General features: G+C 27.5%; 8 protein-coding genes and 4 long non-coding RNA genes across 24 annotated transcripts; 9 read left to right on the forward strand and 3 right to left on the reverse strand.

Annotated features, from left to right (window-relative positions):
- Positions 1 to 2,749: 2,749 nt before the first annotated feature.
- Positions 2,750 to 4,955, forward strand: LOC114939458 (uncharacterized). Of its 3 annotated transcripts, none has more exons than XR_014925318.1 (6): positions 2,750 to 3,123; positions 3,218 to 3,665; positions 3,781 to 3,911; positions 4,047 to 4,179; positions 4,364 to 4,526; positions 4,726 to 4,955. XR_014925318.1 is itself a non-coding variant. In XM_085485374.1 (6 exons), exons 1-5 carry the CDS (start codon positions 2,840 to 2,842, stop codon positions 4,454 to 4,456), a joined length of 1,089 nt encoding a protein of 362 aa, XP_085341500.1. In that variant the 5' UTR covers positions 2,750 to 2,839; the 3' UTR covers positions 4,457 to 4,485; positions 4,726 to 4,955. The 3 variants fall into 3 exon arrangements, 2 of the variants coding, with proteins under 2 accessions (XP_085341500.1, XP_029169597.2); XM_085485374.1 differs by having other exon boundaries at positions 4,364 to 4,485; XM_029313764.2 differs by having other exon boundaries at positions 4,364 to 4,955.
- An 864-nt stretch (positions 4,956 to 5,819) lies between these two features.
- On the forward strand, positions 5,820 to 63,626 carry LOC114945146 (uncharacterized). Of its 2 annotated transcripts, none has more exons than XM_085485368.1 (6): positions 5,820 to 6,166; positions 61,644 to 61,997; positions 62,090 to 62,537; positions 62,653 to 62,783; positions 62,922 to 63,054; positions 63,239 to 63,626. In XM_085485368.1, the coding sequence occupies exons 1-6, from the start codon at positions 6,003 to 6,005 to the stop codon at positions 63,314 to 63,316; spliced, it is 1,308 nt and encodes a 435-aa protein (XP_085341494.1). In that variant the 5' UTR covers positions 5,820 to 6,002; the 3' UTR covers positions 63,317 to 63,626. The 2 variants fall into 2 exon arrangements, with proteins under 2 accessions (XP_085341494.1, XP_085341493.1); XM_085485367.1 differs by lacking the exon at positions 5,820 to 6,166 and adding an exon at positions 59,960 to 60,261.
- LOC146722147 (uncharacterized) lies at positions 7,862 to 9,727 on the forward strand. Its single transcript, XM_085485373.1, has 5 exons — positions 7,862 to 8,050; positions 8,143 to 8,590; positions 8,759 to 8,836; positions 8,975 to 9,086; positions 9,278 to 9,727. The coding sequence occupies exons 1-3, from the start codon at positions 8,004 to 8,006 to the stop codon at positions 8,765 to 8,767; spliced, it is 504 nt and encodes a 167-aa protein (XP_085341499.1). The 5' UTR covers positions 7,862 to 8,003; the 3' UTR covers positions 8,768 to 8,836; positions 8,975 to 9,086; positions 9,278 to 9,727.
- On the reverse strand, positions 10,784 to 12,529 carry LOC146722148 (uncharacterized). The gene is made up of 2 exons (XR_014925317.1): positions 11,271 to 12,529; positions 10,784 to 11,192 (listed from the first exon to the last, which is right to left on the reverse strand). It is a non-coding gene; the product is annotated as an uncharacterized LOC146722148 (long non-coding RNA).
- Positions 18,852 to 32,317, reverse strand: LOC114943344 (uncharacterized). Its single transcript, XR_003822001.2, has 4 exons — positions 31,294 to 32,317; positions 19,767 to 19,974; positions 19,418 to 19,657; positions 18,852 to 19,200 (listed from the first exon to the last, which is right to left on the reverse strand). It is a non-coding gene; the product is annotated as an uncharacterized LOC114943344 (long non-coding RNA).
- LOC146722149 (uncharacterized) lies at positions 21,459 to 23,072 on the forward strand. Its single transcript, XM_085485375.1, has 4 exons — positions 21,459 to 21,888; positions 22,052 to 22,182; positions 22,321 to 22,454; positions 22,590 to 23,072. The coding sequence occupies exons 1-3, from the start codon at positions 21,844 to 21,846 to the stop codon at positions 22,448 to 22,450; spliced, it is 306 nt and encodes a 101-aa protein (XP_085341501.1). The 5' UTR covers positions 21,459 to 21,843; the 3' UTR covers positions 22,451 to 22,454; positions 22,590 to 23,072.
- LOC114943343 (uncharacterized) lies at positions 23,724 to 28,481 on the forward strand. 2 transcript variants are annotated; one of them, XM_029318927.2, is made up of 6 exons: positions 23,724 to 24,047; positions 26,180 to 26,518; positions 26,611 to 27,049; positions 27,167 to 27,303; positions 27,444 to 27,558; positions 27,690 to 28,481. In XM_029318927.2, the coding sequence occupies exons 1-6, from the start codon at positions 23,881 to 23,883 to the stop codon at positions 27,777 to 27,779; spliced, it is 1,287 nt and encodes a 428-aa protein (XP_029174760.2). In that variant the 5' UTR covers positions 23,724 to 23,880; the 3' UTR covers positions 27,780 to 28,481. The 2 variants fall into 2 exon arrangements, with proteins under 2 accessions (XP_029174760.2, XP_085341495.1); XM_085485369.1 differs by having other exon boundaries at positions 26,180 to 26,397; positions 26,613 to 27,049.
- On the forward strand, positions 52,959 to 57,368 carry LOC114943341 (uncharacterized). The gene is made up of 6 exons (XM_029318923.2): positions 52,959 to 53,280; positions 55,006 to 55,347; positions 55,445 to 55,892; positions 56,010 to 56,140; positions 56,279 to 56,393; positions 56,582 to 57,368. The coding sequence occupies exons 1-6, from the start codon at positions 53,117 to 53,119 to the stop codon at positions 56,669 to 56,671; spliced, it is 1,290 nt and encodes a 429-aa protein (XP_029174756.2). The 5' UTR covers positions 52,959 to 53,116; the 3' UTR covers positions 56,672 to 57,368.
- Positions 63,627 to 71,690: 8,064 nt separating the features above from the next.
- On the forward strand, positions 71,691 to 73,685 carry LOC114935136 (uncharacterized). 2 transcript variants are annotated; one of them, XR_003820435.2, is made up of 4 exons: positions 71,691 to 72,124; positions 72,241 to 72,371; positions 72,507 to 72,642; positions 72,834 to 72,977. It is a non-coding gene; the product is annotated as an uncharacterized LOC114935136 (long non-coding RNA). The 2 variants fall into 2 exon arrangements; XR_014925319.1 differs by lacking the exons at positions 72,507 to 72,642; positions 72,834 to 72,977 and adding an exon at positions 73,182 to 73,685 and having other exon boundaries at positions 71,695 to 72,124.
- A 987-nt stretch (positions 73,686 to 74,672) lies between these two features.
- LOC114934173 (uncharacterized) lies at positions 74,673 to 78,983 on the forward strand. 3 transcript variants are annotated; one of them, XR_014925316.1, is made up of 7 exons: positions 74,673 to 74,997; positions 76,639 to 76,986; positions 77,079 to 77,526; positions 77,642 to 77,772; positions 77,905 to 78,040; positions 78,228 to 78,406; positions 78,470 to 78,983. XR_014925316.1 is itself a non-coding variant. In XM_085485372.1 (7 exons), the coding sequence occupies exons 1-6, from the start codon at positions 74,831 to 74,833 to the stop codon at positions 78,333 to 78,335; spliced, it is 1,338 nt and encodes a 445-aa protein (XP_085341498.1). In that variant the 5' UTR covers positions 74,673 to 74,830; the 3' UTR covers positions 78,336 to 78,368; positions 78,470 to 78,983. The 3 variants fall into 3 exon arrangements, 2 of the variants coding, with proteins under 2 accessions (XP_085341498.1, XP_085341496.1); XM_085485372.1 differs by having other exon boundaries at positions 78,228 to 78,368; XM_085485370.1 differs by having other exon boundaries at positions 78,228 to 78,983.
- Positions 78,984 to 95,498: 16,515 nt separating this feature from the next.
- LOC114936533 (uncharacterized) lies at positions 95,499 to 99,543 on the forward strand. Of its 6 annotated transcripts, none has more exons than XM_085485377.1 (7): positions 95,499 to 95,945; positions 96,035 to 96,094; positions 96,714 to 96,756; positions 98,044 to 98,395; positions 98,488 to 98,932; positions 99,049 to 99,179; positions 99,315 to 99,543. In XM_085485377.1, exons 1-4 carry the CDS (start codon positions 95,913 to 95,915, stop codon positions 98,076 to 98,078), a joined length of 171 nt encoding a protein of 56 aa, XP_085341503.1. In that variant the 5' UTR covers positions 95,499 to 95,912; the 3' UTR covers positions 98,079 to 98,395; positions 98,488 to 98,932; positions 99,049 to 99,179; positions 99,315 to 99,543. The 6 variants fall into 6 exon arrangements, 3 of the variants coding, with proteins under 3 accessions (XP_085341503.1, XP_085341504.1, XP_085341502.1); XM_085485378.1 differs by having other exon boundaries at positions 96,717 to 96,756; XM_085485376.1 differs by lacking the exon at positions 99,315 to 99,543 and having other exon boundaries at positions 99,049 to 99,308.
- A 6,407-nt stretch (positions 99,544 to 105,950) lies between these two features.
- On the reverse strand, positions 105,951 to 106,658 carry LOC146722150 (uncharacterized). The gene is made up of 2 exons (XR_014925323.1): positions 106,478 to 106,658; positions 105,951 to 106,365 (listed from the first exon to the last, which is right to left on the reverse strand). It is a non-coding gene; the product is annotated as an uncharacterized LOC146722150 (long non-coding RNA).
- Positions 106,659 to 110,245: the final 3,587 nt, after the last annotated feature.

A 110,245-nucleotide genomic window follows, 5' to 3' on the forward strand; every position in this document is an offset into this window, starting at 1 on the left:
AAACCCATGTACAATCGTAACAAATGTAATGAAATAAAAAAAATTGCGCCAAGTGAAAATAGAAACTTGTACCAGTGGAAAATTAAAGTTGCAGACATATATAGAGTCGTATAATGAATCAGTAAAAATTTAAATTTGCAAATGTAGAATCGTACCATAAAAAACTTATCTTTTAAAGAAAAGATAAACAAGATGCCAAGTCCATTGTACATGGGTTTGCAATGTAGGATTCTACATAAGTTTGCAATGGATAATTTTTAATACAATTCTACATGGGTTTGCAATGGTTAATTTTTCATAGGATTCTACATAGGTTTGCAATGGGTACGATTCTACATGGGTTTGCAATGGTTCATTTTGCCTAGGATTCTACATGGGTTTGCAATGATTAATTTTTCATAGGATTCTACATGGGTTTGCAATAGAATAGGATTCTACATGGGTTTGCAATGGATAATTTTTGTTAATGGCGTGCCCTTAACTGGTCGCCTTTTTGTACCTTTTTTTAAAAGTGAGTTTTTAGAGATAAATTATTTACCACGTTCTATCTTTCAAGTGCACAGAAAAAAGTTGTAATTTTTACTAGTTCTTAATTACATTTTCTGCGTATGCCGTGACAAATTCTTATACCTGTATCTTAGTGAAAACAAGCAATAAGACTATAAAATTTGGGGTCAAATTTAATAATAAAGAACAGACCGTCCGTAGTGTGGAAACGTCTCTCGTGTACATCAAACACACATCTGTGCTCTTTGTAATCGGCAGACTCATTTCGTGTACTGCAAAGAGCAAGGAATTAATTACGCAAAAAGTATATTGCAATCACTTTAATTTATATTCCTTTTATGTGTTTCGTTTTTCATAATGTCTGATTGTAAGATAACGAGCTTACCAGAAAAGATCATAGCCATCATTCTCGGCTATAATGTTATCACTATTGAAGATATCATTAACTTTCGATGCGTGTGCAAGAAATTTCGTTATGCAGCAACCACATATAACAAGTTCTTGGAAAAAAAGTTATTTCAGAAGTAATTCTTGTGATTTGTAAATCTTTTTGTTATTTTGTCTCATTAACGCCTGTCGCACAATGTATATCACTTCTGCGAAGAACGTATATTATAAATATATAACAAATACAAAATATTAGAAAAATTAGATATGTTGCATATTAAATTATTCGCTTTCATTTTTTCTATTGCTCAATAATTTTGGCAAACTCTACCCGTTATATATATACATATATAATATACATATACATATATATATATATATATATATATATATATATATATATATGGATGTAAACGTTAAATATAATATTCTGATAAGAACTCTTAACTTTCGGCTGTCATAAATTAAAAGACCAAATATTTTTCAACCGACATTTGTCAATTGATGTTTATTTCATTAATCACACAATGTTTTGACCACGGTGTTTCGACCATATAATTTTGGTCCTTCGCACACTTAACAGTAACATTTGAGAATAACAAAAATTATAAGAAACGTTGTGTGATTAATTAAATAAATATTAATTAGCCTATATATATATCGGTCGAAAAATATTCAGTCATTAAATAATTTTTTTTTAAATTTAATTATTAAAAATACAACATAAAAGTAACTTGGTTTATTTATTATAATGTGTATTCTTCAATATATTTAATTGCATTTTTAAATATAAAAATTATATATATAATATATATTTGTGATAAAAACAAACAGATTTGATATTTTTCTATCGGTTCTTTTTTATAAATAGCATTGAATTCACAATAAAATTTTTATAAAAGTAAAAACGTGCCAAGTAACATATATAAGCACAGTCGACATTGTATGTAAATATGCTTTTGAAAAAATTATTGTACAAAATATTTAAAAAGAAACCTAATATATACATACATACACACACGCACATTAATGTTTACTAATTCCATATAGAATACGAGTACACGTATAGAATTACGAAATATACATATTAAAATCAAAATTTGAAAATATAGTTTTAATATACTTTTAAGAATATGTAGTTAAAAAATAAATTTAAAACAAATGTTATTCATCCAAGTATAAATTTATTACAAATTAATATTGAATGTTACATATTTTAATTTTTCTATAAGTTTATTTAAGTATAAAAAGAATTGACATACATGTACTCATGCTTTAAATTGTATACTTCAAAAAATTTATTAATTTGAAACATTACTTGTGCAATCACATTGTTTACTATCATCAAAGTTTGCTGTGTGTTATCTAAATAAAATGAAATAGAAAAACTATGGCGTCATCTTATCTGCATATAGATAATAAAAATATGTATTATCTTTTATATTTGCATCTTACAAGTAGATAAAAAAAAAGTACTACTTTTACTATATTATTTATCTAAAATAATATTCAAATAATTTTGGTTTAGAATCATAGCACATAAGAATACTTAAAGTAGACAGAAAAGCGATAAAAATTTATAAATAAAAATATAAATATATTGTTGTATCCGTTTTATAATTTATATTTTTTGTATAACTGTGTTTACATAAACAGCCTTAAAAATTATTATCTAAACAATTATCTAAATAATTCGTCATATAATTATATCTTTTATCTAGATATACTTAAAACAAAATCATCTTTATCCTATCTAAGATGAATTTTCATACTTTTATCTCACCTTTATCCAGCTAGTTTTAAAATAATCTTGACACAACACTAAGTATCATTATCAAATATTTATTACAATATTTTATGGTCATATTTCAGATGGCCCTTTACGAAGAAAAGATATGAAAGACTTAAAAAAGAAGAAAATGAAGAAAACATAAACTTTGTTACAATGGGCATAAATTCTGCGACACAATTGCGAAATTATTTGTCTCTAATTCTTTTTCATGATTATTATTACAATAAAAAATCAAATCAAAATTATTTCGATGACTCAATTAATAATGTAGTATTGGAATTCGATGATGTAAAAAAATTCAGTGGTAATATCGATAAATATGCAAACCGTTTGAATGAAAATCTACTTGTTTTTAAACGTATACATAAGCCTATAAATGTGCTGAAATATATGTTTTATATTGAGGAGATTAAATGCTTGTTAACACAATTTCCACAGTATGATCTTCATATATGTTATAATGCTACTATTATTACAATTTTTATTGTATTTATTCATTAATTAATAATTTAATATGTATAAATTTTTTAGGAAAATTGATTGCAATTCAATCCAAGAATTTTGTAATATAGAAATGTCTCACTATGAGAAGCTATCTTCGATACGAAATGAGTTGGACAGATATATAAAGAAACTTGAAAGCGAACAGCTTTTGGAAGAAACATGTACTTTCATAGCACAAGGTATTCAACCTCGAAAAGATGTATGTTACACGAATGTAAGTGCATCATCGGATACAATTGCACAAGAGGTATTGAATTGTCTCAAAGTAAAGCATCCGAACCATTCGATATTCTCCACGTCTCGTGAAATTTTTTCCTATTGGAAAAACAATAATATCAAAGATAATCATTGGGATGAAACAGAAAGTACGCAGATTATGGATACACTCCAGGAATATATATTTAGCATCTTGAACTTTCGAGCATGTATCTCCTCATTTGCACCCGAAGATATCAAATGGATTTGTATAGATTATGTAAGTTATTAGAGATTATAATATATATAATTATGGACCATATATGTATATATTATATACTGTTCTTAATATTCTCTCGCTTTGATCAATTTGTTCTGTATTATACCTGGCTCAGGTTTTACAAACCAAATATGGTCAAGATATCATTGTATATGCAATATTTCATAGCGTGGCTAGAAGGCTTGGTCTACGTTGCGATGTACTACAGGTTTTTAATCGATTCTGTGTATTTTGGAAACCAGAATTGTAAGTATAGATATATATTTAGAATCGACATTGTCATTATTTCTCGATAATTTTTCTTTTCTTATTATACGCATACGTATATAATTTTTTATTTTTATTTTTATATGATTAAGATAAAATTTTAATTGTTTACAGCGTCCCGAATAATTTCGAAAATGCACGATGTTTTTATATAAAAGACGAGAATTTCCCGAATTGTCTTCATGATTATCTACCAGATTACAAGTCTTGTACACATCATGACGTCATCGAAATAAGAACTGAACAGGTTAAAACTTATTTATTACTTCTATTAATTTTAAGTTATTAATATATTTGTAAATTGACAAGGAATTAATAAATTACATTTTATGTGTATAGAAAGAAGAGAAATGTACATTTCTCATTTTTTAATTTATAATTAGATCCTTGTTTACATTTAATCTTTATTCATGTTTAATTAACTTTTTCAGATGTTGGACATGATAAAAGATTTTGTTGAATTGTTTATATCGGGACAAAATAAGCAATTTGGGATTAGTTCCAAAGTGAATTGTAATATGTAAAAAACATACGCGCCCTAACATAATCGCTAGTTAGTGTATAACATATACCATTGTAAAAATAAAGGGCATTGTGAGATATTTTCAGATAACAATTATGTATAATTTACAATTTTCTATATTAACTTGAATTAAGTGTTTATTGAGACATTTATTCACAAAAAATCAAAGTAAAAATTTTACAGTTTCTGTCTTATTTTAAATAGTAGAACACATAAATGAAAACGTGAAATATGCTGTAGAAATTATCATAATATATAATCCACTTACAGATCAATTTACAGATTCGGACCAACATAATAGATAATAGGATGTTATTGACATATACATATATACATACATGTTCGACAATTGAGAATCAACGATGAATAAAACATATCTATTATTTTTCTGCGATATTTATTGTATAAATTATCATAAATAATAAAGTAAGAAAATTTTGTGACTGCAACAATTTGAATTGGTGCAAAAAAATTAATAAATCTTAAAATAAATAAATTAATTAATTTAATAACTTTTTTTAACACTTTAAGTATATGCAAAATATGACGTAATAAATTTGCCATCTATTAATATCTATTATTTTGAAACTTATATAATCGATAGTGTGTTGCATTTGTATAAGTATAAATAGGTACGTTAATAAAAGACAATGATTTTTATATTTTCAAGTATACATAATTTTTTTGTATTGAAAGGGACGATAAAAGCTTATAAATGATATTAGATTTTGTATGATATTAGTATAATTGCAAATTTATTGCAAATTCATGCAAATCTAAAATTGCTGTGCAAAAATTTGTCAAATTTTGTATTTTGAACAAAAAATAACCGTCACGCGTTAGGTAAAAGTATTTTTTCATTTTTGTTCCAAACTCATTATTTGCGATCCATATTTCTCTCTTATCCATGATTTTCACAAAATTATTAAAACTCCAAATTAAAATAAAAAGTTGACACAATGCACAGCACTGCAGTTGTAAAGTGTAAAAATAAATATATTAAAATTAGTAAATTTTAATAAAATAATTAATAATTTAAATGATATTATTTTCATTAAACTTAAATATTACATAATATATATAAATACATGAAAATTAGTGAAATTTAAAATAATTGACAAATTTGAAAAATATATTATTTTAATTAAGCTTAAATAATAAAAAGAACAATAAATAAATAAATAGTGATAATAAATTAAATAATAAATGAATTATTTACCACGTTCTATTATACTAGTGCATAGGAAGAAATGGTAAATTTGCTAGTTCTAAATTACATTTTCTGCGCATGCCGTGCCAAGTCCTTATATACCTGTATCTTATTGAAAATTAGTAATAATACTTTAAAATTTTAAGGTCAAATTTAATAATAAAGAGCAAAACGTCTGCAGTGTGGAAAACGTCTCTCGTGTACATCAAACACACATCTGTGCTCTTTGTAATCGGCAGACGCATTTCGTGTACTGCGAAAAGCAAGGGATTAATTACGCGAATAATATATTGCAATCAATTAATTTATATTCCTTTTTTGTGTTTTGTTTCTCATAATGTCTGATTATAAGATAACGTGCTTACCAGAGGAGATGATAAGCCACATACTCAACGATAATGTACTCACTATTGAAGATATCATCAACTTTCGATGCGTGTGCAAGCAATTTCGTTATGCAGCCAAATATGACAAGTTCTTGGAAAAAAAGTTATCTCAAAGGTAATTCTTGTGGTTTGTAAATCTTTTTGTTATTTTGTCTCATTAACGCCTGTCGCACAATGTATATCACTTCTGCGAAGAACGTATATTATAAATAAATATATAATAAAAAATATTCAAAAAAAATAGATATGTTGCATTTATGTTGCATATTAAATTATTCGCTTTCGTTTTTTTCTCAATTTGCAAACATTGCTCAATAATTTTAGCAACTCTACCTACATTATATATATATAAATGTATAATATAAAAATACATATATATATATATATATATATGAAATGTAAACGTTAAATATAATATACTAATAAGAATTCTTAATTCTCGGCTGTCAAGAATTAAAAGACCAAATATTTTTCAACCAACATTCGTCAATTGATGTTTATTTAATTAATCACACAACGTTTCGACCACGGTGTTTCGACGATATAATTTTGGTCCTTCGCACACTTAACAGTAACACTTGAGAATAACAAAAATTATATGAAACGTTGTGTGATTAATTAAATAAATATTAATCAGCCTATATATATATATGTCGAAAAATATTCTGTCATTATATTATTTTTTTTTAGATTTTATTATTAAAAATACAACATAAAAGTAACTTGGTTTATTTATTATAATGTGTATTCTTCAATATATTTAATTGCATTTTTAAATATAAAAATTATATATATGATATATATTCGTGATAGAAACAAACAGATTTGATATTTTTCTATCGGCCCTTTTTCATAAATAGCATTGAAATCGCAATAAAATCTTTCTAAAATTAAAAACATGCCAAGTGACATATATAAGCACAGTCGACATTGTTTGTAAATATGCTTTCGAACAAATTGTTCTACAAAATATTAAAAAAAACTTAATTTATACATACATATACATAGGCACATTAATGTTTATTAACTGCATACAGAATACACTTATAAAATTATGCAATATACATATTGAAATCAAAATGTGAAAAGTATAAATTAAATTACAAATTAAAATTAACTTATATATACTTTCTTTTTCTGATTAAAATACAAAAAGAAATGACATATATATATACTCATGCTTTGAATTGTCTACTTCAAAAAATTTATTAATTTGAAAAATTATTTGTGCAATCATATTGTTTACTATCATCAAAGTTTGCTGTGTGTTATCTAAATAAAATTAAATGGAAGAACTGTGGCGTCGTCTTATCTGCATATAGATAATATAAATATGTATTATCTTTTTATCTGCATCTTACAAGTAGATAAAAAAAAGTACTACCTTTACTATATTATTTATCTAGAATAATTTTAAGATAAATTTGGTTTAGAATCATAGCACATAAGAATACTTAAAGTAGACAGAAATACGATAAAAATTTATAAATAAAAATATAAATACATATATTGTTGTATCTCTTTTATAAGGGATCCTTATCTTTTTAGGATCTTTATCCAGCTAATTTTAAATTAATCTCGACACAAGACTAAGAATCATTATCAAAAATTTATTAAAATATTTTATGGTCGTATTTTAAATGGCCCTATGCAAAGAAAAAATATGATGTTCTTAAAAAAACAAAGGATGGAGAAAACCTAAACTTTGTCACAATAGGCATAAGTTCTGCGACACAATTGCGAAATTATTTGTCTCTAATTCTTTTTCATGATTATTATTACAATAAAATATCAAATCAAAATTATTTCAATAATTTAATTATAATAATGTAGTATTGGAATTCTATTATGTAAAAAAATTCAGTGATGATTTCGTTGAATGTGCAAAATGTTTGAATGAAAATAAACTTGTTCTTAGACGTACACGTAAGCCTATAAATGTGCTGAAATGTATGTTTTATATTGAAGAGATTAACTGCTTGTTAACACAATTTCCACAGTAGGATATTCATATATATTATAATGCTACTATTATTACAATTTATTGTATTTATTCATTAGTTAATAATTTAATATATATAAATTTTTTAGGAAAATTGATCGCAATTCAATCCAAGAATTTTGCAATATAGAAATGTCTCACTATGAAAAGCTATCTTCGATACGAAATGAGTTGGACAGATATATAAAGAAACCTGAAAGAGAACAGCTTTTGGAAGAAATTTGTACTTTCGTGGCAAAATATATTCAAGTTCAAAAAGATGTATGTTACACAAATGTAAGTGCATCATTGGATTCAATCGCACAAGAGGTACTGAATTGTCTCAGAGTGAAGCATCCGAACCATTCGATATTCTCCACTTCTGAAGAAACTTTTTCCTATTGGAAAACCAACAATATCGCAGATAATCATTGGGATGAAACAGAAAGTACGCAGATTATGGATACACTCCAGAAATATATATTTAGCATCTTGAATTTTCGAGCATGTATCTCCTCATTTCCACCCGAAGATATCAAATGGATTTGTATAGATTATGTAAGTTATTAGAGATTATAATATATATAATTATGGGCCATATATGTATATATTATATATTGTTCTTAATATTCTCTCGTTTTGATCAATTTATCCTGTATTATACCTGGCACAGGTTTTACAAAGTAAATTTGGTAAAGATATCATTGTATATACAATATTTCATAGGGTGGCTAGAAGACTTGGTCTACGTTGCGATGTACTAGATATTGAAAATGAATTCTATATATTCTGGAAACCAGAATTGTAAGTATAAATATATATTAGAATTGACATTATTATTATTTCTCAATAATCTTTCTTTTTTTATTATACGCATGCATATATAATTTTTTATTATAAAAATGTTCATAATGATTAAAGTAATATTTTAATTGTTTACAGCGTCACGAATAATTTAAAAAATGCACGAAATTTTTACATAACAAACGAGGATTACCCGAATTGGCTTACTGATAATAGATTAAATTGGCGACCAGTCTTAATAATTAGAAAGGTTGAAAATTACTTATTTATTACTTCTAATAATTTTAAGTTATTAATATAGTTGTAAAATTACAAAGAACCAATAAATTACACTAAATATGTATAGGAAGAAGAGAAATGTGCAATCTCTTATTTTTTAATTTATAATTACATTTTTGTTTACATGTCGTCTATATATTCATGTTTAATTAATTTTTTTAGATGTTGGAGTTCACAACAAATATCGTTGACGCATTTATAAGGGCACACATATATATAATAAGAAAATGGCTTTTATATGAAGATAATTAAATAGAACATTATATAAGATCTTCTGATATGATTAAAATGTATTGTATGTTTTGTAATCATATTATGATGATAGGGTATTATGAATGCAAGTTATATATACATATGATGCAAAATGTGAGTAATTATATTAATTTGAGCATATTTATATATACTCATAATGACGTATTTTGCAAACAGTTTCAAGATATCATAATATGTCCGTGTTTTGAGTAGTATATGAGCCTGCATCTGTGTCTATTTTTGTCATCATGTTTTAAGAAATATGAGTACAATATGAGTAAAGTACATCCGCGCACTAACAATCGCATATTAGTATATAATATATATACAATTGTAAAAATATTGAACGTTGTGAGATTCTTTTAGATAACAATTCTTTTAAATAACAATATGTATAATTTACAATTTTTTATAATTTAACGTGGTTAAGTGTTTATTCAAACATTTATTCACAAAAAATCAATTAAAGTACAAATTTTACAGTTTGTGTCTTATATTTCGTTTCAAATAGTAGCACAAATAAATAAAAACGTAAAATATGCCATAGTTGCATGGACCAACATAATAGACAGATGTTATATTGACATATACATGTATATACACGTATATGTTCGACTTCTGTAGAGAAATACTATGTCCCATTTTTGTATGCAATATCAATTGAGAATCAACGACGAATAAAATATATTTATTGTTCTCTGCTTTATTTATTGTATTAATTAATATAAACATTAAAATAAGAAAAATTGTAATTGCAAGAATTTGAATTAGTGCAGTAAAATTTATAAAAATTAAAAATTTAGAAAAATTAATTAATTTATGAACATCTTTTTAATACTTTAAGTATATGCAAAATTAAACATAATTAAAATTTACCATTTATTAATATCTAATATTTTGAAACGTTTGTCGACGATATTGTTGCATTTGTTTAAGTAAAAACAGGTATATTAATAAACAACAATGTTTAATAAAAGACAAATTTTTTATATATCTGAAAATATAAAAAACACATAATTGAAAAACACATGCTTAGTAATGAGACAGCAAATGTACTCCGCATTTGGGCACAGAACACATTTAATGTCATTAAAATGTAACACTTTAATTTCCGTTTCTTTTAAACTTCTGTTAGGACACTCATCTTGTACTTTATTTTTCAAAAATAAATTTATTAATTTTACAAATATGTTTCTTCAGTGATCGAGCGATTTAAACAATATATAATCCTCTATATCACGTTATATAATAGTTTACACCCCGTATATACGCGCGAGTAAACTACATAAAATTTTCGAAATTCTTAAAAGTTGTACATTATTTATTAAAAAGAAAGAAAGATAGGTAGAGAGGGAAAGAGGAAGAAAGAGTGAAATATATTTCATATTATAAATAATGTCGTAACGATACTAATAATTCATATAAATATTTGTATTTAAAACAAAGTGATAAATATAAGGCCAACTTATCGAGCTGAATATTCGAGATGTTCAGTCAACTACCATTTATTACATGTATAAATTATAAAACTACAGTCATTATATTATATTAAAACTAACGCAAATTAACGCAAATTACAATCATTCTATAAACGTTTCGACCGCACGCGGTCTTCTTCAGTATAATTATTGAAAAATAAATTCTTACAATTCACATGATATCGAAATTTAATTATAGTTATTCAGAATCGAGAGTTTTTGAGCAATTAACGCGTGTTTCAATCCGTCCTGTCCAACAATGTTCGCCTCGATATGATCTCTGATTTTGTTCAGATCTCGGATGATTTCATCGTTAATATGCGAGAAATTAACCCGTACCGTAGGCGCTGCGATTAATAAAAAATTACCGATCAACGTATGTCCAAATTATAATATATATCCCCTACAATTGGTAGTATGCTTACCTATCATCGTTCTTCTTGACAATTTTGCTACTTATTAACAGTTATTAAGGATGACACTTAACAAACCAACAATACAGAAAGACAGCTCATTTTAAACTCTACTTGATTGGAGAGCGTGCGTGTTTATATATGATCTAATATCTATGTTTTACTCGTTAATGTCCTATTTGTCCTATTATTATTTATTGTTCGCTAATATATCCAAAATATCAAAATACGACTCGCTAAGTAACTCAGTATCTTTGTTTAAATTTAGTCCATTTTTTTGTTCCTTGATATGTAGCATCTCAGAAATGAGTCTTTTATAATAATTATTTTCGTTGTCCATGATCTTAACATTGTCCCAATTAAAAGTATGATGTTCATTTATTATGTGTTCAGAAATTACTGAATGTTTCGTTGAGTCCAACCTAATATTATTTTTATGTTCTTTTATTCGCGTCTGCAATTGCCTCTTTGTTTGGCCTACATAAGATGCATTACAATTATTGCAACTGATCTTATAAACCACATTCGAATTGCATGGATGTTTAGTTTTATCTTTCTGTGCTTTAATAATATTATCCAGTTTGTTGAGACATCTATACCCTACCATACAATTTTTATTTTTCACCGAGGAAACAATCATTTCTGAGATCCTATCTATATACGGAATGACAAAGAATTTTTTATTAACCGAGTCATTTCTTATACTTTTTGTCCTTTCTATGTTGGCCTGTCTCTCTAAAATGCTCCCCTTAGATATGATGTGTTCTATCCGATGATTAATTTTGTTAAAAATCAGATCAAGAGGGTAACCATTGCTTCTGAGTATATTAATAATTAACTCCAAATTTTTATTAAAAAATAGTGGATGTGATAGCAATAGACATCTGTCTACAAGGTTATATATTATTCCAATTTTGTGGCATAATGGGTGGTTTGAATAAAATGATAACGTCCTTCCTGAGAAGGTTTCTTTTTGATACCAGTCTATATATATTTTGTTATTAATAATTTTAAGTGATAAATCTAAGAAATTCAAGCTATGATTAACCTCTTGTTCGACCGTGAATTTAAGTCTTTCATGATAGTTGTTAAAATTATTCACAATCTGAGTCATATTAGTCGTAGAGGTGGCCACTATTATGTCATCCACATAACGAAAATAAAACAAACATTCCAAATTCAACGCTTTGAGAACTGTATCCTCAAGATCTTGCATAACCAGGTCTGCAATAATTGGTCAGAGATCATATCGAGGCGAACATTGTTGGACAGGACGGATTGAAACACGCGTTAATTGCTCAAAAACTCTCGATTCTGAATAACTATAATTAAATTTCGATATCATGTGAATTGTAAGAATTTATTTTTCAATAATTATACTGAAGAAGACCGCGTGCGGTCGAAACGTTTATAGAATGATTGTAATTTGCGTTAATTTGCGTTAGTTTTAATATAATATAATGACTGTAGTTTTATAATTTATACATGTAATAAATGGTAGTTGACTGAACATCTCGAATATTCAGCTCGATAAGTTGGCCTTATATTTATCACTTTGTTTTCAATATACGAGCGACAATTTGTATTAATTTATTTGTATTTATATATTGAAATAAATTTGAACAAATTTAATTAAACTAAAATTAAAAATCTGAACATTAAATTAAATGTCTGCGCTGTATTTTTTAAATTTATAAATTCATTCTTTGATTTTATTATGCGGCGCATTTATCATGATGTGAATTGAAATATTTTAACTTATTTCGTTAGACAATCAAAAGAAGAACATAAATTTAATGAAATATAAATCATAACAAAGTTTAACATAACTATTAACGAAGAATGTTTTCATCGTATCAATTATGCAGAAAATCTCTTCAATGGACGTGGCATTATTTTAGAAGGTATAACAAACAACGTGGAGCATGCGATATCTGTGATGAAAAATTACATCCTATTATCTATCGATACATATGTGATATATCATATAAGAATAATGCATAAAGAAATTTATACATAATGTTTCAAGTGTGCGGCCTTCTTATTCTATTTCAGAAAATATATTAAAATCAGATAATTGTACAAAGACTTATACCAAATTTTTTATATATTGTATATCTGAAGATATGAAAAAAACATAATTGAAACACACATGCCTAGAACAGCAAATATACTCCACACTTGGATATAAAATACATTTAAGGTCATTCTAAAAAGCAAGATTTGCGACAAATTTTATAAGATAAATAATTCTTTTAAATTAATGTGATATTTATTTCAATTTTTTTTCATAATATCTCTGCACCTCTCAAAAAGCTACCAAAAGAATAAATGAAAAACCGATAAATATAAATATTATTATTTAGTTTTTTTTAGTGATTAATATAAACTTTTGAAAAATAAATAAACAAATATACTTAATGAATAAGAAAGTTAGTCTAGAAATAAACAAGGATATGCGAGCCGAAGGCGAAGGTTTGTGCGTTAGATAAGAAAAATTAATTTTTCCCCTATGTCTTATAATTGTGCACGAAGCACGGAATTTGCATAGTGCTTACAATAAAACTATTTAGGAATAAATCTCAACTTGATTCTCAATTTTAGAATCTCTATTTTAATTCCTAAGTTCCCGATTCAGTAACTTTAGGACCGATATACTTTGCTTTTTTACAACTTTTTAGGGGGATCAGAGGGAAACATAAAAATTAAAATCTCGAACTGAGATTTATTCACAAACATCCGCGATGAAGTGGCATAATCTTTTCATTTTGAATTTGCATTTAATCCATGGAGTTTTTATATTCTTATAGAATTTATATTTCTAGAATATATACACCCCGTATATACGCACAAATAAAACTACATAATTTTATAGAATAGTCTTATATAAACTATGTACATACATCAATTATTAAATATTTGTATTGTAAGTCGACGATTTTATTTTAGCTGAGAATTTTATCTGTAAAGATTGCATATAAAAAAAAAAGTAAATCTCTCTTTTTCTCTTTCTCTCTTATCGAGAAATTTTGACAATGCACAACACTGGAGTTTTAAACTGTAAAATATAAATACATGAATATTATTGGTAAAATTTAATATAATAATTGATAATTTGAAATGAAATAATTAATTAATCTTAAATAATACAAAATATAAATACATAAAAATTAGTAAAATTTGAAATAACTGATAAATTTGAAAAAAATTTATTATTTTAATTAAGCTTATATAGAGAACAATAAATAAATAAAAAATGATAACAAAATAAATAATAAATAAATTATTTACCACGTTCTTTCAAACGCATAGGAAGAAACGGTTTGCTAGTTCTAAATTACATTTTCTGCGCATGCCGTGGCAAGTTCTTATACCTATATCTTAGTGAAAACAAGCAATAATGCTTTAAAATTTAAGGTCAAATTTTATAATAAAGAACAGAACGTCTACAGTGTGGAAAACGTCTCTCGTGTACATCAAACACACATCTGTGTTCTTTGTAATCGGCAGACTCATTTCGTGTACTGCAAAAAACAAGGAATTACGCGAATAGTTTATTGCAATTACTTTAATTTACATTCCCTTTTTGTGTTTCGGTTCTCATAATGTCTGATTGGAAGATAACGTGCTTACCAGAGGAGATGATAAGCTACATTCTCAACGATAACGTACTCACTATTGAAGATATCATTAACTTTCGATGCGTGTGCAAGCAATTGCGTTATGCAGCCAAATATGACAAGTTCTTGGAAAAAAAGTTATCTCAAAAGTAATTCTTGTGGTTTGTAAATCTTTTTGTTATTTTGTCTCATTAACGTCTGTCGCACAATGTATATCACTCCTGCGAAGAACGTATATTATAAATATATAATAAATACAAAATATTAGAAAAATTAGATATGTTGCATTTATGTTGCATATTAAAATATTCGCTTTCATTTTTTTCTATTGCTCAATAATTTTGGCAAACTCTACCGCGTTATAAATATACATATATAATATACATAAACATATATATATATATTTATATATATATATATATATATATATATATGGAATGTAAACGTTAAATATAATATACTGATAGTTATTCTTAATTTTCGGCTCTTAAAAATTAAAAGACCAAATATTTTTCCACCGACATTCGTCAATTGATGTTTATTTAATTAATCACACAATGTTTCGACCATATAATTTTGGTCCTTCGCACACTTATCCAACAGTAACACTTGAGAATAACAAAAATTATTTGAAACGTTGTGTAATTAATTAAATAAATATTAATTAGCCTATATATATATATCGGTCAAAAAATATTCAGTCGTTCAATAATTTTTTTTTAGATTTAATTATTAAAAATACAACATAAAAGTAACTTGGTTTATTTATTATAATGTGTATTCTTCAATATATTTAATTACATACATACACATAAGCACATTAAAATATAAATTTAATTACAAATTAAAATTGACTATTATATATTTTCTATTTTTGATTAAAGTATAAAAAAAAGTGACATAAATATACTCATGCTTCGAATTGTATACTTTAAAAAATTTATTAATTTGAAAAATGACTTGTGCAATTACATTGTTTACTATCATCAAAGTTTGCTGTGTGTTATCTAAATAAAATTAAATAGAAGAACTGTGGCGTCATCTTATCTGCATATAGATAATAAAAATATGTATTATCTTTATATCTGCATCTTACAAGTAGATAAAAAAAAGTACTACCTTTACTATATTATTTATCTAAAATAATATTCAAATAATTTTGGTTAAGAATCATAGCACACAAGAATATTTAAAATAGACAGTAAAGCGATAAAAATTTATAAATAAAAATATAAATACATATGATGTATCCCTTTTATAAGGGATCCTTATCTTTTTAGGATCTTTATCCAGCTAATTTTAAATTAATCTCGACACAAGACTAAGAATCATTATCAAAAATTTATTTAAATATTTTATGGTCGTATTTTAAATGGCCCTATGCAAAGAAAAAATATGATGTTCTTAAAAAAACAAAGGATGGAGAAAACCTAAACTTTGTCACAATAGGCATAAATTCTGCGACACAATTGCGAAATTATTTGTCTCTAATTCTTTTTCATGATTATTATTACGATAAAATATCAAATCAAAATTATTTCAATGATTTAATTAATAATGTAGTATTGGAATTCGATTATGTAAAGAAATTCAGTGATAAATTCGATGAATATGCAAATCGTTTGAATGAAAATGAACTTGTTTTTAGACGTACACGTAAGCCTATAAATGTGCTGAAATGTATGTTTTATATTGAGGAGATTAAATGCTTGTTAACACAATTTCCACAGTAGAATATTCATATATATTATAATGTTACTATTATTACAAATTTATTGTATTTATTCATTAGTTAATAATTTAATATATATAAATTTTTTAGGAAAATTGATCGAAATTCAATCCAAAAATTTTGCAATATAGAAATGTCTCACTATGAGAAGATATCTTCGATACGAAATGAGTTAGACAGATATATACAGAAATCTGAAAGAGAACAGCTTTTGGAAGAAACATGTACTTTCATAGCACAACGTATTCAACCTCGAAAAGATGTATGTTACACGATTGTAAGTGCATCATTGGATACAATCGCACAAGAGGTACTGAAATGTCTCAGATTGAAGCATCCAAACCATTCGATATTCTCCACGTCTGAAGAAACTTTTTCCTATTGGAAAAGCAACAATATTGAAGATAATCATTGGGATGAAACAGAAAGTACGCAGATTATGGATACACTCCAGGAATATATATTTAGCATCTTGAATTTTCGAGCATGTATCTCCCCATTTTCACTCAAAGATATCAAATGGATTTGTATAGATTATGTAAGTTATTAGAGATTATAATATATATAATTATGGGCCAAATATGTATATATTATATATTGTTCTTAATATTCTCTCGCTTTGATCAATTTGTTCTGTATTATACCTGGCACAGGTATTACAAAGTAAATATGGTCAAGATATTGCTGTATATACAATATCTTGACCATATTTACTTTGTAATACCTGTGTTATCATAACGTGGCTAGAAGACTTGGTCTACGTTGCGATTTAATAGATGTTTACACTGTAATCTGTATATTTTGGAAATCAAAAATGTAAGTATAGTTATATATTAGATTCGACATTATCATTATTTTTCGATAATCTTTCTTTTTTTATTATACGCATACATATATAATTTTTTATTATAAAAATTTTCATATGATTAAGATAATATTTTAATTGTTTACAACGTTATGAATAATTTAGAAAATGAACGATGTTTTTACATAGAAGACGAAAATTTCCCGAATTGTCTTCATAATTATCTACCAGGTTACAAGTCTTGTGAAACAAATCATGACGTCATCAAAATAAGAACTGAAAAGGTTGAAACTTATTTATTACTTCTATTAATTTTAAGTCATTAATATGCTTGTAAATTGACAAGCAATTAATAAATTACATCATATGTGTGTAGAAAGAAAAGATACGTACATTTCTCATTTCTTACATTATAATTAGATTCTTGTTTACATTTAATCTTTTTTTATGTTTAATTAACTTTTTCAGATGTTGGTCATGATAAAATATTTTGTTGAAACGTTTATATGGACACATAATAATCTATTTGGGATTAATGAATTGTAATGTGTAAAAAACATACGCGCACTAACATAATCGCTAGTTAGTAAATAACATATACCATTGTAAAAATAAAGGGCATTGTGAGATATTTTCAGATAACAATTATGTATAATTTACAATTTTCTATAATTTAACGTGTTTTAAGTGTTTATTGAGGCATTTATTCACAAAAAAATCAAAGTAAAAAATTTACAGTTTCTGTCTTATTTTAATTAGTAGAACACATAAATGAAAACGTGAAATATGCTGTGGAAATTATCATAATATATAATCCACCTACAGATCAATCTACAGATTCGGACCAACATAATAGATAACAGGATGTTATTGACACATACATATATACATACATGTTCGACAATTGAGAATCAACGATGAATAAAATATAGCTATTATCTTTCTGCGATATTTATTGTATTCAATTAAATAAATAATAAAGTAAGAAAATTTTGTGACTGCAACAATTTGAATTGGTGCAGAAGAATTAATAAATCTTGAAAATAAAAAAATTAATTAGTTTAATAACTTTTTTTAACACTTTCAATATATGCAAAATATGACGTAATAAATTTGCCATCTATTAATATCTATTATTTTGAAACATATATAATCGATAGTGTGTTGCATTTGTATAAGTATAAATAAGTATGTTAATAAAAGACAATGATTTTTATATTTTCAAATATACATAATTCTTTTGTATTGAAGGAGACGATAAAAACTTATAAATGATATTAGATTTTGTATGATATTAACATAATTTCAAATTTTGCAAATTTATCTCAATTTTAGAATCTCAATTTTCATTCCTCAGTTTCCGATTCAGCAACTTTTGGACCGATATATTTTGCTTTTCTACATCTTTGTAAGGAGATCAAAAGAAAACATAGGAATTAAAATCTCGAATTGAGATTTATTCACAAACATCTGCGTTGAGTTCGCATAGTCGGTTCATTTTGAGTTTGTATTTAATCCATAAAGTTTTATATTCTTATAAAGTTTAGATTTCTAGAATATATACACCCCGTATATACGCGCGAATAAAACTACATAAAATTGTAGCATAGTCTTATATAAACTATGTACATACATCAATTATTAAATATTTGTATTGTAAGTCGGAAATTTTATTTTAGCTGAGAATTTTATCTGTAAAGATTTGAAAAATGCAAAATGTAAATCTCTCTTTCCCTTTCTCTCTTATCGAGAATATTTCATAATGCACAGCATTGGAGTTGTAAACTGTAAAATATAAATACAAAAAATTTATAAAATTTAATAAAATAATTGATAATTTGAAAAGCTTAAATAATACATAATATAAATACATAAAAATTAGTAAAATTTAAAATAACTGATAAATTTGAAAAAATATATTATTTTAATTAAGCTTATATGTATAGAGAACAATAAATAAATAAATAATGATAATAAAATAAATAATAAATAAATTATTTACCACGTTCTATCCTTCAAGCACATAGGAAGAAACGGTAAATTTGCTAGTTCTAAATTACATTTTCTGCGCATGCCGTGGCAAGTCCTTATACCTATATCTTAGTGAAAACAAGCAATAATTCTTTAAAATTTAAGGTCAAATTTATAATAAAGAACAGAACGTCTACAGTGTGGAAAACGTCTCTCGTGTACATCAAACACACATCTGTGCTCTTCGTAATCGGCAGACGCATTTCTTGTACTGCGAAAAGCAAGGAATTACGCGAATAGTTTATTGCAATCACTTTAATTTACATTCCTTTTTTGTGTTTTGTTTCTCATAATGTCTGATTATAAGATAACGTACTTACCAGAGGAGATGATAAGCCACATTCTCGACGATAATGTACTCACTATTGAAGATATCATCAACTTTCGATGCGTGTGCAAACAATTTCGTTATGCAGCCACATATGACAAGTTCTTGGAAAAAAAGTTATCTCAAAGGTAATTCTTGCGGTTTGTAAATCTTTTTGTTATTTTGTCTCATTAACGCCTGTCGCACAATGTATATTACTTCTGCAAAAAACGTATATTATAAATAAATAATTAATAAAAAATATTCGAAAAATTAGATATGTTGCATTTATGTTGTATATTAAATTATTCGCTTTCATTTTTTTCTATTGCTCAATAATTTTGGCAAACTCTACCGTTATATATATACATATATAATATATATATATATATATATATATGGAATGTAAACGTTAAATATAATATACTGTAATAATTCTTAATTTTCAGCTACTTAAAATACTACATAAAAGTAACTTGGTTTATTTATTATAATGTGTATTCTTCAATATATTTAATTACATACATACACATAAGCACATTAATGTTTATTAATTGCATATAGAATACACTTACAGAATTATGCAATATACATATTAGAATCAAAATTTGAAAAATATAAATTTAATTACAAATTAAAATTGACTATTATATATTTTCTATTTTTGATTAAAGTATAAAAAGAAGTCACATATATCTACTCATGCTTTGAATTGTATACTTCAAAAAATTTATTAATTTGAAAAATTACTTGTGCAATAACATTGTTTACTATCATCAAAGTTTGCTGTGTGTTATCTAAATAAAATTAAATGGAAGAACTATGGCGTCATCTTATCTGCATATAAATAATAAAAATATGAATTATCTTTATATCTGCATTTTAGATAAAAAAAATATTATCTTTACTATATAATTTATCTAAAACAATTTTTAGATCATTTTGGTGTAGAATCATTGCACTTAAAAATACTTAAAGTAGACAGTAAAGCGATAAAAATTTATAAATAAAAATATAAATACATATATTATTGTATTCCTTTTATAATTTATGTGTTTTGTATAACTGTGTTTACATAAGCAGTCTTAAAAATTATTATCTAAATAATTATCTAAATAAATCGTCATATATATATATCTTTTATCTAGATATATATAAAACAAAATCATCTTTATCCTATCTAAGATGAATTGATATACTTTTATCTCATCTTTATCCAGCTAATTTTAAATTAATCCTGACACAACACTAAGTATCATTTTCAAAAATTTATTACAATATTTTATGATCGTATTTTAGATGGCCCCATGCAAAGAAAAGATATGAAGATCTTCAGAAAACAAAGGATAAAGAAAACATAAACTTTGTTACAATGGACATAAATTCTACGAAAGAAGTGCGAAATTATTTGTTTCTAATTCTTTTTTATGATTATTATTACTTTAATAGATCAAATGAATATTACTTCGCGATAACCCAATTTAACTTATATTGAAATTCAAAAAACATGTAAAAAAATTCAGAGGTAATATCGATAAATATGTAAATTGTTTGTATGGAAATCGACTTGATTCTGAATGTACACATGGGCCTATAGATGAGCTGCAATATATGTTTTATATTGAGAAGATTAAATGCTTGTTAACACCACTTCCACAGTAGGATCTTAATATATATTATAATGCTACTATTATTACAATTTAATGTATTTACTCATTAGTTAATACTTCAATATACATTTTTTTAGAAATCGCAAATCAATCGAAAGTTATTGCAATATAAAAATGTCTCACTATGTGAAGCTATCTTCGATAGAAAATGAGTTGAACAGATATAAAGATAAACCTGAAAGAAAACAGCTTTTGGAAGAAATTTGTACTTTCATAGCACAACGTATTCAACCTCGAAAAGATGTATGTTACACGAATGTAAGTGCATCATTGGATACAATCGCACAAGAGGTACTGAATTCTCTTAGAAAAAAGCATCTGAACCATTCAATATTCTCCACGTCTGATGAAACTTTTTCTTATTGAAAAACCAACAATATCGAAGATAATCATTGGAATGAAACAGAAAGTACGCACATTATGGATACACTTCAGGAATATATATTTGGCACTTTGAACTTTCGAGTATGTATCTACGTACCCGAAGATAACAAATGTTTGTGTATAGATTATTTAAGTTATTATAGATTATAATATATATAATTATGGGCCATATATGTATACGTTATATGTTGTTTTTAATATTCTCTCGCTTTGATTAATTTGTCCTGTATTATATCTGGCACAGGTTTTACAAAATAAAGTTGGTCAAGATATCATTGTATATACAATATTTAATAGCGTGGCTAGAAGACTTGGTCTACGTTGCGATGTACTAGATATTGAAAATAAATTCTCTATAATTTGGAAATCAAAATTGTAAGTATAGATATATATTTAAAATCGACATTATCATTATTTCTCGATAATCTTGTTTTTTTTATTATACGCATACATATATAATTTTTTATTATAAAAATTTTCATATGATAAAGGTAATATTTTAATTGTTTACAGCGTCACAAATAATTTAGAAAATGCACGATGTTTTTGCATAAAAAACCAGAAATACCCGAACTGTCTTCGTGATTTTTTACCACGTTACAAGTGCTTTGAAACACGTCACGTCACCGCAATAAGAACTTGAACAGGTTGAAACTTATACAATTAATAAATTACATTATATGTGTATAGAAAGAAAAGAAATGTACATCTCCCATTTCTTAATTTATAATTAGATCTTTGTATACATTCAATCTTTATTCATGTTTAATTAACTTTTTTAGATGTTGCACATGATAAAAATTTTTGTTGGAATGATTATAAGAAGACATACAATAATCAAATTGGGATTAATCGAAGTGAATTGTAATGTGTAAAAAACATACGCGCACTAACATAATCGCTAGTTAGTATATAACATAAACCATTGTAAAAATAAAGAGCATTGTGAGATATTTTCAGATAACAATTATGTATAATTTACAATTTTCGATAATTTAACGTGTTTTAAGTGTTTATTGAGGCATTTATTCACAAAAAATCAAAGTAAAAATTTTACAGTTTCTGTCTTATTTTAAATAGTAGTAAACATAAATGAAAACGTGAAATATGCTGTGGAAATTATCATAATATATAATCCACCTACAGATCAATCTACAGATTCGGACCAACATAATAGATAATAGGATGTTATTGACATATACATATATACATACATGTTCGACAATTGAGAATCAACGATGAATAAAATATAGCTATTATCTTTCTGCGATATTCATTGTATTAATTATCATAAATAATAAAGTAAAAAAATTTTGTAACTGCAACAATTTGAATTGGTGCAAAAGAATTAATAAATTATAAAATAAAAAAATTAATTAATTTTAAACTTTTTTTAACACTTTCAATATATGCAAAATATGACGTAATAAATTTGCCATCTATTAATATCTATTATTTTGAAACTTATATAATCGATAGTGTGTTGCATTTGTATAAGTTGGCATTTGTATAAATAGGTACGTTAATAAAAGACAATGATTTTTATATTTTCAAATATACATAATTTCTTTGTATTGAAGGAAACGATAAAAGCGTATAATATTATATATAAATACATGGAAAATGGTGAAATTTAAAAGAATAAAACAAATTTGAATAATATATTATTTTAATTAAACTTAATTGATAAACAAAAACAATAAATAAATAAATAATGATAATAAAATAAATTATAAATTAATTATTTACCACATTCTATCTTTCAAGCGCATAGAAGAAAAGATAAATTTGCTAGTTCTAAATTACATTTTCTGCGCATGCCGCGGCAAGTCCTTATACTTATATCTTAGTGAAAACAAGCAATAATGCTTTAAAATTTGAGGTCAAATTTTATAATAAAGAACAGACCGTCTGTATCGTGGAAAACATCTCTCGTGTACATCAAACACACATCTGTGCTCTTTGTAATCAGCAGACTCATTTCGTGTACTGCGAAAAGCAAGGAATTAATTACGCGAATAGTATATTGCAATCACTTTAATTTACATCCTTTCTTGTGTTTTGTTTCTCATAATGTCTGATTGTAAGATAATGTGTTTACCAGATGAGATAATAGCCATCATTCTCAGCTATAACGTTATCACTATTGAGGATATCATTAACTTTCGATGCGTGTGCAAGCAATTTCGTTATGCAGCAACCACATATAACAAGTTCTTGGAAATAAAATTATCTCAAAGGTAATTTTTGTGGTTTGTAAATCTTTTTGTTATTTTGTCTCATTAACACCTGTCGCACAATGTATATCACATCTGCGAAAAACGTACATTATAAATAAATAATAAATAAAAAATATTCGAAAAATTAGATATGTTGCATATTAAATTATTCGCTTTTATTTTTTTCTATTGCTCAATAATTTTGACAAACTCTACCGTTATATACATATATAATAACATATACATATATATATATATATATGGAATGTAAACGTTAAATATAATATACTGATATAAATTCTTAATTTTCGGCTGTCAAAAATTAAAAGACTAAATATTTTTCGACCGATACTGGCCAAATGATGTTTATTTAATTAATCACACAAAGTTTCGACCACAATGTTTTGACCATAATTTTGGTGTACTTCGCACACTTGACGTTACACTTGAGAACGACAGAAATTCTAGGAAACGTTGTGTGATTAATTAAATAGATATTAATTGGCCTGTATCGGTCGGAAAAGATTTAATCATTAAATAATTTCTTTTAGATTTTTAATTACTAAAAATGTAACGTAAAATCAACTTTGCTTATTTATTTTAATGTGTATTCTTACAACTAAATATATTGAAGAATACACAGTATTTTAAAAATAAAGTTTAAAATCTTGGCCGTGTCCAAGTAAAATTTGGTGCCTTGTGCACCGGTATTTAATTCTAAACGAAAGATTATTTAGTTTCGTTAGGATAACGCATTGTCATCCGCGATTTGGCTCTTGTTGCCCGTCTTATACGTTAATTTAAAAATAAAGATTATGTTTTTGATATATATTCGTGATTGAAACAAACAAAATTGATATTTTTTTATCGGTTTTTTAAATAAATAATTGAAATCATAATAAAATCTTCATAAAAGTAAAAGCATGCCAAGTAACATTTATAAACACAGTCAACATTGTATGTAAATATGCTTTCGGAAAAATTGTTCTGAAAATAATTAAAAAAAATTTTAATATATACACACACGCACATTAATGTTTATTAATAATATGTAGAATACACATATAGAATTACGATTAAAAAATATCAATTTTGTTTGTTTCAATCACGAATATATATCAAAAACATAATCTTTATTTTTAAATTAACGTATAAGACGGGCAACAAGAGCCAAATCGCGGATGACAATGCGTTATCCTAACGAAACTAAATAATCTTTCGTTTAGAATTAAATACCGGTGCACAAGGCACCAAATTTTACTTGGACACGGCCAAGATTTTAAACTTTATTTTTAAAATACTATGTATTCTTCAATATATTTAGTTGTAAGAATACACACACGCACATTAATGTTTATTAATAATATGTAGAATACACATATAGAATTACGCAATATACATATAAAAGTTAAAATTTGAAAATATAATTTTAATATACTTTTAGGAATATGTAGTTCAAAAATAAATGTTTACATGGATAATTACAAATTTAAATTGAATATTATATATTTTATTTTTCTGATTAAAGTATAAAAAGAAGTGACATACATGTACTCATGCTTTGAATTGTATACTTCAAAAAATTTATTAATTTGAAAATTACTTGTGCAATCACATTGTTTTACTATCATCAAAGTTTGCTATGTGTTATCTAAATAAAATTAAATGAAAGGACTATGGCGTCATCTTATCTGCATATAAATAGTAAAAATATAAATTATCTTTATATCTGCATTTTAGATGAAAAATTATTATCTTTACTATATAATTTATCTAGAACAATTTTTAGATCATTTTGGTGTAGAGTCATTGCACTTAAAAATACTTAAACTAAACAGTAAAGCGATAAAAATATATAAATAAAAATATAAATACATATATTATTGTATTCCTTTTATAATTTATGTGTTTTGTATAACTGTGTTTACGTAAGCAATCTTAAATATTATTATCTAAACAATTATCTAGATATATCGCCATATAAATATATATTTTGTCTAGATATACTTAAAACAAAATCATCTTTATCCTATCTAAAATGAATTACATACTTTTATCTCTCATCTTTATCTAGCTAATTTTAAAATAATCTTGACACAACACTAAGTATCATTATCAAAAATTTATTACAATATTTTATGGTCGTATTTTAGATGGCCTTATGCAAAGAAAAAATATGAAAGTCTTAAGGAAACAACAGATAGAAAAAACATAAACTTTGTTACAGAAGGCATAATATCTGTGATTCAATTGCGAAATGATTTGTCTCTAATTCTTTTTTACGATTATTATTACAATAATAGGGCAAATCAAAATTACTTCGACTTAATTGCTAATGTATTAACATTCGAAAATGTCATGAAATTCAGCGGTAATATCGATGAATATAGAAATCAATTTACTGTTCCTAAAAGTACACATGACCATATAGATGTGCTAAAAAATATGTTTTATATTGAGGAGTTTAAATTCTTGTTAACACAATTTCCACAGTAGGATCTTCATATATATTATAATGCTACTATTATTACAATTTAATGTATTTATTCATTAGTTAATAATTCAATATATACAAATTTTTTAGAGGAATTGATCGCAAATCAATCGAAGAATATTGCAATATAGAAATGTCTCACTATGAAAAGCTATCTTGGATACGAAATGAGTTAGACAGATATAGTGTGAAACCTGAAGAACAGCTTTTGGAAGAAATTTGTACTTTCATAGCACAACGTATTCAACCTCGAAAAGATGTATGTTACACGAATATAAGTGCATCATTGGATACAATCGCACAAGAGGTACTGAATTCTCTTAGAAAGAAGCATCCGAACCATTCGATATTCTTCACTTCTGATGAAACTTTTTCTTATTGGAAAACCAACAATATCGAAGATAATCATTGGAATGAAACAGAAAGCACGCAGATTATGGATACACTCCAGGAATATATATTTGGCACTTTGAATTTTCGACCATGTATCTCCTCACCCGAAAATATCAAATATTTGTGTATAGATTATGTAAGATATTATAGATTATAATACATATATAATTATGGACCATATATGTTTATGTTATATGTTGTTCTTAATATTCTGTCGCTTTGATTAATTTATCCTGTATTATACCTGGCATAGGTTTTACAAAGTAAATTTGGTAAAGATATCATTGTATATACAATATTTCATAGCGTGGCTAGAAGACTTGGTCTACGTTGCGATGTACGAGTACTACATATTATCGATAATTTCGATATATTTTGGAAACCAAAATTGTAAGTATAGATATATATTAGAATCGACATTATTATTATTTCTCAATAATCTTCCTTTTTTTTTATTATACGCATGCATATATAATTTTTTATTATAAAAATGTTCATAATGATTAAAGTAATATTTTAATTGTTTACAGCGTCACGGATAATTTAGAAAATGCACGAAAATTTTACATAAAATACAAGAATTACCCGAATTGTCTTACTGATAATCGATCATTAATTTGGGGACGAGTCTTAACAACTAGAAAGGTTGAAAATTACTTATTTAAATTACACTAAATATGTATAGAAAGAAGAGAAATGTGCAATTTCTCATTTTCTAATTTATAATTACATTTTTGTTTACATGTCGTCTTTATATTCATGTTTAATTTTTTTAGATGTTGGTGTATACAACAAATATCGTTGACGCATTTATAAGGGCACATATATATATAATAAGAAAATGGCTTTTATATGAAGATAATTAAATAGAGCATTATATAAAATCTTCTGATATGATTAAAATGTATTGTATGTTTTGTAATCATATTATGATGATAGGGTATTATGAATGCAAGTTATATATACATATGATGCAAAATGTGAGTAATTATATTAATTTGAGCATATTTATATATACTCATAATGACGTATTTTGCAAACAGTTTCAAGATATCATAATATGTCCGTGTTTTGAGTAGTATATGAGCCTGCATCTGTGTCTATTTTTGTCATCATGTTTTAAGAAATATGAGTACAATATGAGTAAAGTACATCCGCGCACTAACAATCGCATATTAGTATATAATATATACAATTGTAAAAATATTGAACATTGTGAGATTCTTTTAGATAACAATTCTTTTACATAACAATATGTATAATTTACAATTTTTTATAAATTAACGTGATTTAGTGTTTATTGAAACATTTATTCACAAAAAAATCAATTAAAGTACAAATTTTACAGTTTGTGTCTTAGATTTTGTTTTAAATAGTAACACAAATAAATAAAAACGTAAAATATGCCATAGTTGCATGGACCAACATAATAGACAGATGTTATATTGACGCATATATATGTACATACATATATATGTTCGACTTTTGTAGAGAAATACTATGCCCTATTTTTGTATGCAATGTCAATTGAGAATCAACGACGAATAAAATGTATTTATCGTTCTCTACTATATTTATTGTATTTATTAATATAAACAATAAAATTAGAAAAATTGTGATTGCAAGAATTTGAATTGGTGCAGTAAAATTTATAAATTTAAAAATGTTTAAAAATTAATTAATTTATGAACTTCTTTTTAATACTTCAAGTATATGCAAAATATGACATAATTAAAATTTACCATTTATTAATATCTAATATTTTGAAACTTTTATAAACGATAGTGTTGCATTTGTATAAGTAAAAACAGGTATATTAATAAAAGACAATGATTATTATGTTTTGAAATATATATAATACTTTTAAGTTGAAGAAGACAATAAAAACGTATTAATGATATTAGATTTTGTATGATATATTGTATGATAATTGCAGATTTTAAAAATTTGTGCAAGATTCAAGCAAGACTTTAAAATTTGACTAATTCCAACAAGTTATATCTTCCTTTTATGTAGAGGATATCTTCAATGGATGAGGCATTAGTTTAAGAAACATAACGAACAACGTTAAATATAAATTAAAATATATTAAAATGTGGTAATTGTACAAAGACTTATACAAAAAAAAATTTTTTTATATATCTGAAAATATAAAAAACACATAATTGAGGAACACATGCTTAGTGATGAGACAGCAAATATACTCCGCATTTGGGCACAGAACACATTTAATGTCATTAAAATGTGACACTTTAATTTCCGTTTCTTTGAAACTTCTGTTAGAACATTCATCTTATATTTTATTTTTCAAAAATAAATTTATTAATTTTACAAATATGTTTCTTCAGTGATCGAGCGATTTAAACAATATATAATCTTCTACATCACGGTATATAATAATTTACACCCCGTATATACGCGCGAGTAAACTACATAAAATTGTCGAAATTCTTAAATATTACACATTATTTATTAAAAAGAACGAAAGATAAACAGAAAGAAAGAGAGGAAGAAAGATTGAAATATATTTCATATTATAAATAATGTCTTAACAATACTAATAATTCATATAAATATTTGTATTTATAAATTGAAATAAGTTTTAACAAATTTAATTGAATTAAAATTAATAATCTGAACATTAATTTAAATGTCTGTGCTGTATTTTTTAAATTTATAAATTCATTCTTTGATTTTATTATGCGGCGCATTTGTCATGATGTAAAATCTTTTAACTAATTTCGTTAGACAATCAAAAGAAGAACATAAATTTAATGGAATAAAAATCATAACAAAGTTTAACATAACTATTAACGAAGAATGTTTTCATCGTATCAATTATGCAGAGGATCTCTTCAATGGATGTAGCATTATTTTAGAAGGTATAACAAACAACGTGGAGGATGCGATATCTGTGATGAAAAATTACATCCTATTATCTATCGATACATATGTGATATATCATATAAAAATAAAGCATAAAGAAATTTATACATAATGTTTTAAGTGTGCGGCCTTCTTATTCTATATCAGGAAATATATTAAAATCAGATAATTGTACAAACACTTATACCAAAATATTTTATATATCTGAAAATATAAAAAAACATAATTGAAACACACATGCTTAGAACAGCAAATATACTCCACACTTGGATATAAAACACATTTAAGGTCATTCTGAAACGCAAAATTTAATAAGATAAATAATTCTTTTAAATTAATATGATATTTATTTTAATTTTTTTTATAATATCTCTGCATCTCTTCAAAAGCTACCAAAAGAGTAAATGAAAAACCGATAAATATAAATATTATTATTTAGTTTTTTTTAGTGATTAATATAAACTTTTGAAAAATAAATGAACAAATATACTTAATGAATAAGAAAGTTGGTCTCGAAATAAACAAGGGTATGCGAACCGAAGGCGAAGGTTTGTGCGTTAGATAAGAAAAATTAATTTTTCCCCTATGTCTTATAATTGTGCACGAAGCACGGAATTTGCATAGTGCTAACAATAAGATTATTTAGGAATAAATCTCAACTTGGTTCTCAATTTTAGAATATCTATTTTAATTCCTAAGTTCCCGATTCAGCAACTTCTGGACCGATATATTTTGCTTTTCTACATCTTTTTAAGGGGATCAGAGGGAAACATAGTAACTAAAAAATCTAGAATTGAGATTTATTCACAAACATCCGCGTTGAGTTCGCATAGTCTGTACGATTATTCTGACGTATGGTAATTAAATCGAAAATTAGTTTTGCATTAATCCTTTCAAGAAAAATTGAATAATGTAAAATAGATATTTTCTATAGTCAAAGAGTGCATGATATATTGTCTTCCTGTCACTTATGCTTTAATTGCATTTGCTAATCTTTACAGTCTCCTTTTCGGAGAATCGAGGATAAATACGCTTGTTGTTTTTTCTCTTAATAGTAAATTGAAGAGAGATTCCGGACCGCATTTCGAGAACAGTATATCCGATACCGACAGGCTTCTTTTACAGAAGGACGAAGAGATAGGAACGATATTATTAGTTTATTTAATTAAAATATATAATTATTTATATAATTATTTATACAAGATATTAAAAAATTAGACCGATAAAAAAATAAACGTAATAAAAAAAATACTAAAGATTTTATCAAGCTTTACGAGATTATATGTCAGTACGGAAACCCGGTAAAAATTTTTTATATATAATTATATATAAATAATTGTATAATTATACATATAATCGTAAAAATTTATTTGGTTTAGAAAATATATTACGAGAAGTGCCGCAGAAAATTTATCTTGATCGGAAAACGTGAAAAGTCGAAGACTAACAGCAACGAAGACATAACAATTGTGACTACAAGAAATTCAAGCTTACCCTCGACTCGTTCAATTCTCAGAAGCAGCCCGAGCTCGGCCACGAAGACCACCTGCTTATCGCCGATTCTCTCTTCACACTCTATTCGCACAAACTCAAGCACACTCGCGACGCGATACACACGTACCGTTTTAAAATTTTACGACTCGGGAAAAAAAACCTTCATTCTAGGCGAAGAATTTACGAAAATACACTAAACACGCGATTCTCGGGTTCGCGCAAATCCACGGTGAGATTGTCAACATGTTTTGCAGCGATTGTAGAGTATTTAAAAACGAGTCTGCGAACAAATTTAATAAAAACTTTTCTGATATGTTTTTCCGATTTTATACTCGCTCGCAGGCAATATTTATTTTCAATAGTTTAATTAGTTTTATTAATACGTACGCGCCGCTTCTCAGTCCTTCGCGAAAACAAATATATGTGATATTCTTCCTTGTTTTCACTCGGCGCGTCTTTATCGCGACTGCGTTTTAGCAATAATAAGGTGTCGCTTAAATCGACGAAATTCGCGGCAAACTTCACTTATTCCTACTTGCGAGGAAGCGTCCAATTTCTGAAATTATTCCGAGCTCCGCCGCGACGATTGTCTATGTATCCTTGTAGACAATCATTTATTCCGACGCACAATACACATATACACTCGCGATGCATTACGCGTTTGCGTAGCTTGAAAAAAACTTCACTCAACGACGAACGACTTTCTCGCTCCTTTTCGCGACTGCGCGATTTTCACGTTTGACACGTGGCACCACTGACAGCTACTCGCGCACTTTCCGGTTGCACTGTTGAGAACACTGACTACGGTACGCGGCGCACACGTCGCGTTTGAAAAAGTTTACTTTCAACTTTATTAACGAAACCCGCGACGTATTTTCACATCGTTCCGATCGCGATTCGATCGACATATCAATCGTCACGCGTGTCCCGTACTTCCGCACGCGTCTGTCACTCGACTCGCGACAAAATACACGACAGATGCGAGAAAACGCGCGACGCGCGCGAGATTGTCCGACCGCGGCGGTAGCTCGACTCGAACTGCGCAGTCGCGCGCTGTCAGCTATCAGCGCGGCCAAGGTTATCGCACGCAGCACGTACGGAGCGCGCGCCTTAATGTTAATTTATAAATACGAATATTTATACGAATTAATAGTATTGTTACGACATTATTTATACTATAAAATATATTTCAATCTTTCTTTCTCTCTCCCTCTCTGTCTATCTTTCTTTCTTTTTAATAAATAATGTACATATTTGAAGAATATTCGACAATTTTATGTGGTTTTACTCGCACGTATATACGGGGTGGAAACTATTGCATAACGTGATATAGAGAATTATAAATCGATTAAATAGCTCGATTACTGAAGAAATGTTATTGTAAAATTAATAAATTTATTTTTGAAAAATAAAATACAAGATGAGTGTCCTAACAGAAGTTTAGAAGAAACGGAAACTAGAATGTTACATTTTGAATGACATTAAATGTATTCTGTGCCCAAATGTGAAGTATATTTGCTGTTCCTTCACTAAGCATGTGTTTCTCAATTATGTGTTTATTTCTATTTTTAATTAATTAATTATTAATTAAAAAATAATAAATTTATTTTGGAAAAATAAAATAGAAGGTTCGAGTGTTCTAATAAAAGTTTGATAGACACTGAAACTAAAGTGTTACATTAATTTAATATATTCATTAGATTTATCATGTATTATTTTTACTATATACAATTTATATGTTGTATATAATAAAAATTATTAATTTATATAGAATTTTATAAAATATTTTTGATACAGGAAAAAGAAAAAGAGAGAGATTTACATTTTTCAAATCTTTACAGATAAAATTCTCAGCTAAAATAAAAACCTCGATTTACAATACGAATATTTATATGAATTATATCGCTAAGATATTATTTAGACATTGAAATGTTTGCGGTAATACATATGGGCATCTAAATTTGCTGTGCCAAAGTTTGTTAAGTTTTGTGCGTTTAACAAAAATGAACGTCACGCGTTAAGTAAAAATACTTTTTCATTTTTGTTCCAAACTCATGTTATTTGCGATCCATATTTCTCTCTCATGCATGATTTACGCAAAATTATTACAACTCCAAATTAAAATAAAAAGTCGACACAATGCACAGCACTAGAATCATAAAGTGTAAAATATAAATATATGAAAATTAGTAAAATTTAATAAAATAATTGTTGGGCGAGTGATATATATTTGAAATAAAATACTCTTGATGCGTTGAGAACTGTTTATTACTCGGAGAAGAATCAATAATGAGAGCGCGTCTCTCGACCGGCGGTCGTCTTATATACCGCCGTCAAAATAACCGACGCTTCAAATCGCGCCAATCACGCGAGGACACGAATTCGACAAAAATCTCAGACGACGAACGGATAAACATGTACGGAAGACATACAATACAAAAGAATGTAAATACCGAGACAATGCCTTATAATAATACATGCCCGCAATAACAAGACGGACGACGGATAACTAAATAAGTCGAGCCCAACGAATAAATGCCAACATAATTCATAATTTGAACGATATTATTTTCATTAAACTTAAATATTATATAATATATAAATACATGGAAACTAGTGAAATTTAAAATAATTGACAAATTTGAAAAATATATTATTTTAATTAAACTTAAATGATAAAAAGAACAATAAATAAATAAATAGTGATAATAAAATAAATAATAAATAAATTATTTACCACGTTCTATCTTTCAAGCGCATAGAAGAAATGGTAAATTTGCTAGTTCTAAATTACATTTTCTGCGCATGCCGTGGCAGATCCTTATACCTATATCTTAGTGAAAACAAGCTATAATGCTTTAAAATTTAAGGTTAAATTTTATAATAAAGAACAGAACGTCTACAGTGTGGAAAACGTCTCTCGTGTACATCAAACACACATCTGTGCTCTTCGTAATCGGCAGACTCATTTCGTGTACTGCAAAAAGCAAAGAATTAATTACGCGAATAGTTTATTGCAATCACTTTAATTTACATTCCTTTTTTGTGTTTTGTTTCTCATAATGTCTGAATGTAAGATAACGTGCTTACCAGAGGAGATGATAAGCCACATTCTTAACGATAATGTACTCACTATTGAAGATATCATCAACTTTCGAGGCGTGTGCAAGCAATTTCGTGATGCAGTTAAATATGACAAGTTTTTGGAAAAAAAGTTCAAGTCAATTGATTTATTTAATTAATCACACAATGTTTCAACCACGATGTTTCGACCATATAATTTTAGTCTTTCGCACACTTAACAGTAACACTTGAGAAAGCCAAAAATTATATGAAACGTTGTGTAATTAATTAAATAAATATTAATTAGTCTATATATATATCGGTCAAAAAATATTCAGTCATTAAATAATTTTTTTTTAGATTTAATTCTTAAAAATACAACATAAAAGTAACTTTGTTTATTTATTATAATGTGTATTCTTCAATATATTTAATTGCACTTTTAAATATAAAAATTATATATATGATATATATTCGTGATAGAAACAGATTTGATATTTTTCTATCGGTTCTTTTTTATAAATAACATTAAAATCACTGTAAAATCTTTATAAAAGTAAAAACATCCCAAGTGACATATATAAGCACAGTCGACATTGTTTGTAAATATGCTTTCGAACAAATTGTTCTACAAAATATTAAAAAAAACTTAATATATACATACATACACATAAGCACATTAATGTTTATTAATTGCATATAGAATACACTTATAGAATTATGCAATATACATATTAGAATCAAAATTTGAAAAGTAAAATTAAATTACAAATTAAAATTGACTATTATATATTTTCTTTTTTTGATTAAAGTATAAAAAGAAGTGACATATATGTACTCATGCTTTGAATTGTATACTTCAAAAAATTTATTAATTTGAAAAATTACTTGTGCAATCACATTGTTTACTATCATCAAAGTTTGCTGTGTGTTATCTAAATAAAATTAAATGGAAGAACTATGGCGTCATTTTATTTGCAAATAGATAATAAAAATATGAATTATTTATATATCTGCATTTTAGATAAAAAAAATATTATCTTTACTATATAATTTATCTAGAACAATTTTTAGATCATTTTGGTGTAGAGTCATAGCATTTAAAAATACTTAAAGTAGACATACTTAAAACGATATAAATTTATAAATAAAAATATAAATACATATACTGTTGTATTCCTTTTATAATTTATATTTTTTGTATAACTGTGTTTACATAAGCAGTCTTAAATATTATTATCTAAAAAATTGATTAGATATATCGCCATATAATTATATATTTTGTCTAGATCAATGTCTAGATGATTATCTTTATCCTATCTAATTGTAAAACGAATTTACATACTTCTATCTCATCTTTATCTAGCTAATTTTAAAATAATCTTGACACAACACTAAGTATCGTTATCAAAAATTTATTACAGTATTTTATGGTCGTATTTTAGATGGCCCTATGCAAAGAAAAATATGAAAGTCTTAAGGAAACAAAGGATGGAAAAAACATAAACTTTGTTACAAAAGGCATAAATTATGTGATACAATTGCGAAATTATTTGTCTCTAATCCTTTTTTACGATTATTATTATAATAATAGATCAAATCAAAATTATTTTGATGACTCAATTGCTAATGTATTAACATTCGAAAATGTAATAAAATTCTGCGGTAAAATCGATGAATATGTAAATTAACTTGTTCCTAAACGTATATATAAGCCTATAGATGTGCTGAAATGTATGTTTTATTTTGAGGAAATAAAATGCTCGTTTACACAATCTCCACGGTAGGTTATTTTCATATATATTATAGAGCTACTATTATCACAATTTAATGTTTTATTTTATTAACTTAATACTACAATTTATAATTTTTTTAGAAAAATTGATCGCAAATCAATCGAAAGATATTGCAATGTAGAAATGTCTCACTATGAAAAGCTATTCTCGATAGGAAACGAGTTGGACAGATATAGAGAGAAACCTGAAAGAGATCAGCTTTTGGAAAAAATTTGTACTTTTGTGGCAAAATATATTCAAATTCGAGAAGATGTATGTTACACGAATGTAAGTGCATCATTGGATACAATCGCACAAGAGGTACGGAATCGTCTCAGAGAAAAGCATCCGAACCATTTGATATTCTCCACGTCTGATGAAACTTTTTCTTATTGGAAAACCAACAATATCGAAGATAATCATTGGGACGAAACAGAAAGTACGCAGATTATGGATACACTCCAGGAATATACATTTGGCACTTTCGACCATCTTCTTACTTATTTTTGACTAATTTCTTACCCAAAGATATTAAATGTTTGTGTATAGATTATGTAAGTTATTATAAATTATAATACATATATAATTATAGGCCATATATGTTCATGTTATATATGTTGTTCTTAATATTCTCTCGCTTTGATTAATTTATTCTGTATTATACCTTGCACAGGTTTTACAAAGTAAATATGGTCAAGATATCATTATATTTGCAATATTTCATAGCGTGGCTAGAAGACTTGGTCTACGTTGCGATATAATACTTATTTGGCCTCGCTATTGTATATTTTGGAGACCAAAATTGTAAGTATAGATACATTAGATTCGACATTATCATCATTTTTCGGTAATCTTTCTTTTCTTCTTATACGCATACATATATAATTTTTATTATAAATATTTTCATAAGGATTAAAATAATAATTTAATTGTTTACAGCGTCACAAGTAGTTTAAAAAATTCACGATGTTTTTTCGTAAACGGCGAAAATTTCCCGAATTGTCTTACTGATTATATGTCAGAGTACAGGAGTCAAACAGATTACTTTCGCCACCTCGCAATAACAACTACAGAGGTTGGAAATTATTTATTTATTTTTTATATTAATTTTAAGTTATTAATATAGGGTTAAATTTACAAAAAATTAATAAATTACAATAAATATGTATAGGATGAAGAGAATTGTACTGTCTTTCATTTTTTAATTTATATAATAAGATTTATGTTTACATTTAATCTTTGTTCATGTTTAATTTGCTTTTTTAGATGTTGTTGAAATTAAAAAATTTAATTCTAAACGAAAAATTATTTAGTTTCGTTAGGATAACGCATTGTCATCCGCGATTTGGCTCTTGTTGCCCGTCTTATACGTTAATTTAAAAAATTTCGTTGGAAAGTTTATAACGAATCATGAAATAAGAGATTTGGGATTAGTCAAAGTAAAATGTAAAATTGAAACAGAAAACGGATCATAAATTGTATTATATAATATATACAACTGTAAAAATATATTGAATTTTGTGATGCTTTTAGATAACGATTATGTATAATTTACAATTTTCTATAATTTAACGTGTTTAAATGTTTAGTGAGACATTTATTCATTATATGTATATAGAAAGAAGAGAAATGTGGAATCTCTCATTTTTTAATTTATAATTAGATCTTTGTTTACATGTCGTCTTTATTCATGTTTAATTAATTTTTTTAGATGTTGGTGTTAACAAAAAATATTGTTGTAGATTTTATAGCGGATCCTAAAATAAAAGTTTCGCGATTAATCCGAATTAATTGTAATAGGTAAAGAACATACGTGCACTAACAATTGCATATTAGTATATAATATATATACAATTGTAAATAATATATGATATTTTTAAATCAGCCAATAGAGCCCAAGCGCGAAAAATTAATTTTTCGGAACTGTATATCTTGATTTGAGATTACTAAGTTCCATATATAAATTAATCTCGAACTTACATATGGAGAAAAATAAGCGAGAAAAATCACACCTATATTTTTCTTCATATGTAAGTTTGAGATTAATTTATATATGGAACTTAGTAATCTCAAACCAAGAGATACAGTTCCGAAAAATTAATTTTTCGCGCTTGGGCTCTATTAGCCGATTTAAAAATATCACAAATATTATTATTATTTAATATTGAGAACTGACAAAATTATTTCTTATCTAATTGTAAAAATATTGAACTTTGTGAGATTCTTTTAGATAACAATTTTTTTAGATAATAATATGTATAATTTACAATTTTTTATAATTTAACGTGTTTAAGTGTTTATTGAGACATTTATTCACAAAAAATCAATTAAAGTACAAATTTTACAGTTTGTGTCTTATATTTCGTTTTAAATAGTAGAACAAATAAATAAAAACAGAAAATATGCCATAGTTGCATGGACCAACATAATAGACAGATGTTATTTTGACATATACATATATACATGTATATGTTCGACTTTTGTAGATAAATACTATGCCCTATTTTTGTATGCAATGTCAATTGAGAATCAACGACGAATAAAATATATTTATTGTTCTCTGCTATGTTTATTGTATTTATTAATATAAACAATAAAATGGGAAAAATTGTGATTGTAAGAATTTGAATTAGTGCAGTAGAATTTATAAATTTAAAAATTTAGAAAAATTAATTCATTTATGAATTTTTTTTTAATACTTTAAGTATATGCAAAATATGACATAATTAAAATTTACCATTTATTAATATCTATTATTGTAAAACTTTTATAATTAATAGTGTTGCATTTGAATGAGTAAAAACAGGTATATTAATAATTAATGATTTTTATATTTTGAAATATATATAATACTCTTGTGTTGAAGGAGACAATAAAAACGTATTAATGATATTAGATTTTCTATGATATATTGTATGATAATTGCAGATTTTAAAAATTTGTGCAAGATTCAAGCAAGACTTTACAATTTGACTAATTCCAACAAGTTATAACTTTCTTTTATGTAGAGGATCTTTTCAATGGATGAGGCATTATTTTAAAAAATATAATAAACAACGTGCAACATGATATCTGTGATAAAAATTTTATTCTGCCATCTAGCGATACACATCTATGAAATATTATATAAGAATGAACCATAAAAAAATGTATATATAATATTTCATGTGTACGGCCTTATTATTCTATATCAGGAAATATATTAAAATGTGATAATTGTACAAAGACTTATACCAAAATTTCTTATATATCTGAAAATATGAAAAAACACATAATTGGAACACACATGCTTAGTGATGAAACAGCCAATATACTCCGCACTTGTGCACAGAACACATTTAATATGTCATTCAAAATGTAACATTTTAGTTTCCGGTTTTTTTAAACTTCTATTAGAACACTCATCTTGTATTTTATTTTTCAAAAATTAATTTATTAATTTTACAAATATGTTTTTTCAGTGATCGAGCAATTTAAACAATATATAATTCTCTATATCACGTTATGTAATAGTTTACATCCCGTATATACGCGTGAGTAAAACTACATAAAATTGTAGAATATTTTTAAACTAATTATACACAATACATAGTATATACAGTACAGTATATACAATATATTGCATATAATTTATATAAAATTTTATAAAATTTTTTCGATAAGAGAGGAAGGGAAAGAGAGAAATTTACATTTTTCAAATCTTTATATAGATAAAATTTTCAGCTAAAATAAAATCCTTGATTTTTACAACACGAATATTTATATGAATTATATCGCTAGGACATTATTTATACATGTTTTATTGAAATGTTTGGAAATACATATGTACAATACATCTAAAATTGCTGTGCAAACGTTTTTTAAGTTTTGTGTTTTAACCAATAAATGAACGTCACGCGTTCATTTAATGGTAAAAATACTTTTTCATTTTTGTTCCAAACTAATATTATTTGCAATACATATTTCTTTCTCATACATGATTTTTACAAAATTGTTATAACTTAACATTAAAATAAAAAATTGGTCAGACTAACCGACACAATGCACAGCATTGTTGTAAACTGTAAAATATAATAAATAAAATATAATAAATACATGAAAATTGGTAAAATTTAATAAAATAATTGATATATTTTGAAATGCTATTATTTTAATTAAACTTAAATATAAAGAACAATAAATAAATAGTAATAATAAAATAAATAATAAATGAATTATCTACCACGTAGTAGTTCCACTTTTATCAGATGGTTTACTTATCCTGCTGCTCACAACAAACAGTGTGTCTAGCATTATTGCCTGGATTATAATAATATCTCTATCTTTTTGTTAGACAATCTGAGATAGAGTATCTTAATGCTACTGTGTAAGTCTCTTGCGTTTTCAGTCTTTCAAGTGCATAGGAAAAAATGGTAATTTTTGCTAGTTCTGAATTTCATTTTTTGCGCATGCAGTGACAAATACTTATACTTGTATCTTATTGTTAGTGGGAAGAAGCAATAAGACTTTAGGATGTGAGGTCAAATTTTATAATAAAGAACAGACCGTCTGTAGTGTAAAAAACATCTCTCGTGTACATCAAACACACATTTGTGCTCTTTGTAATCGGCAGATTCATTTCGTGTACTGTGAAAAGCAAGAAATTAATTACGCGAATAGAATATTGCAATCACTTCGATTTATATTTCTTTCTTGTGTTTCGTTTTTCATAATGTCTGATACAACGAGCTTACCAATAGAGATAATAGTCATCATTTTCGGCTGTAATGTTATCACGATTGAGGATATCATTAACTTTCGATGCGTGTGCAAGCAATTTCGTTATGCAGCCACATATGACAAGTTCTTGGAAAAAAAGTTATCTCAAAGGTAATTCTTGCGGTTTGTAAATCTTTTTGTTATTTTGTCTCATTAACGCCTGTCGCATAATGTATATTTCTTCAGCAAAGAATGTATTTTGTAAATATAAAAAATATTAAAAATATAGTGTAAAAAAACAAAAACTTTAATAATGTATATAAAAACAGATAGAAAAGAATAGAATAAATAAATACAAAACGGACAAAATAGCGTGTTAGCTACGTAATCTTTAACATTATTTCTTCAATTATTCAATTTATTTTTTATACTGATTCAATTAGTAAAATAATTTATTTATTGTTTATAGTAATTCCAAATAATCCTATTTTTTTAGATCTTTTAGTTCACATTAGCTCATTGTCTTGTGAATTTTATTACATTATTATTCAAAAAAATATAATATAATATAATATGTACTTTAATATTACATTATATATAACATAAATAGTATAATTTAAAAAAATATTAGGAAAATTAGATATGTTGTATTAAGTCACTTCACTTCCATTGAATCACTTAAATTTAAATAATTTATTTTATTATCGCATTTTATTTTACTAAATGATTTTTTTTATTGTTCAATAAATTTGGCAAACTCTACCGTTATAGATAAATGTTTATTTGGAATGTAAATATTAAATAATATACTGATAAGAATTCTTAATTTTCGGCTGTCAAAAATTAACAGACCAAATATTTTTTGACCAATACTGGCCAAATGATGTTTATTTAATTAATCACATAAAGTTTTGATCACGGTGTTTCGACCATATTATTTTGGTCCTTCGCACACTTGACAGTACACTTGAGAAGGATAAAAATTATATGATTTCAACGTTGTGTGATTAATTAAATAAATATCAATTGGGCTGTATCGGTCGAAAAATATTTAGTCATTAAATAATTTCTTTTAGATTTTTAATTATTAAGAATATAACTTAAAAGTAACTTTATGCTTATTTATTTTAATGTGTATTCTTCAATATATTTATTTGTATTTTATAAATAAAGATTATATATTTGCTATATATTAGTGATTAAAATAAACGGAATTGATATTTCTTAACGGTTCTTTTTTATAAATAGCACTGAAATCGCAATAAAATCTTCATAAAAGTAAAAACATGCCAAGTAACATTTATAAACATAGTCAACATTTTATGTAAATATGCTTTCGAAAAAGTTATTCTAAAAAATATTTAAAAAGATATATAATATATTCACACACACGCGCATTAATGTTTACTAATAGCATACAGAATACACATATAGAATTACGCAATATACATATTAAAAATTTGAAAATATAGTTTTAATATACTTTTAGGAATATGTAGTCTAAAAATAAATATAAAACTAATGTCATTCAGTCAAGTATAAATTAAATTACAAATTATAATTGAATTTTATATATTTTATTTTTTTTATTAAAGTATAAAAAAGTGATATTTTGACTAATACTTTGAATATTGTATATATTAAAAAATTTTTTATTTTGAAAAATTTCTTGTGCAATTACATTGTTACTATCATCAGTGTTATCTAAATAAAATTGTATAAATGTAACTTTGGCGTCTTATCTGTATATAGACAATAAAAATATGTATTACCTCTATATCTACATCTTAGATAAAAAAAAGTATTGCCTTTACTAAATTAGCTAGAATAATTTTCAGATAATTTTGGTTTAGAATCATAGCACATAAAAATACTTAAAATAGACAGTAAAACGATAAAAATTTATAAATAAAAATATGAATACATATAAATTAACGTATAAGACGGGCAACAAGAGCCAAATCGCGGATGACAATGCGTTATCCTAACGAAACTAAATAATTTTTCGTTAGAATTAAATATCGGTGCACAAGGCACCAAATTTTACTTGGACACGGCCAAGATTTTAAATATGAAATAATCTCATATTTTGAGATTTAATTTCAATACCCCTTTTAACCCCCCACGGAAAATAAATAAATGAATGTAAGAGAAAAATATAGATCCGAAAATCGCTGAATCGGGAATCGAACCCGAGACCTTTCGCTTGCCGGGCGATTGCTCTTCCAGCTGAGCTATTCAGATCCTTTCGATTCTATACTTTTCTCTGTTATATATATTAATGTTGGTAAACAAACGCATTTTTTAAGCCAGCGTGTATCAAATATAAGAGTTTTAACAAGGCTCTGTAATATAAATATAAATTAACGTATAAGACGAGCAACAAGAGCCAAATCGCGGATGACAATGCGTTATCCTAACAAAACTAAATAATTTTTCGTTAGAATTAAATATCGGTGCACAAGGCACCAAATTTTACTTGGACACGGCCAAGATTTTAAATATGAAATAATCTCATCTTTTGAGATTTAATTTCAATACCCCTTTTAACCCCCCACGGAAAATAAATAAATGAATGTAAGAGAAAAATATAGATCCGAAAATCGCTGAATCGGGAATCGAACCCGAGACCTTTCGCTTGCCGGGCGACTGCTCTTCCAGCTGAGCTATTCAGATCCTTTCGATTCTATACTTTTCTCGGGTGAAAGGTCTCGAGTTCGATTCCCGATTCAGCGATTTTCGGATCTATATTTTTCTCTTACATTCATTTATTTATTTTCCGTGGGGGGTTAAAAGGGGTATTGAAATTAAATCTCAAAAGATGAGATTATTTCATATTTAAAATCTTGGCCGTGTCCAAGTAAAATTTGGTGCCTTGTGCACCGATATTTAATTCTAACGAAAAATTATTTAGTTTCGTTAGGATAACGCATTGTCATCCGCGATTTGGCTCTTGTTGCCCGTCTTATACGTTAATTTATATTTATATGAATACATATATTGTTGTATCCCTTTAATAATTTATATTTTTTGTATAACTGTGTTTACATAAGCAGTCTTAAAAATTATTATCTAAAAAATTATCTTGATAATTTGCCATATAATTTTATCTTTTATCTAGATATACTTAACACAAAATCATTTTTATCCTATCTAAGATAAATTTACATATTTTTATCTCATTTTTATCAAGCTAATTTTAAAATAATCTTGACACAACACTGAGTATCATTATCAAAAATTTATTACAATATTTTATGGTCGTATTTTAGATGGCCGTATGTGAAGAAAAAATATGAAAATCTTAAGGAAACAAAGGATGGAAAAAACATAAACTTTGTTACAAAAGGCATAAATTATGTGATACAATTGCGAAATTATTTGTCTCTAATTCTTTTTCATGATTATTATTACAATAAAATATCAAATCAAAATTATTTCAATGATTTAATTAATAATGTAGTATTGGAATTCGATGATGTAAAATAATTCAGTGATAATTTCGATGAATATGCAAATCGTTTGAATGAAAATGAACTTGTTTTTAGACGTACACGTAAGCCTAAAAATGTGCTGAAATGTATGTTTTATATTGAGGAGATTAAATGCTTGTTAACACAGTTTCCACAGTAGGATATTCATATATATTATAATGCTACTATTATTACAATTTATTGTATTTATTCATTAGTTAATAATGTAATATATATAAATTTTTTAGGAAAATTGATCGCAATTCAATCCAAGAATTTTGCAATATAGAAATGTCTCACTATGAGAAGCTATCTTCGATACGAAATGAGTTGGACAGATATATAAAGAAACCTGAAAGAGAACAGCTTTTGGAAGAAACATGTACTTTCATAGCACAACGTATTCAACCTCGAAAAGATGTATGTTACACGAATGTAAGTGCATCATTGAATACAATCGCACAAGAGGTACTGAATTCTCTTAGAAAGAAGCATCCGAACCATTCGATATTCTCTACGTCTGATGAAACTTTTTCTTATTGAAAAACCAACAATATCGAAGATAATCATTGGAATAAAACAGAAAGTACGCAGATTATGGATACACTCCAGGAATATATATTTGGCACCTTGAACTTTCGACCATGCAAGTCCTTTCGCGTACATATCAATTGTTTGTGTATAGATTATGTAAGATATTATAGATTATAATACATATATAATTATGGGCCATATACGTATATGTTATATGTGTTGTTCTTAATATTTATATTCTATCGCTTTAATTAATTTATCCTGCATTATACCTGGCACAGGTTTTACAAAGTAAACACGGCCAAGATATCATTGTATATACAATATTTCATAGCGTGGCTAGAAAACTTGGTCTACGTTGCGATATACGAGTACTAACTATTATCGATCATTTCGATATATTTTAGAAACCAAAATTATAAATATAGAAATATATTAGAATCAACATTATCATTATTTCTCGATAATCTTTCTTTTTTATTATACGCAAACATATATAATTTTTTATTATAAAAATTTTCATATGATTAAGATAATATTTTAATTGTTTACAGCGTCACGAATAATTCCGAAAATGCACGATATTTTTACATAAAAAACGAAGATTACCCGAATTGTCTTAATCAAACAAATTTTTGGGGACCAGTCGCAATAACAATTAGAAAGGTTGAAAATTACTTATTTATTATTTCTAATAATTTTAAGTTATTAATATAGTTGTAAATTTACAAAGAATCAATAAATTACAATAAATATGTATAGGATGAAAAGAAATGTACTGTCTCTCATTTTTTAATTTATATAATAAGATTTTTGTTTACATTTAATTTTTGTTCATGTTTAATTTGCTTTTTTAGATGTTGTTGATATTAAAAAATTTCGTTGGAAAGTTTATAATGAATCATGAAATAACAGATTTGGGATTAGTCAAAGTAAAATGTATAATTGAAATAGAAAACGGATCATGAATAGTATTATATAATATATACAACTGTAAAAATATATTAAACTTTGTGATGCTTTTAGATAACAATTATGTATAATTTACAATTTTCTATAATTTAATATGTTTAAGTGTTTAGTGAGACATTTATTCATTATATGTATATAAAAAGAAGAGAAATGTAGAATCTTTCATTTATTAATTTATAATTAAATCTTTGTTTACATGTCGTCTTTATTCATGTTTAATTAATTTTTTAGATGTTGGTGTTAACAAAAAATACCCTTATAGATTTTATAGCGGAACATAAAATAAAAGCTTTGCGATTACACCAAATTAATTGTAATAGGTAAAGAACATACGCGCACTAACAATCGCATATTAGTATATAATATATATACAATTAAAAAAATATTGAACTTTGTGAGATTCTTTTAGATAACAATTCTTTTAGATAACAATATGTATAATTTACAATTTTTTATCATTTAACGTGGTTCAGTGTTTATTGAGACATTTATTCACAAAAAAATCGATTGAAGTACAAATTTTACAGTTTGTGTCTTGTATTTCGTTTTAAATATAAGAACAAATAAATAAAAACGTAAAATATGCCGTACTTGCATGGACCAACCAATAGACAGATGTTTTATTGACGCATATACATGTATATACATATATACGTTTCACCTTTGTAGATAAATACTATGCCCTATTTTTGTATGCAATGTCAATTGAGAATCAACGACGAATAAAATATATTTATTGTTCTCTGCTATATTTATTGTATTCAATTATATAAACAATAAAATGAGAAAAATTGTGATTGCAAGGATTTGAATTAGTGCAGTAGAATTTATAAATTTAAAAATTTAGAAAAATTATGACATAATTAAGATTTACAATTTATTAATATCTATTATTTTGAAACTTGTATCATCGATAGTGTTGCATTTGTATAAGTAAAAACACGTATGTTACAATAAAAGGCAATAATTTATATATTTTAAAATATATATAATACTTTTGTGTTAAAAAAGACAATAAAAACGTATTAATGATATTAGATTTTGTATGATATATTGTATGATAATTGCAGTATTTGAAAATTTGTGCAAGATTCAAGCAAAACTTTAAAATTTAACTAATTTCAACAAGTTATATCTTTCTTTTATGTAGAGGATCTCTTCAATGGATAAAGCAATATTTTAAGAAATATAACGAACAACGTTAAATATATATTAAAATATATTAAAATCAGATAATTGTACAAAGACTTATACCAAATTCTTATATATATCTGAAAATATAAAAAAACATAATTGTAACACACATGCTTAGAACAGCATATATACTCCACACTTGGATATAAAACACATTTATGGTCATTCTGAAACGCAAAATTTAATAAGATAAATAATTCTTTTAAATTAATGTTATTTATTTCAATTTCATAATATCATTGCACTTCTCCAAGAGCTACCAAAAGAGTAAGTAAAAAACCGATAAATATAAATATTATTATTTAGTTTTTTTTTAATGATTAATATAAACTTTTGAAAAATAAATGAACAAATATACTTAATGAATAAGAAAGTTAGTCTCAAAATAAACAAGGGTATGCGAACCGAAGGCGAGGGTTTGTGTTTTAGAAAATAAAAATTAATTTTTCCCCTATGTCTTATAATTGTGCACGAAGCACGGAATTTGCATAGTGCTAACAATAAGACTATTTAGAAATAAGTCTCAACTTGATTCTCAATTTTAGAATCTCTATTTTAATAAAATTAAAATTTAGAAAGACAGGGCCAACTATAACGAGCATATTAAATTAGTGAGAGATGTAATGTCAACACATAATTACTTTATTTCTTAGTAAATACAATAATAATAATAAAAAAATAAAAAAATAAAAAAATAAACGTTTTGGCTGTTACCTCAGCCTTTTTCAGTAAATATAAAAAAAACGATAAAAAATACTTTTAAATAAAATTATGAAATATTACGCATTAGAGTCTATTATTTAATGAATTTTTGGTTTGATGAGTCATTAGATTTATATTGGGTTACGCTTATATCATTTATTAAAATAGATATTGTTTCTAATCGGCTAACCATTTTTTAACCGAGATGGTAAACTTTTAATTATGTCAAAAAACATGTAAACGAGCTCACTGTTGTTAGTAGAACAAGTTGACAGTCCATTCCACGTCATCAATCCTTTTGAACATTATTAGTTGAAAATATCGTCAGAACCGCTTGACATGAGAATTGAAACAATTAGATGTTATCCAGCATCAAAAAGTTAGTCCTCATCATCAAGCATATTTCCGAGTAAGTTCATCATTGTAGTGTGTTTCACCGTGTTTGTTTAGATTGATGAGTAGTCAAGATTCCGCCAAGTCAATGTGTTCATTATACAGAGTTACAATATGATATCATATGGCAAGTTCTTATACCTATATCTTAGTGAAAACAAGCAATAATGCTTTAAAATTTAAGGTCAAATTTTATAATAAAGAACAGAACGTCTACAGTGTGGAAAACGTCTCTCGTGGACATCAAACACACATCTGTGCTCTTTGTAATCGGCAGACTCATTTCGTGCACTGCAAAAAACAAGGAATTACGCGAATAATTTATTGCAATTACTTTAATTTACATTCCCTTTTTGTGTTTCGGTTCTCATAATGTCTGATTGGAAGATAACGTGCTTACCAGAGGAGATGATAAGCTACATTCTCAACGATAACGTACTCACTATTGAAGATATCATTAACTTTCGATGCGTGTGCAAGCAATTGCGTTATGCAGCCGAATATGACAAGTTCTTGGAAAAAAAGTTATCTCAAAAGTAATTCTTGTGGTTTGTAAATCTTTTTGTTATTTTGTCTCATTAACGCCTGTCGCACAATGTATATCACTTCTGCGAAGAACGTATATTATAAATATATAATAAATACAAAATATTCGAAAAAGTAGATATGTTGCATATTAAATTATTCGCTTTCATTTTTTCTATTGCTCAATAATTTTGGCAAACTCTACCGTTATACATATATATACATATATAATATACATATACATATATATATATATATATATATATATATATGGAATGTAAACGTTAAATATAATATACTGATAAGAATTCTTAATTTTCGGCTGTCAAAAATTAAAAGACCAAATATTTTTCAACCGACATTCGTCAATTGATGTTTATTTAATTAATCACACAATGTTTCAACCACGGTGTTTCGACCATATAATTTTGGTCTTTCGCACACTTAACAGTAACACTTGAGAAGACCAAAAATAATATGAAACGTTGTGTAATTAATTAAATAAATATTAATTAGCCTATATGTATATCGGTCAAAAAATATTCAGTCATTAAATAGTTTTTTTTTAAATTTAATTATTAAAAATACAACATATAAGTAACTTTGTTTATTTATTATAATGTGTATTCTTCAATATATTTAATTACATACATACACATAAGCACATTAATGTTTATTAATTGCATATAAAATACACTTACAGAATTATGCAATATACATATTAGAATCAAAATTTAAAAAATATAAATTTAATTACAAATTAAAATTGACTATTATATATTTTCTATTTTTGATTAAAGTATAATAAGAAGTGACATATATATACTCATGCTTTGAATTGTATACTTTAAAAAATTTATTAATTTGAAAAATGACTTGTGCAATCACATTGTTTACTATCATCAAAGTTTGCTGTTTGTTATCTAAATAAAATTAAATAGAAGAACTGTGGCGTCATCTTATCTGCATATAGATAGTAAAAATATAAATTATCTTTATATCTGCATCTTACAAGGAGATAAAAAAAGTACTACCTTTACTATATTATTTATCTAAAATAATATTCCAATAATTTTGGTTTAGAATCATAGCACACAAGAATATTTAAAGTAGACAGTAAAGCGATAAAAATTTATAAATAAAAATATAAATACATATGATGTTGTATCCCTTTTATAAGAGATCCTTATTTTTTTTAGGATCTTTATCCAGCTAATTTTAAATTAATCTCGACACAAGACTAAGAATCATTATCAAAAATTTATTAAAATATTTTATGGTCGTATTTTAAATGGCCCTATGCAAAGAAAAGATATGATGTTCTTAAAAAAACAAAGGATGGAGAAAACCTAAACTTTGTCACAATAGACATAAATTCTGCGACACAATTGCGAAATTATTTGTCTCTAATTCTTTTTCATGATTATTATTATGATAAAATATCAAATCAAAATTATTTCAATGATTTAATTAATAATGTAGTATTGGAATTCGATTATGTAAAGAAATTCAGTGATAAATTCGATGAATATGCAAATCGTTTGAATGAAAATGAACTTGTTTTTAGACGTACACGTAAGCCTATAAATGTGCTGAAATGTATGTTTTATATTGAGGAGATTAAAAGCTTGTTAACACAATTTCCACAGTAGGATATTCATATATATTATAATGCTACTATTATTACAAATTTATTGTATTTATTCATTAGTTAATAATTTAATATATATAAATTTTTTAGGAAAATTGATCGAAATTCAATCCAAGAATTTTGCAATATAAAAATGTCTCACTATGAGAAGATATCTTCGATACGAAATGAGTTAGACAGATATGTACAGAAACCTGAAAGAAAACAGCTTTTGGAAGAAACATGTACTTTCATAGCACAACGTATTCAACCTCGAATAGATGTATGTTACACGAATGTAAGTGCATCATTGGATACAATCGCACAAGAGGTACTGAAATGTCTCAGACTGAAGCATCCAAACCATTCGATATTTTCCACGTCTGAAGAAACTTTTTCCTATTGGAAAAGCAACAATATCGAAGATAATCATTGGGATGAAACAGAAAGTACGCAGATTATGGATACACTCCAGGAATATATATTTAGCATCTTGAATTTTCGAGCATGTATCTCCCCATTTTCACCCAAAGATATCAAATGGATTTGTATAGATTATGTAAGTTATTAGAGATTATAATATATATAATTATGGGCCATATATGTATATATTATATATTGTTCTTAATATTCTCTCGCTTTGATCAATTTGTTCTGTATTATACCTGGCACAGGTATTACAAAGTAAATATGGTCAAGATATTGCTGTATATACAATATCTTGACCATATTTACTTTGTAATACATGTGTTATCATAACGTGGCTAGAAGACTTGGTCTACGTTGCGATCTAATAGATGTTTACACTGAAATCTGTATATTTTGGAAATCAAAATTGTAAGTATAGTTATATATTAGATTCGACATTATCATTATTTTTCGATAATCTTTCTTTTTTTATTATACGCATACATATATAACTTTTTATTATAAAAATTTTCATATGATTAAGATAATATTTTAATTGTTTACAACGTTATGAATAATTTAGAAAATGAACGATGTTTTTACATAGAAGACGAAAATTTCCCGAATTGTCTTCATAATTATCTACCAGGTTACAAGTCTTGTGAAACAAATCATGACGTCATCAAAATAAGAACTGAAAAGGTTGAAACTTATTTATTACTTCTATTAATTTTAAGTCATTAATATGCTTGTAAATTGACAAGCAATTAATAAATTACATTATGTGTGTAGAAAGAAAAGATACGTACATTTCTCATTTCTTACATTATAATTAGATTCTTGTTTACATTTAATCTTTTTTTATGTTTAATTAACTTTTTCAGATGTTGGTCATGATAAAAGATTTTGTTGAAACGTTTATATGGACACATAATAATCTATTTGGGATTAATGAATTGTAATATGTAAAAAACATACGCGCACTAACATAATCGCTAGTTAGTAAATAACATATACCATTGTAAAAATAAAGAGCATTGTGAGATATTTTCAGATAACAATTATGTATAATTTACAATTTTCTATAATTTAACGTGTTTTAAGTGTTAATTGAGGCATTTATTCACAAAAAAATCAAAGTAAAAAATTTACAGTTTCTGTCTTATTTTAATTAGTAGAACACATAAATGAAAACGTGAAATATGCTGTGGAAATTATCATAATATATAATCCACCTACAGATCAATCTACAGATTCGGACCAACATAATAGATCATAGGATGTTATTGACACATACATATATACATACATGTTCGACAATTGAGAATCAACGATGAATAAAATATAGCTATTATCTTTCTGCGATATTTATTGTATTCAATTATATAAATAATAAAGTAAGAAAATATTAGTATAATTTCAAATTTTGCAAATTTATCTCAATTTTAGAATCTCAATTTTAATTCCTCAGTTTCCGATTCAGCAACTTTTGGACCGATATATTTTGTTTTTCTACATCTTTGTAGGGAGATCAAAAGAAAACATAGAAATTAAAATCTCGAATTGAGATTTATTCACAAACATCTGCGTTGAGTTCGCATAGTCTGTTCATTTTGAGTTTGTATTTAATCCATAAAGTTTTATATTCTTATAAAGTTTAGATTTCTAGAATATATACACCCCGTATATACGCGCAAATAAAACTACATAAAATTGTAGCATAGTCTTATATAAACTATGTACATACATCAAATATTAAATATTTGTATTGTAAGTCGGAAATTTTATTTTAGCTGAGAATTATATCTGTAAAGATTTGAAAAATGCAAAATGTAAATCTCTCTCTTTCCCTTTCTCTCTTATCGAGAATATTTCATAATGCACAGTACTGGAGTTGTAAACTGTAAAATATAAATACAAAAAATTTATAAAATTTAATAAAATAATTGATAATTTGAAATAAAATTAGTTTAATTAAGCTTAAATAATACATAATATAAATACATAAAAATTAGTAAAATTTAAAATAACTGATAAATTTAAAAAAATATATTATTTTAATTAAGCTTATATGTATAGAGAACAATAAATAAATAAATAATGATAATAAAATAAATAATAAATAAATTATTTACCACGTTCTATCTTTCAAGCACATAGGAAGAAACGGTAAATTTGCTAGTTCTAAATTACATTTTCTGCGCATGCCGTGGCAAGTACTTATACCTATATCTTAGTGAAAACAAGCAATAATGCTTTAAAATTTAAGGTCAAATTTATATTAAAGAACAGAACGTCTACAGTGTGGAAAACGTCTCTCGTGTACATCAAACACACATCTGTGCTCTTCGTAATCGGCAGACGCATTTCTTGTACTGCGAAAAGCAAGGAATTACGCGAATAGTTTATTGCAATCACTTTAATTTACATTCTTTTTTTGTGTTTTGTTTCTCATAATGTCTGATTATAAGATAACGTACTTACCAGAGGAGATGATAAGCCACATTCTCGACGATAATGTACTCACTATTGAAGATATCATCAACTTTCGATGCGTGTGCAAGCAATTTCGTTATGCAGCCACATATGACAAGTTCTTGGAAAAAAAGTTATCTCAAAGGTAATTCTTGTGGCTTGTAAATCTTTTTGTTATTTTGTCTCATTAACCTGTCGCACAATGTATATCACTTCTGCGAAGAACGTATATTATAAATATATAATAAATACAAAATATTAGAAAAATTAGATATGTTGCATATTAAATTATTCGCTTTCATTTTTTCTATTGCTCAATAATTTTGGCAAACTCTACCGTTATATATATACATATATGATATACATATACATATATATATATATATATATATATATGGATGTAAACGTTAAATATAATATTCTGATAAGAACTCTTAATTTTCGGGTGTCATAAATTGAAGGACCAAATATTTTTCAACCGACATTTGTCAATTGATGTTTATTTAATTAATCACACAATGTTTTGACCACGGTGTTTCGACCATATAATTTTGGTCCTTCGCACACTTAACAGTAACATTTGAGAAGGCCAAAAATTATATGAAACGTTGTGCGATTAATTAAATAAATATTAATTAGCCTATATATATATATATCGGTCGAAAAATATTCAGTCATTAAATAATTTTTTTTTAGATTTAATTCTTAAAAATACAACATAAAAGTAACTTTGTTTATTTATTATAATGTGTATTCTTCAATATATTTAATTGCATTTTTAAATATAAAAATTATATATATGATATATATTTGTAATAGAAACAAACAGATTTGATATTTTTCTATCGGTTCTTTTTTATAAATAGCATTGAATTCACAATAAAATTTTTATAAAAGTAAAAACGTGCCAAGTAACATGTATAAGCACAGTCGACATTGTATGTAAATATGCTTTTGAAAAAATTGTTCTACAAAATATTTAAAAAGAAACTTAATATATACATACATACACACACGCACATTAATGTTTAATAATTCCATATAGAATACACGTATAGAATTACGAAATATACATATTAAAATCAAAATTTGAAAATTGAGTTTTAATATACTTTTAGGAATATGTAGTTCAAAAATAAATATAAAACAAATGTTATTCATCCAAGTATAAATTTATTACAAATTAATATTGAATGTTATATATTTTAATTTTTCTAATTAAAGTATAAAAAGAAGTGACATATATGTACTCATGCTTTGAATTGTATACTTCAAAAAATTTATTAATTTGAAAAATTACTTGTGCAATCACATTGTTTATTATCATCAAAGTTTGCTGTGTGTTATCTAAATAAAATTAAATGGAAGAACTATGGCGTCATCTTATCTGCATATAGATAATAAAAATATGAATTATCTTTATATCTGCATTTTAGATAATAAAAATATTATCTTTACTATACAATTTATCTAAAACAATGTTTAGATCATTTTGGTGTAGAGTCATAGCACTTAAAAATACTTAAAGTAGACAGTAAAGCGATAATAATTTATATATAAAAATATAAATACATATACTGTTGTATTCCTTTTATAATTTATATTTTTTGTATAACTGTATTTACATAAGCAGTCCTAAATATTATTATCTAAACAATTATCTAAATATAACGCCATTAAATTATATATTTTGTCTAGATATACTTAAAACAAAATCATCTTTATCCTATCTAAGATGAATTTACATACTTTTATCTCATCTTTATCTATCTAATTTTATAATAATCATGACACAACACTAAGTATCATTATCAAAAATTTATTACAATATTTTATGGTCGTATTTTAAATTTTTAATGTTTTATTTTAGATGGCCCTATGCAATGAAAAAATATAAAAGTCTTAAGGAAACAAAGCATGGAAAAAACATAAACTTTGTTACAAAAGGCATAAATTCTGTGATACAATTGCGAAATAATTTGTCTCTAATTTTTTTTTATAATTATTATTATTATTACAATATAAGATCAAATCAAAATTATTTTGACTTAATTGTTAATGTATTAACATTCGAAAATGTAATGAAATTCATCGGTAATATCGATGAATATATAAATCAAATTATTCCTAAACGTACACATGAGCCTACAGATGTGCTGAAATATATGTTTTATATTGAGGAGATTAAATGCTTGTTTACACAATCTCCACGGTAGGATATCTTCATATATATTATAGAGCTACTATTATCACAATTTAATGTTTTATTTTATTGATTAACTTAATACTTCAATATATAAATTTTTTAGAGGAATTGATTGCAAATCAATCGAAAGATATTGCAATATTAAAATGTCTCACTATGAAAAACTATCTTCGATACGAAATGAGTTGGACAGATATATAAAGAAACCTGAAAAAGGACAGCTTTTGGAAGAAATTTGTACTTTCATAGCACAACGTATTCAACCTCGAAAAGATGTATGTTACACGAATGTAAGTGCATCATTGGATACAATCGCACAAGAGGTACGGAATCGTCTCAGAGAGAAGCATCCGAACCATTCGATATTCTCCACGTCAGAAGAAATTTTTTACGATTGGAAAACCAACAATATCGAAGATAATCAATGGGATGAAACAGAAAGTACGCAGATTATGGATACACTCCAGGAATATATATTTGGCACCTTGAACTTTCAACAATGTATCTCCCCATTTTCACCCGATGATATCAAATGGATTTGTATAGATTATGTAAGTTATTAGAGATTATAATATATATAACTATGAGCCATATATATATATATATTATATATTGTTCTTAATATTCTGTCGCATTGATTAATTTATCCTGTATTATACCTGGCACAGATTTTACAAAGTAAATTTGGTAGAGATATCATTGTATATACAATATTTCATAGCGTGGCTAGAAGACTTGGTCTACGTTGCGATGTACTAGATATTGAAAATGAATTCTATATGTTTTGGAAATCAGAATTGTAAGTATAAATATATATTAGAATCAACATTATTATTATTTCTCAATAATCTTTCTTTTTTTATTATACGCATGCATATATAATTTTTTATTATAAAAATGTTCATAATGATTAAAGTAATATTTTAATTGTTTACAGCGTCACGGATAATTTAGAAAATGCACGAAATTTTTACATAACAAACGAGGATTACCCGAATTGTCTTACTGATAATCAATCAAATAATTGGAGACCAGTCTTAACAATTAAAAAGGTTGAAAATTACTTATTACTTCTAATAATTTTAAGTTATTAATGTACTTGTAAATTTACAAAGAACCAATAAATTACACTAAATATGTATAGGAAGAAGAGAAATGTGCAATCTCTCATTTTTTTAATTTATAATTACATTTTTATTTACATGTCGTCTATATATTCATGTTTAATTAATTTTTTTAGATGTTGGAGTTCACAACAAATATAGTTGACGAATTTATAAGGGAACAATTATATATAATAAGAAAATTGCTTTTATATAGAGATAATTAAATAGAGCATTATATAAGATCTTCTGATATGATTAAAATGTATTGTATGTTTTGTAATCATATTATGATGATAGAGTATTATGAGTACAAGTTATATATACATATGATGCAAAATGTGAGTAATTATATTAATTTAGGCATATTTATATATACTCATAATGACGTATTTTGCAAACAGTTTCAAGATATCATAATATGTCCGTGTTTTGAGTAGTATATGAGCCTGCATCTGTGTCTATTTTTGTCATCATGTTTTGAGAAATATGAGTACAATATGAGTAAAGTACATCCGCGCACTAACAATCGCATATTAGTATATAATATATATACAATTGTAAAAATATTGAACATTGTGAGATTCTTTTAGATAACAATTCTTTTAGATAACAATATGTATAATCTACAATTTTTTATAATTTAACGTGGTTAAGTGTTTACTCAAACATTTATTCACAAAAAATCAATTAAAGTACAAATTTTACAGTTTGTGTCTTATATTTCGTTTCAAATAGTAGCACAAATAAATAAAAACGTAAAATATGCCATAGTTGCATGGACCAACATAATAGACAGATGTTATATTGACATATACATGTATATACACGTATATGTTCGACTTCTGTAGAGAAATACTATGTCCCATTTTTGTATGCAATGTCAATTAAAAATCAACGACGAATAAAATATATTTATTGTTCTCTGCTATATTTATTGTATTAATTAATATAAACATTAAAATAAGAAAAATTGTAATTGCAAGAATTTGAATTAGTGCAGTAAAATTTATAAAATTAAAAATTTAGAAAAATTAATTAATTTATGAACATCTTTTTAATACTTTAAGTATATGCAAAATATGACATAATTAAAATTTACCATTTATTAATATCTAATATTTTGAAACGTTTGTAGACGATAGTGTTGCATTTGAATAAGTAAAAACAGGTATATTAATAAACAACAATGTTTAATAAAAGACAAATTTTTTATATATCTGAAAATATAAAAAACACATAATTGAGAAACACATGCTTAGTAATGAGACAGCAAATGTACTCCGCATTTGAGCACAGAACACATTTAATGTCATTCAAAATGTAACATTTTAATTTCCGTTTCTTTTAAACTTCTGTTAGAACACTCATCTTATATTTTATTTTTCAAAAATTAATTTATTAATTTTACAAATATGTTTCTTCAGTGATCGAGCGATTTAAACAATATATAATCCTCTAGATCACGTTATATAATAGTTTACACCCCGTATATACGCGCGAGTAAACTACATAAAATTTTTGAAATTTTTAGAATTTGTACATTATTTATTAAAAAGAAAGAAAAATAGACAGGGAGGGAGAGAGAAAGAAAGATTGAAATATATTTCATAGTATAAATAATGTCGTAACGATACTAATAATTCATATAAATGTTTGTATTTATAAATTGAAATAAATTTGAAAAAATTTAATTAAACTAAAATTAAAAATCTAAACATTAATTTAAATGTCTGCGCTGTATTTTTTAAATATATAAATTCATTCTTTGATTTATTATGCGGCGCATTTATCATGATGTAAATTGAAATATTTTAACTAATTTCGTTAGACAATCAAAAGAAGAACATAAATTTAATGGAATAAGAATCATAACAAAGTTTAACATAACTATTACCGAAGAATGTTTTCATCGTATCATTTATGCAGAGGATCTCTTCAATGGATGTGGCATTATTTTAGAAGGTATAACAAACAACGTGGAGCATGCGATATCTGTGATAAAAATTTCATCCTATTATCTATCGATACATCTGTGATATATCATATAAAAATAAAGCATAAAGAAATTTATACATAACGTTTCAAGTGTGCGGCCTTCTTATTCTATATCTAGAAATATATTAAAATAAGATAATTGTACAAAAACTTATACCAAATTTTTTATATATATCTGAAAATATAAAAAAACATAATTGAAACACACATGCTTAGAACAGCAAATATACTCCACAATTGGATATAAAACACATTTAAGGTCATTCTGAAACGCGAGATTTGCGACAAATTTAATAAAATAAATAATTCTTTTAAATTAATATTTATTTCTCTCTCAACTTCACAATATCTCTGCATCTCTCCAAATGAATAAGTGAAAAACTGATAAATATGAATATTATTATTTAGTTTTTTTTAGTGATTAATATAAACTTTTGAAAAATAAATGAACAAATATACCTAACGAATAAGAAAGTTAGTTTCGAAATAAACAAGAGTATGCGAGCCGAACGCGAAGGTTTGTGCGTTAAATAAGAAAAATTAATTTTTCCCATATGTCTTATAATTATGCACGAAATTTGCTTAGCATAGTGCTAACAATAAGACTATATAGAAATAAATCTCAACTTGGTTCTGAATTTTAGAATCTCTATTTTAATTCCTAAGTTCCCGATTCAGCAACTTCTGGACCGATATATTTTGCTTTTCTACATTTTTTTTAAAAGGATCAGAGGGAAACATAGAAACTAAAATCTAGAATTGAGATTTATTCACAAACATCCGCGTTGAGTACGCATAGTCTGTTCATTTTGAATTTGCATTTAATCCATGGAGTTTTTATATTCTGATAAAGTTTAGATTTCTGGAATATATACACCCCGTATATATGCACAAATAAAACAACATAAAATTGTAGAATATTCTTATATAAACTATGTACATACATCAATTATTAAATATTTGTATTGTAAGTCAAGAGTTTATTTTAGCTGAGAATTTTATCGGTAAAAATTGCAAATAAAAAAAAAGTAAATCTCTCTTTTTCTCTTTCTCTCTTATCGAGAAAATTTGACAATGCACAGCACTGGAGTTTTATACTGTAAAATATAAATACATAAATATTATTGGTAAAATTTAATAAAATAATTGATTATTTGAAATAAAATTACATTAATTAAGCTTAAATAATACATAATATAAATACATAGAAATTAGTAAAATTTAAAATAACTGACAAATTTGAAAAAATATATTATTTTAATTAAACTTAAATAAAAAACAATAAATAAATAAATAGTAATAATAAAGAATAAATAATAAATAAATTATTTATCACGTTCTATCTTTGAAGCGCATAGAAAAAACTGATAAATTTGCTAGTTTTAAATTACATTTTCTGCGCATGCCGTGGCAAGTCCTTATATCTATATCTTAGTGAAAACAAGCAATAATGCTTTAAAATTTAAGGTCAAATTTTATAATAAAGAACAGAACGTCTACAATGTGGAAAACGTCTCTCGTGTACATCAAACACACATCTGTGCTCTTCGTAATCGGCAGACGCATTTCTTGTACTGCGAAAAGCAAGAAATTACGCGAATAGTTTATTGCAATCAATTTAATTTACATTCCTTTTTTGTGTTTTGTTTCTCATAATGTCTGATTATAAGATGACGTACTTACCAGAGGAGATGATAAACCACATTCTCGACGATAATGTACTCACTATTGAAGATATCATTAACTTTCGATGCGTGTGCAAGCAATTTCGTTATGCAGCCACATATGACAAGTTCTTGGAAAAAAAGTTATCTCAAAGGTAATTCTTGTTGTTTGTAAATCTTTTTGTTATTTTGTCTCATTAACGCCTGTCGCACAATGTATATCACTTCTGCGAAGAACGTATATTATAAATATATAATAAATAAAAAATATTGAGAATATAGTGTAAAAAAATAAAACTTAAATAATATAAAAACAGATAGGAAAAAATTGATTATATCTTGTCAAAAATTAAAAGACCAAATATTTTTCAACCGACATTCGTCAATTGATGTTTATTTAATTGATCACACAACGTTTCGACCACGGTGTTTCGACCATATAATTTTAATCCTTCGCACACTTAACAGTAACACTTGAGAAGGTCAAAAATCATATGAAACGTTGTGTGATTAATTAAATAAATATTAATTAGCTTATGTATATATCAGTCGAAAAATATTCAGTCATTAAACAATTTTTGTTTAGATTAAATTATTAAAAATACAACATAAAAGTAACTTTGTTTATTTATTATAATGTGTATTTTTCAATATATTTAATTGCATTTTTAAATATAAAAATTATATATATGATATATATTCGTGATAGACACAAACAGATTTGATATTTTTCTATCAATTCTTTTTTATAAATAACATAAAAATCACAATAAAATCTTTATAAAAATAAAAACATGCCAAGTGACATATATAAGCAAAATTGACGCATTGTTTGTAAATATGCTTTCGAAAAAATTGTTCTACACAATATTAAAAAAAAACTTAATCTATACATACAAACACATAAGCACATTAATGTTTATTAATTGCATATAGAATACACTTATAGAATTATGCAATATACATATTAAAATCAAAATTTGAAAAGTATAAATTAAATTACAAATTAGAATTGACTATTATATATTTTATTTTTCTGATTAAAGTATAAAAAGAAGTGACATACATGTACTCATGCTTTGAATTGTATACTTCAAAAAACTTATTAATTTAAAAACTTACTTGTGCAATCACATTGTTTACTATCATCAAAGTTTGCTGTGTGTTATCTAAATAAAACTAAATGGAAGAACTGTGGCATCGTCTTATCTGCATATAGATAATATAAATATGTATTATCTTTATATCTGCATCTTACAAATAGATAAAAAAAAGTACTACCTTTACTATATTATTTATCTAGAATAATTTTCAGATAAATTTGGTTTAAAATCATAGCACATAAGAATACTTAAAGTAGACAAAAATACGATAAAAATTTATAAATAAAAATATAAATACATATATTGTTGTATCCCTTTTATAAGGGATCCTTATCTTTTTAGGATCTTTATCCAGCTAATTTTAAATTAATCTCGACACAAAACTAAGATTCATTATCAAAAATTTATTACAATATTTTATGGTCGTATTTCAGATGGCCCTTTACGAAGAAAAGATATGAAAGTCTTAAGGAAGAAGAAAATGAAGAAAACATAAACTTTGTTACAATGGGCATAAATTCTGCGACACAATTGCGAAATTATTTGTCTCTAATTCTTTTTGATGATTATTACAATGATATATCAAATCAAAATTATTTCAATGATTCAATTAGTAATGTAGTATTAAAATTCGATGATGTAAAGAAATTCAGTGATAATTTCGATGAATATGCAAATCGTATGAATGAAAATGAACTTGTTTTTAGACGTACACGTAAGCCTATAAATGTGCTGAAATGTATGTTTTATATTGAGGAGATTAAATGCTTGTTAACACAATTTCCACAGTAGGATCTTCATATATATTATAATGCTACTATTATTACAATTTATTGTATTTATTCATTAGTTAATAATTTAATATATATAAATTTTTTAGGAAAATTGATCGCAATTCAATCCAAGAATTTTGCAATATAGAAATGTCTCACTATGAGAAGCTATCTTCGATACGAAATGAGTTGGACAGATATATAAAGAAACCTGAAAGCGAACAGCTTTTGGAAGAAACATGTACTTTCATAGCACAACGTATTCAACCTCGAAAAGATGTATGTTACACGAATGTAAGTGCATCATTGGATACAATCGCACAAGAGGTACTGAATTGTCTCAGAGTGAAGCATCCGAACCATTCGATATTCTCCACGTCTGAAGAAACTTTTTCTTATTGGAAAACCAACAATATCGAAGATAATCATTGGGATGAAACAGAAAGTACGCAGATTATAGATACACTCCAGGAATATATATTTAGCATCTTGAATTTTCGAGCATGTATCTCCCCATTTTCACCCGAAGATATCAAATGGATTTGTATAGATTATGTAAGTTATTAGAGATTATAATATATATAATTATGGGCCATATATGTATATATTATATATTGTTCTTAATATTCTCTCGTTTTGATTAATTTGTTCTGTATTATACCTGGCACAGGTATTACAAAGTAAATATGGTCATGATATCGTTGTATATACAATATTTCATAGCGTGGCTAGAAGACTTGGTCTACGTTGCGATCTAATAGATGTTTACGGTGAAATCTGTATATTTTGGAAATCAAAATTGTAAGTATAGTTATATATTAGATTCGACATTATCATTATTTTTCGATAATCTTTCTTTTTTTATTATACGCATACATATATATATTTTTATTATAAAAATTTTCATAATGATTAAAGTAATATTTTAATTATTTATAGCGTCACGAATAATTTAGAAAATGAACGATGTTTTTACATAAAAGACGAGAATTTCCCGAATTGTCTTCATGATTGTCTACCAGATTACATGTCTTGTACACATCATGATGTCATCAAAATAAGAACTGCAAAGGTTGAAACTTATTTATTACTTCTATTAATTTTAGGTTATTAATATGCTTGTAAATTGACAAGCAATTAATAAATTACATTATATGTGTGTAGAAAGAAAAGAAACGTACATTTCTCAGTTCTTAAATTATAATTAGATTCTTGTTTACATTTAATCTTTTTTCATGTTTAATTAACTTTTTCAGATGTTGGTCATAATACAATATTTTGTTGAAACGTTTATATGGACACATAATAATCTATTTGGGATTAGTCAATTGTAATGTGTAAAAAACATACGCGCACTAACATAATCGCTAGTTAGTGTATAACATACCATTGTAAAAATTAAGAGCATTGTGAGATATTTTCAGATCACAATTATGTATAATTTACAATTTTCTATATTAACTTGAATTAAGTGTTTATTGAGGCATTTATTCACAAAAAATCAAAGTAAAAAATTTACAGTTTCTGTCTTATTTTAAATAGTAGAACACATAAATAAAAACGTGAAATATGCTGTGGAAATTATCATAATATATAATCCACCTACAGATCAATTTACAGATTCGGATCAACATAATAGATAATAGGATGTTATTGACATATACATATATATACATACATGTTCGACAATTGAGAATCAACGATGAATAAAATATATCTATTATCTTTCTGCGATATTTATTGTATTATATATCATAAATAATAAAGTAAGAAAATTTTGTGACTGCAACAATTTGAATTAGTGCAAAAAAATTAATAAATCTTAAAATAAAAAAATTAATTAGTTTAATAACTTTTTTTAACACTTTAAGTATATGCAAAATATGACGTAATAAATTTGCCATCTATTAATATCTATTATTTTGAAATTTATATAATCGATAGTGTGTTGCATTTGTATAAGTATAAATAGGTACGTTAATAAAAGACAATGATTTTTATATTTTCAAATATACATAATTTTTTGTATTGAAGGAGACGATAAATGAGCTTATAAATGATATTAGATTTTGTATGATATTAGTATAATTTCAGATTTATTGCAAATTCATACAAATCTAAAATTGTTGTGCAAAAATTTGTCAAATTTTGTATTTTGAACAAAAAATAAACGTCACGCGTTAGGTAAAAGTATTTTTTCATTTTTGTTCCAAACTCATTATTTGCGATCCATATTTCTTTCTTATCCATGATTTTCACAAAATTATTAAAACTCCAAATTAAAATAAAAAGTCGACACAATGCACAGCACTGCAGTTGTAAAGTGTAAAAATAAATATATGAAAATTAGTAAAATTTAATAAAATAATTAATAATTTGAAATAATATTATTTTAATATAACTTAAATAATACATAATATAAATACATAAAAATTTAAAATAATTAACATATTTAAAAAAAAAAATTATTTTAATTAATCTAAATAATAAAAAAAACAATCAATAAATAAATAGTGATAATAAAATAAATAATAAATAAATTATTTACCACGTTCTATCTTTCACGCGCATAAGAAAAACTGGTAAATTTGCTAGTTTTAAATTACATTTTCTGCGCATGTCGTAACAAATCCTTATACCTGTATCTTATTGTTAGTGAAAACAAACAATAAGGCTTTAAAATTTGAGATCAAATTTTATAATAAAGAACAGAACGTCTACAATGTGGAAAACGTCTCTCGTGTACATCAAACACACATCTGTGCTCTTCGTAATCGGCAGACGCATTTCTTGTACTGCAAAAAGCAAGGAATTACGCGAATAGTTTATTGCAATCACTTTAATTTACATTCCTTTTTGTGTTTTGTTTCTCATAATGTCTAATTATAAGATAACGTGCTTACCAGAGGAGATGATAAGCCACATTCTCAACGATAATGTACTCACTATTGAAGATATCATCAACTTTCGATGCGTGTGCAAGCAATTTTGTTATGCAGCCACATATGACAAGTTCTTGGAAAAATAGTTATCTCATAGGTAATTCTTGTGGTTTGTAAATCTTTTTGTTATTTTGTCTCATTAACGCCTGTCGCACAATGTATATCACTTCTGCGAAGAACGTATATTATAAATATATAATAAATAAAAAATATTAAAAATATTAGGTATGTTGCATTTATGTTGCATATTAAATTATTCGCTTTCATTTTTTTCTATTGCTCAATAATTTTGGCAAACTCTACCGTTATATATATACATATATAATATACATATACATATATATATATATATATATATATATATATAGAATGTAAACGTTAAATATACTGATAAGAATTCATAATTTTCAACTGTCAAAATTAAAAGACCAAGTATTTTTTGACCGATACTTGCCAATTGATGTTTGTCTAATTAATCACACATTGTTTCGACCACGGTGTTTCGACCATAATTTTGGTCCATCGCACACTTGACAGTACACTTGAGAACGACAGATATTCTATAAAACGTTGTGTGATTAATTAGATAAATATTAATTGGCCTGTATCAATCGACAAAGATTTAGTCATTAAATATTTTCTTTTAGATTTTCAATTACTAAAAATGTAACGTAAAATTAACTTTGCTTATTTATTTTAATGTGTATTCTTCAATATATTTAATTGTATTTAAAAATAAAGATTATATTTTTGATATATATTCGTCATTAAAACAAACAGAATTGATATTTTTTATCGGTTGTTTTAATAAATAACACTGAAATCATAATAAAATCTTCATAAAAGTAAAAGCATGCCAAGTAACATTCATAAACACAGTCAACATTGAATGTAAATATGTTTTCGGAAAAATTGTTCTAAAAATTATTTTAAAAAATTTTTAAATATACACACACGAACATTAATGTTTATTAATAGCATGTAGAATACACATATAGAATTACGCAATATACATATTAGAGTCAAAATTTGTAAATATAATTTACTACCTTTTATAAATTACTACCTTTACTATATTATTTATCTAAAATAATATTCAAATAATTTTGGTTTAGAATCATAGCACATAAAAATACTTAAAATAGACAGTAAAACGATAAAAATTTATTAATAAAAATATGAATACATATCTTGTTGTATCTCTTTTATAATTTATATTTTTTGTATAACTGTGTTTACATAAGCAGTATTAAAAATTATTATCTAAAAATTTATTTACATAAATCTTCATATAATTTTATCTTTCATTAGATATACTTTCAAACATACTTAAAACAAAATTATCTTCATCTAATCTAAAACAAATTTACATATTTTTATCTCGTTTTTATCTAGTTTATTAAAATTAATCTTAACACAACATTGTATCATTATCAAAAATTTATTACAGTATTTTATGGTCGTGTTTTAGATGGCCTATTACAAAGAGAAGATATGAAAATCTAAATACAACAAAGGGTGGAGGAAACATAAACTTTGTCACTGTAATGTATTAGGATACGGTACTGGGAGCGAGCAGCGGCGCGACGGCACGAGTGGAAATGACTGATCCGCACTCGATATAGAAGTAAGTCAGTCGAGCGTGGCGAGCGTCACGGACGCACGCGGGTACATACTTATATCTGTATAACTGTTACTCAGCATTAAAATATCTTACGGTGATTGCGAAGCGGAATTGGTCATCAATTGTTAATGAGCCACCTCACCCGATACACCACAATTGGCGACGAGGACAGAGGTTTTACGAACCGAAGCAAAGGTTTCGAATAGTGTGAAAGTCGTAGGAATTTCACGGTTCGGCGTAGGGTACGAGGCGACAATAAACAGAAGCACGAAAGGACGATAACAGCAAACGCGGATGGCACAAGCGACGCAAGATTTAATCGACTATACGAAAACGTCGTGGATTTATGAACTAAAAAAACCGGAACTGAGAAAAATAATCCAAGATTTAAAATTGGTGGCGGATGAAAATTTAAGTATCGACGAGTTACGCAGAATTGTACGCGCGCACGTAAGCGAGATCAACGAAAGCAGATCAAAGCAAACGGACGAGGCTTGTAATTTATTAGTAAACAACAAGAAACCGAAAATCATCCACACAATGACGGAGAGTAGTAGGGCGAAATTGGAATTTCACCTCGGAGATGACTGGGAAACATACACCGAGAGACTGGAGCTATATTTTGTCGCAAACGATGTGAAGGACGAGAAACAAGCAGCGGTATTGCTAACAAAAATAAGTGCAGACACGTATAAGCTTATTAGAGATTTGTGTACACCAGTTAAGCCGTCAGCGAAGACATTTGCACAATTAGTGAAATTAGTCAACGATCACTTGAATCCAAAGCCATCGGAAACGATGGAAAGATGCAAATTTCATCAAGCACAACAATCGCATACAGAATCAGTAGCAGAATTTGCAGCAAGGTTGAAAAATTTATCAATTACATGCAATTTCGGGAACAACGCGACAACAGCGCTACGAGACCAACTTGTTTGTGGCTTAAGAGATCACGCGACGAAAACATTGTTATTTCGAGAGGAGAACTTAATGTTCGATAAGGCATTCAAGTTAGCGACAACAGTAGAATCGGCAGAAAAAAATGCTAGCTCTACAAGTAGACCAAACGGAGAGTCGTCGAAAGAAACAGTAAATAAATTTCAAGGAAATTCAGAAAATAATCGTCAGTTCCAGTCACGGGGCAAGGGGTCAAACCGAGGTAAGCAAGGGAGCCCACAGCATAACAATAATACACGACCAGGGGTCAAAGATAAGCGGACGACAAACATAAACCAAGAACGTTCTTCTTCATGTTACTGCTGCGGAAAAAATAATCACTGGGCACGTGATTGTTACCATCGCTTCAACACGTGTAATATCTGCAAGCAGAAAGGACACTTGGCTTCAGTATGCAAAACCGGAAGAGCAGTCCAGCATATACAGCAGGGTACAGATGACCACGAGGAACAGCAACGGGACGAGTACGACTTCTTCATGGCAACAGACGGCAACGACTCATCAAAAACAACAAGCGGTAAATTATACTATAAGGACCATGTAAATGATGTAGAAGCGGCACCAATGTATATGAGTATGATGATTAACGGAAAAAGGATAGAAATGGAAATTGATACAGGGTCATATGCGGCGATAATTTCAAAAAAAGATAGAGAATTGTATTTCCCGAACTGTGAAGTCAAAGCAAGCAAAGTACCGTTGAAAGCATATGGCAAAGTGTTGTTAGAACATGAAGGGATACTTGATAACTTAGATGTTAGGTTAGGTAAACAAAGAGCAACACTTCAAATGCGAGTAATGACGAGAGACGGTCCTATATTAATTGGTAGACACTGGTTGAAAGTCTTTGGGTTGTGGCCTTTCGAATTAAAGAAAAGAGTTGAATTTTGCAACAAAATTAACTTAATGAGCGTAACAAAAGATTTCACATCTAAATATCCAAAATTATTCGGTAAAGGACCAGGTTTATACAATAAAGGAATGCTGAAACTAATGGTAAAAGAAGGTACGAAACCTGTGGCACTAAAAGCGAGACATTTACCATTCGCGTTGGCAAGTAAAGTTGAAGATGAGATAAACAGACTAGTAAGATTAGGTCATTTAGAGAAAATCGATGTCAGTGAATGGGCAACACCGATTGTCCCGGTAATAAAATCAGACGGATCTGTTAGAATTTGTGGAAATTTTAAACTAACGTTAAATCCCAGCTTGATTAGAGACAGGCACCCAATACCATTAATCGACGAGATTTTTGTAGCGTTAAGAAACGGTAAAACTTTTTCACAGATTGATCTGCAGCACGCTTATATGCAGATCCCGGTAGAGGAAAGCAGTCGAGATTTCCTGACAATAATAACGCACAAAGGTCTCTACCGGTACACAAAAATGACGGAAGGAATTGCATCAGGTCCAGGAGATTTTCAGCGGAAAATAGAGCAGTGTCTATCAGGCATCGATGGTGTAATTCCTTATCTAGACAATATTTTTGTAACGGGAGAAACCGACGAAATTCATTTAAAAACATTGTATATGGTATTCCAAAGATTAGAACAAAGTGGATTTCATGTAAATATCAATAAATGTGATTTTTTCAAAGAGAAGCTAGACTTGTTAGGATTTGTTATTAACAAGGAGGGATTACACAAATCAGAAACAAAAGTGAAAGCAATGACAAATGCACCGGTACCGCGAAATAAGAAACAATTAGAATCTTTTATCGGATTGATTACTTATTATGCGAGATTTCTACCTAATAGAGCAGAAAAGTTACAACCTTTATATAAATGTGCTAAAGCGGAAACGTTTAAATGGACGGTAGAATGTCAAAAAGCAGTTGATTGGGTCAAAATGGAATTAATATCACCTCGAGTATTGGCACACTACGATCCGAAAGAAGATTTAGTATTGTCATGTGATGCGTCCACGTATGGATTAGGAGCAATTTTAGCGCACCGATATAAAGATGGTACGGAGAAACCAATAGCTTATGCATCTAAAGTAATACCGGAAAAAGAATTAAATCGCGCAATCATTGATAAGGAAGCCAGTGCAATCGTATTTGGATTTAAAAAGTTCTACAACTATATTTACGGAACAACTACACTAACGTTACGGACAGATCACAAACCTTTGGTTTTTATCTTTGGTCCAAAGCAAGAAATTCCTTTGACGGTAGCAAGTAGATTACAAAGATGGGCGTATTTTCTATCGAGATTTACATACACCATAGAGTACGTTACATCGCAGGAAAATAGAAACTGTGATGCACTGTCGAGACTTCCGATTAACGATAGCATTCAGATATTTGATAATGAATTTACAATGATAAATTATGTTTCAGAAGCTTTAGATACATTAAACGCGGAAAAAATTGCAAAAGAAACAAAGAAGGATAAGCTATTGAGTAACGTTATTAAGTATATAAGCGGTACATGGCCAGCGGTAAGCGAGATGAATGAGGATGAGAATAAATTCTATGCGAAACGGGATGAATTGAATGTCGAAAAAGAGTGCTTACTGTGGGGATATCGCATAGTGGTACCAGAAGCAGTAAAACCCAGTGTTCTAAGTGAATTGCACGCGTCACATTTTGGGGTGGTAAAAATGAAAATGTTGGCAAGAAACTATGTGTGGTGGCCAAACATTGATAAAGACATTGAGAATGTAGCAACGGCATGTAAAGTGTGCGTGCAAGAGAGAAAGAAACCGCCTAATGTTCCGCTAACGCCATGGCCGTATCCCGATAAGTGCTGGAGTAGGATACATACTGATTTCCTAGGTCCTGTTCATGGACATATGTTCATGGTAGTAATAGATGCGTATTCAAAATGGCCAGAAGTTATCGATATGAACAAATGCACCACGGCAGGGAGGGTCATTGAGGAGTTTAAGAAAATTATAGTTAGGTACGGATTACCGAAGCATGTAGTAACTGATAACGGCACACAATTCACGAGTAACGAATTTCGAGAATTTTGTAAAGCGAACGGTATCAAGCAGAGTTTCACAGCACCGCATCATCCAGCAACAAATGGTGCAGCTGAAAACTTTGTCGGTACTTTCAAAGATAAAGTCAATAAAATAATGCTAGGCGGGAAATCATTAGAATATGCAGTTAATCTATTTTTGTTTGACTATAGATCCATTGAGCATTGCACTACAGGCAGATCACCGGCGTTCATGATGTTTAAACGAGAAATAAGAACGCGCTTTGAGTTAATGAAACCGAGTGTAATCGATGATGTAGAGAAACAACAGAGAGCGCAAATCATAAGTAGACGCGGTAATCGAAATGTTGAGTTCCAAACAGGTGACATGGTAATGGTTGAGGATTTTGGTGTCAGAAGTAAAAAACGGGTCGTAGGCACGATCGAAGAAAAAGTATCACCGGTAACGTTTAGGGTGAAGGTTGCACCTGATAAGCTATGGAAACGACATGTCGATCAAATCATTAGATACACACCGACGGTGGCCGATAACGATAAAGGTACAGCGGTACCAGCAAGCGAATCTCGAGTGAAGCTACGCCGCTCGGAAAGAACAAGTAAAGGGGGCGAGTTGTAATGTATTAGGATACGGTACTGGGAGCGAGCAGCGGCGCGACGGCACGAGTGGAAATGACTGATCCGCACTCGATATAGAAGTAAGTCAGTCGAGCGTGGCGAGCGTCACGGACGCACGCGGGTACATACTTATATCTGTATAACTGTTACTCAGCATTAAAATATCTTACGGTGATTGCGAAGCGGAATTGGTCATCAATTGTTAATGAGCCACCTCACCCGATACACCACAGTCACAAAAGGCATAAATTCTGCGATACAATTGCAAAATTATTTGTCTCAAATTCTTTTTTACCATTATTTTTACAATAATAGATCAAACAAAAATTATTTCAATGGCTCAATCAATAATATATTAAAATTCGATAATGTAATAAAATTCTCGGGTAACATCAATGTATATGTAAAGCGTTTGCATAAAAATATACTTTTTCTTGAGCCTACAGATAAGCTTATAGATGAGCTGAAATATATGTTTTATATTGAGGAGATTAAATGCTTGGTCACGGCATTTCCCCAGTAGGATCTTCATATATATTATAATGCTACTATTATTACAATTTAATGTATTTATTCATTAGTTAATAATTCATTATATATAAATTTTTTAGGAAAATTGATCGAAATTCAATCCAAGAATTTTGCAATATAGAAATGTCTCACTATGAGAAGATATCTTCGATACGAAATGAGTTAGACAGATATATACAGAAACCTGAAAGAGAACAGCTTTTGGAAGAAACATGTACTTTCATAGCACAACGTATTCAACCTCGAATAGATGTATGTTACACGAATGTAAGTGCATCATTGGATACAATCGCACAAGAGGTACTGACTTGTCTCAGAGTGAAGCATCCGAACCATTCGATATTCTCCACGTCAGAAGAAACTTTTTCCTATTGGAAAAGCAACAATATCGAAGATAATCATTGGAACGAAACAGAAAGTACGCAGATTATGGATACACTTAAGAAATATATATTTGGTACCATAAACTTTTGACCATGTAGCTACTCACGTAATGTAGACATCAAATGTTTGTGTATAAATTATGTAAGTTATAGATTATAATACATATATAATTATGGGCTATATATATGTATATGTTATATATTGTTCTTAATATACTCTCGCTTAAATTAATTTATTCTGTATTGCACCTGGCACAGATTTTACAAAGTAAACATGGTCAAGCTATCATTATATTTGCAATATTTCATAGCGTGGCTAGAAGACTTGGTCTACGTTGCGATATAATACTTATTTGGCCTCGCTATTGTATATTTTGGAGACCGAAATTGTAAGTATAGATACATTAGATTCGACATTATCATCATTTTTCGGTAATCTTTCTTTTCTTCTTATACGCATACATATATAATTTTTATTATAAATATTTTTATAAGGATTAAAATAATATTTTAACTGTTTACAGCGTCACAAGTAGTTTAAAAAATGCACAATACTTTCACATAAAAAACGAGAATTTCCCGAATTGTCTTTTTTATCATATATCAGTGTACAGGATGCAAACAAATTGCTTTCGCGACCTCGCAATAACAACTAAAAAGGTTGAAAATTATTTATTTATTATTTATATTAATTTTAAGTTAATAATATACTTGTAAATTTACAAAGAATCAATAAATTACAATAAATATGTATACGATGAAGAGAAATGTACTGTCTCTCATTTTTTTATTTATATAATAAGATCTTTGTTTACATTTAATCTTTGTTCATGTTTAATTTGCTTTTTTAGATGTTGTTGATATTAAAAAATTTCGTTGAAAAGTTTATAATGAATCATGAAATAACAGATTTGGGATTAGTCAAAGTAAAATGTATAATTTAAACAGAAAACGGATCATGAATTGTATTATATAATATATATACAATTGTAAAAATATATTGAACTTTGTGATGCTTTTAGATAACAATTATGTATAATTTACAATTTTTTATAAATTAACGTGTTTAAGTGTTTAGTGAGACATTTATTCACTATATGTATATAGAAAGAAAAGAAATGTAGAATCTCTCATTTTTAAATTTATAATTAGATCTTTGTTTACATGTCGTCTTTATTCATGTTTAATTAATTTTTTAGATGTTGATGTTAACAAAAAATACTGTTATAGATTTTATAACGGAACACAATAAAAACTTTGCGATTACACCAAATTGATTGTAATAAGTAAAGAACATACGCGCACTAACAATCGCATATTAGTATATAATATATATACAATTGTAAAAATATTGAACTTTGTGAGATTCTTTTGGATAATAATTCTTTTAGATAACAATATGTATAATATACAATTTTTTATCATTTAACGTGGTTAAGTGTTTATTGAGACATTTATTCACAAAAAATCAATTAAAGTACAAATTTTACAGTTTGTGTCTTATATTTAGTTTTAAATAGTAGAACAAATAAATAAAAACGGAAAATATGCCGTAGTTGCATGGACCAACATAATAAACAGATGTTATATTGACATATAAATATATACATGTATAAGTTCGACTTTTGTAGATAAATACTATGCCCTATTTTTGTATGCAATGTCGATTGAGAATCAACGACGAATAAAATATATTTATTATTCTCTGCTATATTTATTGTATTAATTAATATAAACAATAAAATAAGAAAAATTGTGATTGTAAGAATTTGAATTAGTGCAGTAGAATATATAAATTTAAAAATTTAGATAAATTAATTAATTTATGAACTTTTTTAAATACTTTAAGTATATGCAAAAGATAACATAATTAAAATTTACCATTTATTAATATATATTATTTTGAAACTTGTATAATCGATAGTGTTGCATATGTATAAGTAAAAACACGTATGTTAATAAAAGGCAATGATTTTTATATTTTTAAATATACATAATTCTTTTGTATTGAAGGAAACGAGAAAAGCTTATAAATGATATTAGATTTTGTATGATATTAGTATAATTGCAGATTTATTGTAAATTCATGCAATTCTAAGATTGCTGTGCAACAATACGTTAAATTTTGTATTTTGAACAAAAAATAAACGCCACGCGTTAGGTAAAAGTATTTTTTCATTTTTGTTTTAAACTCATATTATTTGCGATCCATATTTATCTCGTATCCATGATTTTCACAAAATTATTACAACTCCAAATTAAAATAAACAGTCGACACAATGCACAGCACTGCATTTGTAAAGTGTAAAAATAAATATATGAAAATGAGTAAAATTTAATAAAATAATTAATAATTTGAAATAATATTATTTTAATTAAACTTAAATAATACATAATATAAATACATGGAAATTTAAAATAATTGACATATTTGAAAAAAAATTATTTTAATTAAGCTTAAATAATAAAAAAAAAAATAAATAAATAAATAGTGATAATAAAATAAATAATAAATAAATTATTTACCACGTTCTATCTTTTAAGCGCATAAGAAAAACTGGTAAATTTGCTAGATCTAAATTACATTTTCTGCGCATGTCGTAACAAATCCTTATACCTGTATCTTAGTGAAAACAAACAATAAGGCTTTAAAATTTGAGGTCAAATTTTATAATAAAGAACAGAACGTCTACAGTGTGGAAAACGTCTCTCGTGTACATCAAACACACATCTGTGCTCTTCGTAATCGGCAGACGCATTTCTTGTACTGCGAAAAGCAAGGAATTACGCGAATAGTTTATTGCAATCACTTTAATTTACATTCCTTTTTTGTGTTTTGTTTCTCATAATGTCTGATTATAAGATAACGTGCTTACCAGAGGAGATAATAACCATCATTCTCGGCTGTAATGTTATCACTATGGAGGATATCATCAACTTTCGATGCGTGTGCCAGCAATTTCGTTATGCAGCAGCCACATATAACAAGTTCTTGGAAAAAAAGTTATTTCAGAGGTAATTCTTGTGATTTGTAAATCTTTTTGTTATTTTGTCTCATTAACGCCTGTCGCACAATGTATATCACTTCTGCGAAGAACGTATATTATAAATATATAATAAATACAAAATATTAGAAAAATTAGGTATGTTGCATTTATGTTGCATATTAAATTATTCGCTTTCATTTTTTTTATTGCTCAATAATTTTGGCAAACTCTACCGTTATATATATACGTATATATTATATTATACATGTACATATATATATATAGAATGTAAACGTTAAATATAATATACTGATAAGAATTCTTAAGTTTCGGCTGTCATAAATTAAAAGACCAAATATTTTTCAACCGACATTTGTGTCAATTGATGTTTATTTAATTAATCACACAATGTTTTGACCACGGTGTTTCGACCATATAATTTTGGTCCTTCGCACACTTAACAGTAACATTTGAAAAGGCCAAAAATTATATGAAACGTTGTGTGATTAATTAAATAAATATTAATTATCTATATATATATCGGCCGAAGAATATTCAGTCATTAAATAATTTTTTTTAAATTTAATTATTAAAAATACAACAAAAAATAACTTTGTTTATTTATTATAATGTGTATTCTTCAATATATTTAATTGCATTTTTAAATATAAAAATTATATATATATATGATATATATTCGTGATAGAAACAAACAGATTTGATATTTTTCTATCGGTTCTTTTTTATAAATAGCATTGAAATCACAATAAAATCTTTATAAAAGTAAAAAGCATGCCAAGTGACATATATAAGTACAGTCGACATTGTTTGTAAATATGCTTTCGAAAAAATTGTTCTATAAAATATTAAAAAAAAACTTAATCTATACATACATACGCACATTAATGTTTATTAATTGATATACAATACACTTATAGAATTATGCAATATACATATTGGAATCAAAATTTGAAAAGTATAAATTAAATTACAAATTAAAATTGACTATTATATATTTTCTTTTTCTAATTAAAATATAAAAAGAAGTGTCATATATATACTCATGCTTTGAATTGTACACTTTAAAAAATTTATTAATTTGAAAAATGACTTGTGCAATCACATTGTTTACTATCATCAAAGTTTGCTGTGTGTTATCTAAATAAAATTAAATAGAAGAACTGTAGCATCATCTTATCTACATATAGATAATAAAAATATGTATTATCTTTACATCTGCATCTCACAAATAAATAAAAAAAAATACTACTTTCACTATATTATTTATCTAAAATAATATTCAGATAATTTTGGTTTAAAATCATAGCACACATAAAAATACTTAAATCAGACAGTAAAGCGATAAAAATTTATAAATAAAAATATGTATACATATATTGTTGTTTCTTTTTAATAATTTATATTTCTTGTATAACTGTGTTTACATAAGCAGTCTTAAATATTATTATCTAAACAATTATTTAAATAAATTGTCATATAATTATATCTTTTATCTAGATACACTTAAAACAAAATCATTTTTATCCTATCTAAGATTAATTTACATACTTTTATCTCATCTTTATCCAGCTAATTTTAAATTAATCGTGACACAACACTAAGTATCATTATCAAAACTTTATTACAATATTTTATGGTCGTATTTTAGATGGCCCTATGCAAAGAGAAGATATGAAAGTCTTACGGAAAAAGAAAAAGAAGAAAACCTAAACTTTGTTATAGTAGGCATAAATTCTGCGACACAATTGCGAAATTATTTGTCTCTAATTCTTTTTTACGATTATTTTTACAATAATAAATCAAACAAAAATTATTTCAATGGCTCAATCAATAATATAATTAAATTCGATAATGTAATAAAATTATCGAGTAAAATCAATGAACATGTAAAGCATAAAAATATACTTTTACTTGAGCCTAGAAATAAGCTTATAAATGAGCTGCAATATATGTTTTATATTGAGGAGATTAAATGCTTGTTAACACCATTTCAAAAGTAGGATCTTCATATATATTATAATGCTACTATTATTACAATTTAATGTATTTATTCATTAGTTAATAATTCGATATATATAAATTTTTTAGAGGAATTGATCGCAAATCAATCGAAAGATATTGCAATATAGAAATGTCTCACTATGAAAAGCTATCCTCGATACGAAATGAGTTGGACAGATATAGAAAAAAACTAGAAAAAGAACAACTTTTGGAAGAAACGTGTACTTTCATGTCAAAATATATTCAAGTTCGAGAAGATGTATGTTACACAAATGTAAGTGCATCATTGGATACAATCGCACAAGAAGTACGGAATCGTCTCAGAAACAAGCATCTGAACCATTCGATATTCTCCATGTCTGATGAAACTTTTTCTTATTGGAACACCAACAATATCAAAGATAATCATTGGGATGAAACAGAAAGTACGCAGATTATGGATACAATCCAGGAATATATATTTAGCATCTTGAACTTTCGAGCATGTGCCTGCCCATTTCCACCCAAAGATATCAAATGCATTTGTATAGATTATGTAAGTTATTAGAGATTATAATATATATATTTATGGGCCATATATGTATACGTTATATGTTGTTTTTAATATTGTCTCGCTTTGATTAATTTATTCTGTATTATACCTGGCACAGGTTTTACAAAGTAAATCTGGTAAAGATATCATTGTATATACAATATTTCATAGCGTGGCAAGAAGACTTGGTCTACGTTGCGATGTACTAGATATTAAAAATGAATTCTTTATATTTTGGAAACCAGAATTGTAAGTTTAAATATATGTTAGAATCGACATTATCATTATTTCACGATAATCTTTCTTTTTTTATTATACGCATACATATATAATTTTTTTTAAATTTTCATATGATTAAGGTAATATTTTAATTGTTTACAGCGTCACGAATAATTTAGAAAATGCAAGATGTTTTTACATAAAACCCGGGTATTTCCCGAATTGTCTTCGTGATTTTCTACCAAATTACAAGTCTTGTGAAACAAATAATGACGTCATCAAAATAGAAACTAAAAAGGTTGAAACTTATTTATTACATCTATTAATTTTAAGTTATTAATATACTTGTAAATTTACTAAGAATCAATATATTAGACTAAATATGTATAGGAAGTAGAGAAATGTGCAATCTCTCATTTTTTAATTTATAATTAGATTTTTGTTTACATGTCGTTTTTATATTCATGTTTAATTAATTTTTTCAGATGTTGGAGTCCATAACAGATATAGTTAGACAATTTATAACGCAACATATAATAAATGCTTTGCAATTAATCAAAATTAAATGCATTATCCAAAAACCTTCAATATGATTAAAATGTATTGCAATCATATTATGATGATAGGTATTATGAGCGCAAGTTATATACATATGATGCAAAATGTGAGTAATTATATTAATTTGAGCATATTCATGTTTACTCATAATGACATTTTTTGCAAACAGTTTCAAGATATCATAATATGTCCGTGTTTTGAGTAGCATATGAGCCTGCATCTGTGTCTATTTTTGTCATCATGTTTTAAGAAATATGAGTACAATATGAGTAAAGTACATACGCGCACTAACAATCGCATATTAGTATATAATATATACATTTGTAAACATATTGAACATTGTGAGATTCTTTTATATAACAATATGTATAATTTACAATTTTTTATAATTTAACGTGGTTAAGTGTTTATTGAGACATTTATTCACAACAAAATCAATTAAAGTACAAATTTTACAGTTTGTGTCTTATATTTCATATCAAATAGTAGAACAATTAAATAAAAACGTAAAACGTATGTCGTAGTTACATAGACCAACATAATAGACAGATGTTACATTGACATATACATGTATATACATATATATTTTCAATAATTTTGTAGATAAATACTATGCCCTATTTTTGTATGCAATGTCAATTGAGAATCAACGACGAATGAAATATATTTATTATTCTCTGCTATATTTATTGTACTTATTAATATGAACAATAAAATAAGAAAAATTGTGATTGCAAGAATTTAAATTAGTGCAGTAGAATTTATATATTTAAAAATTTATAAAAATTAATTAACTTATGAACTTCTTCTTAATACTTTAAGTATATGCAAAATATGACATAATTAAACTTTACCATTTATTAATATCTATTATTTTGAAACTTGTATAATCGATAGTGTTGCATATGTATAAGTAAAAACACGTATGTTAATAAAAGGCAATGATTTTTATATTTTGAAATATATATAATACTTTTGTGTTGAAGGAGACAATAAAAACGTATTAATGATATTAGATTTTGTATGACATATTGTATGATAATTGCAGATTTTAAAAATTCGTGCAAGATTCAAGCAAGACTTTAAAATTTGACTAATTCCAACAACTTATATATTCCTTTTATGTAGAGGATCTCTTCAAATGGATGAGGCATTATTTTAAGAAATATAACGAACTACGTTAAATATTCATTAAAATATATTAAAATGTGGTAATTGTACAAAAACTTATACCAAAATTTTTTATATATCTGAATATATAAAAAACACATAATTGAGAAACACATGCTTAGTGATGAGACAGCAAATGTACTCCGCATTTGGGCACAGAACACATTTAATGTCATTAAAAAGTAACACTTTAATTTCCGTTTCTTTTAAACTTCTGTTAGGACACTCATCTTGTACTGTATTTTTCAAAAATAAATTTATTAATTTTACAAATATGTTTCTTCAGTAATCGAGCGATTTAAACAATATATAATCCTCTATATCACGTTATATAATAGTTTACACCCCGTATATACGCGCGAGTAAACTACATAAAATTTTCGAAATTCTTAAAATTTGTACATTATTTATTAAAAAGAACGAAAGATAGTGAGAGAGAAAGAAAGAGTGAAATATATTTCATATTATAAATAATGTCGTAACATTACTAATAATTCATATAAATATTCGTGTTTATATATTGAAATAAATTTGAACAAATTTAATTAAAATAAAATTTCGACGGCAATTGGAGCCTGTGCGGATGACATGCACAAATTAATAAATTAAAATGAGATCTCAAATCAAACTCATTTATTAAATTCTAAACGTTTCGACCCACTTCGGGTCTTCTTCAGTAGAATCCGCAAATAAATTAAATATCATTCTCCTCCCTATTCAAACCGTCCGGCCGTCGGAGTGTCTCCCTAACGGTGACCATCGTCAGGAAGGAAGCAGAGCAGTGACTCCCTTACTAACACCCGACAGCAAAAACAGAGAGAAGACGATAGGTTTGTTCGCGTCGCATGCTCCAACTTGCTCCTTTTTATTTCAATGCGCTCGTATTGGTCTAATTCGAGGTGCGCACCAATACGAGCGCATTGGAGTAAGAAGGAGCATGTTGGGGCATGCGACGCGAACAAACCTGATGTTACACGTGACACATCACTCTAACGACTTCTACTGAAGAAGACCCGAAGTGGGTCGAAACGTTTAGAATTTAATAAATGAGTTTGATTTGAGATCTCATTTTAATTTATTAATTTGTGCATGTCATCCGCACAGGCTCCGATTGCCGTCGAGATTTTATTTTTATTGTAACACAATAATTCGAGCCGAGATTATCAGTTTTTTTATATTAAATTTAATTAAACTAAAATTAAAAATCTGAACATTAAATTAAATGTCTGCGCTGTATTTTTTAAATTTTTAAATAATATAAATTAATTCTTTGATTTTATTATGCGGCGCATTTATCATGATGTGAATTGAAATATTTTAACTAATTTCGTTAGACAATCAAAAGAAGAACATAAATTTAATGGAATAAAAATCATAACAAAGTTTAACATAACTATTAACGAAGAATGTTTTCATCGTATCAATTATGCAGAAGATCTCTTCAATGGATGTGGCATTATTTTAGAAAGTATAACAAACAACGTGGAGCATGCGATATCTGTGATAAAAATTTCATCCTATTATCTATCGATACATCTGTGATATATCATGTAAGAATAAAGCATAAAGAAATTTATACATAATGTTTCAAGTGTGCGGCCTTCTTATTCTATATCAGAAAATATATTAAAATCATATAATTGTACAAAGACTTATACCAAATTCTTATATATATCTGAAAATATAAAAAAACGTAATTGAAACACACATGCTTAGAACAGCAAATATACTCCACACTTGGATATAAAAGACATTTAAGTTCATTCTGAAAAGCAAGATTTGCGACAAATTTAATAAGATAAATAATTTTATTTTAAATTAATGATATTTATTTCAATTTCATAATATCTCTGCACCTCTCCAAGAGCTACCAAAAGAATAAGTGAAAAATCGATAAATATAAATATTATTATTTAGTTTTTTTTTTATGATTAATATAAACTTTTGAAAAATAAATGAACGAATATACTTAATGAATAAGAAAGTTAGTCTCGAAATAAACAAGGGTATGCGAGCCGAACGCGAAAGGTTTGTGTTTTAGATAATAAAAATTAATTTTTCCCCTATGTCTTATAATTGTGCACGAAGGCACGAAATTGCTTGGCATAGTGCTAACAATAAGACTATTTAGGAATAAATCTCAACTTGGTTCTCAATTTTAGAATCTCTATTTTAATTCCTAAGTTTCCGATTAAGCAACTTCTGGACCGATATATTTTGCTTTTCTACATCTTTGTAGGGGGTTATCAGAGAGAAACATAAGAATTAAAATCTCGAATTGAGATTTATTCACAAACATCCGCGTTGAGTTCGCATAGTCTGTACGATTATTCTGACGTATGGTAATTAAATCGATAATTAGTTTTGCATTAATCTTTTCAAGAAAAATTGAATAATGTAAAATAGATATTTTCTATAGTCAAAGAGTGCATGATATATTATCTTCCTGTCACTTATTCTTTAATTGCATTTGCTAATCTTTACAATCTCCCTTTCGGAGAATCGAGGATAAATACGCTTGTTGTTTTTTCTCTTTATAGTAAATTGAAGAGAGATTCCGGACCGCATTTCGAGAACAGTATATCCGATACTGACAGGCTTTTTTTACAGAAGGACGAAGAGGTAGAAACGATATTATTAGTTTATTTAATTAAAATATATAATTATTTGTATAATTAATTATACAGGATATTAAAAAATTAGACCGATAAATCGAAAAAAAGACTTCAAAATTTTTGGTTAATACTATTTTTCTCTACGATATGTTTATTTATACTGAGTTTTATATTTATAATGAAAAAATTGTTGACTTGACTAAACCGTTCAACTAAAAATTTTGTTAATTAAACATATTCAAATGAAATGTAACATTAAATATAAAAAACGTGTATTTGATTTAAATATTAATATATGTTCAACAAATGCATAAAAATAATTCTCTCTTTTTACAGTAAATAGTCAAAAATTCCTCCAATAACTTTATTACAGATGATAAACTAAAAAGTCACAAACTCGTATTTCATATGTAGTACCTATTAAAATTAAACATTATAGAGAAAATTAGTATTAATAAAAAATGTTAATTTTGAAGTCTTCTTTCTCCATGTGTCGATATAAGTTTTTAATATCCTGTACAAATAGAAAATAATTTTCAAAATTTCTCATTCATACACTAGAAAGAAATTTATTAATTTGACTAAACCTTTCAACTAAATTACTATTTTGTTAATTGAACATATATTAGTATTTAAATAAAATTTACGTTTTGTTAGATTTATATCAATGTTATATTTATTTTAAATATGTCTATGTGGTCAATTAACAAAATAATATTTTGTTGAAAGATTTAGTCAAGTTAACCAATTTTTTCAGTGAACAATTAAAGATAATATATTTCCAATTCAGGGTTGAGTAATAATAAGTTAAAAGTTTAAAAAAAAGTTAAATAGTTAATAACTTTAAACATAGCTTAGTTAATGTAAAATGTATTAATTTTTAACTTCAACTAATTATTTTTGACCTTAAACTTATTAACTTTTTTCCCAAGTTAATTTTTTAATCTCTGAATATCATTATTGGTTTTTGTAAGTTATAAATATATTTTTAAATTAAAGTATCATTAATTTTTGTTCATTTGTCATCAATTATTATATAATTACAAGAAAAATATATTTCTATATCAAAATCAAAATTTCTTTATTTGTTATTATAAATTTTAAAAATATTAACAAACAAAATTCTAATTTAATATAAATAATGTTTTGAAAAACTAACTTTTGATTTAATTTCAGTTAATTTAATTTTAACTTCACTCTAACTGACAATGAGTTAATTTTTTCTTCAGGCAACTTAATTAAATTTATTTTATAAGCAACTAACTTTAAATTAACTTAGTTTTAAAAAATCATGAATTTACCAGACCCTGATATAATTTAATAATAATATATAATAAAAAAAGAACATTTTCAAGTATACGCAAAATTAATAAAAGCCACACTAAAAGAAATGTGTTAACTTGACTATAAACCTTTCAACTAAATATATATTATGTTGTTAATTGAACATATATAAATATTTAAATTAAATATAATATATTGTATTAAGTCTAACACGAAATACATATTTGACTTAAATACTAATATATGTTTTGTTATAGATTTAATATCTTATATTTAATTTAAATATTTTTATATGTTCAATTAACAAAATAATACTTAGTTGAAAGGTTTAGTCAAGTTAATAAATTTTTTTCACAGTGCAACTTATTTTTAAAATTCCTATTTAATTTGAACGTTGCGATCCTTTCCATTTGGAAATTACCCAACCTTGTTCCAATTTAATTTTGACAAAAATGATTTTCTTAAATATCAATCGCACTGTATCAACTAACGATTCGCGATTCGCAGATACGAAGGATACAAGACATTCTGGGGGGGGGTGGGGGGGGCGCAGATGCAAGAGAAGTTTAAAGCGACCGGTCAAGTCGGCGGTGGGTTTGAGAGGATTGAGAGGTCGAGTCGGCAGCCTCGGCAACGATTTAGATTTCGTGGACGTCGAGAAGAAGCGGAACAGTATTATAGACGTTTGAAGAGCGTAGACTATTTATCATACTCTCGGGATATATTTAAAATATAGTATCCAAAGTTTATAGCCCACCCGAGAGATCTGTACATATTTCGTTCAATTCCTGACAAGTTTTCTGATATATATGTTGCGCGAAACGTAATAAAAAAATACTAAAGATTTTATAAAGCTTTTCGAGATTATATGTCAGTACGGAGACCCGGTAAAAATTTTTTATATATAATTATATATAAATAATTGTATAATTATACATATAATCGTAAAATTATATATGAAATATGTTCATTTTTATACATAATTATATAAATTTATATATATAAATTATATATGAAACATATATATTTAAATAAATATATATGGAAAAAAAAAATATATATATATATATATAAATATAAATTTATATAAATACATATAAGAAGCACTTTTATCTAATTATGTATGGATATATTTCATATGTAATTTTGCGATTATGTGTATAATTTTAAATATTTTTATATATAATTTTATACTGTTATATATAAAGAATTTTTTACCGGGGATTTACATTCGAAATTACGCTTTCTAAATTTTTTAATTATTAAATTTATCTTTATTCGATTATTTTAGGATCAACTTAAATTGATGCGATATAAATATATTTATCTTCAAAGTGATAAATATAAGGCCAACTTATCCAGCTGAATATTCGAGATGTTCAGTCAACTACCATTTATTACATGTATAAATTATAAAACTACAGTCATTATATTAAAACTAACGCAAATTACAATCATTCTATAAACGTTTCGACCGCACGCGGTCTTCTTCAGTATAATTATTGAAATATAAATTCTTACAATTCACATAATATCGAAATTTAATTATAGTTATTCAGAATCAAGAGTTTTTGAGCAATTAACGCGTGTTTCAATCCGTCCTGTCCAACAATGTTCGCCTCAATATGATCCCTGATTTTGTTCAGATCTCGGATAGTTTCATCGTTAATATGCGAGAAATTAACCCGTTCCGTAGGCGCTATCATCGTTCTTCTTGACAATTTTGCTACTTATTAACAGTTATTAAGGATGACACATAACAAACCAACAATACAGAAAGACAGCTCATTTTAAACTCTCAGTCAGAGTTTAAAATGAGCTGTCTTTCTGTATTGTTGGTTTGTTATGTGTCATCCTTAATAACTGTTAATAAGTAGCAAAATTGTCAAGAAGAACGATGATAGCGCCTACGGAACGGGTTAATTTCTCGCATATTAACGATGAAACTATCCGAGATCTGAACAAAATCAGGGATCATATTGAGGCGAACATTGTTGGACAGGACGGATTGAAACACGCGTTAATTGCTCAAAAACTCTTGATTCTGAATAACTATAATTAAATTTCGATATTATGTGAATTGTAAGAATTTATATTTCAATAATTATACTGAAGAAGACCGCGTGCGGTCGAAACGTTTATAGAATGATTGTAATTTGCGTTAGTTTTAATATAATGACTGTAGTTTTATAATTTATACATGTAATAAATGGTAGTTGACTGAACATCTCGAATATTCAGCTCGATAAGTTGGCCTTATATTTATCACTTTGTTTTCAATATACGAGCGACAATTGTATTAATTTATATTTATCTTCGCTTATATATTAATATTTATTATTATTAAGATAATTATGCGCACGTGTTCTCTTTCTCGATCACATTATTTATATTGATATTATCTATATCGAAAGAAAAGACAAATTAGAGCTGCCAAAGATTAAATGCGAATATCTGTTCGTCAGATATTCAATCCAGTCGAACAATTGTACAGATCGACTACACATGATACGTAAAAAAAGTCAAAGTGTATTTTGTACTTACCACACATAGACAATTTATACAAATAGCAGACAAATGCGTAATCGTACGAAATTTTATCAATATATATATATATATATATATATATATATATATTTTGTATATGTATATATACATCGAATGCTCGTTGCAAAAGAAATGTGTAATTAATCGCATCATTAATAATCAAACATTCTAAACTATAGATAAAAAGAATATATAGACTTTGTAATAATAATAATAATAATAATAATAATAAACGTGCCGTATATAATGATGCGGTGAAAACAACTTTAATTAATATTTGCGTCAAACCCCCTTGTTAATTATTTTTATTTCATTCTATTCTACTCTTCCTTTATTGATTATCTAATAAAATTAATTAAAGAAACACTTCTATTTTATATTGCGATAAATGCGTAATAAAATCAAAGAATAAAATTAATTTTTAAAATATTAATGCAACACAAATATTTAATATTAGTTTTGTAATTTTAACTGAGTTGACTTAATTAAACTTGTGAAATTTAATATTTAACTATAAAAATTTTCTTAAAAATTAATTAAATATTACATTTATTTTAAATAGAAAATTAAACAACTAAATATTCAATTAAGTTTGAACAAGTTTAATTAAATTAATAAAATCAAAATTAAACAAATAAATATTAAATTAAGTACTTGTGCTCAATAAAGAAAAAATTACAAACTAGTAATAAAAAAAGAATAGCCATTTTGAATTCAATTGTATTTAATATTTCAATTCAATTCAATTCTTTATTCGTCCCCTAAGGGATTGAAGGCGCTTTTGAAGGAGCGTTCCCCAACCTTACAAACTCTTACAATTTTACTTATATCTACTCTTATCTCTACTCTTACATCTAATTTACAAATAACTTAATTCTACCTTAACCTACTTATCTACTACTTTAGAGAGAGAAAGAGCCGTCCCTACCTATCGCTTCGCTTCGGCTTCCGATTCCCCATACATTCTCCACCACCTCATTCATACCTCACTCATTCTCCTCCTCATACTTCCTTCCTCCTTTTCCCCTCCCTCCCTCCTTTCTTCCGTTCTCCACTCTTCCCTCTTTTTCTCTATTTCTCTCATCCATCCTTCCCCTTCTCCTCCTTCCTGCAATATTCCCTTCATTCTTTCCCACCAGTTTCCCTTCTCCCCTTCTCCCCCACATTCTCCTATCACATGCTCCTATGTTTCATCTTCTATCCCGCATAACCTACATCTTCTTTTCCCCTCTTCTTCCCAGTATCTCGCCCCTCTCATCTCATTGTTCATTCTGAACCTAACTATCCTTCTCCATCTACTTTCCCCCCATCCCTTTTTCAGGTATTCCGGTAAACCCTCCTCCTTCCATTCCCCATACCATCTATTATATCTCGACTCTCTTATCCTCTCCCATCTTTCCTCCTTCTGCCTTTCCCTGTCTTTCTGTTCCCACCCCTCATATACTTCCTCTCCCCTTCCCCTTTTTTCCTCCATCTCTTTCCCTTCTATTCCTCTTTCTTCCCAGAATCTCCCCCTCTCTTCCTCCCACATCGTTCTTTCCTTTCCTCCCCTTATCCTCTCTTTCATATCCTCAAAACATTTCCTCGCTAAACTTCCTCCCCTTCCTTCCTCCAACTTCCTCTCATACCCTACCGCCCTCCTTCCTGCCCTTATCCTAAATTTGTCTTTTCCTATCTCCTCTCTTACCATATACCCCGGCGTGCACCAGTCTACTCCTAACGTCTACCTAATCCATCGTTCCTGCATTGCCTCCACCTCTCTCCTCTCCTTCCATCCCCATATTTCCGCCCCATATTCCAACACCGTCCCCACCAACCTTTCCATTAGCCATACTCTTTTCATCCAGTCTCCTGCAAACCTTCTCTTTCCCATTCCCCACACCTGTCTTATCACCGCTCCTGCTTTCCTAACTCTGTTCTTTACCTGCGCCTCCTGCCCCCCGTTCCTCTGTAGCTTATACCCTAAATATGTGAATTCTTTCACTTCCTCTAACCTTTTTCCTTTCCATCTCTACTCCACTCTCTTCATTCTTCCTCCTCCCTTTTTAAACCTCATTACCTTTGTCTTATCCACATTCACCTCTAACCTTTTCTTGTCCATATAACTTTTCATTTTCCCCAACATATGTATCATCCCTTCCTCATCCTCCGCCAACAGTACCATGTCATCTGCGTACGCCAAACAATGCACCTTTTCCCCTCCCAGTTTCACCCCCCCCCCCAACCTCCTTTTCTTAGCACTTCCTCTATATCCGCTATCAGCAAACTGAATAAGTGCGGACTCATTGGGCAACCTTGCCTCACCCCCCTTGCCGTCCAAAAATTTTCTCCCTCCTCCTTCCCCACTCTTACCTTACTCCTCGTTTCCCTGTACACCTCTTCTATCCTACTCCTTAATCCCTCCCTCACTCCCCTCCTCTTCATTGCCTCCATTAACACCTCCCTATCTACCGAATCAAACGCCGCCTTCAGGTCCATAAATGCCGCGACTACCTTTCCCCCCTTCTTGTTTACCCTCTTATTCACCAGATAGTTCAACACATAGATACTATCCATCACCCCCATTCCCTTCCTAAAACCTGTCTGACTCTCCGGTATCATATTCTTCCCCTCCATTTCTTCCTTTAACCTTTCAGTTAGAATCCCCACGTATATCTTGTATAGCGTTGGCATCAATGTTACTCCTCTATAGTTTTCCACTTTATTCCCCGTTCCCTTTTTCAACAGTGGCACTATTATCCCTTCTTTCCACCTCTCCGGCCATCATTCTCCTCTCCATACTCTGTTGCACATTCCCCATACCCACTCTTCTACCCTCTCCCCTCCATATTTCCATACCTCACTCGGTATCCCATCCTCCCCCGCTGCTTTTCCTTTCTTCAGTTTTCCCAGCATCCTCTTCACTTCCTCCCTGCTTATCTCCTGCTCCTCATCCCTCTCCCTTTTTTCTTTTCCTCCTCTTACCACTTTTACCTCTATCCCTCCCAATAAGTCCATGAAGTATTCCTTCCATTCCTCCGCCTTTATCTCCTCATTCACCCCTTCTCTCTTTTTCCTTTCCCTGTTTATAATCTTCCATACCTCTCCTTCCGTTCTTGCCTCTATCGCCTCCTTGTACCATCTTAGCCTCTCCTCCTCCCTTTTTCCTTTACACATTAGCCTATATTCCGCCCTTACTTTTTCTATATCCTTCTCCTCCTCCTCCTTTTTTCCTCCATTCCCTTAACTTTTTCCTCACTTCTTTCCTCTTCTCCTCACATTCCTCGTCCCACCACCCTTTCCTTTTCCCTTCTCCACTCTCTTTTTCTCCTTCTCTCAATTCCTCTTCTATTCTTCCTATTTTTTCCTCTAGCTCCTCTTCAATCCCCTCCTTCCACCCCTCTCCCCACTCTATTTCCTCTCTTATTCTTTCTCCTCCCCTATTGTCCATCTCCCTCTTTTTCTTATTCCTTTTCCCTCCCCCCTTTTTCCCTTTTCAGCTCCTCCTCTTCTTTCTAGCGTTACAATCAATGGGTGATGGTCCGATTCTATGTTATCTCCCACCTCCATTCTCTTTATCCTTTCCTTTACTCTATCCTCTCCCACCACGTAATCTATTACCGATTCCCCTCTTCCTCCTGTATATGTGTACTCCCCCTTCCTAACCCCTCTTATCCCTCCGTTAAAAATTCCCTATCCCACCTCTTCCAACTCTTTTATCAACTTCTTCCCTTCCTCATTAACTTTCTTGTCCTTTGATCTTCTTTCTTCTTCCTCCTCCCCTCCTATCACCCCCCCCCCAGAGAATTATATAATTAAAAATAAAAAAGAAACATAATTGAGAAACACATGCTTAGTGAAGAAACAGCAAATATACGTCACACTTGAGCACAGAATACATTTAATGTCATTCAAAATGTAACATTTTAGTTTCCGTTTCTTTTAAACTTCTGTTAGAACACTCATCTTATATTTTATTTTTCAAAAATTAATTTATTAATTTTACAAATATGTTTCTTCAGTAATCGAGCAATTTAAACAATATATAATTCTCTATATCACGTTATATAATAGTTTACACCCCGTATATACGCGCGAGTAAACTACATAAAAGTTTCGAAATTCTTAAAATTTGTACATTATTTATTAAAAAGAAAGAAAGATAGGTAGAGAGGGAAAGAGGAAGAAAGAGTGAAATATATTTCATATTATAAATAATGTCTTAACGATACTAATAATACATATAAATATTTGTATTTATAAATTGAAATAAATTTGAACAAATTTAATTAAACTAAAATTAAAAATCTGAACATTAATTTAAATGTCTGCGCTGTATTTTTTAAATTTATAAATTTATTCTTTGATTTTATTATGCGGCGCATTTATCATGATGTGAATTGAAATATTTTAACTTATTTCGTTACACAATCAAAAGAAGAACATAAATTTAATGGAATAAAAATCATAACAAAGTTTAACATAACTATTAACGAAGAATGTTTTTATCGTATCAATTATGCAGAAGATCTCTTCAATGGATGTGGCATTATTATAGAAGGTATAACAAACAACGTGGAGCATGCGATATATCATATAAAAATAAAGCATAAAGAAATTTATACATAATGTTTCAAGTGTGCGGCCTTCTTATTCTATATCAAAAAATATATTAAAATCAGATAATTGTACAAAGACTTATACCAAATTTTTTATATATATCTGAAAATATAAAAAAACATAATTGAAACACACATGCTTAGAACAGCAAATATACTCCACAATTGGATATAAAACACATTTAAGGTCATTCTGAAACGCGAGATTTTCGACAAATTTAATAAGATAAATAATTCTTTTAAATTAATGATATTTATTTCAATTTCATAATATCTCTGCACCTCTCCAAGAGCTACCAAAAGAGTAAGTGAAACACCGATAAATATAAATATTATTTATAAAAAAACTATTAATCTCGGCTCGAATTATTGTGTTACAATAAAAATAAAATCTTGACGGCAATCGGAGCCTATGCGGATGACATGCACAAAATTAATAAATTACAATGAGATCTCAAGTCAAACTCATTTATTAAATTCTAAACGTTTCGACCCACTTCGGGTCTTCTTCAGTAGAATCCGCAAATAAATTAAATATCATTCTCCTCCCTATTCAAACCGTCCGGCCGTCGGAGTGTCTCCCTAACGGTGACCATCGTCAGGAAGGAAGCGGAGCAGTGACTCCCTTACCAACACCCGACAGCAAAAACAGAGAGAAGACGATGCTACACGTGACACATCACTCTAACGACTGTGAAGTGATCAGTCGTTAGAGTGATGTGTCACGTGTAGCATCGTCTTCTCTCTGTTTTTGCTGTCGGGTGTTGGTAAGGGAGTCACTGCTCCGCTTCCTTCCTGACGATGGTCACCGTTAGGGAGACACTCCGACGGCCGGACGGTTTGAATAGGGAGGAGAATGATATTTAATTTATTTGCGGATTCTACTGAAGAAGACCCGAAGTGGGTCGAAACGTTTAGAATTTAATAAATGAGTTTGACTTGAGATCTCATTGTAATTTATTAATTTTGTGCATGTCATCCGCATAGGCTCCGATTGCCGTCGAGATTTTATTTTTATTATAAATATTATTATTTAGTTTTTTTTTAATGATTAATATAACTTTTGAAACATAAATGAACAAATATACTTAATGAATAAGAAAGTTAGTCTCGAAATAAACAAGGGTATGCGAGCCGAAGGCGAAGGTTTGTGCGTTAGATAAGAAAAATTAGTTTTTCCCCTATGTCTTATAATTGTGCACGAAGCACGGAATTTGCATACTGCTAACAATAAGACTATTTAGGAATAAATCTCAACTTAGTTCTCAATTTTAGAATTTCTATTTTAATTCCTAAGTTCCCGATTTAGTAACTTTAGGACCGATATACTTTGCTTTTCTACAACTTTTTAGGGGGATCAGAGGGAAACATAAAAATTAAAATCTCGAACTGAGACTTATTCACAAACATCCGCGATGAAGTAGCATAATCTGTTCATTTTGAATTTGCATTTAATCCATGGAGTTTTTATATTCTTACTAGAACACAACCAGCGCGCGCTACGCGCGCGCCATTTAATTTATATTTATGTATATATATATTTATATACATATATATATATATATAATAAATTATATAATATATATAATAACTTAAATTATAAAATTTTAATTACGCCAAGTAATGTTTTTGACATAATCCAAATTTATGACTCAACTGTGTAAGTTATACATTATTTTCATTTTTAAAAGTGCAAGTAATATTTTTTTTTATATTTTATATATTATATAAAAAAAATCTTTTAAAAAGAGAAAAAGAGAGAAGTATTTTTTAATTATATATTATCTTTTTTCCTCCATTTCTATATACATTAATAATAAACTATTTTTAAAAAATTTTATTTTAAAACAATATACTAATTAAATGCTCTTTAATTCAAATAAAGTATTACACATATAAAAAGCTAATAAAAGCAGAAGTAATATTATGGTTATAAAAACTAATTTGTTTTAAAATAAAAATAATATTAAAATTTTTTATTTATTATCGATATATACAAAACAAGGATGATAACTATATATGTATATGTATATTCATATGCCAAATATTTTTTCATCTACATTTTACAAAATGATATTTTATGTATAAATTTATAAATAATTTATATCTGAGACATTTGCTCTAAAATCAAAACTAAAAGAGTTATGTGGAGTGCACGTTTAAAATGACACATCCTGTATATATATATATATATATATATTAAATTTTTAACTTCTTGAATTTGGTAATTTTAACAAAAATTAACGAGATATCAAATGTTTAATGTTTTCAATCTTTGAAATTCTGAAATAAAACTATAAATTAAAATAAGTAAAAAATTATTATAAAAAATAAAATAAAATAATATTTAAAAAATGGGTTCCTCCAGCGAAGATTTGGAAACATTACAATAAGATGTTGAAAATTTATTAAGTGATGAAGATAAATCTAAAGTCGAATCAATTGACAATGAGTAAGTAAATTACGTATTTAAAGGTTAAAAAATTTCATATGAAAATTATATATTTTTCTTAAATGTAGTTAAAGCAACAAAAATTGTGTATAATTTTATTATTTATTTAGCTAGAATGCATAATGTATTCTTGATTCGTTTTAACTACTTGAATCAATGTGGTTACACGTTCTCATGAGTAATTTTTTTATAATTTTTGACATTACTTTTTTTGCGTTCTTTAACAATTATCGTCTAACATAATTCAATTATTTATCTACGATCATAATATTAAAAATTTGTATATGTCTTTTTATTAAAACTACATACATAAAATTGTAGCATCATCTTATAAGAACTATGTTACAGTACAGTCACAATGTCTTAATTATGGTTCCATTGTGTAAAGTCGACAGATGTTTACTATTTTAGCTGAGACTTTTATCTGTAAAGATTGCAAATAAAAATAAAAGTAAATCTCTCTTTTTCTCTTTTTTTCTTATCGAGAAATTTTGACAATGCACAGCACTGGAGTTTTAAACTGTAAAATATAAATACATGAATATTATTGGTAAATTTTAATATAATAATTGATAAGATAATTTGAAATGAAATAATTAATTAATCTTAAATAATACAAAATATAAATACATAGAAATTAGTAAAATTTGAAATAACTAATAAATTTGAAAAAAAATTTATTATTTTAATTAAGCTTATATAGAAAACAATAAATAAATAAAAAATGATAACAAAATAAATAATAAATAAATTATTTAACACGTTCTTTCAAACGCATAAAAAGAAACGGTAAATTTGCTAGTTTTAAATTACATTTTCTGCGCATGCCGTGGCAAGTCCTTATACCTATATCTTAGTGAAAACAAGCAATAATGCTTTAAAATTTAAGGTTAAATTTTATAATAAAGAACAGAACGTCTACAGTGTGGAAAACGTCTCTCGTGTACATCAAACACACATCTGTGCTCTTCGTAATCGGCAGACGCATTTCTTGTACTGCAAAAAGCAAGGAATTACGCGAATAGTTTATTGCAATCACTTTAATTTACATTCCTTTTTTGTGTTTTGTTTCTCATAATGTCTGATTATAAGATAACGTACTTACCAGACGAGATGATAAGCCACATTCTCGACGATAATGTACTCACTATTGAAGATATCATCAACTTTCGATGCGTGTGCAAGCAATTTCGTTATGCAGCCACATATGACAAGTTCTTGGAAAAAAAGTTATCTCAAAGGTAATTCTTGTGGTTTGTAAATCTTTTTGTTATTTTGTCTCATTAACGCCTGTCGCACAATGTATATCACTTCTGCGAAGCACGTATATTTTAAATATATAATAAATAAAAAATATTAAAAATATTAGGTATGTTGCATTTATGTTGCATAGTAAATTATTCGCTTTCATTTTTTTCTATTGCTCAATAATTTTGGCAAACTCTACCGTTATATATATACATATATAATATACATATACATATATATATATATATATATATATAGTATGTAAACGTTAAATATACTGATAAGAATTCATAAATAATTTTCAACTGTCAAAATTAAAAGACCAAATATTTTTCGACCGATACTTGCCAATTGATGTTTGTCTAATTAATCACACATTGTTTCGACCACGGTATTTCGACCATAATTTTGGTCCATCGCACACTTGACAGTACACTTGAGAACGACAGATATTCTATAAAACGTTGTGTGATTAATTAGATAAATATTAATTGGCCTGTATCAATCGACAAAGATTTAGTCATTAAATATTTTCTTTTAGATTTTCAATTACTAAAAATGTAACGTAAAATTAACTTTGCTTATTTATTTTAATGTGTATTCTTCAATATATTTAATTGTATTTAAAAATAAAGATTATATTTTTGATATATATTCGTCATTAAAACAAACAGGATTGATATTTTTTATCGGTTGTTTTAATAAATAACACTGAAATCATAATAAAATTTTCATAAAAGTAAAAGCATGCCAAGTAACATTTATAAACACAGTCAACATTGAATGTAAATATGTTTTCGGAAAAATTGTTCTAAAAATTATTTAAAAAAATTTTTAAATATACACACACGAACATTAATGTTTATTAATAGCATGTAGAATACACATATAGAATTACGCAATATACATATTAGAGTCAAAATTTGTAAATATAATTTACTACCTTTTATAAATTACTACCTTTACTATATTATTTATCTAAAATAATATTCAAATAATTTTGGTTTAGAATCATAGCACATAAAAATACTTAAAATAGACAGTAAAACGATAAAAATTTTTTAATAAAAATATGAATACATATCTTGTTGTATCCCTTTTATAATTTATATTTTTTGTATAACTGTGTTTACATAAGCAGTATTAAAAATTATTATCTAAAAATTTATTTACATAAATCTTCATATAATTTTATTTTTCATTAGATATACTTTCAAACATACTTAAAACAAAATTATCTTCATCTAATCTAAAACAAATTTACATATTTTTATCTCGTTTTTCTCCCGACTGCTGCCAACCGTAGGTTGGCGAAAAGAGAGGAAGTATGCGTTTCATCGAGCCCGGATCGGTCGTGACCTTAATTCTCGATAACTACTGCATAGTTTTATATCAACTTTGGAACATAAGTTTCTTATTAATCAAGGAAGGTTTAAAGCGTATTATTATCGTTATTTATTCTATTAATAAAAAGTGAAAAATGAGTATTATTTCGTCAATACGGTCTCTCATTGGCTGCTGTGTGAACCTAAGAGGAAAAATGATTCACCAATGAGATTCGTTGTAGTATCCGGATAGGGAATGTTGGTGACATTGGTATATACATCTCGAAGTAATAATGACGGGACTGATAGGATAGGTTAGCTGTCACCTGTTGCGTGTTATTGTCAACAACAATATTAAGTGAAGTGTATTATTATGGATATATCTCAAGACGATATAAATAAAGGAGTAAGTTTCTTCTTTTATATTTATTGTTTTGTTCTTTATTGAGAATATTGTTATTATTATTTATTTATTGTTTCTTTATTTATATGTAGGAAGAAGATACTCGCTTGAAGATATCTGAAGAAGAAAACATTATTAATAATAGAAAACGAGTAAGTCTTGTTATTAATAATTAATAAAAATATATAATATAATTAATAATATAATTAATCTGTTGTAGTCATAACATGGCTATATGAATTTATATTTGTCTGCGTAGCCACTTATTTGCTATTAAATTTGCTACGTAGCCACATTGCTATAAATATCCACATATATAATTGTATAAATGTATATAGTTATTTTTTCTCTTATTTGTATATTATATAATAATTATATAATTAATTAAAAATATGTATACAAATATATTTATAGTTATACAAAGATATTAGCGCACCAATAATTATGGCAATGCAGACAAATATATTAACTTACATAGCCAATTATCTACTACAAAAGATTATTCACATATGTAATAATAATTAAGGCTATACAAATATATAAACTTACTTGTGATTACATAATGTATAAACTTATATAGCCATAAGAAAGTTAATATATTTGTCAAAGCCATAATTATAACTGCGTACAAGTTTATGTATTTGATATAAGATATTGTTGTCATCTGTCTTTGTCATCTGTCTCTCTCTATCTATCAATCTATCTATCTAGCTATTTTTTTTTATTTATCTCTCTATTTATATTATATTATATTAATTTAAAAAATTGTAGCAGAAAAATATTTGGAAAGAATATAGAACATTGCAGTCACATGGTGAGTGTATGTGTGTCTTTATTATTATTATTATTATTATATTATATACATTGTAATATATATATTACATAATAAAAACTTTTACATGTGTAGGATGAAGAAGCAGAGAGACAAAAGAATGAAGAAACAGCATAAGAACAGCAATAAATTAGAAAATAAATAAAAAAAAAAAATAATAAAAAAATTAGAAAATAAAAAATAAAAAATAAAAAACAAAAAAAAAATAAAAAATAAAAAACAATTAGAAAATAAATAATAAAAATAAATTAGAAAAAAAAAAAATTAGAAAATAAAAAATAAATTAGAAAATAAAAAAATTAGAAAATAATAATAAAATTTTTTACAAAAAAAAAACTCCCGACTGCTGCCAACAAAGTTTTAATGTTTAAATTAGAAAATAATGTTTAAATTAGAAAATAAATAAAAAAAAATAATAAAAAAATTAGAAAATAAAAAATAAAAAACAATTAGAAATAAATAAAAAAATAAAAAACAAAACAAAAATTAAAAATAATAAAAAAACAAAAAAATTATAAGTATAAAAAATAAGCTTGTAAAAGTTGGAAATAATCACACATAAATAAAGTCTGTTGTTTATTATATAATTTTTCTTATTTAAATTTATTGTTATCATACATATTTAGCGCTATATAATTTACAAAAATTTCAGATTTTTGAATTCAAAAAATTTTTTTAATTATAATTATTATTATTAATTCTACAATTTACAAGAGCAGTCGGGAGACGCCGCGCTAAATTTGAGACATATACGCACGCGCACGTTTTATGTAATAAATAGACACAAACACAAATATCGATACTCAACGGACGTTACAGTTTTTAGACGCGCGGCGTCTCCCGACTGCTCTTGTAAATTGTAGAATTAATAATAATAATTATAATTAAAAAAATTTTTTGAATTCAAAAATCTGAAATTTTTGTAAATTATATAGCGCTAAATATGTATGATAACAAAAAATTTAAATAAGAAAAATTATATAATAAACAACAGACTTTATTTATGTGTGATTATTTCCAACTTTTACAAGCTTATTTTTTATACTTATAATTTTTTTGTTTTTTTATTATTTTTAATTTTTGTTTTGTTTTTTATTTTTTTATTTATTTCTAATTGTTTTTTATTTTTTATTTTTTATTTTCTAATTTTTTTATTATTTTTTTTTTATTTATTTTCTAATTTATTATCTAGTTTATTTAAAATTAATCTTAACACAACATTGTATCATTATCAAAAATTTATTACAGTATTTTATGGTCGTGTTTTAGATGGCCTATTACAAAGAGAAGATATGAAAATCTAAATACAACAAAGGGTGGAGGAAACAAACTTTGTCACAAAAGGCATAAATTCTGCGATACAATTGCAAAATTATTTGTCTCAAATTCTTTTTTACCATTATTTTTACAATAATAGATCAAACAAAAATTATTTCAATGGCTCAATCAATAATATATTGAAATTCGATAATGTAATAAAATTCTCGGGTAACATCAATGTATATGTAAAGCGTTTGCATAAAAATATACTTTTTCTTGAGCCTACAGATAAGCTTATAGATGAGCTGAAATATATGTTTTATATTGAGGAGATTAAATGCTTGTTTACGCCATTTCTCCAGTAGGATCTTCATATATATTATAATGCTACTATTATTACAAATTAATGTATTTATTCATTAGTTAATAATTCGATATATATAAATTTTTTAGAGGAATTGATCGCAAATCAATCGAAAGATATTGCAATATAGAAATGTCTCACTATGAAAAGCTATCCTCGATAGGAAATGAGTTGGACAGATATAGAGAGAAACCTGAAAAAGAACAGCTTTTGGAAGAAATTTGTACTTTTGTGGCAAAATATATTCAAATTCGAGAAGATGTATGTTACACGAATGTAAGTGCATCATTGGATACAATCGCACAAGAGGTACTGACTTGTCTCAGAGTGAAGCATTCGAACCATTCGATATTCTCCACGTCAGAAGAAACTTTTTCCTATTGGAAAAGCAACAATATCGAAGATAATCATTGGAACGAAACAGAAAGTACGCAGATTATGGATACACTTAAGAAATATATATTTGGTACCATGAACTTTCGACCATGTAGCTACTCACGTAATGTAGACATCAAATGTTTGTGTATAAATTATGTAAGTTATAGATTATAATACATATATAATTATGGGCTATATATATGTATATGTTATATATTGTTCTTAATATACTCTCGCTTAAATTAATTTATTCTGTATTGCACCTGGCACAGATTTTACAAAGTAAACATGGTCAAGCTATCATTATATTTGCAATATTTCATAGCGTGGCTAGAAGACTTGGTCTACGTTGCGATATAATACTTATTTGGCCTCGCTATTGTATATTTTGGAGACCGAAATTGTAAGTATAGATACATTAGATTCGACATTATCATCATTTTTCGGTAATCTTTCTTTTCTTCTTATACGCATACATATATAATTTTTATTATAAATATTTTTATAAGGATTAAAATAATATTTTAACTGTTTACAGCGTCACAAGTAGTTTAAAAAATGCACAATGCTTTCACATAAAAAACGAGAATTTCCCGAATTGTCTTTTTTATCATATATCAGTGTACAGGATGCAAACAAATTGCTTTCGCGACCTCGCAATAACAACTAAAAAGGTTGAAAATTATTTATTTATTATTTATATTAATTTTAAGTTAATAATATACTTGTAAATTTACAAAGAATCAATAAATTACAATAAATATGTATACGATGAAGAGAAATGTACTGTCTCTCATTTTTTTATTTATATAATAAGATCTTTGTTTACATTTAATCTTTGTTCATGTTTAATTTGCTTTTTTAGATGTTGTTGATATTACACGTAAAGGGCAATTCGGTTTATGCACCTTCGGCAGACCATACGCTCTCGGTAAAACCCCGTCCGTGCAGTTCAGGGATTTATATGTTGTTGAAGAAATGTAATTCTTCTGGAGTTCTTTTGTCTAATAATTATCCTCTCAAATTGATATTTCAAACATTACAAGCGCGGTTAAAAAAGTTGTTCTTCCGGTACAATAATAAGTTGCATAACAATAGAACAAATATATGCAATGACAAGATTCCAACGCAGAATAAAGTTTCGTACTTTAATATTCCGTATATCAATAATGTATCAAAGAGAATCGAGGACATTACACGTGATTTGGATGTCATTCCATCCTATACAGCAATTAACAGTCTCCGTAAATTCATCAAAGTACACAAGGATAAGTTACCAAGGGAACTCCATAACAATGTAGTTTATAAGATTGATTGTATGGATTGTGATGCGTCGTATGTAGGGCAGACGGGTAGATTGTTGAGAACTAGGATGAAAGAACATCGCAGCAACATAAAAAGAAACGCGTCACAATTATCAGTCATATCGGAACATAGATTATTGAACCATGAATTTAATTGGGAGGATGTAAAAATCTTGGATGAGGAGCCTTTTTTAGGTAAACGTTTGATATCCGAAATGATCCACATTAAGCGTCAGAAGAATAGTTTAAATTTACATAGCGATACCGACAAATTAAACGAGAATTTTGATCTGTTAATTGAAAAATTTACCAAAATCTAGCTTTGTGATTAGACATAACCGGATTTTTTCGTTAGACCTTTGACATGAGTGCCGATAAGTATTAGTTGTTTTTATTTTTATTTTCATATTCTATTTTTGTGTTTTTCTTTTGCGTATATATGTATCGACTGTGTCGAGGTAGAATACCGCACAGTCGTTAGAGTGATGTGTCACGTGTAACATCGTCTTCTCTCTGTTTTTGCTGTCGGGGTGAGTGTTCTTCCCGGTTTTTAATTTATAATTCTTGGGGATCTTACACGTTTAATTTATACTATGTTGATTAGTGTTGGTAAGGGAGTCACTGCTCTGCTTCCTTCCTGACGATGGTCACCGTTAGGGAGACACTCCGACGACCGGACGGTTCGAATAGGGAGGAGAATGATATTTAATTTATTTGCGGATTGTATGTATACGAGTTTTATAATTTTCTGATTGTACCGATTATCTTTTATTTTTTTGTTTCTTTGTATTTTGCAGCTACTGAAGAAGACCCGAAGTGGGTCGAAACGTTTAGATTCTAATAAATGAGTTTGACTTGAGATCTCATTTTAATTTATTAATTTTGTGCATGTCATCCGCACAGGCTCCGATTGCCGTCGAGATTTTATTTTTATTGTAACACAATAATTTGAGCCGAGATTAACAGTTTTTTTTTTTTTATATTGAATTTACGCTGGCTGGAATAATGCGTCCGTTGAGGAATTTCTTCCAATTTGTTGGACATAGTTTTAATTGGGGCGCGGTCAAACATTTGAAGAATTGGATTAAATTAAACAAGAGCCTGATTAGATTAAACTTGCGAATTAAATTTCTAAAAGATTGTTTAAATCAGGATGTTACACCGTCTCATCTTATATTTCTTTCTCGTTATATTAATAATTTATATCATTATAAGTCAGTATTGAAACACAAATTTATTATAGGACGTACTATTAAAGACATTTTAAGAAATGAAATTTATGATGCTCATAGACAGATGCACAAAGTTAGATTGGATATTTATGAACTCGTTCGTTACATCATGTTAGATCTCCCAGTGTGTTATTGTGATGGGTTTTTCGGTGAGCAAAGCAGATCATTACATTATTTTTATAATAAGGAGCGGGTTCGACTGGATGATAAATTTAGATGGCTCTTAGATAAACAAATTAAATTCAATAATAGGAATATTCGTCCTATCCAATATTATTACACATGTACGAAAGAATTTTCTTCAAGGCCATGTGAGTCAGGGCCGTCTCAGTCTCTTAGTGTTTCCTTGAACCCGACTTCCTTTGTTTCTTTAAATCCTGATGTTGCTGACAAAAGAGATAAATGGTTTTTAAATTTATCATCCGTATCGATACCGTGTGAAATTCGAGATTTGTTGCGGTTAGGAGAGAACTTCTGTCTGCCAGTATTTGACAAAGATAAAACCACCATAGAGTTGTTGAAAAATATAGAACAAAATATTTTTAAACTCCCTGTGGAAAAACGATCTGCAGTCAGAAATAGAGCCTTCCCCATAATAAATAAATTCCATATTTCCATGTCTGATAAAGCTCACACAAAAAATAGTTTATTTAATGCTTACAAATTGACGGGTAAATTCATCCAAGATAATCCTGATATTTTATTTATGAAGGCGGATAAGGGTAATATCACGGTTGCGATGAACAAGGATATGTACATGGACAAAATGTGTGATTTGCTGGCTGACCGGGATACTTATACTGTTGTTAAAAAAGATCCGACTAGGAACCTAATTAATCAATTACACGGGATTTTAAATAGATGGAAAATGAAGAATTACATTTCTTCAACAACATATAAATCCCTGAACTGCACGGACGGGGTTTTACCGAGAGCGTATGGTCTGCCGAAGGTGCATAAACCGAATTGCCCTTTACGTGTCATCGTGTCATCTAGAAATACACCTCTTTATTACTTGGCAAAATTTTTACATAAGATAATATATAAGGCAATTCCGAAACCTGATTCGGCTATTTCTGATAGTTTCCAATTAGTGAACAAATTAAATGGTTTATGTGTGGACAGTGATGTGGAGTTAGTTTCACTAGATGTTACATCATTGTTCACCAACGTACCATTGGATATGGCTATCGATAGTTTAATTAACAGATGGGGGTATATTGAAAAAGAGTGTATTATTCCACGGGATGAATTTTTATGTGCAATTCGTTTTATTATGAATTCGACTTATTTTATGTTTAATAATGTATGTTATCAACAGACCTTTGGCACGCCTATGGGTTCCCCCCTCTCACCGATCATTGCGGATATCACGTTGCAAGATTTGGAGAATAGAGCGATTGCTGCGATTCCAATGTCATTTCCATTTTATTTTAGATATGTTGACGATATCGCGTTGGCGGCCCCTCCCTCCATGCTTAAAATTGTTTTAAACACTTTCAATTCTTTCCATCCTAGATTGCAGTTCACCATGGAGGAAGGGGTTGACAACCGATTGAATTTTTTAGACGTCACTATTATTATAAATAATGGAAGCATTGAGTTTGATTTATTTCATAAGCCGACGTATTCAGGTAGATATTTAAATTTTGAGTCGCAGCATCCTCTCTGCCATAAAAAAGGCACCATTATCAGCCTCATAGATAGAGTTTTTTGGCTATCTCATCCGAAATTCCATAAAGATAATTTTGAGTCTATGATTGGAGTTCTTTTGTCTAATAATTATCCTCTCAAATTGATATTTCAAACATTACAAGCGCGGTTAAAAAAGTTGTTCTTCCGGTACAATAATAAGTTGCATAACAATAGAACAAATATATGCAATGACAAGATTCCAACGCAGAATAAAGTTTCGTACTTTAATATTCCGTATATCAATAATGTATCAAAGAGAATCGAGGACATTACACGTGATTTGGATGTCATTCCATCCTATACAGCAATTAACAGTCTCCGTAAATTCATCAAAGTACACAAGGATAAGTTACCAAGGGAACTCCATAACAATGTAGTTTATAAGATTGATTGTATGGATTGTGATGCGTCGTATGTAGGGCAGACGGGTAGATTGTTGAGAACTAGGATGAAAGAACATCGCAGCAACATAAAAAGAAACGCGTCACAATTATCAGTCATATCGGAACATAGATTATTGAACCATGAATTTAATTGGGAGGATGTAAAAATCTTGGATGAGGAGCCTTTTTTAGGTAAACGTTTGATATCCGAAATGATCCACATTAAGCGTCAGAAGAATAGTTTAAATTTACATAGCGATACCGACAAATTAAACGAGAATTTTGATCTGTTAATTGAAAAATTTACCAAAATCTAGCTTTGTGATTAGACATAACCGGATTTTTTCGTTAGACCTTTGACATGAGTGCCGATAAGTATTAGTTGTTTTTATTTTTATTTTCATATTCTATTTTCGTGGTTTTTTTTTTGCGTATATATGTATCGACTGTGTCGAGGTAGAATACCGCACAGTCGTTAGAGTGATGTGTCACGTGTAACATCGTCTTCTCTCTGTTTTTGCTGTCGGGGTGAGTGTTCTTCCCGGTTTTTAATTTATAATTCTTGGGGATCTTACACGTTTAATTTATACTATGTTGATTAGTGTTGGTAAGGGAGTCACTGCTCTGCTTCCTTCCTGACGATGGTCACCGTTAGGGAGACACTCCGACGACCGGACGGTTCGAATAGGGAGGAGAATGATATTTAATTTATTTGCGGATTGTATGTATACGAGTTTTATAATTTTCTGATTGTACCGATTATCTTTTATTTTGTTTCTTTGTATTTTGCAGCTACTGAAGAAGACCCGAAGTGGGTCGAAACGTTTAGATTCTAATAAATGAGTTTGACTTGAGATCTCATTTTAATTTATTAATTTTGTGCATGTCATCCGCACAGGCTCCGATTGCCGTCGAGATTTTAAAAATAAATTTATTAATTTTACAAATATGATTCTTCAGTGATCAAGCAATTTAAACAATATATAATTCTCTATATCACGTTATGTAATAATTTACATCCCGTACATACGCGCGAGTAAAACCACATAAAATTGTAGAATATTCTTAAACTATGTATATACAATTCGACGATCAAACGAGCCCACTAAAGTAGGGCGAGGTTCGATCGAAATTATATAAAGACGTCTCGTTCGAAGATGATTACAAGTAGTAGCGTCAAGTTATGCTCAAATCCACAACGTTCAGAGTATTAAAACATTGAATCGCGTCTCCTATGGACACCGCTTGTTTATCTTCTTTATATTGTTTAGAGAATTTTTGTTTAATTTTACGCAGAAATTACGAAGATGATTTGGGTAATTAATGGGAAATAAAATAGAGAGGGAGGTAATCATCTTCGAACGAGACGTCCTCATATAATTCCGATCGAACTTAGCCCTAAGGAGATAACAACAACTTTTTACTTGGATTAAAAATAATAGTGATCCCCTGAGCAGAGAATTAAATAAAGAAAACCAGGATTGAGTAGACCAGTTTGGCACAACCAATATTCCCTCCGCTTTGTCATTAATATTATTAATGACAAAGCGGAATATCATAAATAATTTCTTGAAAGTTGGTAAAATTAGAGCATCACTGTGTGATGCAGGAAAATTATTATTTGATGTATTTCATCACAATTCAATGAGTTTCATCTGATCCACTTCTTCTTCTGAGTCAATGAATAACATCAATACTGCTGCTCCAAGGGCGAGAATAGATGAACCAACACATTATTGTGTTTCAACAAAATGTTGGTCCTTTTTCTTGGCAATTTTAGATAAAGCTGCGGCAATCTCTAAATTAATCTTTGGAGGATCTGCGTATAAATCAACATTACGTGGATAATTTTTAAGTAATGTCTTCCTCGTCTCTTCTGGTAGACCTCCTGTCATCCAGGCTTTCCATCTGTTTTTAATTTCCGTATGAAATTTAACAGAATTTGTTGGTACATCATTCGGATCTTCTCTCAATATTTGCAGAATTTCGTCATCAATGACAGAGTCCATTGTCGGGTCTGTGTTTTCCCCATTTTTAGAGACACTAACCTGAGCGTCACTGGTTTCAAAAATATCATTAACAGGATCCGCGAAATCCTGTATATCCTCAGATTCATTTTCGATATCAGAATACTTTCTCTCTGAAAGCTAATAAACCATATTACAAATAAAAAACTTAGGACAATAATATCCTTTAAAATTAAAGTCACAGGCAGCATTCGTGTGAAATTAATCTGCAGAACTATTTGTTCAGTAACGAATGTTTAATTCCTTTATTAGGAGTGCATTATTCGTATGAAATAAGCACTTTAAGATATTATTTATTCATTGATTTATTTTGGAGGGAGGGTAATATTTGTATGGAATAAACATTCATCAAATTAAATAAATTATTCAATTTTTTATTAAATTATTCAATTTTTTATTTTATCATTCGGTACATCTTGAGACTCATTATTCTTAATCTTAACCAGTTGAGTGAGGATGCAGTTTATCTTCAGTTTCATGAGTATTTCTTTTAGGTCTCTTGAACGTGATCGAGAATGCCTTCTTTTCCTATCCTTTCTATCTTTCTTCATTGTGATCAATATTTAAATAAATATTTTATTTAATAAACTTTTTCTGATGTGCGAATCGTTGAGCACAAAAAAACAATATGAAGAAGATAAACAAGCGGTGTCCATAAGAGACATTTTTTCAATACTCTGAACATTGTGGATTTGAGCATAGCTTGACGCTACTACTTGTAATCATAAAGAACAAGACGTCTGCAGTATAATTAACGCAAGGTAATGAGCGAAGTTGAATATAGCAGGAGTCCTTGAATAGTCCAGGGAGAAACAGCTGATGATTTCTCGCAGGCACCGAAAAGCTTGTCAAACGTGTCGTTGATATGTGTCACCGACTCTACCTGTGTTGGAATAGAAGGCGGATGATCCAGGGAAGACATTGAACGAATAGCTTCAGTCTCAAGATCTGAAAAAAGGTATCGGGAAGGAGCAAAGAGTGCGGATAAGGAAACGAAGTTGGTTATATCCGCTCTATGCCACAAATCCATAATGAAATGAAGGTTGGCGAGAGGACATACCTGGTTCAGAGCTCTGGTTCTGAGGAACCATCTCCTCCTCCGTCAGTTTGTGTTCTGAAGCCAAAGGTTGAGTCAAAAAATGGATCTCTTCCCTAGACGACATAATCTCGATGGATTAAAAAACTTTCGTTATTATACACGAGATTTTATATTTTTTTGTGTTAATCCATTTTGCGTTACAATTATATTTAATTTCTCAATAATAACAACGTTTGAAAGATTTAAATGTAGGTAGCGATTGTATTGTCAGCACTTTAATCATTATTTAACTTAACTTCATCATTTAAAAACTTATTATGTAATAATTAATTACACTAATCAAATATGTCAAGACCGCCAAAAGAATTAAGAATAAAAAATAAGACAGAATCTCTTCTCAACCGTACTGGCAAATAATTTAATCTCTTGTAGATTTTTTCATGCTGATTAACGAATCCGGCCGCGAAAATTGCGTATCACGTAAGATTTTTTAGATATCATTTTTTAGACATCTATGGATACACAAAAAAAGGCATTATAAACATTTTTTCGTAAAATATAGCTTTTAATTGAGATGTGATAAAAAGTGCTACGATGGCTCAAAATAAAGCTTAAGCAAAATAAGCTTAATTTGTAATTTATGTAAAAAATATGAAAAAGATCGAATTTATAAAGAGGTAAAGTGAAACATTCTACCGAACCTTTAAAGACTGAAGAAAAGTGCGAAAAATAATATTTTTAATTTTTTAATTTAATTTTTTCAATAAACTCTTTATAGATTCAATCTTTTTTCCATTTTTTACATAAACTACAAGTCATAAATTTTATTTTAAGTCGTCGTAGTACTTTTTATCACGTCTCAATTAAAAGCTATATTTTACGGAAAAGTGTCCAAAATGCCCTTTTTCACATCTTTAGATCAAGATATCTAAAAAAACATAACGTGATACGCAATTTTCATAGCCGGATTCGTACTCAGCAAAAAAAATCTACAAAAACACATTTTGGAAATCTCTGAATTAAAGAAAGAATCATTTTTGTCGACTAATGTTATACATATACGTACTTATATAAGAAACTAAAAAATGATACCTGTATAAATTTCAGCTAATAATTAGACTAATTGTCATTATTTTATTTACATTAATACAACACATATATCATATTTACAGGTCTCAATTTTGCAATATATTTAAATATATATATGTTTCAAATAAAAATAAACTTTTTGGTCAGTACATAATATTAAGACATATAAGAATTAATATTTAAAATATATAAAATTATATTATTTAATATATAACATAATTTTATATAATTTGGGCATTAAAGACAAATATATCGCAATCCCTGTTATTTTACAAATCTTAATTATAACAGTTTTTTCGTTTCGATTTAATAATTATCTAAATGTATCATGAATTTCGGCTCGAGAATTTTGAAGCAGAAATATTTTACTTCTATTCTTTAATTACATTTTAAACAAATAAATTTTTAGTATATAAAACTGAATTTATGTAAAAGAAAAGATATAAGTAATAGTTTTTCTTCATATGATACCGGAGAGTCAGACAGGTTTTAGGAAGGGAATGGGGGTGATGGATAGTATCTATGTGTTGAACTATCTGGTGAATAAGAGGGTAAACAAGAAGGGGGGAAAGGTAGTCGCGGCATTTATGGACCTGAAGGCGGCGTTTGATTCGGTAGATAGGGAGGTGTTAATGGAGGCAATGAAGAGGAGGGGAGTGAGGGAGGGATTAAGGAGTAGGATAGAAGAGGTGTACAGGGAAACGAGGAGTAAGATAAGAGTGGGGAAGGAGGAGGGAGAAAATTTTTGGACGGCAAGGGGGGTGAGGCAAGGTTGCCCAATGAGTCCGCACTTATTCAGTTTGCTGATAGCGGATATAGAGGAAGTGCTAAGAAAAGGAGGTTGGGGGGGGGGGGGTGAAACTGGAAGGGGAAAAGGTGCATTGTTTGGCGTACGCAGATGATATGGTACTGTTGGCGGAGGATGAAGAAGGGATGATACATATGTTGGGGAAAATGGAAAGTTATATGGACAAGAAAAGGTTAGAGGTGAATGTGGATAAGACAAAGGTAATGAGGTTTAAAAAGGGAGGAGGAAGAATGAAGAGAGTGGAGTGGAGATGGAAAGGAAAAAGGTTAGAGGAAGTGAAAGAATTCACATATTTAGGGTATAAGCTACAGAGGAACGGGGGGCAGGAGGCGCAGGTAAAGAACAGAGTTAGGAAAGCAGGAGCGGTGATAAGACAGGTGTGGGGAATGGGAAAAAAAGGTTTGCAGGAGACTGGATGAAAAGAGTATGGCTAATGGAAAGGTTGGTGGGGACGGTGTTGGAATATGGGGCGGAAATATGGGGATGGAAGGAGAGGAGAGAGGTGGAGGCAATGCAGGAGCGATGGATTAGGTGGACGTTAGGAGTAGACTGGTGCACGCCGGGGTATATGGTAAGAGAGGAGATAGGAAAAGACAAATTTAGGATAAGGGCAGGAAGGAGGGCGGTAGGGTATGAGAGGAAGTTAGAGGAAGGAAGGGGAGGAAGTTTAGCGAGGAAGTGTTTTGAGGATATGAAAGAGAGGATAAGAGTAGGAAAGGAAAGAACGATGTGGGAGGAAGAGAGGGAGAAATTCTGGGAAGAAAGAGGAATAGAAGGGAAAGAGATGGAGGAAAAAAGGGGAAGGGGAGAGGAAGTATATGAGGGATGGGAACAGAAAGACAGGGAAAGGCAGAAGGAGGAAAGATGGGAGAGGATAAGAGAGTCGAGATATAATAGATGGTATGGGGAATGGAAGGAGGAGGGTTTACCGGAATACCTGAGAAAGAGATGGGGGGAAAGTAGATGGAGAAGGATAGTTAGGTTCAGAATGGACAATGAGATGAGAGGGGCGAGATACTGGGAAGAAGAGGGGAAAAGAAGATGTAGGTTATGCGGGATAGAAGATGAAACATGGGAGCATGTGATAGGAGAATGTGGGGGAGAAGGGGAGAAGGGAAACTGGTGGGAAAGACTGAAGGGAATATTGCAGGAAGGAGGAGAAGGGGAAGGATGGATGAGAGAAATAGAGAAAAAGAGGGAAGAGGGGAGAACGGAAGAAAGGAGGGAAGGAGGGGAAAAGGAGGAAGGAAGTATGAGGAGGAGAATGAGTGAGGTATGAATGAGGTGGTGAAGAATGTATGGGGAATCGGAAGCCGAAGCGAAGCGATAGGTAGGGACGGCTCTTTCTCTCTCTAAAGTAGTAGATAAGTAGGTTAAGGTAGAATTAAGTTATTTGTAAATTAGATGTAAGAGTAGAGTTAAGAGTAGATATAAGTAAGATTGTAAGAGTTTGTAAGGTTGTGGAACGCTCCTTCAAAAGCGCCTTCAATCCCTTAGGGGACGAATAAAGAATTGAATTGAATTGAATTGAATTAATAGTTTTTCTTCAGACGACCTCTATCTATTGTACAAATCCAATTGTAATATTTGTCGTAATTTATTTACATCTTAGTAATGCAGTCCTTTTCATGTAACCATTATTATCGCAAAAGAAAATTGTGCTCAACTTTTTAAATAATAATCTAATAATTCGTATGTTAAGTTGAGAAATACTTTATATATCTATGACGGTTTACATTTTTTTAAGTTACTTTGAATGATGAAATAATATATGAAAAAACATTTATATTTTCAAGTTAATAAAATACATTATTCTTTTCATATAATACTTGTTTTTGATAATTTTAAAATATATCAAAAATATTACTTTATATATATATATATATATATAT

The sequence above is a fragment of the Nylanderia fulva genome, unplaced genomic scaffold, assembly GCF_048542155.1.
Source record: "Nylanderia fulva isolate GAGA-0341 unplaced genomic scaffold, ASM4854215v1 Scaffold361, whole genome shotgun sequence".
Lineage (NCBI taxonomy): Eukaryota > Metazoa > Arthropoda > Insecta > Hymenoptera > Formicidae > Nylanderia > Nylanderia fulva.

Excerpts from the sequence above, each read along its gene's own strand:
- LOC114943343 (XM_029318927.2), top strand. The coding sequence starts at position 23,881 with ATGTCTGATTGTAAGATAATGTGTTTACCAGATGAGATAATAGCCATC. Across the intron at positions 24,048-26,179 it reads GAAATAAAATTATCTCAAAG|ATGGCCTTATGCAAAGAAAA; the intron begins GTAATTTTTGTG and ends GTCGTATTTTAG. Across the intron at positions 27,050-27,166 it reads AATATTTGTGTATAGATTAT|GTTTTACAAAGTAAATTTGG; the intron begins GTAAGATATTAT and ends TACCTGGCATAG.
- LOC114939458 (XM_029313764.2), top strand. The coding sequence starts at position 2,840 with ATGGGCATAAATTCTGCGACACAATTGCGAAATTATTTGTCTCTAATT. Across the intron at positions 3,124-3,217 it reads TTGTTAACACAATTTCCACA|GAAAATTGATTGCAATTCAA; the intron begins GTATGATCTTCA and ends TAAATTTTTTAG. Across the intron at positions 3,666-3,780 it reads AATGGATTTGTATAGATTAT|GTTTTACAAACCAAATATGG; the intron begins GTAAGTTATTAG and ends TACCTGGCTCAG.
- LOC114936533 (XM_085485376.1), top strand. The coding sequence starts at position 98,349 with ATGTTTTATATTGAGGAGATTAAATGCTTGTTTACGCCATTTCTCCA. Across the intron at positions 98,396-98,487 it reads TTGTTTACGCCATTTCTCCA|AGGAATTGATCGCAAATCAA; the intron begins GTAGGATCTTCA and ends TAAATTTTTTAG. Across the intron at positions 98,933-99,048 it reads AATGTTTGTGTATAAATTAT|ATTTTACAAAGTAAACATGG; the intron begins GTAAGTTATAGA and ends CACCTGGCACAG.
- LOC114945146 (XM_085485368.1), top strand. The coding sequence starts at position 6,003 with ATGTCTGATTATAAGATAACGTGCTTACCAGAGGAGATGATAAGCCAC. Across the intron at positions 61,998-62,089 it reads TTGTTAACACAATTTCCACA|GAAAATTGATCGCAATTCAA; the intron begins GTAGGATCTTCA and ends TAAATTTTTTAG. Across the intron at positions 62,784-62,921 it reads ATATTTTGGAAATCAAAATT|CGTCACGAATAATTTAGAAA; the intron begins GTAAGTATAGTT and ends AATTATTTATAG.
- LOC146722149 (XM_085485375.1), top strand. The coding sequence starts at position 21,844 with ATGGATACACTTCAGGAATATATATTTGGCACTTTGAACTTTCGA. Across the intron at positions 21,889-22,051 it reads TTGGCACTTTGAACTTTCGA|GTTTTACAAAATAAAGTTGG; the intron begins GTATGTATCTAC and ends TATCTGGCACAG. Across the intron at positions 22,183-22,320 it reads ATAATTTGGAAATCAAAATT|CGTCACAAATAATTTAGAAA; the intron begins GTAAGTATAGAT and ends AATTGTTTACAG.
- LOC114934173 (XM_085485370.1), top strand. The coding sequence starts at position 74,831 with ATGTCTGATTATAAGATAACGTGCTTACCAGAGGAGATAATAACCATC. Across the intron at positions 76,987-77,078 it reads TTGTTAACACCATTTCAAAA|AGGAATTGATCGCAAATCAA; the intron begins GTAGGATCTTCA and ends TAAATTTTTTAG. Across the intron at positions 77,773-77,904 it reads ATATTTTGGAAACCAGAATT|CGTCACGAATAATTTAGAAA; the intron begins GTAAGTTTAAAT and ends AATTGTTTACAG.
- LOC146722147 (XM_085485373.1), top strand. The coding sequence starts at position 8,004 with ATGTTTTATATTGAAGAGATTAACTGCTTGTTAACACAATTTCCACA. Across the intron at positions 8,051-8,142 it reads TTGTTAACACAATTTCCACA|GAAAATTGATCGCAATTCAA; the intron begins GTAGGATATTCA and ends TAAATTTTTTAG.
- LOC114943341 (XM_029318923.2), top strand. The coding sequence starts at position 53,117 with ATGTCTGATTATAAGATAACGTACTTACCAGAGGAGATGATAAGCCAC. Across the intron at positions 56,141-56,278 it reads ATGTTTTGGAAATCAGAATT|CGTCACGGATAATTTAGAAA; the intron begins GTAAGTATAAAT and ends AATTGTTTACAG. Across the intron at positions 56,394-56,581 it reads CAGTCTTAACAATTAAAAAG|ATGTTGGAGTTCACAACAAA; the intron begins GTTGAAAATTAC and ends TAATTTTTTTAG.